Genomic DNA, 144179 nt, shown 5'->3' with positions numbered 1-144179 from the left:
AGAGCCCATGTATAGACTAGTATTTTGGTTCATTATGTTTAGTCATGATGTAATTACTAGTTTATGATGTATTTCATTTTGGACTTGAAATTAAACTTGAGATTGAAATGAAAACTTGTAATTTATTATCTATGAATTTCCATATGAATGCAATAGATGATACTTCATTTTGAGATCTCATAAATAGTTGTGAATGATATGATAAAAAAGAATATGATATGAAAATATGTGAGATGACTATGAATATGTTAACAGGTGATAGTGGAACCCACCAGATGCTAATAAAATAAAGGAAGATCTGTCCGAGTCTCCACAGAAATAAGATAAAAAAAAAATTCCACACATAAATTACCTGACTTAAATGACATTAAAATTTACAATAGATATGACAAGACAAGATAGGGTGCTCCGGCACCGAATGTGGCACTTCTTGCTCGGCTACACAATAGATGGGTGAGGGGCGTCACAAATTTTTAATTTTAGAAACTTGTAGGGGGCCATAGCCCACAGCTCTAAGTAATTCTATCATTGAATTGAAACCTGCGTTAACAATACGATACGAACTATTTTGTTGATGGATTATAAAGTGAAAAACTAATTTATTTAGTTTTTAAAATATATGGACTGAATTGTATACTTCACTAAATGTTAAGTACTAAAGTATTAATTATCTTACAAAATATTTATTTTTATAAAAATACTACTGTACCCATAAAAATTTTTGAAATTTTAGTGGGCCCAGTGCCCCCTTTATCCTAAACTCCCTCTCTGTTCCCAGTCCCGATACACCGGACCCAGAAAATGATGTACTGATTTTGATAGTAAAATAGAAAAATGTCTTCTTTATTAAATAATTGAAATCATTTCTAAAATTATGCGTTCCTAATTTTAAATTAACAACAAATGAAAATAAAGTAATGTTCATCATTTGGTGGTATTTAAATTTCAAATTTACTCTATAAAATATCTTCTCTTTTCATAATTTCTCTCTCAACATTTAGTGGTATTTAAATTTGAAATCTCGTTAAAATTATAAATAGTTTTATTGTTGCATTTTCTTTTTCTTTGGAAAGGAAAATGTAAAAATTCTGAGTAGGATAAGACAAAGAGATTTGGATGGTTTTTGGTAGAACAATCAACTGATTAACAGAGGTAAACATATCATATGATGAGTAGAGTATTATTTTTTTTAATACATGTAGGCACAAATTTATCATTAAAAAAATAGTAAATAGGTTATTTTGAGTCTATTTTCACCTCCAATTAGCCTCATACCAATTGGAGTCACACATTTTCAGTTATGGTTCAAAAAGTGGACTGGACTCATTGAGTCCCAACCTGCAGAAAATTAAAAACTCCCAATCTCAATTTCCTCCAACTCCCTTACTTCACTTTGACATTCATAGCACTTCTATATATCATCAATACATCTCAACAATCCCAATTGCAAGGTATAATACAAAAGTGCCAAAGTTAGGTCAAACCCTAACTCACAAATTTCAATCTCATGAAATTTAAATGCAAATCAATTCCAACATATAATACCTTGTTAGTTCACTTCCCTAACCTAATTTAAACCAACAAAAGCCATCAATTTCATGTCTCCCCTAGGGCTGTCGAAAAATCAAAGATTCTTCCCTCAAGGTTTACTTTTTAATTTCATGAAATTTATCCTTAGCTAAACATGCCTTTCATGTTTAATGAAGAAGGAAAGAAGGATTAGAGCACTAACCTTACTTGAGCTTCCCAAACCTCGACTTTCTTGCTTCTTATGGGTATCTATGGCTTCCTTATGGAGTGGGGAGTATTTTTTGTAAAGGGTGCTAAAGCTTTTGATGGGTAAATGGAGGAAGATTCAAGCTTCAAGCTTGGAAAAAAAATGGAGGAAGAGGGAATAATGGTGGGCGGCACACAAGGGAGAGAGAAGAAGAAGAAGAAGAAGAAGAAGTGAGTTGGTGGCTTTTGTCATCTTATAAGTATTTATATATTTTCTATAATTATGTGTACTTTATTATTTTTAAATTTCATAAGTCTATTTAATTTCTTTTCTTTTCTTTCATTTTCTTTTCTTCTTCTTTCTCTTCTCATTTCCTAAATTCAAATTCATAAATTTAATTTATGTTAATTATTTTATTTCCTAATTTTAATTTGACATTTAGGTCAAAATTCACCCCTAGGGTGAAATGACCAAAATGCCCTTCAAGGTGCTCATCGGGTTATTTTTATTATTTTATATCAATTAATAAATTCTTTAAATTTTATTTTATTTCTCAAAATTTTTTCTATATTTTTTTAATGTTTATTTCATTAATTTATGCCTCCTCACTATAGTTTAAGTGTAGTTCCAGACATTCTGACTGTCCGAACAGACATTAGTCATCAGAACAGTAAAATGTACGGACTACCTACGATGAGGGCGCTACAGTTTTTCTATAAAAGACAATTCTCCTCTTTTGACATTTCAAGCAAAAAGTGGATACGAAAACGGGGCCCACTAGTTATAGTTCATTTTTTAAAATTATATTTATTTATTTTAAATAATATTTATTATTTTTAATAATTTATTTTAATTTCATTTAAATTATAGAAGTAAATAAATGTTATATTATTAAAGACAAATAAATCCATTTATATTAATATTTAATGATATGAAGAAATTAATATATAATGACAAGATAATTTATTTTTAGAATATATTATTAGAGACAAATTTATTTAATTTTGAAAGTAAATTTATAAATTTTAGTAGAGACTAATGTCTTTAAAAATAGATTTGGGAGTAAATAATATAATTTATTAAAATGAAAAAGGATACAATTTTTTTTTTGTTTCTATTAGTTATTAATATAGACAAATATATTTATCTTCGAAGCTTAATCAGTGTTAAATATATATATTTATCTTCTTATTTGTCTCTAAATATATTTAGGAACAACAGTAAATGAGACAAATGATTATTTGTCCCTAAAAATATATAGAGATAAATAAATAGTTTTTTGAGTCAAAACTTTTCATTTTAATATAATAATTTTAGTGTAGTGATAGTTTTTTTTTTTGTTTTTTTATTATAGTATTTTTGTAGTTTAAATACAATGATATGAACTTTAAATTAATATTTTTTAAAATGATTGCCAAGTCTTTTTATATTAATAATACCATATATCCCTCTCCCTTCTTTTATTTTAATTTGAATTAAAATTTAAAATTTTATAATTTTAAAGACTTACTCTAATGTAATTAATTCAACTTTTTTAATTTAATATAAAAACTCATATATTATTAAATTAATTATTTTAATTATTAAAAAAATTATTAAATTTGTGTGCATGATAATTAGTTATCAATGTATTTTCTGTTATTTTACTCATTTGGTATCTTATCTTTTGTGTTTTGGCCTTGTGGTTATCACGTATTTATAATATTATTATAGATATAGATGGATGATACATCCTCTCAAATAGAAAATTTTTATGCTTAATTTCTTCCAAAATTCAAGTCTTTGAATAATCGCTATTTGGATATGATTGAGAAAGGAATGAAAATAAAATAGTAAAGGTGAAACAATGCCCAAACTCAATACACAAGCCTTTGATGCTAATACCCATGAAATAAAAATGGATATGCAGCTATATTATTTTTTTTATATATTTATTATCTATTTCCAACTAATAAAATACCATCTAAAATAATTAGAACCAAAACACATTTGATCAAATCGATTTTGCACCTCTAATACTATGATATCATATTATTTCCATTTTATATAATAATGAAACTAAGTTAATTAATTATTTCTGTGGAAACTCTGCCTTTTTGGTAATAATGGTGTGGTTGCGAATCCAATATTAGAGTCTAGATTAAGAACCAAAATTGCAAACCCATGATAGAAGAGCCTAAATAGATTAATCGAGATTCAATGAAGATTTTGCAACCGTGGATATATTATTGATGGTGTAATTGAATCTCTATTGTATAAGTTTAGGCATGTGAGCGATTCTTAAATATTATATTTCATTCTTCACAAATCATTTTTTTTTATATGATTGTTGATGGAGTTTGAGGAATTGAAAGTACGATGGATTAAAGGTGTTCGGTGAGATTGAATGTCTAAATAGTGCGATCTTGAGAGTTTAAAGGATTTTGAAGTGGGTGGGTGCAGTAAAAATGTCAAATGGGATTCTTAGGGTTAGATTTAGCTTCACACAATATATTAGTGCTCTATAAATGAAATAATGTGATTTTTGATACGTAAATAACATGAGTCATAATATATTTAAATTGGTCAAAATAAACATGTTAACCTATTAACTCAATTGAACAAATAAGTCATTTGGCGTGTTATCGAGTTAAGCCGACAAACCCAATTAAATTCGTATTTTTGACGTGTCCCAAACCTATTTATACTAAATTCAAATCTGTTTACTTACATGTCGAGTCATGCCATCTAAATAGATAAGAATAAAAATTATTGGCTCTAAACATTACGTTAGTCGCGACATATCTCAAACCTATTTATACTATATTCAAATCTGTTTGCTTACATGTCTGAATTGTGCCGTATATATGGATAAGGTTAAAAATTGTCTAACTCTAAATGTTACGTGTCAAGTTGTGGCATATCTCAAACCCATTTGTATTAAATTTAAATTTATATTCTTACGTGTTAAGACGCGTAAAAGGATCATGTTAAAAGTTATCAACTCTAAACATTATCATTTTTTCTAATTCTACCAAACCCCATATCTAACCTAGCCATTGAATACCATCTATGGATTTTTGCCCAAATCAAGCCATTAAATTTTACTCTTCCTTTATAGTACCATTCTAGCCACCATTACTCTTTCAATTTTATTATTCCATTTTCTTTTTTATTTATCATTTTATAAACTCAACAAAGTCTAGCATATTTTGATCATAAATATTGTTATTTATTTAATTTTAATTGAAATTTAAAATAAACAACAAAATTTCATTAATTTAACAAGTTGACAATAAAAAAAAAAAAAAGAAAGTTAAAGAAAGAACTAAGGGTACACATTCTAACTCTAAATGTTACGTGTCAAGTTGTGGCTTATCTCAAACCCATTTGTATTAAATTTAAATTTATATTCTTACGTGTTAAGACGCGTAAAAGGATCATGTTAAAAGTTATCAACTCTAAACATTATCATTTTTTCTAATTCTACCAAACCCCATATCTAACCTAGCCATTGAATACCATCTATGGATTTTTGCCCAAATCAAGCCATTAAATTTTACTCTTCCTTTATAGTACCATTCTAGCCACCATTACTCTTTCAATTTTATTATTCCATTTTCTTTTTTATTTATCATTTTATAAACTCAACAAAATCTAGCATATTTTGATCATAAATATTGTTATTTATTTAATTTTAATTGAAATTCAAAATAAACAACAAAATTTCATTAATTTAACAAGTTGACAATAAAAAAAAAAAAAGAAAGTTAAAGAAAGAACTAAGGGTACACATTCTAACTCTAAATGTTACGTGTCAAGTTGTGGCTTATCTCAAACCCATTTGTATTAAATTTAAATTTATATTCTTACGTGTTAAGACGCGTAAAAGGATCATGTTAAAAGTTATCAACTCTAAACATTATCATTTTTTCTAATTCTACCAAACCCCATATCTAACCTAGCCCTTGAATACCATCTATGGATTTTTGCCCAATTCAAGCCATTAAATTTTACTCTTCCTTTATAGTATCATTCTAGCCACCGTTACTCTTTCAATTTTATTATTCCATTTTCTTTTTTATTTATCATTTTATAAACTCAACAAAATCTAGCATATTTTGATCATAAATATTGTTATTTATTTAATTTTAATTGAAATTCAAAATAAACAACAAAATTTCATTAATTTAACAAGTTGACAATAAAAAAAAAGTTAAGAAAGAACTAAGGGTACACATTCTGAAAGTCATTGAATAAAAAAAGTAGAAGCAATTTGTATTACAATTGATGATTCATTACAAGTCTCAACCTTTCTTCTGCTCCTACACCAGCATTTCTCTCGATAACGTTATTTAACGACTACAACTTTCCTTCAAAAACCTTAAATAATATACCATGGCTGAAAACAAGAAACCCATCACCATCTCTAAGAAAATAAATATGTGAAGATAAATAATAACAATAAAATTTTATATCTTTTATAACTTTGGGTTTTATTGTTTATTATTATTTATTTTTTATTTGAGGATTATTATTATTTATTTATTACCTCATTTTTTGGGAAGCATGGGTGCGGCTGCGGCTCCCTGTGATCGCACCACCCGCTTCCATGGGGTAAGAACAATAGAGTCTCTGTATCTCGACGGCAGCACCTGGCTCCTCCCTCTCTTCGATCTCACCACAGGCGATGTGTCTTCTAAATCTCCATGCAAACAATCCTCACCAGAAGACTCGCTGCTTCTTTTGGAGGACGACGACTTTATGCTTCTTTGACCTTTAGCTGCTACTACTGCTTCTGATTCTTTTGCATTTGATGGAGGCTTCAACTCAGGCTTCAACTCTAGCATTTCTGCTGCTTCACTGAGATGTATTAAACCACTTAACTTGTGTTTTTCTTCTCCTCTTGAAATGGCAGCACTGTTTTGACCCTCCATCATCAGCGTCAAGACTTTCTTGTTTCTCTTTCTCTTTTCCTTTTTCTTTATTTTTGTCGTTGACGTCTTTGGCTTCCAGATATATGGCTTCTGAAACTTTTGAGCTTCGAGATTCTTTCCCAATTGATTCAATTGTGAGAGAATCAGTACCAGAATGATCCCCAGCCTCTTTTTTCTTTTTGAGCAAGACCCCAACCTCCTTAGCATCACAGTCTCCTGCTGATGAGCTCTTCTCAACCGCCAAAACCCCGCCAACTTCCAATTCTAAATCGTTACTCAAAACTTTATCCACAGCTCTAGTAGCACGTAAAACCACAGATGCTTCAACTTCCGGACAAAATTCCACGTTCAAATCGATACCCAGTCCCTTATTCTCTCTGAACTCCACAACTTCACGATTCAAAGACAAGTCTCCAACAGTTTCGCATGGTGGGCGTGAAGCAATGGTTTGTAAACCAAATTCCACGTTCAAATCGATACCCAGTCCCTTATTCTCTCTAAACTCCACATTGTCACGATCCAAAGAGGGTTCTCTCGAGGCCTGGTGGGTATGAAGCATTGTTTCGTAAAATCTTTTGAAGGCAAAATTGGGGCATGGAAAGCCCACAGCCAATTCCATATCTTATAGTATATTTGAGGACTTTTTCCATTTTTTCCTCTTGCCTTCCGTTGGAATTGTTGTTAAATTCTGATTGGTCATTTAGTGACGTGTCATGCTATTGCCATGTCATCCTTCTTGTGGTCCAAGGCAATTGGTCATGAATAATTAATAATGGAAAACTATTTATTTTATTATTATCATAAATTATTATTGCCTTTTATAATTATTATTGCCTTTTATAATTAATTTTACCCTTACATTCCAATGTTGTTTTTTTTTTCTTATTATTGTTTATTTAATATTTATGATTAGAGATATTATCAAATTATTTTATACATTTTGAAATTAAAATTTATTTTTAAATAATTTTAAAATTATATTTTATCATTTTAATTTAATTCATTTTAAATTATTACTACTGAAGTGTTTGAATAGTGACTTGTTTTGTACGACTCTATTGTCAACTCTAAAGCTATCAAAGAGTGCTAATGGTAAAAATGGATTGCGTAATAGTCTGATTAGATTTGGTTGGTTTGATTTGGGATTTAAAAAAATCAGATTTTTTATCTTTTAAAAATTAAAAATCTTTACTATCAAAATTGATCGAGGAAATAAATCAGCTTAAATTAAATTGAAATCAAATTATAATTCAAATTAGAAAATTCTTTATTCCCATTTTGAATCTTTAACCTTTAAAATTAAAATCACCAATCCACTTTGCTATGGACATCTCCAACATGTTATTTTCAGTACAAATTTATTCAGGCAATTTTTGGTCTAGTAATAGTGAAAGCCATACCAATGCTTTTAAGATGATTTTGGACAGCCATTGCTCTGATTAGTTTAATCCATTTAATTAAATGAATTACACTATAAAACATTTTCTCTTCTTATAATTTCTATTTGCACATTGACTGATAAACAGAAATATCATACCATATGATGAGTAGATTTTTTTTTATATAGAAGCAGAAAAAATTTATTAGCATGATGCTTCAAATTAAGCCTCAATCAACAGATTGTCCCAATACAATTAATAGGAAATTATGTACTTTATTTATACAAGAAGTTTTAAGGTTTTTTTTTTTTTTAATTTGTCACTAAAAAATTACCTTTTACCACATTAAAAGAATTTCATTAATTAATTCAATTATATATATAGTTATACATATGAATAAATTATATAACGTATGTTAAGTTGTATAAATTATATATAGTTAAATAAAAAAGTGATTTTTAAAAATTAAACATGTAAATGCACACATATATACTTCGCTTGTATTATATTTATATATATTAAAAAAATTATATTTTTATTTTAATTTATATAATTAAAGCTTTTAATCAACATATTGTTATTAACTTTTAGCAATTCAAATATCAAAATTAGCAATTCAACATATTGCTCCGGCACCGAATGTGGCACTTCTTGCTCGGCTATACAGTAGACGGGTAAGGGGCGTCATAATTCAAATATCAAAATTAATTAAAATTTCACAAACACAAAATAAAGTTTCGAGTTTGCGAATGTAAGTTTCACAAATCATTTTCTTCTATATGACTATTGATGGAGTTTGAGGAATAGAAAATATGATGGATTGAGGGTGTTCAATGAGATTAAATGTCTATATAGTACGATCTTGAGAATTTAAATGATTTTGAAGTGGGTGGTTGCAGCAAAAATGTCAAGTGAGATTCTTAGGGTTAGATTTAGCTTCACATATTATATTCTTGCTCCATAAATGAAACAACGTAGTTTTTAATATATAATTAACAAGGGTCATAACATATTTAAATTGACAAAATAAACATATTAACCTATTAACTCAATTGAATAAATAAGTCATTTGGTGTCTTATCGAATTAAGCGGATAAACCCAATTAAATTCGTTTTTTTTTACAAGTCCCAAACCTATTTTTACTAAATTCAAATCTGTTTACTAACGTATCGAGTCGAGCCATATAAATGAATAAGAATAAAAATTGTTGGCTCTAAACATTACGTTAGTCGTGACGTATTCCAAACCTATTTATACTAAATCCAAATCTATTTACTTACGTATCTAAGTTGTGCCACATAAATGGATAAGGTTAAAATTCTCAACTCGAATATTATGTGTCAAGTCGTAACATATCTCAAACCTATTTGTACTGAATCCAAATTTATATACTTACGTGTCAAAACGTGTAAATGAATAACGTCAAAATTTACCAACTGTAAACATTATCATTTTTTTTTTAATTCTATCAACCCATATCTAACCTAGCTTTTGAATACCATTTTTGGATTTTTGCCCAAATCAAGCCATTAAATTTTACTCTTCCTTCATAGTACCATTCTAGCTACCATTACTCTTTCAATTTTATTATTCCATTTTCTTCTTTATTTATCTTTTTATAAACTCAACAAAATCTAATATATTTTGATCATAAAAATCGTTATTTATTTAATTTCAATTTGAAATTCAAAATAAACAACAAAATTTCATTAATTTAACAAGTTGACAACTAAAGAAGGTTAAAGGAAAAACTAAGAATACACATTCTGAAAGTCATGGAATCAAAAAGTAGAAGCAATGTGCGTTACAATTGATTATTCATTACAAGCCTCAAACTTTCTTCTCCTTATACAACACCATTTCTCAGGATAATATTATTTAATAACTACACCTTTACCTCAAATACCTTAAATAATATACTGTGGCTAAAAACAAGAAACCATCACTATCTCTATGAAAACAAACATGTGAAAATAAATAATAACAATAAAATTTTAAATCTTTTTTAACTTTTTTATTGTTTATTATTATTTATTTTTTATTTGAGGATTATTATTATTTATTTATTGCCTCATATAAAGTTAATATGAAAAGTGAGGAACTACATTGTTTTATTTTTAAAATATAATGATTAAGTTATTGATTTTATCAAAATGACTTAAATTTAATTATTTGAATTGAAACAAGAGTGGAACTAGGAATCTATCATTGGAGGGGGGAATAAATATTAACAAGAAACAAAATGAATTTTTTATAAAAATATAGGGACTAAAATAAAAATATAAAATATTAAGAGATCAAAATTAAACTATGAATGGAATTTATACAAAAATAAAAATATTGGAGGGACAAACAATAAATTTGTAAAAAAATACACTAAATTTTGTAGGTAAAATTTTAATTTTAAAAATTGTAGGGAGGGTAAATAATAACTTCTTAAAAAAAAATACATTAAATTTATGGGTAAATTTTGTAACGCCCTCGCCATAGGTAGTCCGTATGTTTTACTGTTCTGACGACTAATGTCTGTTCGGGCAGTCAAAATATCTGGAACTACACCTAAACTATAGTGAGGAGGCATAAATTGAAGAAATAAATGTTAGAAAAATATAGGAAAAATTTAGAGAAAAATAAATTAAAGTTTAGAGGATTTATAAATTAGTACAAAAATAAAATTTAGAGAATCAAAATAATTAATACAAATTAATATTATGAGTTTAATTAGGAAAGAAGAAGAAAAGAAGAAGAAAAGAAGAAGAAAACCAAAAAAAAAAAAAAAGAAAAATAAGCTTATGAAAATTTAAAACAAAACTAAGTACAATAAAAATATAAATATATAAGCCACATAAGACAAACCCCCAACCACCTTCATCTTCTTCCTCCACTTCTTCTCTCTCTCCCTCTCCCTTGTGCCCCCACGTTGGCCCCTCAAGTCCTCCATTGATATTCAAGCTTCCAAGCTTGATTTCCCAAGCTTTCACTCACCAAAACCCATAACACTCTTCATTAAAAATACTCCCCACATCCTAAGGAAGCTATAGATACCAAAAAGAAGTAAGGAAAGTGAAGTTTAACAAGTTACAAAAAAGGTTAGTGCTCAAAACTCTTAATCTCTTCGTTAAGCATGAAAATCATGCTAAATCAAGTGAAGATTTACATGAAATTAAAAAGAAAAATTTGGGAAAGAAAGCCTTGAATTTGGCAGCCTAGAGGAACCATGAAAATGATGGATTTTGTTGGTTTTAGTTTAGTTAGGGAAGTTAATTAATAAGGTATTACATGTGGGATTTGATTTCATGGTTATATATGTGAATTTGATGTTTGAAATTAGGGTTGTGCACTTGAAAGTGGGGATTTTGTGACATTTTTGAATTTGACCTAATTGTGTTGAGATTGATGATAATAGAAGTGACATCTATGCTTATTTGGAGTTTGGAGAAGGAGGAGATTGAATTTTGGGAGTGTCAAATTTTTTGCAGGTTGGGACTCAATGAGTCCAGTGTGTTTGTTGAACCCTAACTGACAATGTGTGACTCCAATTGGTATGAGGCCAATTGGAGGTGTTTTGGGACATCTAAAACTTCATTTTTCAAGGAGAAACCCTGGCCAAATTCTGTCAAAATCATGACCAATTCTCTGCCCAAACCCGGATGACCAAACACTGCTAACCCAGAAAATGACCAAATGAACAGTACGTGTTCATTTGGTCATAACTCTCTCTATACTCATCTAAATGACCTAAAATTTCATCAATGGAAATCTTAGACATAGGGCTACACTTTTCATGAAGACCACTTGACCCAATTTTTCCTTTAACCAATTCAAATTGTTAGCACAATTTGGGTCACTAAAACTGCTAACCCAGAAAATGAGCAAATGAACAGTACGTGTTCATTTGGTCATAACTCTCTCTATATAGGTCCAAATGACCTAAAATTTCATCAATGGAAAGCTTAGACATAGGGCTACACTTTTCATGTGGACCACTTGACCCAGTTTTTCCTTTAACCAAATCAAATTGTTAGCACAAGTTGAGTCACTAAAACTGTCAACCCAGAAATTTGTCCAAAATACTGTTCCTTTGGTATTTTGACTATAACTTGAGTTCTATAACCCCAAATTCAGTGATTCAAAAACTGAAATTCAAGTTTAAATATAGAGGAGCAATTGTTATGAATGAAGTGTGACTAAATAGACATCCTAACCTAGTCAAATTCCTAGATAAAGATAACACATCAACATGAACCTAAAGAAATATTCATGGGAAAAATACTATATAGGATAATTAAAATACTCATAAGGAAAATTAAATATTAAAAATGATATGAAAATGTAAATTAGGACTAATGTCCTATTAATATGAAATTAATGGTACTAATGAATAGTACTAGAAAATAGTAATAGTGAATAGTGCTAAATTAATTAAAAATGTTTAATTGCCCATAGTATACCTCGACTTATTTATTTAGTTTGGATAAATTGGTATACCAATTAGGGACTACAGATAGCAGTACTGCCTACCGAGAAAATCATGAACTGATAATATATGTCTGGTATGATTATTCTACAGGCTATATGCCTACTTACTGGCCATTGTGCCTACTCTATTTCTGGCTTTACAAACTCGACAATGTGGTCTCGTGCGACGGTGGCCTTGTGCACGTGACGATATCTTGGATAGACATATGGCTTTCTAACGATACACCCGTGCATCCAGCTTTTATAATTTGTTATAGGTTTCTTGGGCACTGATAAAAAATTAATTAAGACTTAAAATACAATAAGTAATCATAAAAGATCCCGATAATGTTAATTGTTTCCAAAGAGCAATAAAAATATAAAAGACCCAGAAATTATGAGTTGCAGATATTATTTCATATGTTAAATTATTGTTATTATAAATTATGCACCACTAAGCGTTATGCTTAGCGTGTTGGTTTTCCATCGAGTAAGTATTAGAGATCAGTCCCAGCAGCAGCACCAGTAGTGCACTGACAGAGCTCTGACTAGATCTGCCATTGTCCAGAGTCACCTCACCGGTCTTTTGTATTTTGGTAGGGCCCATGTATAGACTAGTATTTTGGTTCATTATGTTTAGTCATGATGTAATTACTAGTTTATGATGTATTTCATTTTGGACTTGAAATTAAACTTGAGATTGAAATGAAAACTTGTAATTTATTATCTATGAATTTCCATATGAATGCAATAGATGATACTTCATTTTGAGATCTCATAAATAGTTGTGAATGATATGATAAAAAAGAATATGATATGAAAATATGTGAGATGACTATGAATATGTTAACAGGTGATAGTGGAACCCGCCACATGCTAATAAAATAAAGGAAGATCTGTCCGAGTCTCCACAGAAATAAGATAAAAAAAAAATTCCACACATAAATTACCTGACTTAAATGACATTAAAATTTACAATAGATATGACAAGACAAGATAGGGTGCTCCGGCACCGAATGTGGCACTTCTTGCTCGGCTACACAATAGATGGGTGAGGGGCGTCACAAATTTTTAATTTTAGAAACTTGTAGGGGGCTATAGCCCACAGCTCTAAGTAGTTCTATCATTGAATTGAAACCTGCGTTAACAATACGGTACGAACTATTTTGTTGATGGATTATAAAGTGAAAAACTAATTTATTTAGTTTTTAAAATATATGGACTGAATTGTATACTTCACTAAATGTTAAGTACTAAAGTATTAATTATCTTACAAAATATTTATTTTTAGAAAAATACTACTGTACCCATAAAAATTTTTGAAATTTTAGTGGGCCCAGTGCCCCCCTTATCCTAAACCCAGTCCCGATACACCGGACCCAGAAAATGATGTACTCATTTTGATAGTAAAATAGAAAAATGTCTTCTTTATTAAATAATTGAAATCATTTCTGAAATTATGCGATCCTAATTTTAAATTAACAACAAATGAAAATAAAGTAATGTTAATCATTTAGTGGTATTTAAATTTCAAATTTACTCTATAAAATATCTTCTCTTTTCATAATTTCTCTCTCAACATTTAGTGGTATTTAAATTTGAAATCTCGTTAAAATTATAAATAGTTTTATTGTTGCATTTTCTTTTTCTTTGGAAAGGAAAATGTAAAAATTCTGAGTAGGATAAGACAAAGAGATTTGGATGGTTTTTGGTAGAACAATCAACTGATTAACAGAGGTAAACATATCATATGATGAGTAGAGTATTATTTTTTTTAATACATGTAGGCACAAATTTATCATTAAAAAAATAGTAAAAATTTGTGGTTTAGATTTAGCTTCACACATTATATTAGTACCCCATAAATTAAAAATGTGGTTTTTGATATGTAAATAACATGGGTCATAACATATTTAAATCTTCAAAATAAACACGTTAACCTATAAACTCAATTGAGTAAATAAGTCCTTTGGTGTCTTATCAAATTAAGCAGATAAACCCAATTAAATCCGTTTTTTTTACATGTCCCAAACCTATTTATACTAAATTCAAATCCGTTTACTTACGTGTTGAGTTGTGCCATGTAAATGAATAAAAATGAAAATTATTAGCTCTAAATATTACGTTAGTTGTAACGCATTCCAAACCTATTTATACTAAATCTAAATTTAGTTACTTACATATTTGAATTTTGCCGTGTGAATGAATAAGGTTAAAAATTGTAAACTCTAAATATTATGTGTCAAGTTGTAACATATCTCAAACCTATTTGTATTAAATCTAAATTTATATACTTACGTGTCAAAACATGTAAATGGATGATGTCAACAGCTACCAACTCCAAGCATTATCATTTTTTTTTTTAATTCTACCAAACCCCATATCTAACCTAGCCCTTGAATACCTTATTTGGATTTTTACCCAAATCAAGCCATTAAATTTTACTCTTCCTTTATAGCACCGCTCTAGCTACCATTACTCTTTCAATTTTATTATTCCATTTTCTTCTTTATTTATCTTTTTATAAACTCAACAAAATCTAACATATTTTGGTCATAAAAATCGTTATTTATTTCGTTTTAATTGAAATTCAAAATAAACAACAAAATTTCACTAATTTAACAAGTTGACAACCAAAAAAAAAAGTTAAAAGAAAGAACTAAGGTTACACATTTTGAGAGTCATGGAATGAACAAAGTAGAGGCAATGTGTTACAATTGATGATTCATTACAAGTCTCAAGCTTTCTTCTGTTTCTACACACCATTTCTCTCCATAACATTTTTTAATAACCACAACTTTCCTTCACAAACCTTAAATATATATTGTTGCTAAAAATAAGAAACCCATCACTATCTTTACGAAAATAAACATGTGAAGATAAATAATAACAATAAAATTTTAAATCTTTTTTAACTTTTTTTTATTATTTATTATTATTTATTTTTTATTTGAGGATTATTATTATTTATTTGTTACCTGATTTTTTGGGAAGCATAGGTGCGGCTGCGATTCCCTGTGATGGCACCACCCGCTTCAATGGGGTAAGAACAACAGAGTATCGGTATCTCGATGGCAGCACCTAGCAGCTAGAATATTTGGAATCTGTAACATCCTCACTTTAGCTAGTCCGTATGTTCTACTGTTCTGGTGATCAATGTCGGTCCGGGCAACTAGAATATTTGGAATCATAATTAGACTAGAGTGAGGAGTAGAAAAATTTTTAGAAATGAAATGCACTAAGGTTAAATGAGCCGTAAACCCAGTGATGAGTGGTGTGACTAATCCGCAAGTATACGGGTCGTCTCAAGTAATAAAGTGATGAATCAAGTATCGTTCCCACGAGGATTTGCTGTTTGATTACTAAACTATGAATGAAGCGATTATTTGGGCTAATGATTAATGAATAAATGGTAAATGTAAATGAGCAAGGTAAATTGATTAATCCAATTGAAATGGGTAAAGAGCAAACAAAATAAATTCTAATTCTAGCTCGCAATTAAACTAAAATTAACAATGGGTAATTTAAGCAAAAGTCTAATTATGGTAAAAGTGATTCCAGAATTGGGGGTTTATGCATAAATTAATTGGGATTTGTCTTGGGCATTCCAATTTTTAAAAGAAAATAGAGTTTGAAGGAAATTGATTCTAAATCCCTTTGATATCTTTTTCAAGCAAATCAAAGCGTATTCTAAAATAACCAAACCTACTTTCGTATGTATTTGATTATTTTAAAACCCATTAAGTTTTGTAACCAATAATTAATTCCTCTTAAAGTCCTAGTTTATTTCTAAATCTAGGTGATTTTAAGTTCCAATCCTTGATTAACTATCAATGACTTTCACCTTTCGGTCCTTCAATCAAAGATTAACACAATACCCAATGGGTACCAACATTAGGCAAGTAAATCAAGCACACAAGGAAGGAATCAAAACTCATATTTATGTAAAATAAGGAAATACCCAATCCAAATCCACAAATTAATCTAAAACATATTTCCCAACTCTGAAATCTAAAGAAATTACTCACTCATAATGGTATTTACAAGAAATATAGATGGAAGAATAAAGAAAAACATGATAAAAGGACTGAAATGGGAAAACCCAGGTGGAAGAACCAAGGTCTCTGGTTTCTGGAGCTCCAAACTCGTGCAGCAGCTCCTCTTCCTCGAGAAAATGGCGCCTCCTCTCTCTTTCTATTAAATTTTCTTTCCTTTTTGTTTTTCCTCCCCTTCCTCTTGTGGCAAAAATAATGAAATGATGAATTTATATGGTCCCTAAAAGTTACCCTAAAAGTAAATAAAAGACAAGGAGTAGATAGGAAATGAGGTGTAAAATTATCCAAGTCAGCAGCACTATTCACGTTCTGGGCATTCTGCTTAGGGTTCGGCTTAACCCTAAGCAGCTTCTTAGCAAATTTAGCCTCTGGTAGCACTGTCTGCTTAAGGTTAAGCAGACCTTCAGCAAATATCGGCAGACTTATAGTAAAATGGACTTTTCTGCTCATGCTTGACTTGTGTTGCACCTTAAGCATTGCCGCTTTACCCTAAGCATGACCTTAAGCAAAGCCTCAAGCAAATTTCGGCTGGTTTGCTTTTTCAAGGTTTGATTTCTTCAACTTTCCTCCATGCTTAAAGAATCCCAAATTTCTTCAATTCACTTCCTATTGCACTCATTGATCTTCGATTTGCCACAAAATCCTATCAAAAACAACAAAATTACAAAAATCACATATAAAGTATTTAAATTTAACAAATAAGCTAAAATAAAGCTAAAAACATAAAATATACTAAAATATAAGGGCAAAATGGATGCAAAACTACCCTAAAATGCCTATATGAAATGAGTGTAACAATGAGTAACCCGAAGGGGAAGTGACGGTGAAAGCCGTTAGCAACCCTAAACCCGGGGAAAACTTCATGAAATAATTTTTGGGACCTCAGGGAAGGATTATTAGGGTTTCAATGACAATAAAATGTTAAGAAAACACAAGGAAAATTTAATCAATTGGTACACATAATTTTAGCTCGTTAAGCCTAACGGAGGGCATTTTGGTCATTTTGTCTTCAGAGATGATTTTTGATCAACTCGTCCATTTAAGTAAGTGAATTATATGACATAAAATATGAACAAATAGTAATGAAAATTTTATTAAAAATGAATAGAAAGGAAAAGAAAAGAAAATGAAAGTAAAATAGATTTATTACATAGTGCTTATGTAAGCATGAGGTAATTAAAATTCTTTGGCCAATCAAAATAAAGAAACACCATTATAATACATTAAAAATGAAGAAAAGAAGTCAAAATCTAGAAAAAAACCAGCAGCCATTCTTCTTCTTCACTAAACCGCACCATGCTCCTCCCTCTTACCTCCATTTTTATGTTTACCAAGCTTGATTTTCTTAATCTTCTTTCAACAAAACCCTAAGTTGTCAGTACAAAACCTTACTCTTTCATCTCAGTGAAGCTTTTGGGAGCAAAAAGAAGTAAAAAAGAAGAGTTCTTACAAGCTTGGAAGTGACTACCTTAGAGGTTAGTGACCAAACTTACTCTTTTTCTTGCAATTCATGTTGAAGGAGTGGAATTAAATGCAAATTTACAAGAAAATGGAATAAACATCATGTGTATGCCCTTCTTAAAATTTCAGAAACCTTGGATTTGATAGGGTTTTGAAGATTTCTTAGAACTAAAATGGTAGTATGGCTGCCCTTAGCATTAGTCTCTTGAGTAGGATAATGAAATATAAACAAATGCTGAATTTGAAATGGAGAAGTTAGGGTTTGGACACAAACTTGAGACTTTATTCATGTAATGGTGGTAGTAAGTTTTAATGGTCAATTGACCATTTGGTTATGTGTGATTAAGAAATGAAGTTGTTTGTGTCATGAGAATTGAAGCTAGGTATGCTGCCCTTGGTGACCTGTAGGATTGGGTGTGAGTCCAGCAAGTTTGGGCAACTATAACTGGAGTTTTGTGGGTTCAATTGGCGCAAGGCCAATTGGACATGAAACTAGATACATAATGGCACAACTTTGGTGAAGAAACCCTGCCCAGAAAACCAAACCAAGTTGACCTAAAAATTGCCATAATCCGAGTGACTTGCATTCTGCCTGGGCAAAATGACCAAATGAACAGTGTTTATTCATTTAGTCATAACTTAGTGTAGAAAGGTCCAATTGACCTAAAATTTAACCAGCAGATATCTGAGACATAGACCTACAACTTTCATGAAGAAACCAAACCCAAATTTTGATCATAACATGTTCAAAAATTGACCTGCAGTCAATGTACAAAACACTGTAGATTTAGTTCTGTCCAGAAAATCTGGAAAATTTGCAATCCGACCAGTTATGGTATTTAGGCCATAACTTGAGCTACAAAACTCCAAATAGAGTTATTCAAAAAAAAAGAAATATAACTAGAGACAATAAGGAACAACTTTCATGAAGACAATTTTGCCAAACTCCTTCTGTACAAATGACCAATGGAACAGTAAACTTAGTGCTTGAAATCTGAAATTTGTGAATAACTAACACTAAGCTTTGAAATGGTATTGGCAACCCATACCAACAACTTTAGAATGTAAAATGTGGTATGTTGGGAATATTAGAACCAATGTACCTATGATCTATGCAAAAGTCAACATTTTAGTTGACTAATGAAATGAATAGTAACACTTAAACTTCAATTTCAAGAATTGTAAATTTAAAAGTGTAACATGCCCTAGTACACCTAGTAAGATTGGTTTGGATAGGTTGGCATGCCAATAGGGTTCAGTTAGCAGTACTGCACATGGCATTATGCCATTCTGTGATTTTATGGCTTTTAGCCATTTTGATATCAGTACGATAGTTGGCCTTGTGCCCAATGTTTATTACAGCTTATTAACTGTTCTGTTGCACACCGGGAGATACAATGTGACCAATGGTGTGATGGCCCGAGGTACTTGGTACCCAATGCCAGTTTATCCGTTTATCCAGTCCAGTCAACTAGTATAGGTTACTCGGGCAATTAAAATAAATCTTACCAAATTTTAATGAAATAATACTGCAATAAATGCTAAAAATTAAGTCTACATAAAATGTTAACATACATTCTGCATATTTATTGTATTTTAGTTATTTTATTATATATTGGCACCACTAAGCAGAATTACTTAGCACGTCGCTTTTGCCACGCGCAAGAACTAGAGACATAGCTGGGGAGTCCAGCAGACCTCAGACCAGGTGATTGTCAGATCTGCACAGAGTCCAGAGTCACCTCATATTTGCAGTGCACTTGGTAGGACATTAGGATTCTGGGTTGCATTTTTTATTTTGCATTTTATATTAGTTTTTTATTGTAATTACAAACTCATGAAATTATATGATAATGTAAATATATGAAATTTCATGTTACTGAAATTATTTGTATATTATGTTGAAAAATGAAATGTTGGGAAATATTTATGAATGTGATTCGAATTGTGATGTGAACAAAGATTTGGAAAATTGTGTTGAGATGTGTATATTGGAGTTCTGAATTTGAAAACCATATTGGAAGTGTCTTTTAAACAGGTTCAGAAGAACTGTTTTCTAATTTATAGTCGGCATTCTGTCGAATTTTCGATAAAAATTTATGAAAAATTCAGATTAATCAAATTTGAAAATAAATGATATAATTGGTAAATTTTGCTCTTGGTGAATAATAAATAAACAAATTATGGAGGGTAAATTGTTACGAAATAAGTTATGGTGCTCCGCACACTGTGTGATATATCTTGCTTGGCTACACTGTAGATGGGTAAGGGGTATCACAAAATCATATATATAAATTTAGTTCTCAATTCGGTTTCGGTTCGGTTTCGGTACAGTTCTAGTTCAGTTCTTAGTGAAGAACCAGAACCAAACTAAAGTATCAAAATAAATTTGGTTCAGTACGGTTTCTATCTATTCAGTACGATTATTCGGTTCGGTTTGATTCCCCCAAGAACCGTGCACAGCCCTAATCAACATATTATTATTAATTATTGAGATAACAAATGTTATTAATTTAATAAAAAAATAAAAAAATAGATAAAAACACTTTTACTATTAAACTACAAATATTTTGATGATTTCAATTTATTAATTATACATATATTAATATATTTATTTTTTAACTATTATTTTTAATTAAATTTATACTTAAAAATATATAAGTACTATAATAAATATAATAAAATTTGATTATACAGTATAATATATTATTAATTATTTTTTATAGTAAAATATTTATATGATTAATTGAAAATTTAAATTCTGAATTATAAATTAAGAAAATAATAATTTATTAAAAAAAAAAAGAGAAAGGGATGTCTCACATCATTTTTTTAAGGATTTGAAAGGTGATGGTTTTTCTATAAAAGACAATTCTCCTCTTTTGACATTTCAAGCAAAAAGTGGATACAAATATGGGGCCCACTAGTTATAGTTTATTTTTTAAAATTATATTTATTTATTTTAAATAATATTTATTATTTTTAATAATTTATTTTAATTTCATTTAAATTATAGTAGCAAATAAATATTATATTATTAAAGACAAATAAATCCATTTATATTAATAATTATTGATATGAAGAAATTAATATATAATGACAAGATAATTTATTTTTAGAATATATTATTAGAGACAAATTTAATTAATTCTGAAAGTAAATTTATAAATTTTAGTAGAGATAATTAAATTTAATGTCTTTAAAAATAGATTTGGGCGCAAATAATATAATTTCTTAAAATGAAAAAGGAGATTTTTTTTTTGTTTCTATTAGTTATTAATATAGATAAATATATTTATCTTCGAAAGTTAAATCAGAGTTAAATATATATTTATCTCCTTATTTGTCTCTAAATATATTTAGGAACACAGACAAATGATTATTTGTCCCTAAAAATATATAGAGATAAATAAATAGTTTTTTGAGTCAAAACTTTTAATTTTAATATAATAATTTTAGTGTAGTGATAGTTTTTTTTTTGTAGTTTTTTTGTTATAGTATTTTTGTAGTTTAAATACAATGATATGAACTTTAAATTAATATTTTTTTAAATGATTGCCAAGTCTTTTTATCTTAATAATACCATATATCCCTCTCCCTTCTTTTATTTTAATTTGGATTAAAATTTGAAATTTTATAATTTTAAAGACTGACTCTAATGTAATTAATTCAACTTTTTTAATTTAATATAAAAACTCATATATTATTAAATTAATTATTTTAATTATTAAACAAATTATTAAATTTGTGTGCATGACAATTAGTTATCAATGTATTTTCTATTATTTTACTCATTTGGTATCTTATCTTTTGTGTTTTGGCCTTGTAGGTATCACGTATTTATAATATTATTATAGATATAGATAGATGATACATCCTCTCAAATAGAAAATTTTTATGCTTAATTTCTTCTAAAATTCAAGTTTTTGAATAATCTCTATTTGGACATGATTGAGAAAGGAATGAAAATAAAGTAGTAAAGGTGAAACAATGCCCAAACCCAATACACAAGGCTTTGATGCTAATACCCATGAAATAAAAATGGATATGCAGCTATATTATTTTTTATATATTTATTATCTATTTCCAATTAATAAAATACCATCTAAAATAACTAGAACCTAAACACATTTGATGAAATCGATTTGGCACCTCTAATACTATGATATCATATTATTTCCATTTTATATAATAATGAAACTAAGTTAATTAATTATTTTTGTGGAAACTCTGCCTTTTTTGGTAACAATGGTGTGGTTGCGAATCCAATATTGGAGTCTAGATTAAGAACCCAAAATTGCAAACCCATGATAGAAGAGCCTAAATAGATTCATCACAGATTCAATAAAGATTTTGTAACTAGTGGATATATTATTGATGGTGTAATTGAATCTTTATTGTACATGTTTAGGCATGTGAGTGATTCTTAAATATTATATTTCATTCTTCACAAATCATTTTTTTCTATATGATTGTTGATGGAGTTTGAGGAATTGAAAGTACGATGGATTAAAGGTGTTCGATGAGATTGAATGTCTAAATAGTACGATCTTGAGAGTTTAAAGGATTTTGAAGTGGGTGGCTGCAGTAAAAATGTCAAATGGGATTCTTATGGTTAGATTTAGCTTCACACAATGTATTAGTGCTCTATAAATGAAACAATGTGATTTTTTATATGTAAATAACATTAGTCATAACATATTTAATTTGGTCAAAATAAACATGTTAACCTGTTAACTCAATTGAACAAATAAGTCATTTGGCGTGTTATCGAGTTAAGCAGGCAAACCCAATTAAATTCGTATTTTTGACGTGTCCCAAACCTATTTATACTAAATTCAAATCTGTTTACTTACATGTCGAGTCATGCCATGTAAATGGATAAGAATAAAAATTATTGGCTCTAAACATTACGTTAGTCGCGACATATCTCAAACCTATTTATATTATATTCAAATCTGTTTGCTTACATGTCTGAATTGTGCCGTATATATGGATAAGGTTAAAAATTGTCTAACTCTAAATGTTACGTGTCAAGTTGGGGCATATCTCAAACCCATTTGCATTAAATTTTAATTTATATTCTTACCTGTTAAGACGCGTAAAAGGATCATGTTAAAAGTTATCAACTCTAAACATTATCATTTTTTTCTAATTCTACCAAACCCCATATCTAACCTAGCCACCATATATGGATTTTTGCCCAAATCAAGCCTTTAAATTTTACTCTTCCTTTATAGTACCATTCTAGCCACCATTACTCTTTCAATTTTATTATTCCATTTTCTTTTTTATTTATCATTTTATAAACTCAACAAAATCTAGCATATTTTGATCATAAAAATTGTTATTTATTTAATTTTAATTGAAATTCAAAATAAACAACAAAATTTCATTAATTTAACAAGTTGACAATAAAAAAAAAAGGGTTAAAGAAAGAACTAAGGGTACACATTTTGAAAGTCATGGAATCAAAAAAGTAGAAGCAATGTGTGTTACAATTGATGATTCATTACAAGTCTCAATCCTTTTTCTGCTCCTACACTAGCATTTCTCTCGATAACATTATTTAATGACTGCAACTTTCCTTCAAAAACCTTAAATAATATACTATGGCTGAAAATAAAAAAACTCATTACCCTTACATTCCAATGTTGTTTTTTTTTTTCTTATTATAGTTTATTTAATATTTATGATTAGAGATATTATCAAATTGTTTTGTATATGTTGAAATTAAAATTTATTTTTAGATATTTTTAAAATTATGTTTTATTATTTTAATTTAATTCATTTTAAATTATTGCTACTCAAGTGTTTGAATGGTGACTTGTTTTGTATGACTATTATCAACTCTATAGCTATCAAAGAGTGCTTATGGTAAAAATGGACTGTGTGATGGATTTTTCTTGGCTAGATCAAGTTTATATGGACCTAAAACATATGATGTATGGTGGGATCTACTTATTAAATAAGTGGATACTACATATTTATATTTTAAGTCTATGATAGACCCAGTATAAGCAAGAATTTCTCTGTGTGATAATCTGAGGCTATAGCTTACTCTTTTTTATTTGGTTGGCTTGATTTGGGATTAAAAAAATCAGATTTTTTTTATTTTTTAAAAAATTAAAAAATTTTATTATCAAATTTAATCAAAATGATCGAGCGAAATAAATCACCTTAAATCAAATTGAAATCAAATTATAATTAAAATTGAACAATTCTTTAGTCCGATTTTAAATCTTTAACCTTTAAAATTAAAATTGCCAATCTATTTTCAATTTTGGTTTAAAATATGCCTATCTAATTATATAAAGACAAAATCCACTTTGCTGTGGACATCTCCAGCTTGCTATTTTTAGTAAAGACTTATTCAGGCAATTTTTGGTCTAGTAATGCCAAAAGGCACACCAATGCTGTTAAGATGACATTCGCCGGGTTACTGCTCTGATTAATTTAATCCAATTAATTAAATGAATTACACAATAAAATATCTTCTCTTCTCATCATTTCTGTTCGCATATTGACTGATGAAAAGAATCATCAAACCATATGTTGAGTAGATTTTTTTTATATATAAGTAAAAAATTTATTATGATAAATACTAAGAAAATCTTAGCATGATAGTTTGAATTAAATTTCGGTTAATAGACTGTTCTAATACAATAAACCCAGAAAATGATGTATTGATTTTGGCAGCAAAATAGAAAGATGTCTCACTACTACAATATTGTCTTTTAAAAACACAAACCTTTAAGATAAAAAGGATATTTGTTATTAATAACTATTATTGAAGGGAAAATTTTACTAGTTTCTAAATATTATATTATTTATTTCCAATGACTCATTTTTTGAGATAAAATTTATTAGTCTCTAAATGTTATATTATTTTTTTTCTAATAATTAATTTTTTGAAGTAAAAACTTATTAATCTCTAAATGTATAATTATTTGTTTCTAATAATTAATTTTTTGAGGCAAAACCCATTAGTGTTTAAATGTTATATTATTTGTTTCTAATAATTAATTTTTTAAGGCAAAACTTTTTAGTCTCTAGATGTTATATTATTTGTTTCAAATTCATTAAGATTAACTTTATTTATATAAGAATTTTAAGATTTTTTTTTTTTCTAATTTGTCACGTAAAAATTACCTTTTTCCACATTAAAAGAATTTTAATAACTAATTAAATTATATATATATATATATATATATATATATATATATATATATATATATATATATATATATATAAAATGTGACGCCCCTTACCCGTCTACTATATAGCCGAGCAAGAAGTGACACATTCGGTGCCAGAGCACTCTATCTTGTTTTATCATATCTATTGTAAACTTCTAATATCATTTAAAACAGGTATTCCATAGGTGAATTTTTTTTTTTTATAACTTATTTCTGTGGAGATTCGGATAGAACCTCCTCTGTTTTATTAACATCTGACGGGTTCCACTAATCACCTATTAACATGTTCATACTCATTTCACACATTTCCATATCATATTCTCTTTTATCATTTCATTCACAATTATTTATGAGATCTCAAAAATATCATCTATTGCATTCATATAGAAATTCATAGATAATAAATTATAAGTTTACATTACAATCTCAAAATGAAATACACCATGTGTTTATGTACAATGAACAAAAAGTACAAAATCTAGACATACATGAGCCCTACCAAAAAGAAATACAACTGTAGAGGTGACTAGTAAACACTGGCAGATCTGATCGGTCTCTGTGTGAGCACTACTACTGCTGCTGCTATGGCTGTTGCAGCTACTGGGATTGATCTCTAGTACCTACGCGATGAAAAATCAACGCACTAAGTATAACGCTTAGTAGTGCATAATTTATAATAACAATAATTAAACAATTGAATTAATATTTGCAAATCATAATTTCTAGGTCTTTTACATTTTTATTGCACTTTGAAAATAATCAACATTATCGGGATCTTTTATGATTACTTATTGTATTTTAAGTCTTAATTAATTTTTATGTAACACCCTAGGCAAATCCCACTTCGGCAAAACATGGGAGAGATGCTGGGTTTATAAGTTGGTGGTTTGTAACCCCTAGCGATGCATTTTAAAACCGTGAGGGCTTCAGTCCAGAGCAGACAATATCACTAGTGGGCCAGGCCATTACAATTTTGGTATCAGAGCCGCTCCACGTGCAACCTTGGGCGATGGTGGGGCAAACCTCAGCGAGGATGCTGAGTCACATAAGGGGGGTGGATTGTAACACCCTAGGCAAATCCCACAATGGCAAAACACGGGAGTCTGCTCTGAACTGAAGCCTTCACGGTTTTAAAACGCGTCGCTAGGGGTTACAAACCACTAACTTATAAACCCAGCATCTCTCTCGTGTTTTGCCGATATGGGATTTGCCTAGGGTGTTACAATCCACCCCCCTTATGGGACTCAGCGTCCTCGCTGAGGTTTTCTTCACCATCGCCCAAGGTTGCACGCGGAGCGGCTCTGATACCACAAATGTAACAGCCCGGCCCACTAGTGATATTGTTCGCTCTGATACCACAAATGTAATGGCCCGGCCCACTAGTGATATTTTCCGCTCTAGACTGAAGCCCTCATGGTTTTAAAACGCGTCGCTAGGGGTTCCGAAGCACCAACTTTTAAACCCAGCATCTCCCCCGTGTTTTGCCGATGTGGGATTTGCCTCGGGTGTTACATTTTATCAGTGCCCAAGAAACCTATAACAGACTATAAGAGCTGGATACACTGGAGTATATGGCTTAGACAGCCATATGTCTATCCTGTATATATCTGTCAGGCACAAGGCCAGTTATCGGGCATGAGACCCACTGTCAGGCTTGTAAAGCCAGAAATAAGGTAGGCACAATGGCTAGTAAATAGGCATATAGCCTGTAGAATAATCATACCAGACATATATTGTCAGTTCATGATTTTTCTCGGTAGGTAGTACTGCTATCTGTAGTCCCTAATTGGTATACCAATCGATCCAAATTAAATAAATAAGTCTAGGTATACTATGGGTAATTACAAATTATTACATATTTATTTGAATGTTCATATCACTTTATAGTGGGAAAATAGGTCCCACATACCTCTTTCATATGGTTTAGTGTTCAATAACTTGTTAGGGTTAAATTCCCTACCATAAGATAATTTATCTCATGGACCTTTCTTTAGTTTCAGTTTTTGTATCTCACTTTTACCTATCCATTTGATTAGTTTGTAGCTACTATTTGGCCACACTTCCTTCCTGGAAGTTGTTCCACTATGTTTAAACTTGAATTTTAATCTTTGAATCACTCAATTTGGGGTTATGGAACTCAAGTTATGGTCAAAATACCATAACTGGTCCATTTGCCTCTAAGCTATCCAAAATTGGCAATTCCTGGTCAATAAACTTTGACCAGTCATTTGATCATTTTATGGTCATTTTTAGACTTAGGTTCCTTCATAAGATTTGTTCCTCTATGTCTTAGGGACTCCCAGATACAATTTCATAATTTTTGTAGCTTGGTATAGTGAGTTATGGTCAATGTATTGACCTAGACTTTTAATCATATAAAGGCAATAGTCAAACTTCAGGGCAGTATGTTTGACCCTCTTTTTAGGGTCTTTACACTTAGAATTTGGCAAGGTGTCTAAATCAATGTTGTAGCCCTAAGTATCTTGTTTCCAGATCATATTGGCACATCTCAAATGGAATTTCCTAGTGGAAGTTATGGCCAAATGAACACACGGGTATCAAATGGCATTCTGGGTTCAACTTAACATTTTCCAGATTTCAATTCCTAACTTTGGCTAATATTTTTCCTAGGATGCAATGGGTTTTGGAGCTTGGTCAAAACATAAAAATTGTTGAGCTATGTCTTATAAAACTTTTGGCACTTGTTTCACTCAATTTGCAACTTTGGAGACCAAGTTATGGCATTTTTGCCAAAACTGGTCAAGCATACCAAAGGAGCAGTGGTTTGGTCAATTTCTGGGTTGACAGTTTTTGTGACCCAAATTGTGCTAACAATTTGACTTAGTTAAAGGCAAAATTGAGTCAAGTGAATGAAAAGTGTAGCCCTATGTCTAAGCTTTCCATTGAGGTAAATTTTAGGTCATTTGGACCAGTATAGAGAGAGTTATGACTAAATGAACACATACTATTCATTTGGTCATTTTCTGGGTTTCAGTGTTTGGTCATCCGGGTTTGAGCAGAGAATTGGTTATGATTTTGACAAAATTTGGATATGGTGTCTACATGAAAAATGGGCTATTTTGAGTCTAATTTCACCTCCAATTGGCCTCACGCCAATTGGAGTCACACATTTTCAGTTATGGTTTCATAAAGGGACTGGACTCACTAAGTCCCAACCTACAGAAAATCAAACACTCCCAATATCTCAATTCCTCCAATTTCCTTACTTCAATTTGCATGCAATACACTTCTATAAGCAAAAATCTGAACTCAATAGGTCAATTTCAACATTTTACACAAAGTCTTCAAGCATTTACACAAATCCTAGTTTTCAAAGTTTCAAATTTACACAAACACTACACAATCAAACTCCCAACCATTTCAACTCATCACACATTCTCATGGAACCATTTTTCATTACTTAAAAGCAACAAACCTCAAGTTCCATGGCTGCTGAAAATCAAGGGTTCTTTCCTTCAAATTTTCTTTTGAATTTCATGCAAATTTTCACTTGATTTAGCATGATATTCATGCTTAAAGAAGAGATTAAAAGTTTAAAGTGCTAACCTTTGTGGTGACCCAACTTCAAGCTTCCTAAACTTCAACTTTTCTCCTCTTTATCGATATCTATAGCTTCCTTAGGGTATGGGGAGTATTTTTAATAAAGGGGACTATGGGTTTTGGTGTGTTAAAGCTTAGGAAATCAAGCTTGAAAGCTTGACATCAATGGAGGGATGGGGAGGAGGTGTGCCGTCCATGAGAGAGAAGAGGGAGTGGGGAAGAAGATGGTTGGTGAAATTTGTCTTCTTATGGGTATTTATATTTATATTTTTGTGTACTTAATTTTTAAATTTGTCATAAGCTTATTTTTCTTTTTCTTTTTCCTTTTCTTTTCTTTTCTTCTTCTTTTCTTCTTCTTTTCTTTTTCTTCTTAATTCAATTCATAATATTAATTTGTGTTAATAATTTTTATTCTCTAAATTTTATTTTGACATTTAGGTCAAAATTCACCTCTGAGAGTGTAATGACTAAAATGCCCTTCATAATGCATATCGAGTCATTTTTATTATTTTTATACCAATTTATAAATTCTCTAAATTTTTCCTATATTTTCTTTACATTTATTTCTTCAATTCATGCCTCATCACTATAGTTTAAGTTTAGTTCTAGACATTTTGATTATCCGAACAGACATTAGTCATTGGAACAGTAAAATGTACGGACTACCTATGGTGAGGGCGTTACAATTTTTCTCCTCTAATAAAAATTTTGTCCTCAAAATTTACCTGATGTGAAGAGCTGAGGGAACTGCTGCCTCATCATCTCCTTGCTCTCCCATGTCGCTTCTTCTGTGTTGTGGTGTCTCCACAAGACTTTCACTAATGGGATCCTCTTGTTTTTGAGTTCTTTCACTTCTCGTGCTAAGATTCTGACTGGTTCTTGTTCATATGTCAAATCAGGTTGCACAATTATCTCTTCTGCTGAAATGACATGTGAAGAATCTGATCTGTATCTCCTAAGCATCGGCACATGGAACACGTTGTGAATCTTGTCCAGCTCAGGTGGTAAAGCTAGCATGTAGGCTACTAGACCCACATGCTCAATGACATCGTATCGACCAATAAACCTAGGGCTCAACTTACCCTTCTTACCAAATCTCAGCACTTTCTTCCAAGGTGATACCTTGAGAAACACCTTATCGCCAACCTCATACTCTATATCCTTTCTCCTCAGGTCGACTTATGACTTCTGTCTATTTGAGGCGATTTTCAAATTGTCTCTAATGAGTTTCACTTTTTCATCAGTCTATCTCACCAAATCTGAGCCCACTACCTTTTTTTCAGCCATTTATGTCCAGCATAAGGGAGTCCTGCATCTCCTCCCATACAATGCTTCATATGGAGCCATTTTTATGCTGGCTTGGTAGCTGTTATTGTATGCAAATTCTACCAAAGGAAGATACTTCTCCCAACTTCCTTCAAAATCAATGATGCAGCTCTTTAACATATCCTCCAATACCTATCATGTAATTCATGTCATTATTAGTAGTCTTTTAACATCTATAATAATTTACTAGGTTCTAAGGGTTACCTAAATCACTTGTTCTGACTGTCCATCTGTCTGTGGATGAAAATTCGTACTGAAGTGTAGTCGAGTGCCTAAGGACTCCTGTAGCCTCTTTCAAAACCTCAAAGTAAATATAGAGTCTCGATCAGATATGATCGATATTAGCACTCCATGTAGCCGGACTATCTCATCTATGTAAATTTATGCTAATCTCTCCAATGAGTAGTCAGTTCTAACTGGTAGGAAGTGAGCTGACTTGGTCAATCTATCCACAATCACTCATATAGTATCATGCTTCCTCTGTGTCAATGGTAGCCCAGTGACAAAATCCATGGTGATGCGGTCCCATTTCCACTCTGGTATGGATATAGGTTGCAACAACCCTGATGGAACCTGATGCTCAGCCTTAACCTACTGGCATGTCAAACATCTAGTCACAAAATCACCAATCTCTTTCTTCATTCTAGGCCACTAATAATGTGTTTTCAGGTCTTGGTACATCTTGGTACTTCCTAGGTGCATAGCATAAAAGCTACTATGTGCCTTTTTCAAGATATTTTTCTTCAATTCCTCATCTCCTGGTACACAGATTCGGCCTTTATAATACAGGCACCCATCTCCTTTCAACTCATAGTCAGTCTCCTTCCCCTCTTAAGTTCTGCCCATAATAGTTTGCAACATTTCATCCCTTTACTGTGCTTCTTGTATTTGCTGTAATAAGCATGGCTTTACAAGCAACTCAGCCAAAATTATCCCATCCTGTGCTAAAGACAACCAAGCATTCAATGCTCTTAAAGCCATCATGGACTTCCTGCTCAATGCGCCAGCCGCTACATTTGCCTTCCCCGAGTGGTAGTCGATCACACAGTCATAATCTTTAAGAAATTCAATCCATCTCCTCTGTCTCATATTGAGTTCCTTCTAGGTTGGCAAATACTTCAAACTCTTGTGATCCATATAGATGTAGCATTTCTCACCATATAAGTAATGCCTCCATATCTTCAATGCAAATATTATTGCTGCCAATTCCAGATCATGAGTTGGGTAGTTTTTTTCATGTGGCCTTAGCTATTTGGAAGCATAGGCAACTACTTTCCCTTCTTGCTTCAGAACACACCCAAGACCATTGTGAGAGACATCACTGTAGATCACATAGTCTTTCTCTGATTCTAGTTGTGTCAATACTGGAGCTTCTATAAGCATAGCCTTTAGCTTCTCAAAACTGGTTTAACATTTATTATTCCAGTCAAACTTAACATTCTTATATAGTAACTTAGTCAGTGGGGCTGCTATAAGGGAAAATTCCTTCACAAATCTCCTGTAGTATCCAGCTAACCCCAAAAAGCTTCTAACCTCTGTTACATTTCTGGGAGGTTTCCATTCAACTATTACCTCAATCTTCTTTAGGTCTACCTTGATCCCATCTGCTGACACAATGTGTCCAAGGAAAGATAGCTCATCCAACCAAAAGTCACACTTGGACAACTTGGCATATAATTGCTTTTCCCACAGTGTCTATAGTATTACTCTTAGGTGTTCATCATGCTCCTCCCGGTTCTTAGAATACACCAAGATATCATCTATAAAGACCACAATAAACCGATCCAAGTAGGGATGAAAGATGCAGTTTATTAGGTCCATAAAAGTTGCTGGTGCATTTGTCAGCCCAAATGGCATCACTAGAAACTCATAGTGTCCATACCGGCTCCTGAAAGCAGTATTAGGAATATCTGTCTCCTTCACTCTCAACTGGCAATAGTCGGATCTGAGATCTATCTTGGAGAATACTCCAGCTGCCCTCAATTGATCAAATAGGTCATCTACCCTAGGTAAAGGGTATTTATTTTTCACAGTCACCTTATTCAGCTGTCGGTAGTCTATATATAGCCGAAGGGTACCATCCTTCTTTTTCATAAATAGCACTGGTGCTCCTCAGGGTGACACACTAAGGCGTATGAAGCCCTTGTCTAGTAGCTCCCGTAACTAAACTTTCAACTCTCTCAGTTCAGTAGGTGCCATCCTATATGGAGCAATGGACATCGGTGCAGTATCCGGCATAACCTCTATAGCAAACTCCACTTCTCTATCAGGCGGCAAACCCTGCAACTCTTCTGAAAACACATGCGAAAAATAACATACAGTGGGAATCTCCTGCATGCTTGGGTTAGTCTTCCTAGTGTCAACCACATGTGCTAAGAAAGCATCACATCCCTTTCTTATCAATCTCCTGGCTGTTATGGCTGATATGATGGTAGAAAGACAACCCGTTCCTTCACCCACAACTGTAATCTCATCCCCATCTATTGTTTGTAGTGACATCCTCTTTTGCCGACAATCTACCATTGCCTGATGACGTGATAACCAATCCATTTCCAATATCACATCAAACTCATGGAATGGTAGCTCAATCAAGTCAGCTGGAAACTCATAACCCTGTATCCTTAGAGGATAACCCTTATAGACCTTTTTCACCATGACACTATGGCCTAAAGGGTTTGTGACTTGTATGTCCTCCTTTAACTCCTCTATCTGTACCCCTCTATCAACTGGCGATATGATACACACATATGAATGTGTGGAACCCGGATCAATCAATGCACATACTAGCAGATCATAAAGGGAAAATGTACCTCTAATGACATCAGCTGGCTCTGGCTCATCTCAAGCTCTTATAGCATAAGCATGAGGTGCTACCCTAGTCTCCTGCCTCTGCACTGTCTTTGCAGTAGGCCTCTACAATGTACAGCTGTATCAGGCCTTGCAGGTCTTCTACCCCTCTATGCTGCTAGGGCAGACCTCTCCATCTGAGGTGGAGCAGTGGGAGCACTAGTGTTCCTCTGTAGAAAATCCTTCAGGAAGTGATTTGTAGACCCACATCTAAAACATCCACCCATCAACAATCTGCACTCTCCTCTGTGGGGTCTACCACAATGTACACAAGCAGGTGGTGGGGTTGATCCCCGTGTAACTACACTAGGTGAACTACCCACTGATGCACCAGACTATCCTCCTCCTCTCCTTAGAGCAAACTGAGACTTTTGCTTCTTGCCCCGACCCTGAGTCTGACCCTGAGACTCCTTGGGCCTCTTACTATCCGTGTCTGCTGAACCGGACTGACCAGATATAGAACCCCTCTTGTGTTGCCTATCCTTTCTAGACTGCTCTTTATTTCTAACTCTCTCCACATCAAGGGACGATGCTACCAACAGAGAGAAATTAGTGAAGTGGTGAGATGTCGCTATCAACTTGATGTTGTCATTCAATCCGTCTTCAAACCTTCTGCACTTATCAGTTTCTGTGGGCATTAACTCCAATGCATATCCGCTAAGTCTCATGAATTTTTTGTCATATTCGAAGACTGTAAGCTGCCTCTGTCTCAATGCCAGGAATTCTCTCCTTCTGGCCTCCAAGTACACATGATTGATGTATTTCTTTCTGAATTTAGACAGAAAGAACTCGCATGTGATCTGTGCAGGCTGTACCACTCTAGATACTGTTACCCACCATCTATAAGCATTCTCCTGTAGCAGTGATAGAGCACACTCCAACTGCTGCTTTGGGGTGTAGTGCAACAACTGCAATACCCTCTCTGTCCTCTCCAAACAATACTCTGCTGCGGCTGGATCATCATCCCTCTTACCCCTAAAGTCAACTGCCCCATACTTCCGTAGTCTCTCTAGTGGGGATCTGTGTACAGGTTGTGGCTGTGGGGGTAGAGGTGGCTGTACAGGTGGTGGTGGTGGTGGCTGTGGCTGTGGAGGTGGAGATGCCTATGGCTGTGGGATGGCTCCGATGACCTGATGGAGCAGCTGTGTCATCTGTTCATAGAAGGCCTGCTGTGCCCTACTCACAATACCTCAAGATGATTCTGTTCTACTACTACTTCGACCCCAACTAGGAGCAGGTGCGGGTGCGTGACTCTCTACCTCCTCCTCTATCAGTCTTGGAGGTCCGTGCTCTAAAGGATCAGATGCTATCAATCCTATAAAATAGATAAAGAATATATCTGCATTAGTGTCACCTCGACTCTATTTAAAAGCCCATGCATGTGATGCACTCTATCTATTTCTAACTATCTAGGTCTAGGACCGCCTAAACCTCTGTTTTGATACTACTAAATGTGATGCCCCTTACTCGTCTACTGTATAGCCGACCAAGAAGTGCCACATTCGATGTCGGAGAACCCTATCTTGTTTTATTATATCTATTGTAAACTTCTAATATCATTTAAAACAGGTATGTAGAAATTTTTTTTTTTTTGTTTTATAACTTATTTCTGTGGAGACCCGGACAGAGCCTCCTCTGTTTTATTAGCATCTGGCGGGTTCCACTAATCACCTGTTAACATGTTCATACTCATTTTACACATTTTCATATCATATTCTCTTTTATCATTTCATTCACAATTATTTATGAGATCTTAGAAATATCATCTATTGCATTTATATAGAAATTCATAGATAATAAATTACAAGTTTACATTACAATCTCAAAATGGAATACATCATGTGTTTATGTACAATGAACAAAAAGTACACAATCTAGACATACATAGGCCCTACCAAAAAGAAATACAACTATAGAGGTGACTAGTAAACACTGGCAGATCTTATCGGTCTCTATGTGAGCACTACGACTGTTGCTGCTACGACTACTGGGACTGATCTCCAGTACCTACACGATGAAAAATCAATGCGCTAAGCATAATGCTTAGTGGTGCATAATTTATAAAAACAATAATTAAACAATTGAATTAATATTTGCAAATCATAATTTCTGGGTCTTTTACATTTTTATTGCACTTAGGAAACAATTAATATTATCGGGATCTTTTATGATTACTTATTGTATTTTAAGTCTTAATTAATTTTTATCAGTGCCCAAGAAATCTATAAAAGATTATAAGAGCTGCATACACGGAAGTATACGGGTTAGACAGCCATATGTCTACCCTGTATATATCTGTCAAGCATGAGGCCAGCTGTCAGGCATGAGACTTGCTGTTAGGCTTTTAAAGCCAGAAATAAGGTAGGCACAATGGCCAGTAAGTAGGCATATAGCCTGTAGAACAATCACACTAGACATATATTATTAGTTCATGATTTTTCTCGGTAGGCAGTACTGCTATCCGTAGTCCCTAATTGGTATACCAATCGATCCAAACTAAATAAATAAGTCTAGGTATACTATGGGTAATTAAACATTATTACATATTTATTTGAATGTTCATATCACTTTATAGTAGGAAAATAGGTCCCACATACCTCTTTCATATGGTTTAGTGTTCAATAGCTTGTTAGGGTTAAATTCCCAACCATAAGATAATTTATCTCATGGACCTTTCTTTAGTTTCAGTTTATGTGTCTCACATTTACATATCCATTTGATCAGTTTGCAGCCACTGTTTGGCCACACTTCCTTCCTGGAAGTTGTTCCTCTATATTTAAACTTGTATTTTAGTTTTTGAATCACTCAATTTGGGGTTATAGAACTCAAGTTATGTGACACCTGTAACAGCCCGATCCTTCTCCAGTTAGTATTGTCCGCTTTGGCCCATGGGCCTCACGGATTTGTCCCTTGGGAGGTTTCATTCCCAAAAGCGCGCTTTTGGGAATGAAACCTCCCAAGGGACACATCCGTGAGGCCCATGGGCACTAATAAAGCGACACTAATCGAGAAGGATCAGCTATTTGATATCGCACTGGACTCCTCTAGTATGGTGTGTGGTGCGAGGGCGCGCAGTGCGGAGCTAGTGGGCTTGTCACGACCTAGGGATGGGGTTGGGACGTGCTTGTTCAACCAGCTACACACTGGGGTGGAAACTTCGTGTCCCACATCGGAAACGGGAAGAAAAGATTTGGGCCATATATGTGGGAGCCTTCCTCACCTGGTCAGCGCGCTTTTGGGAATGAAACCTCCCAAGGGACAAATCCGTGAGGCACATGGGCCAAAGCGGACAATACTAACTGGAGAAGGATCGGGCTGTTACAACTCAATTGGTAAGAGGCGAGTAAAACCGTGAGGTGATATGGGTTCGAATCCTAGCTCTGCAGGGCCAAGGGATTAACTCCACCAAAGCGGACAGTACTGATTTGAGTTGCAGGCCCGGCCTCTAGAAGGGTACGCTGGCAAGAAGGCTCACTAGAGGGGCTTGAGCTGGGGCCCACTAAGCCGGGGTGTGACAATAAAAAAAAAAAATTTGGACCATTTCTCGATTTGTGCGTGTCATCCTTGCGCAGGGGCCATGCTAATCTTCTCTGTATCGTTCCAATTTTAGTGGGCCCCAGCTCAAGCCCCTCTAGTGAGCCTTCTTGCCAGCGTACCCTTCTAGGCGGGCACGCAACTCAAATCGATCTTGTCGCTTTGGTGGAGTTAATCCCTTGGCCCTGCAGAGCTAGGATTCGAACCCATATCACCTCACGGTTTTACTCGCCTCTTACCAATTGAGCTGCAGCTCAATTGGTAAGAGGCGAGTAAAACCGTGAGGTGATATGGGTTCGAATCCTAGCTCTGCAGGGCCAAGGGATTAACTCCACCAAAGCGACAAGATCGATTTGAGTTGCGCGGCCTCTGAAAGTCTGGCAAGAAGGCTCACTAGAGGGGCTTGAGCTGGGGCCCACTAAGCCGGGGTGTGACAACACCCCTTACCCGTCTACAGTGTAGCCGAACAAGTTATGCCACTCCGTGTGCCGGAGCACCAATTCATGTTTCCATTACAATTTATCCCTTTTTAATTCATTTATTTTCAAATTTTGATAAATCTGAATTTTTTCTCAAATTTTATAGAAAATCCGGCAGAGTGCCGGCTATAAATTGGAAAAATAGTTCTTCTGAACCTGTTTAAAAACACTTCCAATATAATTTCCAAATCCAAACTCCATTATACACACATATCTCAACCCAATCTCAACATCTCAATACTATTTTCAAAACATTTCTATTCACTTCATCACTAGAATCTCATTCATAAATATTTCTCAACATTTCATTTATCAACATACATTATACAGAAAATTTCAAAAACATGAAACTTCATATATTTACATTATTACATAATTATAAGAGTTTATAGTTACAATCCAAAACTAATGCAAAATAAAAAATGCTACCCAAAATCCTAATGTCCTACCATATGCAGTGCAGATGTGAGGTGAGTCTGGACTCCGGATGCAGCTCTGAAGGCTCACCCTGTCTGATGTCTGCTGGGCTCCCCAGCTAGGTCTCGATACTGCAGCGTGGCAAAGCGGCCGCTAAGCAATTCTGCTTAGTGGTGACAATATAAAATGAAATAAAATATAATAAAAATAAGTATGTAGAATGTATGTTAACATTTTTGGGTAAACTTAATTCCTGATATTTTTTTTGTAGTATTATTTGATTCAAATTTGTTAAAAGTTATTATCATTGCCCGAGTAACCCATACTAGTCGACTGGACTAGATAAACGAGGAAACTGGCACTGGGTACTAAGTACCTCGAACCATCACACCATCGGTCACATTGTGTCTCCCGGTGTGTAACAGAATAGCTAATAAGCTGTAATAATCATCAGGGATAAAACCCGAGTGTAACAACTTAAATAACATAGCCAAAGGCTATTATGTCATAGGATGGCATGGAAAGCCATGAAACACAGAATGGCATGAAGCCATATGCAATACTGCTAACAGAACCCTATTGGCATGCCAACCTATCCAAACCAATCTAGCTAGGTATACTAGGGCATATTACATTCTTAAATTATACAATTTTTGAAATTCAAGTTTAGATGTTACTATTCATTTCATTAGTCAAATAAAATGTTGAATTTTGCATAGACAATAGGTACATTGGTTCTGATACTCCCAATATACCATATTTTGCATTCTAAATTTGTTGGTATTGGTTGCCAATACCATTTCTAAGCTTAATGTTAATTGGACAGAATTTTCAGTTTTTATGCTTTGATTTACTGTTCCATTAGTCATTTTTGCAGTGGAAATTTGGTAAAATGATCAACATGAAAGTTGTTCCTTATTTTGTCTAGTTGCATTTCCTTTTTTGAATCACTCCATTTGGAGTTTTGTAGCTCAAGTTATGGCCCAAAAACCACAACTGGCCAGATTGAAAGTTTTTCCAGAATTTCTGGACTGACCAAATCTACAGTGTTAGGAACAGTGACTGCAACTCACTTTTTAAATATGTTCTGGTCATAATTTTGGTTAGGTTTCTTCATGAAAGTTGTAGATCTATATCTCAGCTTATTTCTGGTAAAATTTTAGGTCAATTGGACCTTTCTACACCGAGTTATGGCCAAATGACCAAACACTGTTCATTTGGTCATTTTGCCCAGGCAGACTGCAGGTCACCCGGATTAGGGCAAACTTTTGGTCAACTTGGTTTGGTTTTATGGGCATGGTTTTCTTCACCAAAGTTGTGCCATTATGTGTCTAGTTTCATGTACAATAGGCCTTGCACCAATTGGACCTCTATAATTCAAGTTATTGCTGCCCAAACCTGCTGGACTCATGACCAGTCCTGCAGGTCACCAAGGGCAACGACACCAAACTCTAATCCCACTACACCATTCACTTCATTTTTTATTTAAACAGAACCAAATGGTCACTAATTGACCATTAGAACCTACTTCCATCATCACATGGTCAAAGTCTTCATTTTTCCACCCCAAACCCTAACTCAAACATTACAAACCATGCATTATCATTGCATTTCATCAATCCACTCAATTCATGCATATTGAGGGCAACCAAACTATCACTTTAACTCCATAAAACTCATCACATTCATACCCTAACCAAGGCTGCTGAAATTTAGGGTTGACATGCAAATGATATTCAATAAATTTTCTTTGTAATTTACACTCATTTAAGGTCCTTAAACATGAATTCAAAGTAAAAACCAAGGTTAGGTCACTAAACTCTTATGGAGTGAGATTTCCCTCTTGCTAGAGTTCCTCTTTTTTCTTTCTTTTTGCTCCCAAAAGAATCACCAAGATGCAAGAGCACTTTTGTCACGACCCAGGGATGGGGTTGGGACGTGCTTGTTCAACCAGTTACGCACTGGGGTGGAAACTTCGTGTCCCACATCGGAAACGGGAAGAAAAGATTTGGGCCATATATGTGGGAGCCTTCCTCACCTGGTCAGCGTGCTTTTGGGAATGAAACCTCCCAAGGGACAAATCCGTGAGGCCCATGGGCCAAAGCGGACAATACTAACTGGAGAAGGATCGGGCTGTTACAATTTGGTATCAGAGCTGGACTCCCTCTAGTACGGTGTGTGGTGCGAGGACGCACAGAGCGGTGAGTGGGCTTGTCACGACCCGGGGATGGGGTTGGGGCGTGCTTGTTCAACCGATTCGCCTTGGGGTGGAAACTTCGTGTCCCACATCGGAAACGGGAAGAAAAGATTTGGGCCATATATGTGGGAGCCTTCCTCACCTGGTCAGCGCGCTTTTGGGAATGAAACCTCCCAAGGGACAAATCCGTGAGGCCCATGGGCCAAAGCGGACAATACTAACTGGAGAAGGATCGGGCTGTTACAACTTTTTTGTATTTGGAGTATAGGGTTTAGTGGGGTAGAAGTTGGTGAGATCAAGCTTTGAAAGCTTGAAAATGGTTTGGCTATGGAGGAGGTTCACGGCAAGGAAGATGAAGAGAAGAGAAATCTGATTTTTTTTTCATTTTTCCAGCCCATTTGTCTCTTTTAAATAAGTTTATGCCATGTGTCCACATTGGGTTGGTTGGGAAAACTTTAATGACATAACTATGATGTCATAATGCCATTTTCTTTTATTTTCTCTCTATTTCTTGTCTAATTAATTTCAATTAAATTTTTAACAATATTTAATTATATTTTATGTTATATAAATTATTTATTTAACTGGACAAGTTGGCAAAAAATCATCTCTGAAGACGAAATGACCAAAATGCCGTCCGTTTGGCTTAACGGGCTAAAATTGTCTGTACCGATTGAAAAATTTTTCTAAGCATTTCCTTGGCATTCTAATGCCATAAGAACCTCAATAACCCTTCTTTGGAGTCCTAATAATTATTTTATAATTTTTCCCCCGGGTCTAGGACTCCTAGTTGTGAGAACCACAACTTCTCACTAGGTTACCCATCGCTAGGGCACCGGCTCATTTAACTTGGTTGTATTTTATTTCTAAAATTTTTTCTAAATTTTTCTTATTAATATTTGAGTTAATTATGGTTCCTCACTTTAGTTTAAATATTTTTCCGGATGTTCTAGCTATCCGGACCGACACTGGTCACCGGAACAGTAGACTGTACAGACTAGCTAAAGTGAGGATGTTACAACTCTTCCCCTCTAATAAAAATTTCGTCCTCGAAATTTACCTGACTTAAATAATCGGGGAGTTACTACCTCCTTGTTTCTTCACTTCCTTGTATCGCTTCATCAGTGTCTGGGTTTGGCTCTTCCTGAGCTTCCATAGCATATACTTGTGGTGCCACCCTGACTTCGGGCTTTTCAACTGTCTCAGAAATAATCTTCTGTGAAATGTCAGCCGTTTCTGCTCTACCCAATCTTTTACCCCTTTGAACTGTAGGGGAAGGTTTATCAACTTGTACCGGAGCTATTGAACCACTCCTCTGAGGGCAATCTCTTATGAAATGATCCGTAGCCCCACACTTGAAACACTCTCCAGTTAACAGTCGACACTCCCCTCTGTGTCTCCTACCACAATGCATACATTCAGGCGCTGGGGCTAATCCCCTTGTTATTATGCTCGGGGAGCTAGCTATAGATATTCCAATCTAGCCTCTGTGGCCCTATGTCTGATCTTGTGAACTAGAACCCTTAAACTTCTTATTATCAGTCGGTATACTTAACTGTTTTGGTCCAAATTCCCTCTTACGCTGCCTATCTTTCCTATTTTGTTCATTTATTCGGACCCTTTCCACTTTTGATGCAGCATCAACTAGTTTAGCAAAATCTGTGATCTCCAATGTTGTTATCATAACTTTGATATTATCATTGAGCCCTTCTTTAAACCTTCTGCACCTCTCTGCCTCTGTAGGGACTATCTCCCTCCCATATCTACTCAGTCTGACAAACTCACGCTCATATTCTACCACTGACAATTGCCTCTGTCTCAGACTAATAAATTCTCTCCTTCGCTCTTCTAAATACACTTTACTAACATATTTCCTTCTGAACTCTGTGAGGAAGAATTCCCAGGTGATCCGTTCAGGTTGCACCTCACTGGTTACTGTGTCCCACCACTGATATGCATCATCCTGAAGTAGGGACACAACACCCTCCAGGTTCTGCTCGGGGGTGCAGTTAAGCTGTTTCAGCACTCTGATGGTTCTATCCAACCAGTTTTCTGCAATCATGGGATCATCCTCCCTCTTCCCAAAGAAGTCCACAGCTCCATGTTTTCGAAGTTTCTCTAGATGGGACTTCTGTGGTACTGGTGGAGGTTGTGGCTGTGGTAGTGGTGGTGGTATTGCCCCCATCATTTGTCGATAGAATTTGGTCATTTGCTGAAATAGAGCAAACTAAAGTTGGGCAGGTGCCTTAGCTGCTGGTGGAGCAGATTCTCCCCTGCCCCCAGATTCAGCCCTTGGTAGAGCACGACTCTCCACCTCTTCATCAACTGCTCTTTACGAAGCAGGATCCATATCCTATTCAAAATAAGAAAACAAACAAATCTGCATCAGTGTCACCTCAACACTTATAAATGCAATTGTAATGGCCCGGCCCACTAGTGATATTGTCCGCTCTGGGCCGAAGCCCTCACGGTTTTAAAACGCGTCAATAGGGGTTACAAACCATCAACTTATATACCCAGCATCTCTCCCATGTTTTGTCGATGTGGGATTTGCCTAGGGTGTTACAATCCACCCCCCTTATGGGACTCAGCGTCCTCGCTGAGGTTTGCCCGACCATCGTTCAAGGTTGCCGCGCGAGCGCTCGATACCACAAATGTAATGGCCCGGCCCACTAGTGATATTGTCCGCTCTGGGCCGAAGCCCTCACGGTTTTAAAACGCGTCAATAGGGGTTACAAACCATCAACTTATATACCCAGCATCTCTCCCGTGTTTTGTCGATGTGGGATTTGCCTAGGGTGTTACAGCAATGCAATGGTATGCACTCTATCTAGGCCCAAAAACGCCTAAACCGATGCTCTAATACCACTAAATGTGACACCCCTTACCCGTCTACAGTGTAGCCGAGCAAGTTATGCCACTCCGTGTGCCGAACCACCAATTCATGTTTCCATTACAATTTATCCCTTTTTAATTCATTTATTTTCAAATTTTGATAAATCTGAATTTTTTTGCAAATTTTATAGAAAATCCGGCAGAGTGCCAGCTATAAATTGGAAAAACAGTTCTTCTGAACCTGTTTAAAAACACTTCCAATATAATTTCCAAATCCAAACTCCATTATACACACATATCTCAACCCAATCTCAACATCTCAATACTATTTTCAAAACATTTCTATTCACTTCATCACTAGAATCTCATTCATAAATATTTCTCAATATTTCATTTATCAACATACATTATACAGAAAATTTCAAAAACATGAAACTTCATATATTTATATTATTACATAATTACAAGAGTTTATAGTTACAATCCAAAACTAATGCAAAATAAAAAATGCTACCCAAAATCCTAATGTCCTACCATATGCAGTGCAGATGTGAGGTGACTCTGGACTCCGGATGCAGCTCTGAAGGCTTACCCTATCTGATGTCTGCTGGGCTCCCCAGCTAGGTCTCCAATACCTGCACATGGCAAAAGTGACGCGCTAAGCAATTCTGCTTAGTGGTGACAATATAAAATGAAATAAAATATAATAAAAATAAGTATGCAGAATGTATGTTAACATTTTTGGGTAAACTTAAATCTTGATATTTTTTTGTAGTTTATTTGATTCAAATTTGGTAAAAGTTATTATCATTGCCCGAGTAACCCATACTGGTCGACTGGACTGGATAAACGGGTAAACTGGTACTAGGTACTACGTACCTTGGACCATCACACCATCGGTCACATTGTGTCTCCCGGTGTGCAACAGAACAGCTAATAAGCTGTAATAATCATCAGGGATAAAACCCGAGTGTAACAACTTAAATAACATAGCCAAAGGCTATTATGTCACAGAATGGCATGGGAAGCCATGAAACACAGAATGGCCTGAAGCCATATGCAGTACTGCTAACAGAACCCTATTGGCATGCCAACCTATCCAAACCAATCTAGCTAGGTATACTAGGGCATATTACATTCTTAAATTATACAATTTTTGAAATTCAAGTTCAGATGTTACTATTCATTTCATTAGTCAATTAAAATGTTGACTTTTGCATAGACAATAGGTACATTGGTTCTAATACTCCCAATATACCACATTTTGCATTCTAAATTTGTTGGTATTGGTTGCCAATACCATTTCTAAGCTTAATGGTAATTGGACAGAATTTTCAGTTTTCATGCTTTGTTTTTACTGTTCTATTAGTCATTTTTGCAGTAGAAATTTGGCAAAATGATCAACATGAAAGTTGTTTCTTATTTTGTCTAGTTGTGTTTCCTTTTTTGAATCACTCCATTTGGAGTTTTGTAGCTTAAGTTATGGCCCAAAAATCACAACTGGCCGGATTGAAAGTTTTTCCAGAATTTCTGGACTGACCAAATCTATAGTGTTAGGAACAGTGAATGCAACTCACTTTTTAAATATGTTCTGGTCATAATTTGGGTTAGGTTTCTTCATAAAAGTTATAGATCTCTATCTCAGCTTGTTTCTGGTAAAATTTTAGGTCAATTGGACCTTTCTACACTAAGTTATGGCCAAATGACCAAACACTGTTCATTTGGTCATTTTGCCTAGGCAGACTGCAGGTCACCCGGATTAGGGCAAACTTTTGGTCAACTTGGTTTGGTTTTCTAGGCATGGTTTTCTTCACCAAAGTTGTGTCATTATGTGTCTAGTTTCATGTACAATAGGCCTTGCACCAATTAGACCTCTATAATTCAAGTTATTACTGCCCAAACCTGCTGAACTCATGACCAGTCCTGCAGGTCACCAAGGGCAGCCACACCAAACTCCAATCCCACTATACCATTCACTTCATTTTTTATTTAAACAGAACCAAATAGTCACTAATTGACCATTAGAACCTACTTCCATCATCACATGGTCAAAGTCTTCATTTTTCCACCCTAAACCCTAACTCAAACATTACAAACCATGCATTATCATTGCATTTCATCAATCCACTCAATTCATGCATATTGAGGGCAACCAAACTATCACTTTAACTCCATAAAACTCATCACATTCATACCCTAACCAAGGCTGCCGAAATTTAGGGTTGACATACAAATGATAGTCAACAAATTTTCTTTGTAATTTACACTCATTTAAGGTCCTTAAACATGAATTCAAAGTAAAAACCAAGGTTAGGTCACTAAACTCTTATGGAGTGAGATTTCCCTCTTGCTAGAGTTCCTCTTTTTTCTTTCTTTTTGCTCCCAAAAGAATCACCAAGATGCAAGAGCACTTTTGTCACGACCCAGGGATGGGGTTGGGACGTGCTTGTTCAACCAGTTACGCACTGGGGTGGAAACTTCGTGTCCCACATCGGAAACGGGAAGAAAAGATTTGGGCCATATATGTGGGAGCCTTCCTCACCTGGTCAGCGTGCTTTTGGGAATGAAACCTCCCAAGGGACAAATTCGTGAGGCCCATGGGCCAAAGCGGACAATACTAACTGGAGAAGGATCGGCATTTACAATTTGGTATCAGTGGACTCCTCTAGTACGGTGTGTGGTGCGAGGCGCGCACCAGTGGGCTTGTCACGACCCGGGGATGGGGTTGGGGCGTGCTTGTTCAACCGATTCACGCTTGGGGTGGAAACCGTGTCCCACATCGGAAGAAAAGATTTGGGCCATATATGTGGGAGCCTTCCTCACCTGGTCAGCGCGCTTTTGGGAATGAAACCTCCCAAGGGACAAATCCGTGAGGCCCATGGGCCAAAGCGGACAATACTAACTGGAGAAGGATCGGACTGTTACAACTTTTTTGTATTTGGAGTATAGGGTTTAGTGGGGTAGAAGTTGGTGAGATCAAGCTTTGAAAGCTTGAAAATGGTTTGGCTATGGAGGAGGTTCACGGCAAGGAAGATGAAGAGAAGAGAAATCTGATTTTTTTTTCATTTTTCCAGCCCATTTGTCTCTTTTAAATAAGTTTATGCCATGTGTCCAAATTGGGTTGGTTGGGAAAACTTTAATGACATAACTATGATGTCATAATGCCATTTTCTTTCATTTTCTCTCTATTTCTTGTCTAATTAATTTCAATTAAATTTTTAATAATATTTAATCATATTTTATGTTATATAAATTATTTATTTAACTGGACAAGTTGGCCAAAAATCATCTCTGAAGACGAAATGACCAAAATACCCTCCGTTTGGCTTAATGGGCTAAAATTATCTGTACCGATTGAAAATTTTTTCTAAGCATTTCCTTGGCATTCTAATGCCATAAGAACCTCAATAACCCTTCTCTGGAGTCCCAATAATTATTTTATAATTTTTCCCCCGGGTATAGGGTTCCTAGTTGTGAGAACCGCAACTTCTCACTAAGTTACCCATCACTAGGGTACTGGCTCATTTCACTTGGTTGTATTTTATTTCTAAAATTTTTTCTAAATTTTTCTTATTAATATTTTATTAATTATGGTTCCTCACTTTAGTTTAAATATTTTTCTGAACGTTCTAGCTGTCCGGACCAACACTGGTCACCGGAACAGTAGACTGTACGGACTAGCTAAAGTGAGGATGTTACAAGTTATGGTCAAAATACCATAACTGGTCCATTTGCCTCGAAGCTATCCAGAATTGGCAATTCCTGGTCAATAAACTTTGACAAGTTATTTGATTATTTTATGGTCATTTTTAGACTTAGGTTCCTTCATAAGATTTGTTCCTCTATGTCTTAGAGACTCCCAGGTACAATTTAATAATTTTTCAAGCATGGTATAGTAAGTTATAATCAATGTATTGACCTGGACTCTTAATCCTATAAAGGCAATAGTCAAACTTCAGCGCAGTATGTTTGACCCTCTTTTTAGGGCCTTTACACTTAGAATTTGGCAAAGTGTCTAAATCAATGTTGTAGCCCTAAGTATCATGTTTCCAGATCATATTGGCACATATCAAATGGAATTTCCTAGTGGGAGTTATGGCCAAATGAACACACGGGTATCAAATGGCACTTTGGGTTCAACTTAACATTTTCCAGATTTCAATTCCTAACTTTGGCTAATATTTTTCCTAGGATGCAATGGGTTTTGGAGCTTGGTCAAAACATAAAAATTGTTGAGCTATGTCTTGTAAAATTTTTGGCACTTGTTTCACTCAATTTGCAACTTTGGAGACCAAGTTATGGCATTTTTTTCAAAACTGGTCAAGCATACCAAAGGAACAGTGGTTTGGTCAATTTCTGGGTTGGCAGTTTTAGTGACCCAAATTGTGCTAACAATTTGACTTGGTTAAAGGCAAAACTAAGTTAAGTGGTCTTCATGAAAAGTGTAGCCCTATGTCTAAGCTTTCTATTGAGGTAAATTTTAGGTCATTTGGACTAGTAGAGAGAGAGTTATGTGTTCATTTGGTCATTTTCTGGGTTTCAATGTTTGGTCATCCGGGTTTGGGCAAAGAATTGGTCATGATTTTGACAAAATTTGGGCATGGTGTCTACATGAAAAATGGGCTATTTTAAGTCTAATTTCACCTCCAATTGGACTCATACCAATTGGAATTACACATTTTCAGTTATGGTTCAATAAAGGGACTGGACTTATTAAGTCCCAACCTGCAGAAAATCAAACACTCTTAATATCTCAATTCCTCCAACTTCCTTACTTCAATTTGCATGCAATACACTTCTATAAGCAACAATCCCAACTCAATAGGTCAATTTCAACATTTTACACAAATTCCTCAAGCATTTCCACAGACCCTAGTTTTCAAAGTTTCAAATTTACACAAACACTACACAATCAAACTCCCAACCATTTTAGCTCATCACACATTCTCATGGAACTATTTTTCATCACTTAAAAGCAACAAACCTCAAGTTCCATGGCTGCCGAAAATCAAGGGTTCTTTCCTTCAAATTTTCTTTTCAATTTCATGCAAATTTTCACTTGATTTAGCATGATATTCATGCTTAAAGAAGATATTAAAAGTTTAAAGCACTAACCTTTGTGGTGACCCAACTTCAAGCTTCCTAAACTTCAACTTTTCTCCTCTTTATGGGTATCTATAGCTTCCCTAGGGCGTGGAGAGTATTTTTAATGAAGGGGACTATAGGTTTTGGTGTGTGGAAGCTTGGGAAATCACATCAATGGAGGGATGAGGAGGAGGTGTGCCGGCCATGAGAGAGAAGAGGGAGTAGAGAAGAAGGTGGTTGGTGAAATTTGTCTTCTTATGGGTATTTATATTTATATTTTTGTGTACTTAATTTTTAAATTTGTCATAAGCTTATTTTTCTTTTTCCTTTTCTTTTCTTTTCTTCTTCTTTTCTTTTTCTTCTTAATTCAATTCATAATATTAATTTGTGTTAATAATTTTTAGTCTCTAAATTTTACTTTGACATTTAGGTCAAAATTCATCTCTGGGAGTGAAATAACCAAAATGCCCTTCATAATGCATATCGGGTCATTTTTATTATTTTTGTACCAATTTATAAATTCTCTAAATTTTTCCTATATTTTTTTTACATTTATTTCTTCAATTTATGCCTCCTCACTATATTTTAGGTGTAGTTCCAGACATTTTGACTATCCAAACAGATATTAGTCATTGGAACAATAAAATGTACGGACTACCTATGGCGAGAGCATTACATAAAAGGTGTTTTAAGCATATATAAATTATATATAGTTATATAAAAAAATGATTTTTAAAAATTTTAAACATGTAAATACATGCACATATATACTTATATTGCATTATGTTTATATATATATATATATATATATATATATATATATATATATATATATATATATATATATATATATATATATAGATAATTAAAATAAATAAATTATATTTTCATTTTAATCTATATAATTAAAGCTTTTAATCAACATATTATTATTAATTATTGAGATAACAAATGTTATTAATTTTATAAGAAAAAATAAAAAAAAATAAAAACATTTTTACTATTAAACTACAAATATTTTGATGATTTGAATTTATTAATTATACATATATTAATATATTTATTTTTTAACTATTATTTTTAATTAAATTTATACTTAAAAATATATAAGTACTATAATAAATATAATAAAATTTGATCATACAGTATAATATATTATTAATTATTTATTATAGTAAAATATTTATATGATTAATTGAAAATTTAAATTCTGAATTATAAATTAAGAAAATAATAATTACTGAAAAAAAGAAAGAGATGTCTCACATCATTTTTTTAAGGATTTGAGAGGTGATGGTTTTTTTATAAAAGACAATTCTCCTCTTTTGACATTTCAGGCAAAAAGTGGATTTAAATAAGGGGCCCACTAGTTATAGTTTATTTTTTAAAATTATATTTATCTATTTTAAATAATAGTTTTTATTTTCAATAATTTATTTTAATTTCATTTAAATTATAGTAGTAAATAAATGTTATATTATTAAAGACAAATAAATTCATTTATATTAATAATTAATTATATGAAGAAATTAATATATAATGACTAGATAATTTATTTTTAGAATAGTTTATTAGAGACAAATCTATTTAATTCCAAAAGTCAATTTATAAATTTTAGCATAGACAATTAAATTTAATGTCTTTAAAAATATATTTAGGAGCAAATAATATAATTTGTTAAAATGAAAAAGGAGACAATTTTTTTTTTGTTTCTATAAGTTATTAATAAAGATAATATATTTGTCTTTGAAAGTTAAATCAGTGTCAAATATGTATTTATCTACATATTTATCTCTAAAAATATATAGAGACAAATAAATAATTTTTTAAAGTCAAAACTTTTAATTTTAATATAATAATTTTAGTGTAGTGATTTTTTTTTTTTTGTAGTTTTTTAATTATAATATTTTTGTAGTTTAAATACATTAATATGAACTCTAAATTAGTATTTTTTAAAATGATTGACAAGTCTTTTTATCTTAATAATACCATATATCCCTCTCCCTTCTTTTCTTTTAATTTGAATTAAAATTTGAAATTTTATAATTTTAAAGATAGACTCTAATGCAATTAATTCAACTTTTTTATTTAATATAAAAACTCATATTATTAAATTAATTATATTAATTATTAATAAAATTATTAAATTTGTAATAAATTATATGTTCATGACAATTAGTTATCAATGTATGTTCTATAATTTTTTACTCATTTGGTATCTTATCTTTTGGGTTTTGGCCTTGTGGGTATCACATATTGACAATATTATTATAGATATAGATGGATGATACATCCTCTCAGATAGAAAATTATTATGCTTAATTTCTTCTAAAATTCAAGTTTTTGAATAATCGCTATCTGGATATGATTGAGGAAGGAATGAAAATAAAGTAGTAAAGCTGAAACAATACCCAAACCCTATACACAAGGCTTTGATGCTAATACCCATGAAATAAATATGGATAAGCAGCTATATTATTTTATTTATTTATTTATAATCTATTTCCAATTAATAAAAATACCATCTAAAATAACTAGAACCTAAACACATATAATCAAATCCATTTGGCACCTCTAATACTATGATATCACATTGTTTCCATTTTATATAATAATTAATGAAACTAAGTTAATTAATTATTTCTGTGGAAACTCTGGCTTGTTTGGAAACAATGATGTGGTTGCGAATCCGAATTGGAGTCTGGATTAAGAACCCAAAATTGCAAACCCATGATAGAAGAGCCTAAATAGATTCATCACATATTTAATGAAGATTTTGTAACTGGTGGATATATTATTGATGATGCAATTGACTCTCTATTGTACAAGTTTAGGCATGCGAGTGATTCTTAAATATTATATTTCATTCTTCACAAATCATTTTTTCCTATATGATTGTTGATGGAGTTTGAGAAATTGAAATTATGATGGATTATAGGTGTTCGGTGGGATTGAATGTCTAAATAGTACGATCTTGAGAGTTTAAAGGATTTTGAAGTGGGTGGTTGCTATAAAAATGTGAAATGGGATTCTTAGGGTTAGATTTAGCTTCACACAATATATTAGTACTCTATAAATGAAACAATGTAGTTTTTAATACATAAATAACATGAGTTATAACATATTTAAATTGGTCAAAATAAACACGTTAACCTGTTAACTCAATTGAATAAATAAGCCATTTGGCGCCTTATCGAGTTAAGCGGGTAAACCCAATTAAATCCGTATTTTTAAAGTGTCCCAAACCTATTTATACTAAATTCAAAATTGTTTACTTATGTGTCAAGTCATGCCATGTAAACAGATAAGAATGAAAATTATTGGCTCTAAACATTACATTAGTCGTGACGTATCCCAAACCTATTTATACTAAATTCAAATATGTTCACTTACATGTTTGAATTGTGCCGTGTTTATGGATAAGGTTAAAAATTGTCTAACTCTAAATGTTACATGTCAAGTCGTGGTATATCTCAAACCTATTTGTATTAAATTTAAATTTATATACTTACGTGTTAAAACGCATAAAAGTATAATGTTAAAAGTTATCAACTCTAAACATTATCATTTTTTCTAATTCTACCAAACCCCATATCTAACCTAGCCCTTGAATACCATCTTTGGATTTTTGCCCAAATCAAGCCATTAAATTTTACTCTTCCTTTATAGTACCATTCTAGCCACCATTACTCTTTCAATTTTATTATTCCAATTTTTTTATTTATCATTTTATAAACTCAACACAATCTAACATATTTTGATCATAAAAATTGTTATTTATTTAATTTTAATTGAAATTCAAAATAAACAACAAAATTTCATTAATTTAACAAGTCAACAATAAAAAAAAAATTAAAGAAAGAACTAAGGGTACACATTCTGAAAGTCATGGAATCAAAAAAGTAGAAGCAATGTGTGTTATAATTGATGATTTATTACAAGTCTCGACCTTTCTTCTGCTCCTACACCACCATTTTCTCTCGATAACATTATTTAACAATTATAACTTTCCTTCAAAAACCTTAAATAATATAAACCCATCACTATATCTACGAAAATAAATATGTGAAGATAAAAAATAACAATAAAATTTTAAATCTTTTTTAACTTTGGGTTTCAATGTTTATTATTATTTATTTATTATTTAATTAAGGATTATTATTATTTATTTATTACCTCATTTTTTGGGAACCATGGGTGCGGTTGCGGTACCCTGTGATCTCACCACCCGCTTCCATGGGGTAAGAACAACAGAGTCTCTGTATCTCGGCAGCAGCACCTGGCTCCTCCCTCTCTTCGATCTCACCACCGGCGAGGTGTCTTCTAAATCTCCATGCAAACAATCCTCACCAGAAGAATCGCTGCTTCTTTTCGAGGACGACGAATCTATGCTTCTTTGACCTTTAGCTGCTACTGCTGCTTCTGATTCTTTTGCATTTGTTGGAGGCTTCAACTCTTGCATTTCTGCTGCTTCACTGAGAAGAATTAAACCACTAAAGTTGTGTTTTGCTTCTCCCTCTTGAAATGGCGGCGCTGTTTTGACCCCTCCATCATCGGTGTCAAGACTTTCTTGTTTCTCTTTTCCTTTTCCTTTTTCTTTATTTTCGTCGTTGACGTCTTTGGCTTCCAGATATATGGCTTCTGAAACTTTTGAGCTTCGAGATTCTTTCCCAATTGCTGCAATTGTGAGAGAATCAGTACCGGAATGATCCCCAAACTCTTTTTTCTTTTTGAGCAAGTCCCCAACCTCCTTAGCATCAGAGTCTCCTACTGATGAGCTCTTCTCAACCTCCAAAAACCTGCCAACTTCCAATTCTAAACTGTTAATCGAAACTTTATCCACAGCTCTAGTAGCACGTAAAACCTCGGATGCTTCAGCTTCCGGAGAAAATTCCACGTTCAAATCGATACCCAGTCCCTTATTCTCTCTGAACTCCACAGCTTCGCGATTCAAAGACCAGTCTCCAGCAGTTTCGCGTGGTGGGCATGAACCAATGGTTTGTAAACCAAATTCCACGTTCAAATCGATACCCAGTCCCTTATTCTCTCTAAACTCCACATTGTCACGATCCAAAGAGGATTCTCTCGAGGCCTGGTGGGTATGAAGCATTGTTTCGTAATATCTTTTGAAGGCAAAATTGGGGCATGGAAAGCCCACAGCCAATTCCATATCTTATAGTATTTTTGATGACTTCTTCCATTTTTTCCTCTTGCCTTCCATTGGAATTGTTGTTAAATTCTGATTGGTCATTTAGTGACATGTCATGCTATTGCCATGTCATCCTTCTTGTGGCCCAAGGCCATTGGTCATGAATAATTAATAATGGAAAACTATTTATTTTATTATTATCATTATTATTGTCTTTTATAATTAATTTTTCCCTTACATTCCAATGTTGTTTTTTTTTTCTTATTATAGTTTATTTTATATTTATGATTAGAGATATTATCAAATTATTTTATACATTTTGAAATTAAAATTTATTTTTAAATAATTTTAAAATTATATTCTATCATTTTAATTTAATTCATTTTAAATTATTACTACTGAAATATTTGAATAGTGATTTGTTTTGTATGACTCTATTGTCAACTCTAAAGCTATCAAAGAGTGCTTATGGTAAAAATAGACTGGGTGATAGTTTGATTTGATTTGGGATTTAAAAAAAATCAGATTTTTTTCCTTTTACAAATTAAAAATTCTTACTATCAAAATTGACCAACGAAATAAATCACCTTAAATCAAATTGAAATCAAATTAAAATTCAAATTATAAAATTCTTGATTCCCATTTGAATCTTTAACCTTTAAAACTAAAATCACTAATCCACTTTGCTATGGACATCTCCAACATGCTATTTTCAGTAAAGACTCATTCAGGCAATTTTTGGTCTAGTAATAGTGAAAGCCATACCAATACTTTTAAGATAATTAGTTTAATCCATTTAATTAAATGAATTACACTATAAAATATCTTCTCTTCTTATAATTTCTATTTGCATATTGACTGATAAACAGAAATATCATACTATATGATGAGTAGATTTTTTTTTCATATAAGCAGAAAAAATTTATTAGCATGATGCTTCTAATTAAGCTCAATCAACAGATTGTCCCAATACAATTAACAGGAAAAGTTTTAAGTTTTAAGGTTTTTTTTTAATTTGTTACTAAAAAATTACCTTTTTTCCACATTAAAAGAAATTTAATAACTAATTCAATTATATATATATATAAAAGGTGTGTTAAGTCATATAAATTATATATAGTTAAATAAAAAAGTGATTTTTAAAATTAAACATATAAGTACACACATATATACTTCTATTGTATCATATTTATATATATTAAAATAAAAAATTATATTTTTATTTTAATTTATATAATTAAAGCTTTTAATCAACATATTGTTATTAATTATTAAGGTGACAAGTGTTATTAATTTCTTAGGAAAAAACAAAAAATTTGATAAAATCACTTTTGCCATCAAATTACAAATATTTTGACGATTTGAATTTATTAATTATACATATATTAATATATTTATTTCTTTAATTATTACTTTTAATTAAATTTGTACTTATAAATACACAAGTACTATAATAAATATAATAAAATTTGATTATATAGTATAAAATATTATTAATTCTTTATTATAGTAAAATATTTATATGATAAATTGAAAATTTAAATTTGAATTATAAATTAAGAAAATAATAATTTGTAAAAAAAAAAAAAAGAAAGAGATGTCCCACATAATTTTTTCAATAACTTGAGATATGATGGTTTTCATATAAAAAATAATTCTCCTTCCTTAACATTTCAAACAAAAAGTGGATCCAAATATGGGGTCCACTAGTTATAGTTTATTTTTTAAAATTATATTTATTTATTTATTTTAAATAATATTTATTATTTTTAGTAATTTATTTAAATTTCATTTAAATTGTAATAGTAAATAAATATTATATTATTAAAGACAAGTAAATGTAGGGGTGAGCATTCGGTCGGTTCTGTTCCGAACCGAACCGAATCGAAATAACTGATAACCGAAAATCTCATAAATTATAAACCGAACCGAACCGTTTATTGGAGAAAAATCGAACCGAACCGAACCAAACCGAACCATTTATTATCAGTTCGGTTCGGTTCGGTTAATGAAAAACCGAAATTTCAATTTTTTTTCAAATGCCAAACAGACCTGCTTGACCTATAAATTGCACATTTGCATTTGTTCACACTTCATGGTATACAATTCATATAAAATCAATTGTGTAGTATCAAATAAACAATCAATTTAATAAAATGTCACTATGCCAAATAAACCATAAAATAAATAAAAGTATAAAACCACTAAACCAAATAATAATCCAAGCATCAAATGCCAAACCATAAAACAAAACATAATTGAAATAAAAGCTAAAATAACCACAACCATACTCTAAATACAATCCAGTTCAGTTATTATTAAAATCCATAAAACAACATAATAATAAAATACCAAATCTCCAACAAGATAAAAGCTAAATACAGTCCATATTAAAATCCATCAAATAACAACAGAATTAAACATAATATTAAAATCCATCAAATCTCCAATAATTTGATTTTGAGCAGTCCAACCAAATCCAAAAACATCCTCAAATGAAGAGGCAACAGGCAATAGCTTTGGGAACCTACACAAACAAAATAATAAAAAAAAAAAGACAATTGATATATAATAATTAATGAAAGCATAAAATAATGTAAAACTTTAAACAATCAAACTTACATCTAAGAGTTAAGGGTAGGGGGTTGAACAACTTGATCCCCCTAATTGAGTTAGGCCAACACTTGGCAGTACTGAAAATTGAATTATATAAGGGGAAAAAAAATCAATCCATATTGAAATAAAAATATTAAAAGATAAAAATTATCTAAATACATGTATTTATTACATACCCTCTTCAAACTTTTCAAGTTCCTCTAAATCTTCCTCAACATTTATTGGACAATTTGAGGAACGTGTCCAATCTTGTGCACATATCAAAGCTTCCACAATTCTGGGAGTTAAAGAACTCCTAAAGGGATCTAGTACTCTCCCACCAGTACTAAAAGCATTCTCTGATGCAACAGTTGAAACTGGGACTGCCAATATATCTCTTGCCATTTTTCCAAGGATGGGAAATCTCTCAGAATTGATTTTCCACCATTTTAAGAGATCAAAATCTTCCTTATCCTCTTGAATTGCCTCATTGAGATACACTTCCAACTCTGTTTTTGAATCTAAACCTCCATTTTTTTCTAAATTTTGCTTCTTGTAGTGATGCTTCAAGTACAATTTGGGCTTTAGATTTATTATACTACCACTACCACTTGAGAGCTGTGAGCTAGTGTTATCACTTATTTGCTCACAATCAGTTTGATACATTTTCTTATACTCATTAAATAAGTCAATCAAAGATGACTTCACCTTCTGGAACAACTGCTCACTCTTTTCTTCACCATGCATTTGGCAAAATTGAAACTCCATATATTCAAACTTATCATGAGGGTCAAGAACAGTAGCAAAATAAATCAATTTATTCATTTTATCTATATCCCCCCAGTACTTGTCAAATTTTTTCTTCATTCTGTCCCCCATATTTTTCACCTCAACATTAGTACTATCCACCCATTGATTTAAAATAAAAGCCAAGTCACTTATCTCCCCAAAAAACATGTTAGATGTGATATACCGAGAACCAGAAATACGCAAAGTAAACTCATAAAAATGAGATAACATTTCAGCCATTTTCCTACATTCAGACCAATCATGAAAATCAGGCACTCCATTCTCTCCCAATTCAAGCCTAAACATAGGTTCTTGTGACTCATACCTCTCGAATGCCCTTTCATATTTTTGAGCTATATTCAACATCAAGTAAGTTGAATTCCACCTAGTTGGCACATCTAAACACAAAGAAGACTTGCCATCAATTTTTTCATATTCAACACACTCCTTAAACTTTTTCAACCTAGCTGGAGAACTCCTAATGTATCTCACTGCATTCCTTACTTTCAGCACTGACTCACCAACATCTTTTAAGCCATCCATGACAACCAAATTAACTATGTGTGCCATACACCTCATATGAAGGTAATCAGAATTAGAAACAGTGACACCCCAATTTGCAAGCTTTTTTTTCAAATAAGAAATGGCTATATCATTTGAACTAGCATTGTCAACTGTAATGGTGAATATCTTATCTAGCCCCCACTCTAGCAAACAAGTTTCAATAGCTCTACCAATTGCATCACCTTTATGACTTGTAATAGGACAAAAATTAATGATTTTCTTATGTAACTTCCAATCATTATCAATGAAATGAGCAGTGATACACATATAATTAATTCGTTGTAATGATGTCCATGTATCCGTAGTAAGACTCACCCTTTGACAATTTCTCTTCAAATAAGACTTCAATTTTGACCTCTCCTCAACATACACTAAATAACAATCTCGTGAAATAGTCCAACGAGAGGGAATCTTAAACTTGGGACATATAGCTCTCATAAATTTTCGAAATCCCTCACCTTCTACAAATTTAAATGTCAACTCATCAATGATAATCATGGAAACAAGAGCCTCCCTAATTGCATTTTCATCATATTTCCAAGTAGTAAGTGTGCCTACTTCACCCCCTACATTGTTTGAATTTGGTTGCAAATCCAATAGTGCTTCCCTAGTCTCAATGGCATGTGGATGCTTTTTGCAAGTATTCATATGATTCCTAAGTGCAGTGGTTCCATTTCTCTTAGGATCACAACAAAATTCTTTATTACAATAATTACACTTGCCTTTGGTGTCACCATTATCAGTTTTAAATTTTGTGAAGTGATCCCAAACTGTAGACCTTGGCATGACTGGCTTTCTTTTCACTTTTGATTTTGAACTTGTTGCAGTTTCTTGTTCACTTTGAGTGGAATCAGTTGTATTTGTTGGATCATTTTGCCCGCTAGAACTAGAATCCATGTTCAGCTGCTACAAGAGTACACAAATAATTAACATTAAAACTCTAATCAATATTATTGTGGAGCACAAGCTACCATAGAAAGAGCAATTTCAATTCACATTAATAATATAAATTATTAGTATATTGAAACCTCAATGCGATTTTTAAGTTTTCTAAACGCATATCCCCACCCCTGAGAGCCCACTATAATCACACCCAAATTTAGGAGGCTTTTACTAGCACTAAAAAGGTACAATTCAGGATTAGTAACCTTTTAAGCTTTCAATTGATAATATTTAACAATTGAATCTACATGGAGAATTCTTTGGAAGTTGGGTATGTTGCATTCAGGGACTACTGTTGTGACTTGTTTCATTTGAACTTGATTGCTGATGATATATATACCCATCAACTAGGCCATCCCAAGACCAACAGTTTAATTTCATCAACAGAAAATAGCCCATTCCAAATCCAAATTAAGCCCACCAAAGAAAGAAGCCCAAAAACAAAATATAAAAAGATATTCTTAGCTCAACCTACCAAATACAAACATAAATATAGTCAAACATGTGCATCCGTCCTCAATGAGTTTTAACTCAGTAATATTAGAGCTATCTCTAAGACTGTGAGATTTCTAGTTCGAGTTTTAATCAGAGTCAATTATATTAGAAAACATGCAGATCAGTGGGCTATAAATCTACAGTGTCTTGATCAATCATGCACATCGAATTAAAATACATACACACCACACCCACCCCCAGCTATATTCTCCCCCAGAAAGAGATGTAGAGACATAATGGTGAAGGGTGAAATGGACCTACACTAAACCATGTGTGAATTCCCTAATCCCACATCTATTCTATGATTAATTAATAATAATTTCCTACTTTGTCAATATTTTATGTACATGTTAACTGATTAACTATTTTTTTAAGAGTCAGTATACATTTTTCTCAACTATAATGTTCGTACTGGAACCAGCAATTATTTTTAAGGTTGGTCAAAACAACATTTAATACATATTTATGTATATTTGCAATTGTATTTTATAAAACTATATGAATGAAGACATTTTCACCAGGCCAGAGGAGTCGTATCACCCCTCAATCCTCTTGCTCCATCAATGGTCGTACTGATCTAGTCCTAATTGGATATGAGTTTTAGGTCTTCGCACATTCTCAACATGATTATGGGTTTTTATTTGTAGATTAAATTTAATCTAATTATATAACAAAATCAATTAGATGAAGATAATTTACATAGAGGTTACTCAAGTTGACCGAGAGACTGAATATAGATTGAATGAAGATTGAATGAAGATTAAACAAAAAACCACCAAATTAAATAGATAACGAATGCTCACCTCGAATGAAGATTGAAGAAGATGCACACCACACACAAGCAAGGAAGAAGAGAGACGAAGAGGAAGCTTGGGATTTTAGTTTTAGGAGGTTGAGCGGCGGCAGACTGCAGTAGGCAAATGGAAAGAAAGGTTAGGGTTAGGGATTTTAGTTTTAGTTTTAGGTTACAGAAGCAATTATGGGCTGGGCTGGGCTGTGTGAAAGGGTTGGGCTTAAATCAATAAAGGCCTGTGTTGATTTCGGTTTTATTGGGTTCTTCGGTTATAACCGATAACCGAACCGAAATAACCGATAACCGAAAAATTTTAAAAGTATTAACCGAACCGGACCGGTTAAACCGATTAACTGAACCGAACCACTAATTTCGGTTCGGTTCGGTTCAGTTAATCGGTTTAACCCGTAAACTGCTCACCCCTAAGTAAATGCACTTATATTAATAATCAATGATATGAAGAAATTAATATATAATGACAAAATAATTTATTTTTAGAAAATATTATTGGAGATAAATTTATTTAATTTTAAAAATAAATTCAGAAATTTTTGTAAAAACTATTAAAGTCAATTTAGTGTCTTTAAAAATAGATTTATAAGCAAATAATATAATTTGTTAAAATAAAAAAGGAGAATTTTTTTTTTGTTTCTATAGGTTATTAATATAGATAAATATATTTGTTTCTGAAGATTAAATCAGTGTCAAATATATATTTATCTTCATATCTATCTCTAATTATAGTTAGGGATAACACTAAATGAAACAAATGATTATCTATCTCTAAAAATATAGGGAGATAAATAATAACTTTTGAGTTAAAATTTTTAGTCTCAATATAATAATTTTAATGTAATGATAGTGTTTTTTGTAGTTTTTTTTACTATAATATTTTTGTAGTTTACTCTCTCTAAACTCCACAGTTTCACGATTCAAAGACGATTCTCCAGCGGTTTCGTGTGGTGGGCATGAAGCAATGGTTTGCAAACTAAATTCCACATTCGAATCGATACCCAGTCCCTTATTCTCTCCAAACTCCACAGTTTCACGATTCCAAGACGATTCTCTAGAGGTTTCGCGTGGTGGGCATTACACTTTCAAATCGATATCTAGTCCCTTATTCTCTCTAAACTCCACATTGTCACGATCCAAAGACGATTCCCTCAAGGTTTGGCATGGTGGGCATGAAGTAATGATTCTCTCGAGGTTTCGCATGGTGGGTACGAAGCATGGGAGGAAGAGGGGAATAACAAGACGTGAAAGAAAATTCTACAGCGAGAAAACTGAGTAGAGAATGAAAGAAACAAGCCAAGGAAACTTCATATCTTATAGTCTCTTTGAGGAGCAATAACATGGTAAGGCTGTGATTTCACATATAGGCAGCTTACATAAAATGGAAAACCAATAAGATATTGACAAATATTTGAAATAATTACGTAGCCACTTTTTCATTTTTCCTATAGCCTTTCATTGGAATTGTTGTTAAATTCTTATTGGTCATTTAGTGACGTATCATGTTACTGCCATGTCATCCTTCTTGTGGTCCAAGGCAATTGGTTGTGAATAATTAATAATGGAAAACTATTTATTTTATTATTATCATTATTATTGCCTTTTATAATTAATTTTACCCTTACATTACAATTTTTTTTTTCTTATAATAGTTTATTTAATATTTATGGTTAGAGATATTATCAAATTATTTTATATATGTTGAAATTAAATTTTATTTTTAAAAAATTTTAAAATTATATTTTATCATTTTAATTTAATTTATTTTAAATTATTACTACTAAAGTATTTGGATAGTGACTTGTTTTGTATGAATACCGTCAACTCTATAGCTATCAAAGAATACTTATGGTAAAAATGGACTATGTGATACTCTGAGGGTGTGGCTTACTCTTTTTTGTCTGGTTGGTTTGATTTAGGATTAAAAAAAATCGTATTTTTTAATTTTTTTAAAAATTAAAAATTTTGACTATTAAATTTAATTAAAATTGATCCAACAAAAATAATCACCTTAAATCAATCTGAAATCAAATTATAATTGAAATTAAAAAATCTTTTAATTCAATTTTAAATCTTTAACCTTTGAAATTAAAATCACCGATGCTATTTTCAGCGAAGACTTATTTTGGTCTAGTAATAGTGAAAGACATATCAATGCTTTTAAGATGATATTGGACAGATCATTGCTCTGATTATTTTAAACAAATATACTTTTATATTTGTTTAAAGAAAATTTTAATTTTAATTGATATATGAATTGATTTGAAAATATTTATAATTAAAAATTAAAAAATTAGTTTAGAAATGTTTTTCCTAAACAACCTGATCTAGAAAATGCTGGAAAGAAAGAAAGAAAGTAGAGAAAGTGTATGTGAGGCCCTTAACAGGACCCTAACCTAGGGATTCCTGATAATGTAATATGGGTTTTACAACATCAAGCGTCTCATTATATATACTGAATATGTGAATCATGAGGCTATTTTGTTTATAAAGTTTAAATTAAAGGATTATTTTGTTTATAATATAAAAATTTAAGGATTAAATTGTTCAATAAGATAATATATAAATTTAAGAGTATTTTATTTATTTTTACTACAATAAATGATCAAGTAGATGAAAAATTAGATGGAGGGCGTAAATTATAAGTTTTTCCAAATCTTAAGAACTAGATTACTTAGTTTTGAAAATATAAAGATTAAATTATAGGTTTTACTAAACCTTAGAGATTAAATTATAATTTACCCTTAAATCAAAATTAAATTCTAATTTGAAAGTGAAAAAGCCATTTAATATGATCTAAATCTAATTAAAAATTTAAAAAAAAATCTATTTTTTTACTTTTTTTTTTAAATTAAAAATTTTAACTATCAAATTTTATCAAATCTAATTGAAGTTGACTGAAATTAAATCAATCATAAATTAAAATTAATTTCTGAGGTTGGCTAAATCTAAAATTTAACTGTGTTTTCAAAACCAAATAACTTAATCAGTGAGATTTGGTAAAACCTACAATATTTAGTCCCTCTATCTAATTTACTGTAAATTATAGCAAAATGACCTAAATGCTCTTAACTCTATATATTTTCTAATTTAATCAATTTAATCTTAGAAGTTTTGTATTGTGAAAAAAATAATTCAAATTAAGGGATTATTTTGTTTCTAAAGTTTAAATTAAGCCAATTTTTCGTTTATAATACAAAAACTTAAGTACTAAACCGTTCAGTTAGAAAATTTATAGAGTTAAGGGTATTTTAATTATTTTTACTATGATTAACGGTCAATTAAATGAAAAATTAGAAGAAGATACTAAACTGTGGGTTGTCCAAATCTCATGGATTAAATTACTTGTTTTTGAAAAAACAGTAACTAAATTATAAGTTTTGCCCTCAAAAACTAAATTGTAATTTACCCTTATATCAAAAATAAATTATAATTTAAAAGTTTAAAAAATCCTTTAATATGATCCAAAACTCTAACCTTTAAAACTAAAATCGCCAATGATATACCACCATGCTACTTTTTAGTGGTTAGTTATTTATATAGCTACTAAAGTAGAAGTATTTGTTAAAAATATTTGTTAAATTAGTTATTAAATAGAAAAATAGTAATAAAATCTTTTTGATTTTAGTTAAAACGCTCTCTCAACCTCTAAAAATCAGGAGGGATAGTTTTCATGAATCACTCCCTTAATCCCTAAAAACTAGTATAAACACTATGTCAACGGCAGTATAAATAAGAAAAGTAATATTTTGACTCTGGTCAAAACGCTAAATACTACCTTAAAAACTATTATCGAATAGGGTCTTAGTAATGACTTAGTGAAGCATTTTTTTCCTAGCAATGGTGAAAGCCACAACAATGGTTTTAAAATTGTATTGGGCATACCGTATGATGGGTAGAGTATTATTTATTAATAAAAATACTTCCAATTAAATCCCAATAAATAAATCGTCCTGATCAGTGATGGAGCAAAAAATTTAGTTTAGGAGGCCATTTAAAATATATTATTTGTTAAATAAATAAAAATTAATGAGAGATTTTTTTTTATTTTACAAAAGTTAATATGTTGTTATAATTAATTTATAATAATAAAATTAAACACCTTAATTTTTTTTAACAAAAAGTACTTGCTAAAAATTAAATAGAACGGTTGTTAATTAAAAAAAATATAATTAATTATAAATTACTATAATGGCCTAAAATTGAAAAGTTTGTCCAATTTATTTAAATTTATTTTTTTCCAAAATAATTAGGAAAAGTAAATTTAATTAAAAAATATAAAAATTATTTTAACCATCCTAACTTTAGATGTGTTTTATCACACTCACATACATCTAATGGATATCTGTGTGTGTGTATATATATATATATATATATATATATATATATATATATATATATAAGAAATCTATGATTGGAGGGGAAATAAATATTAATAAGAAATAAAATAAAATTTTTATAAGAACATAGGGACTAAAATGAAAATATAAAATATTAAAAGATCAAAATTAAACTATGAATGAATTTTACATAAAGATAAAAAATATTGAAGGGACAAACAATAATTTTGTAAAAAACATGCTAAAATTTTTAGGTAAAATTTTAATTTTAAAAATTGTAGGGAGGGTAAATAGTAATTTTTCTTTTGCAAAAAAAATCAAATTTATGAGTAATTTTTTTAATTTTAGAAACTTGTGGGAGTCATGGCCTTATAGCTCAACGAACCTTAGTAATACAGTATGAACTATTTTATTGACCAATTATAAAGTGAAAAATTTAATTTATTTGATTTTGAATATATATAAACTAAATTGTATATTTCACTAAATATTAAGTACTAAAATGGAAATTATCATATGCAAAATATTTATTTTTAAAAAATCACCATTATAGCCCTAAAAATTTTTGAAATTTTAGGGCTCATTGTCCCCTTAACCCTAAGCTCCTTTCGTCGTTGGTCCCGATACACCCAACACAAACGATTTATTGGTTTTGGCAGTAAAATAAAAAAATATCTTATTTACTAAATTATTAAAATCATTTATAAAATTTAAATTAATAACAAATAAAAAAAAAGAAAAAAAAAAGTTATGTTCATCATTGGTCGAATTTAAATTAAGATTGTATTGGCCACGTCATTGCTCTGATCAATTTAATTCATTTAATTTGACTTAGATGAATTACATTATAAAATATCTTCTCTTTTCATAATTTCTCGCTCAAGAATTTAAATTTGAAATCTCATTAAAATTATAAATATTTTTACTGTTACATTTGCTTTCTCTTTGAGAATGAAATTGTAAAAAATCTTAGTAGGATAAGACAAAGAGATTTGATAGTCTTTGGCAGAATAATCGACTGATTAACAGAGATAAGCATATCATATGATGAATAGAGTATTAATTTTTTTTTAATACATATAAGCAAAAATTTATTATTAAAAATAATAGGAAAAATTTAGTATGAAACTTCCAACTATGTCCTATCCATAGATTGTTTGAATATGCCCAACCTAAAAATGATGTATTGATTTTGACAGCAAAATAAAAATATATATGTATCTTTCTTATTAAATAATGGTGAAAATATATGTTAAAATTCTTTTAAAGAAAAATTTAATTTTACTTGATTTATGAATTGACTTGAAAGTATTTAAAATTAAATTAAAATAATTAAGAAAATGTTTTTTTTTTTCTTCTAAACAACCTGGTCTAGAAATGTTGGAAAGAAAGAAAAGAGTAGATAAAGTGTATGTGAGGCCCTTAATGGGACAAACCTAGGGATTCCTGACGATGTAATATGTTTTTGGCAATTTCACCCATCTCTTTAAATATATTGAATATGTGAACCAATATAGGTTAGTCGTGTGAATTTTATAATCCTATAAGATTATTATTCCTTCATATAATATAAGAAAATATATGATAATATAATATATTCTCAAAAAATAATAATAATATAAAATTTATTATTGAATTAAAGCCTCAAAATATCAATTTTTGTTGATTTAATGACTAAATGAAGTCCTCATTTGAGTGCAAATACATCAAAATTGAGTTATTAATTCGATCTTTTACTAGTGGATATAGAAAGTTGGAAAAAGGGAGGTTGGGCTACAAAGTTCAACATTTACCCACTTAATAAGGCCCATCAATCAAAGCTTCAAGGGCTTAACAGTTAAAATGATCCATGACAATGCGCATCAATTAAACGCAACAGAGGAGTCAAATACGACTTGATAGGAAAACACATAACAGTTCTTGCCCTGTGGTTCTTTCCCATACCTGTGTACTGTGGTTTACATCTATTATTGGCAGCATTAAATTAAAAAAAGAAAAAAAAATCAAAGAATGTTATGATTATTTTATCCAGCATTGATTCCTCATCCAATAGCCATTACTCGATTTCTTTTTGGCCTTTAAATTAGGTAAACAATTTCTTCATGTTTTTATTCTAGATTGGCCCACTGATATGGCTCTGCAATTTTTTTTTTTCTGATACTTAAAATTTTTTTCAAAGGGAATGAATAGTCAGAATTGAAATTGTGATCTTCTATCGTTTGAGTTAGACATTGGACCACTAAACAAACTCCAAGTATCATTATTATTTTAGCATCTGATACCGAATAGAAAGAATCTCCTCCTTCATTCTTTTGGATTGCATCAATAATAGGTCCTAAAAGCAGATATATCTATTCATTTCTAACAGTATCCAAAGTTTTGATAATGTTAAACAATCCCACATTAGTAATTTTAGCACTTACATATTAGAGGTGTGTGATTTTGATTTCGGTTCAAGGTCTGTCTAAGCAGAAATTGGATTAAAATTTCAATATGGTTTTGATTTAATTTCTTGATATTTTGATTATAATTTGGTTCAGTTCTCGATTCTAACAGGTAGGGCAAATGATGTTTCCTTACTAATTTAGGGTTGTGATGTGAGAGCAATCTAATCTTTATAGATTTTGTTTCTGAAACGTATGCAAGGAAATCTATCTTTGAAGCATGGACACATATGGGTAGGTCCCAGATAATGAAACCAGCAGAAGATGATGAATAATTAGTGGGTCTAATGGAACTGTAATTGCTGGAACTAGGCACATAATTATTGGCCATTTAGGTTTGGAAATGTGAAATTATCTTCCTTCTTTCTGATGATGATTGACAGTAGGATAATTGGTGAACACACAGGCTTCAATGCTCCCATCACTAAAATTTTTATGATTGAGTAGAAGATTTTTTATTTGGGGAAAGAAGATTGATCTGTAGTTTTTGAATCTAGCAGATTCTGTCGATGGCATATAACAAATTCCTTTACATTGCATTGAAGTTTATTCAAATCCTTTACTGCTTTACATTTTCTATAATTACCATGATCTACTGCCATATTTCACAAAGAAAATTTCTTGGGCTTCATTGGTTAGCATCTTCTGAAGTAATTAAAATTGATTTGGCTTTACCCAATTGGGAAGTGGAAAATGACATGTGCCATTCTTGAGTGTCTGAGTGGATTCATATCAAGGAAAGCAGCGGTATGATTAATTTTTATAATAATGGATAAACTTGATAATGCATGACAAAAGGAAAGTTGAGTTGCTTTGCTTAAATCCGAGAAGGAATAGAATGTAGAATGTGGATTTAAAATGCTATTTGGGTTTGAAATATCTATCTCAAAATCATAATGTCATCTTTTATTTTATTAAAGATTTTTTCTTACCTAAATCCATCTCAAGATACAGTTTTTATTATTATTACATGAAGACAGAACCTACAGAAACCAGTAACTTTTAAGTCAACTATGAAGTTAAGGTCTTAAAGATGATGCCATGGAACTACAATACAGTTGAAATCTATCACTAAATTACTGAGCGCAACTTTCCAACTGCTTATTGAATTGCTCTTTTAATGTCTAATCCCCAATTCACCTGCCAAGATTTTAAAGTTTCTGCAATATCCTTCTGACATAATTTTGGAACTTCTGTAGTTGGCTTTAAAACTTTCCCTGCTGAAATAGTAATTCCGTCTCTTTCTCTGGTGAAATATAGGGTTCCATACGTACTCAATGAGCAACAGAAATCATAGTTATCAGAGACAGACATACATATATGGAAATAGATTAGCTGCACTTAGGTACAATTACATTATCAAGAGAAGAAAGGAACCTTTGAAAACCAGTTCTGATAGCTTTCAAATATGATATTGCTATTTAGAGATGAATTTTATAAACATGATCAGGAATATATGGAATTTAGGCGTAAGTCATCAAGGCTTGTGATGCTGGGTGTAGATGTAGTCCAAGTGAGCGTCTAAGACTATTCTTCTCTTGAAGCATTCTTCATCCCCACTTTCACAGACCTCTGAACCCATTAGCTGCAGGAAAAGGTATTCCAAAACCAGAAAAAACTTATTAGATATTGCTCATTCTTTTAAATTTAATTGGACAAAAATGGGAAGCATAAACTAATCAATTCACTGCTAACCTCCATTTGCACAAGAGAGTCCTCGCTACTAGTCATTGCATTGAGGTTCACCTCCTCTTTTCCTGCAAAAGATGCGAAATCCATCAGTTTCTGCTTTCTGAAAACAATCTATTCATCAAAGAAGAAGGAAAACTACAAGGGGAAGCAATTATCATGCCTTCTTTGCTTGTCATTGTACTTGCATATAATTTTGAGGAATGAAAAAGGAAAAGAAGGAAGAGGAGAAGAACACTGTGATGAAAGCTTTGCTTCATGGTTTTAGCTTCAGTTACAGAGAGAGAGAGAGAGAGAGAGAGAGAGAGAGAGTATTAAGAGTTGGAGTTGGGGGTTGGAGTGAGGGAATAAAAGGCTGATGTCTGCTGCATAAAAATACATGCAAAGAAAGCAACTACAGCTACTATAACAGTCATATTAACATTTTTTATCATTATTATTATTAGGTTTTGACTGTGTTTAAATTTAAAATTTAACGGTTAAATATTATTAAGTAAAAACTCATCAATTAAGTCAAACCATTTAAGAAGGATGTTACATTACCTCATCACATGGGCCAATTGGCAATCACTTGGCATTCTGCACTATATGCTTGTGTAATAGCAGTAGCAGGGGCAGCACCCACCACTATTAGCATTTTATGAGGAAGAGGAGGCTTTGTCACTGTCTACCATAGAGTGGTCCTGGCAAAGTCTAAAGACTCTAAACAAGCCCAAAAATCAATGCAATTAGTGGTTGACAGTGTCAAATATAAGTCAACCTCTTTTGGACATTGTTTGCTAACAGCTGTTGCCCATCATCACTTGTTTTACTTTTAACATTCACATTTTGCTGAAACGTGGCAAGATTTGCAATGACTAGTTAAAAAAAACTACGATAAGACATCATTTAAAGGCAAAAGCACATATACCCATCACACTTTAAAGTTTGAAGTTGTAGACCCATCCATGGCTGAAATTGCATCCTGCACGTAGAAACAACTAGGATATATAAGTGGCAGCACCACCTTGCTTCAGTGCTCTGTGTCCACATTCTTTAACTTCCGTGGCTTTTATTTCATATACATTGTAATTTTACAGTCTTCTGTTTCATTCTTTGTCTGGTGCTAGCCAGCAAAGATCATGAACATTTTCTAAATTTTCTTGGTCTCTTTAAAGTTATGCTTAGTCCCATTAGTGATGCATTAACATTCTTAAGCTCCTGGTTGGATGGTACATTGATAATTATATTCTTTAAGCACTTAAAGGTGATTGTTTTGTTGAAAATAGTGGATGCCACTATCTATTAGAGAATGCAATTGTTCATTTGTCGTTTTCCAATAGGCGATCTTGTATTTTAAAATGAAAGGGAGATTATGCTTCTCTTTTGGAAGATTTGAATCCTTCATTTCATACTGTAAGATTAAAATAACACCCACAAAAGAAAGCCATTTGGATTCTGTGAAGGCTTATCTTTATTGTACGATCTCATTCCCTAGAGAATGGAGTTGGAACAAGTATTGAACGTCTATGTCTGCTAGTCTCAGACAAATCTAAATAGAAAATATGAGACTTTTATTATAGTGGCCTTGGATAAGGATAATCATTTTATTCTTTATCTGCACCGTCTCATTGGAAGAAGGAAAGGAAAGGGAAGGGAAGATGATGTATAACAATGGAGGAATTCATATTTCAAAGAAAATATTGGTTTCCTCCTTTGTTTAGTTCCTATCAACTATACAAAACCCCTTCACGGGAAAGTATCTGACAATTCATTGGGACTTGCAAGATAACATTTCTTGTTTCTTGCATTAGTTTTTGGCTGTTTGCACTGCAACTCCACATTTTTCTTCTGATTTTTAAGAAGTTTTCTTGACCTTCCAGGTCATTCTGTCCTTTACTCTTCTTTTCTCCCTTTCTATATTTTATTTATGTTTCTGTAAACAGATCCCTATTGGTAAAATCAAGTGAGCCTTGGGCTTCTATGGGTTCATTTCTTTCTAAGCTTCTAGTCATTAACAACCTAATACTGTATTGTCTTTATGGACTGAGGGCCATTTAGGTTTGATTAAGGAAGTGATTTTGTGGCCTGGTCTGTGGTTAATCCTCTTTATGCTAAAATCAACTTAACTCAAGCTAAGCATGAACGCTATACAAAGCAGGCACTCATCAAGTTTCAAATGGTGAAAATCGAAGATAAATAGTGCAAGTACATGAATTTATATGAGTGTTGAATATAGTGAAATCTGCTTTAGTGCTTTGCCATTAAAGAGAAGACGCAAAAGCTTTTTCTCTGATTCCCTTTTCTTTTGCTTTATAGCTTTGTCAGAAATCACCTAATGCTATAAGGAATATGTCCTAACTTCAATGCTCTGATCTGATCCCATTTTTACCAAGACGTAACCAAAAATTTGTGTCTGTAGTTTTAGCTACTCTTATATCTGATGCTCTTCTTTCCCTAACACTATATTCCTTTTCTGCTTTCAAGTTTTATGATGCGACTCATACTCCTATATGATTTTATCACGTTACGATTCAAAGAGTTAAAAAGAAATTATAATATATTTTTCACGCCTACAATCGGACACTTATAGAGGCCTAAACATTTTTATATCATATTAAAAAAATGGGCTGAATTTAACTCATTTTCATAAATTAACTCTAAAAAGAAGAGTGTTTAAAATTTTATAAGAAGAACATTACTTTTACCCCAAACCGATTAAATGGTGTTTAAATTGCTCATACGCGGATCACTACTATTTATTAGTTAAATATTAAATATATTTTATAACAATATTTATAAATATTTTATATATTATACTTTATATAACTAGAATTTAAATATTTTATATAATTATTAAATATTTAAATATAAATTATTAATAAAAATACATTTTATATGCATTATTTTTTATACATCATTAATTAAAAGTATATAAAACTACAGATATTATTTGATCATAATAATAATAAGTTTAGTAACATCTTAATAACCAGAGGAAAAGAAAACAAAAGCAATTCCCATTATAGCGACAAGTGAAATGACCCTAATTGATAGAAAAAAAATCCTCAACCCCTTATCTTGCACTTGGAAAAAATAGAAAATGGAATAGATTTAGATAGTTTATGATAAATTAATCCTATTAATATCCTCAAAATTTGAATCTGTTTCAAATCCGATTAAACTTTATCTCAACCACTCGAATTCGTCTCAAATCCGATTATTATTTATCACGACTCAAACTATGGGCCAAATCAACACTTGGACTTGGGTCAGTATAAGGCTTTCAAAGCTAGCCCAACTATTTTTCTAACCCAACCATAAAGCCCATGTTTTTAGCCCATTTTCAAGAAAATAACTGGATAGAGTACTGTTATAACATGGACTATCCAATGGGGAGTTCTTAACTCACCCGACCTGTAATCACAAAATGTATCTATTTTGAGAGCTCAGCTTACCCTCACAATCCTCAATCAATCAATTTAATCAAATGGGAACACAGCTCCCTCATCTGAAATAAACATCCATCCTACACATTCACACATGCATAATTAATAAATTTACAATTTCAAAATAAATAATCTTTTACAGTCCCAAGCCAAATAAAATACTCCTAACACATTTCAAATTAACAACATAAAATGTGTATACTGCACCAAAGGCCTACAAGAAAGATAACAGGTTAATCACAAGGAAAAAAGTCATCCTGTAACTTGGAAAAATGGGGTGAATAGGAGTGAGCGTTCGACTCATAGAGTAAAATATTGATTTTAAATACAATTTCTATAATTATCTAGGGCTAATGCATCCCTAAGGATGAAATGTAGCATATATCAATACATTCAGCCAAGTTCAAACAATATTCACAAAAAAGAATAATTTGGAGCATTTACACACCAGTGTATAACATCATTTATATATATATATATATGGGAGCTGATCCCCTACATAGTTCTCTTAATTCTAACATCTGTCAGCAAGATCAATTCGAGCTGGACTTTCTCTTAATAATCAAATGCGTGGGTTAACGAGATCAACTCAAAGCTGTATATACCCCGACTTATCACAAAAATGACCAGGCCCCAAGTGAAACTAGCTCAAGCCGATCTACCCGTCTTACCCATATCCAATACCACACCTCACGCACGTCGACACATGCACACAGCTTTAAATTATCCTAAGGCGACACCCACATCAATTTTATCAAATAATAATGCAACACAAAACATGTCTATAGTAGTTATATAAATATAATTATAAGTAAATGCATGAGCATGCCTTATATGTATAATAATATTGAAATTATAAATAAAATCAATATCTATTCACCGATTAACCGGAGAACACTAAGGTGGCTGGGCAGAGGAGAAGAGTTAACTCGGATCACCTAAATTATTATATTCATGAATTTATTAATATTAAAACAAAACAAGAAAGTTAATGAGTCAAAGACATCCTAAATTTATGCCAGAAAACCGATAGAATTTTTCCCATACCTAGGACCTACCCAATCTACAAGGCGAATCAAACAATACTTCTACATCCAATAGCTTCAAGCTCACACCACAATAACATCATATTGCCTCTCCTAGGCTCACCAAACCAGTCAAAAATCATATAATTACACATAAAATAATTATTTAAAAATTTAAGGTATTACATTATTACTCAAAAAATATCTGAAACCATTTAATTTTATATTTTTTAATTAATAATCTACATAAAAATTATTTTTTATTAATAATTTATATTTTAAAATTTAATAATTTAATAAAATATTTAAATTCTATTTTTTAAAATAAGATATATAAAAATTTATAAATATTATTATGAAAAACATATGTTTTATATTTAATTAAGTGTTTATATAAACGGTTCAAGTAATAAATACTCAACGTCTAAAATCCGAATCCATCACGAATAAGTATGTTCAAATTCTAAGACCAACGATTGAACATTTTTATTTCAAATATCAAAAGTTAAGAGAATTTTATTTCTTATAAAAATTTAGCAATTCATTAATACAAATCATAAGATAAATCTTATAAGAGAAAAATATATATATAGATATAAACAATTAAAATCTTTTGTACAAAGAAAAATTGAATAAAGCAGAATAATTTTTCAAGTAGTAAATTAGTTTTTTTTTCTTATTTTAGACAACTAAATAAATCTTATGAAATACTATATTTTAGAAATTTGTTAACTGACCTATCAAAAATGTTAAACTATCAAATATCAATGGAAGAACTTAAACTACCAAACACCAATGGAACAACTATCTCTATTAACATCTTTTAATTTGAAATTGTTTAATATACTTTTAATTTTCCCCTTTTGATCAAGTAGACTTTAAAGTTTGCCCTATTTTTCTTTTTTTCGTACGTTATTGAACTGCGCTCTTATTTTAGCTTGAAAAGAACATTAATTTTTAGTAATTGAATTTTTTTTAATTCAATTTTAAAATTTTAATAGCTAAAGCTGTTATTTTTATTAATTCAATTTATTATTAAAATAATCAATTTATCACATTCTTTTCACAATTTTAAATATTTGTACCATTAGGCTTTGTTTATTTTATGAAAAATATTTTTCTTAAAGAGTAATTTTCACATTTTTTTAGTGTTTGGAGGCTTTCAAAAATTAATCAATGGAAAATATTTTGCTAGTCAAAGAAAAAAAACTAAGTCATTTTTAAGGAAAATGACTTCTTCTTTTCAAAAGGAGAAATTATTTTCTAAACTTTGACAATTTTACTAAAATGTGAAAACAATTGCATATGCATAATATAAATACTTACCATTAATTTAATATTACAACTAAATAAAGAAAATTATTTTCATGAAAAACATTTTTTAGAAATAATTTTTATGAAAAATATTTTTATATACAAGTTATTTTATACAAAATAAATGAAGTCTTAATCTTAAATAGTAGTCTATGAATATTTTACTCAAATTGATATTTATTTTAAATAATTTAAATTTATTATATATTATCAAAAATTTTAGAAGCATAAAAATAACATTTTTTTTCATAGATAAAAAGCCATTTCATAATGAAATTAATTTTCTCTATAATTTTTTATAAATATATAGTAAAAATTTTCGTCTATATTTATTTATAAATGACCATTTTATTTGAAAAGACAATAATATATTATTTTCGTCCAATTTTGTATGTCATTTAAGATTTTTCATGGTGACAGAAAAAGTAATTAAATTATTTAAATTATAATAAAATTTTTTATAATTTGATTAAGTTAATTACTTTTAAATTATAATAAAATTTGCTATAATTTGATTAAATTACTATTTATCTCACTTAATTAAGAGATAATAAAATGAGTTATAAAAAATTATAAAAATAATTATTTTATTTAAAAAAATAAGATAAAATTTAAAAAAAAAATTAATACACTTTAATTACCTTAAAGTGATAAATAATTTTAAATAAAATAATTTTTGAAAATTCACAAATAAAATTAAATGGAGAGCGTGTATTATAATAAATTATAATTGATATAATATATTTTAAAATTATTTTTCTATAAAACCTTGTATCCACTTTTATTGTGAGTTTCCATAATGGAGGCCTAGTCCCATCATCAAATGTGCCCTAGCAACAATAGCCATTACTAGAAAGTTTAGAATCATGGACTTTCTTTATTGAACATACCATCCCACTTGGAGGCATTTGAGTTGTCAAATCCAGCAATTAGACTGCAAGTTTCCTCCTTTACAAGTTTAATTAATGCAATTGGATCAGTGCCTGAGGGCCCTAATTTCTTATGTTTTTGTCATTAAACTCATTAATTACTTATAGTTAGCATGTGTTAATGCTTGATTATTCACTTTTTCAGTGTCTTTATTAACCCCACAGAGTACCTTAGATATTTGAGCTCCAACATTTTTTTCCTTATGACCTCAAAAATAAAATATGATTGGATAGAATTGATTGATTGGAGAGTTAATTAGTTGAAAGAGATAACATTGAATGAAATATCTAAAACAACTTACAATAGATCATAAGATAATGTCATGAAAACATAATTAATATCTCCATAAGATTCATAATTAATAAGATGAATTGACATGTTGTTAACCAAAAACACAATTGGTTTAATCTAATGAGAGATTCAAAATAACTTATACGTGATAAATATTTTTTTGAAAATTAATTTTTATAAAAATGTTTTTTATTATTTATTTGTAATATTAAATCAATGAAATACATTTATATTATACATATATAAATATATATAAATAGATTTACATTTTGATAAGATTATTAATTAAGGTTCAGATATTGATTTAATTTTCCCTTTAATTAGGAAAAAAATTTTCCATTGACTTTTTTTTAATGTCTCAAGTATTAGAAAATGTGAAAAAAAAAATTCAAAAATATATTTTTGGCAAAGCAAACAAGGCCTAAGATTCAATTTTCACTAATGACAAAATCCTTCTCTTTCAAATGTTAATCTCTGTTTGAAAACTAGGATTTTAAAATAAGTCAATTTTTTTTTTACTAAATTCTCATGTTTGAAATAAAAATTTTTAATTTTTTTAATTTACAAAAATCATTTTAAAAAAAATAAAAACCAAAATATGATTGAGTAAGGATTTACTTGATTTATTTTTTTAAAAAATAATTTATTAAAAAAAAGTCTTAAAAAAGTGCAAGAAATGAATGTGAGGAGGAGAGGGAGAAAAGAGGGAATCCATAATCAATATAATAGGTCATTAATAAAGGTGATAAATAAATTGATGGAGTAAGTTCAAGTTATTGATTATTTTGATTAGCATATTAATTCAGGTAAATATTTTGAATTATTTTGCAGGTAATTTTAAATAAAAATATTAATTTTTAGAAAAATTATTTTCATTAAATTAAATTTTAGGTTAAAATATAAATTACTTAGCTTAATTTAAATCCAACAGATTCAAATCACAAAATAAAATACAAATAATTTAAGTCGAGTAAATTCAAATCGAGTCAAAATTTACCACTAAAAAATTTAAATATGACACCAATCATATGAATTTTATGCAAAATTATTAAACTAATAAGATATAAAACTCATGTCTTAACATGAAACTAAGGTGATATAATTAATTAATAATTTTGGATGAATTTAAGATGCGTCCAGCATTGATTGCTTTATAGAAAAACATCTCGAAGATTAAGGCATTCAAGTTGAGATGGCCGAGTTGGTCTAAGGCGCCAGATTAAGGTTCTGGTCCGAAAGGGCGTGGGTTCAAATCCCACTCTCAACAATTATTAATTTTTATTTCCCTTAATGGGAAGAAAATATAACTAAAAAAATTCATTTGACAAAACCCTTCAAAGTTGAAATTGCAATTCTTATGGTGGAGTGAGATATTTTACAATGAGAAAGACTTAAATATGGGTATATAGTTATTTAAAATTATAATAAATCTTATTAATCCATATATTAGATCTTATCTAAAATTATAACATTTTATTTTATTTTTTTAATACTGAAATAGACTCAAACAACAATTAAATTTTTTTTCTCAAATTAATTGGATTAGGTATATCAAGTTTTTTTCCCGTTAATCTCAATTAGACACTAATTTCATTTTAATATCTAAAATTTGTAAATTTCATTCTCTTTCTCACTTTTTTTCTTATTAATTTATCACCTTTTCAACTAAAGTATTTGATCATTTACATTGTAATAATCAAACTATCTTAAATGACTGTCTCTCAATTTATCTTCAATATATGTTATTCACATTAAATGCATTCTTTGCTCGTTTAAAACTAAATAAAGGAGGGGATTATAGTATAATGACGGCAGACGTAAAATTCAATTTATTTTAAATAAAGTTGAATGGTAAAAAAAAAAAATTATATACTTAACTCCAACTAATTTATAGTTAAAGGTATTGTTACATATTTAATGTAGAAAAAGAATTTCCCTTTTAAAAAAGTTAAATGGAGAAAAGAATTTTTAAGAGTTATCAAAATTAATTATTTATTGAGAAATTCATATCTAGATCTGATTCATTATAAATTTAAAATATAATATATGAAACTCATATATTAAATAGATGAATCTCACAATATATTTTATATCTTAAATTTATGATAGAACGAATCTTTAACGTCAAAAATTTCTAATTTATCTTATTACTATTAGCCACTAATAAAATAATATCAGTTAAAAAGAAATCAACAGAAATTTCCTATCCATGTCACTAACTTGACTTTTCTAGTCTTTGCACCAACATTTTCCAGTCAAAAAGACTCTTTTTGTGATGGCTTTTTGAACCAAATATCATATCAATGGCTAATAATCAATGGCAAGAAAAATATTTTTTTCAATATATTAATTAAATAATATTAAAAAATAATTTAAAATTAAATTTAATAAATTTTAATAATCAAAATATGAAAATAATAAAATTATTTTTTTAACAATATTTAAAATAATTTTATTTTATTAAAAATAAATTTTGACCCTCTAACCACAATATCAAATGAATTATTTGCCAATTGTATATGCTTCAATAGTGAAATCACATAGAATAGAGAAGAAAAACAAATTCTTTTCTCAATTTCAATTATATGGTTAAAAAAAATCTTCAACCAAACTTGATTTAGACCCTACAATTTGAGAATTAAGTTTAGGTGAGCCATTCTTAACCACAAATATTTCTTAATAGAGATAGCCATGATAATTATATATCACTTATAATATTAAAGTTTAGCAAACCCATCTTATACAAACAATTATTCCATACACTATTTTTTGTAAATTATTATCTTGATTTTGTCCATACTTCTAATTTGATGCCTAATAAAATAAAAAAGCACAGAATAATCCCAATAATTAAGAATGAAAACTCAAAACATGTATTACAATAATATATATAAAGAAAAAGACAATGGACATAAAATTAACATGATCCCTAGAGTAGAGAAGTTGCCTTGAAATTTTAAAGAAGATTCAGAGGAAGGTGTGTGCATGGGTGGTTAATTATCACTTAATGACTTTTCTCAAGGTTATTAAGGTTTAGCTCAGATACAATCCTTCAAAAAGTTGGTGAAAGGCTTTGTGTGGTCAAGACGCCATGAGAGACTTTTTAATGGCATTTACAAAGGTAATCATGACACGCGGAGTGTTTGGTCGTAAAATTTTAATTTCTTTCATAAAATTATTAAATTTTAATTTAATTTTATAAATAAAAATTAAAAATTTTTAAATTAATATATTAATTTATTAATTATTTTATAAATAAAATTATTTAATTAGTGTTTACTGATTAAAAAAATTAAAAAAATAAATTTAACGAAAAAAAATAGCTAAATGCATTATATATATTTTTTTTTAAAAATAAATAATTTTATTTATAAAATAATTAATAATTTAATATATTAACTTAAAAATCTTTAATTTTTTTTGTTAAAGTGATTTTTATAAAATTAAATTAAAATTTAAAAAATTTTATAAAAAAATTAAAATTTAATAATTTTTATAAAAATACACATAAAATTGAATGATCATACGTAGTATTTACCCATTTACAAATGTAAGATTCTTATAATAATAATAATAATAAGTGTATATTTAAAGTAAATCTCAATAACTTCTTATAATTAATTTTATGAAATTAATGAATTTAAAATTAAATTTATGCAAAGATCTAACTAACATAAAATTGCTTCGTTATAAGTATTATTTATACGCCTGAGCTCGCCACAGAATTTATTATTTATGGTTTACCAACTATTAACAAATAAATAAATAAATATTAAATTTAATCTTTTGACCAAAACAAAAAAATATTTGTAAAAAAATTTAAAAATCAAATTGATAAAAATAAAAAAAATAACTAAAATTTAAAAAGGTTACAAAAAATTAAATTTTTTAGTCATTTGACCTAAATTGTATTATGTGAAGCTTTCAACCACTACAACATCTTCACCTACCACAACACTCTTCATCATCGGATCACTCTTCTCTTCCCCTTACCAAACCCTTTATTTTTTCCTCCTCCTAACTTTAATATCATCATTAACACTTTTATTTTTTTTTTATTAATTTTTCTTAATCACCATTGGTGTCACCGACGCAAAACACCTCCTTCCTTTCTTTATAATATAATAATCAGACTCTGTTTATTTTGCAAAAAATAATTTATATGTAAAAAATATTTTTTATGAAAAATTTTTAAAAAAATATTTTTCAAGAAGATATTTTCTATTATTTGGTTATAATATTTAAACTAATAATATGTTATATATATGTATAAGTGCTTTCACAATTTAATAAGATTGTTAAGGCCTGAAAATGACTTCCTCTTTTTAAAGGAGGAAGTCATTCTCCTTAAAATGATTTAATTTTTTTTAATTAAAAAAATATTTTCTGTTGATCCATTTTTCTAAATACCTTAAATGTTAAAAAATATAAAAAATATATTTTTTTAAAAAATATTTTCTATAAAATAAACGGAGCCTAGACTTTACATTTTTAATTAAGCCTAGGATTTTGTTTATATGTTATAGACTGTAATTAGTATATTATTGTTTGAACTAAAGTTAAGAAAAATATTATTTTAAATACTTTAATTAAAATTTAGTTTTAATTAAAATTTGATATATTTTAAAAGCTATTAATTGGAAATCTATTATTTATATATAACAAAATGCTGAATTGTGAGTTTTAATTTTCAACCTTATTGAGTAGGTTGGTGTAAAAGCAAGAAAAAAATAAATAAATAAGGAAATTGAAATGCTACATTGGAAGCTTGACTTGCTAACAATGGAGGCTTCAAGTTAGAACTTTTCTCCAACAGTTGGTGAGCAAGGGTAATGACTAAGCTTTCAAACAAGTTGCACTGCGCGCGTGCAAATCCATTTTTCTTTCACTGTGAATCCTACAATTTCAACTGACTTAATATGATATATGAAAGAAAAAGAGAGAGAGTTTTGAAAAATTCATATAAAAATCAAGATTAGCTATACATAAGACTTGGACATGACTAATATGAGGTAGTTTTTCAAACATGAAAATTTTTTCCTATAAATGTAATCAATAATTATAAAAACAGTAAATATAGAAAGGAAAAAAAAATGAAATATAGACCATTAGATTACCAGTGAAAGGGCGTGACAACTACCAATGTGAGAATTCCACCAACCAAAAATTTGGCAGCCATGTTCTTGTCGCTCACAAGCTTTAACAGTTAAAATTGCCCATCTAATGTTCATGTAACCTGTAGGAATAATGATGTGAATAGAATCTTCAAATAGTTAGTCAAAACAAATGCTTGCAAATTAAGAGTCCCTTCAAATTACATAATTGTACATATAATGTATTAAAAAGAGTGCACGAATTGATATGATCATAAGAGCACCAAATTTCAAAGAATTTTTTTTTAAGTTTATTAAGTACATATTGATAAGAAACATAAGATTGACGAGCTGGACATGTTTAAAAAGTTCAAATGGATCATCACGAATACTTACATAAAAACAGTTGCATCGTCAAATTTAAAAACCTGAAACTTTTATTAGTAAAATATGCATACACATAAATGCCCCTAATAATTTGGCATAGCATACTAAGGAAAGGATTGAGTATACCAAATGGTATTCACATTCTTAGACATTGCATCCACAACTATTTTTAATATTTACTTTGAATTAATATAAAAAAGATTGCAAAAGAAATAAAATAATAGCCCTTTCTTGTGCAAATAATAACACTTTTAAGGGCTTTTTTTGTAATATTTTATTGGTGGGTTTTGTCAATCACTCCTTGAAGGGCACCAAGGAGTCATGTCCATAGGATAGCTCCCCAACACCCTTAAGAAAGAAGTGAACTCCTGCACCTCTGCCAATGCATTCTGTGCCCTAACTTCTGCCATCGACGCTTCAAAATCCAAGTAAAACATGTACTCAAAGTGCTTTGCCGTCCCGGCACTTGCATCGTCCACTAGCCTGATCGGGCAATCTCGGTGTGGCCGTGACTCGATCTTCGTCAAGTTGATGTTGCGGAATGCGAACGCTGATAGCACCTTGAAAAGCACGCTCGTCCCCTTATCGTGTGCGAACACGATGCTTGTCTTGAATGGACGGTCCGTGCGAGGGATTATTGGCTCACGAGCCAACATCAAGAATCGCGTAACGTTGCTTTTATCGTCCTGGATACCATCGGCTAGTATTTGCAGTCCGTACAGCTCTGCCGCGCGTGCACTGGCTATGGCTGCCGTGTTGCGGAGATTGTTAGAGGCTATGTACTCTGCAGCGCCAGCCGTGTCATCTACTGCCTCCCGGACAGCATGCAGCCCGAGTTCAGTGAGCGTTAGCTCACATTGTGCAAGTGCTTGAGGGTGAGAGATCACTCGAGTAATATACTCCTTACGGACACCGGGTAGGGCTAAGAGACAATGGTGGACTGGAAATTGTACTTCACCGACGATGTGGAGGTTGTGGCGAAGGAGCAAATCATAATTTCTATGAATTGATCCACCTAGAGAATTCTCAGCTGGTAAAACTGCACGATCTGCTATCCAAAGCTCCACCGCCTGGAAAACCACGTCAAATTGATCACATGGGATGGCTTCACAGTTTGGATAAGCTTTTCCTGCTGCAGCCTCCGAATATGCGCCGGGAACCCCTTGATAAGCAACACGGAGCTGAGAGCCGTGCATAGGAGCCGGTGAGAGGTCGGTGATACTTAACGACTTCGTTGGCTTTTTGTTATTGGAGTGGCCATCACTAGAACCTTTGTTAAGAGGGACTAAACCAAGATCAATAGAGGCCTTGTGCCCGTTCACAGCAGCAACATGATCAGCACCACGTGAATCTTCACTAGATTTATCAGTAGGTTGCTCTTGGGAAACGACTTTGCTCGCTAATATGGCGCAAGAGCTTTGCCAATCAGCTCGACTGGAGCCAACTCCATTAGGCAATTGGACAGAATCCGATCGATAGATGCAATGAAGAATGAGTTTATTGGGGGTGACTGGAGCGAGTCGAGGCCGAGTTGGGACTAATAACTTGAGGGGAGATGGAGGGGAGATAGCCTGCATCATAGTTGTTTATGTTCTTGTTGTGCTTAAATCTAATAAGAGAAAGAAGAAACGAAAACTAAAAAAAGAAAAAAAAAATAGAGATGATAGGAGATGTTTTTGTTTTCAGCTTGGTGTTCTCTACAGAAGGGAACGTCAAGCTGAGAAGAAAGAGAGATGCAATGGGGGTTTTATATGTGCAGTGCTTGAGCGGATGATCTATGTGCTTGGATGGAGGTGGTTTGGTCAATCTCACACCTACCCCGTAAGCTTTCTCTCCTCTCCTGAATTTTCTTGCCCAAAACTCGCTCTATGGTAAACTCAAATCATAAAATATATAATAAAATTTATAATTTTTTTATCTAAATTTAATTTATCATAAACTTAACATATAAAATATATGCTAAAATCTATTTATTAAATACATAAATATCATATATTTATATTTTAAATTTATAATAGACCGAATCTAAAAAACATTTCCTCTCTGTCCTTCAACCTTATGTATATCTTAAGCTTTCTCTCATTTCGGAAATTTTCTTGCTCAAACTCCTCTGTTGTAAACTCAAATCATAAAATATATAATGAAATTTATAATTTTTTTATTTAAACCTGATTCATCGTAAATTTAACATACAAAATATACGGTGAAATCTATTTACTAAATACATAAATATCATATATTTATATTTTGAATTTATAATAAACTGAATCCAAAAAAAATTTCTTCTCTCTCCGCCTCAACCTTATGTATATCGTTTATATTTACACGTATATACATATAAAAAGTTGAGGGAGAGATGATGATGAAGAGGGAGGCTGTGATATAATTATTAGTTTAGATCCCACAAAAAATTAAAATAAACTATGTGTAAAGTGTTAGCATCCATTTAATTTGGTCCATTATATGATATCATAAAGACAAAGTTCCACTTCTAGATAGTATTAATTTGACCCAAACAGAACGTTCTCAACCCCAACAACTATAAAAGATTTTTATATTTATATTATTGGGAGAAAAAAAAAATAAAAAAGGGTTTGATATATATCTCTTCTTTATTTATTTATTTATTTTTCAATCTCCCAATTCAACTATAACGTACAAGTTGTTTTAAGCTTTGATTGCTTTACACGATTGCAAGGGGAAGTAGGTGAGGAAATTTTTTGGAACTGGACAAATTTTGCTTCGCAACAACCACTTTCTTTTGCTTCAAATAATTTTATTTGAAAATTAAAATGATCATGCTTAGAAGTCTATTTAATATTATTATTATTTAAATATTTATTAAAATTTTAAAAATTATTTTAAAAATCAAAATTTTATAATATTTAAAATAATATTATATAAACAATAATAATATCAACATCAAGTGGCAACATGTTCACACATATATATTTTCTATAAAAAGGCTCAAATACTACACGTGTACAGTGTTATATATATGATATTTTTATTTATAAATTTTAAATTAAATGACTACAAGTAGAGTTTATTAAAAAAATAAATATATTTCAATCCATTTTTTATCGAAAAAAAAAAGAGATATTCCTAATCAATTTATTTAAGAACATCAATTGAATTAAGTTTTCTTTTTAAATTTTATGAATTCTAAGTTTAAATTTCAATTAAAAGTAAATAAGTTAAAAAAATAGACATATATTTAAGTAATAATAATAACAATCAACAAATGATTAAATTAGTAGCCTGAAATTGATTTCCAGATGAACTTTACTTATAAGGTAGAGGGAGCATGAGAAATCATATATTTAAAATAATAATAATGAAATTTATTTAAAAATTAAGTTTTAAATTTTTGAAAAATATTTTTAAAAAATTCCTATAAAAAGTCTCTATATTTACAAATTATGATAGAGCAACACATGTTCAAAGAGACGTCTAACTTAAATAAAAATCAAGAATTTAAATAGAATTAGTTTTGTTTTGTGGTTAACCTCAAGAAATGTTAAAAGATTAGCTGATGGATAATCCAACAAGTTCATGAATTAAGGTAAGTTCCTAGAAAAGGGTTACGTATTGTGGTCTCTGCCAAGTATGGTTTCTTAAAATAGATAGTATTTTGCTTGTGATTATTATTTCTTTTATTTTCTTCTTTTCTTCAAAATCTTAAGCAAATGGAGGTGTGAGGTGTCAAACATTGAATTTACTATACCAAGTAGCTAGATGTTTGAGTTTGAATTGATTAATTAAATATTCATGTCTAATTGTAGCATGGAATAATTCTTTTATTAATTAATTAGTTAAACAACTGAATATTATTAATACTTCCACATAGCAATTGATTAGGAGAAATTCTTTTACATGCATATTATAGTCTTAAAATTAAAAATTTAACGCTTAGTCTGACTTGATTTAGTTGTTAAAAATATATTACTCATTTAACAGAGTTAAATTTGAGTTTTCACGCTTTTAGTCTCTCTGCTCAAAAGTTAAAATTTAATAAATTATTAATTGCATTTTATGCAGTTTTTTTAAGTACATTTTACGAGATTTAATTTTCATATCTGTATGTGATTTTCCCATTAAGAATAATTACGAATCTGTTTATTTTGTAGAAAATATTTTTTACATTTTCTAGCATTAAGGGCACTCAACAAATGGATTAACGAAAAATATTTTCTTAATTTAAGAGAAAATTAAGTCATTTTAAAGAAGAAAAAGTCATTTTTTAGATTTTAACAATCTTATTAAAATGTGAAAATACTTATATGTATGACATAAACACATATTACTAATTTAAAATTGTAACCAAATAATGAAAAAAATTTTTATAAAAAATATTTTATTAAAAAATAATTTTCATATAAAGTTATTTTTCAAATGAACTTAAAACTATTCTCTTGTGCCTTTAATTATGGCTACAAAAGGCTATTCTGCAGTATATAAAACTAATTAAAATAATAAATTCATAATGAAACAAAAAATATAATGAATTCTAGCAATCATATTATATCTGCAGAAAAATATTTTAAGACAAAGTATAGCTCAAAATCTTGGGTTTCTTCCCTCCTTTAAAGACTAAATCTGTTGGCTGTTAGATATATGTAATTAGATTATTAAGTAAGATAATTGCAATTTGCGGCCATAATTAACAGAGAGAATTCTAGTACAGTAGTAGAGAAATTAATATAATTGAAAGCTAATTAGTTGAGATATTATATGATCAATTAAGACCAAGTCATGTAATAGCTAGCTAGATCGAGACATTAGGCGTGAATAGAATAATTAACCTAACGGCAAAATGCAGGCACATTCCACATGCCCCTGCTGATAATTAATGGAGTCTGCTAAGGCAATTGGAGCCCTATTCATGCCATGCATAAGATTAGGTTTCTGCCCTTCAAAAAATGGAGGTGAGGTTGGAACAGTAGTTAAATGGTGGTCCTATTCATGCCATGCATAAAATTAGGGGTGGTCAGGAACAATCGGTTAAAGTTTCTGAACTGCCGGTTCAGGTTCAATAAAATCATGAACCTGAACCAAATCGTCATGGGTTGGTTTGGAAGATGGTTTCTGAACCGCCGGTTTCGGTTCGAGCTTCGGTTTAAAACGGTTTAAAAGACGGTTCAAAAAATGATAGTTCAATACGGTTTGAATGACGGTTTGGAAGCGGTTTTGAAGCGGTTTAAGAGCGATTTAAAGGAAAGAAATTAGAGAAAAATTTTATTGATTTATAATTTAAGTTATATTTGTAAAAATATTTTAATTTTTCTTAGAAATTTTTTAATCAAAATAAAATAAGAATAAAAAGAATAAAATTAACTTATTTTTAAGAAAAATTTAATAAGTAAAGACTTGAACTTATTAAAAACTACAGATGAAATTAATTTTAAAACAAATTAGAAAAATGTGCATGAACTTAATTTTACCTATGTATCCCTTTAGGATTTAGAGGAATCAAAATTTTCAGTTATAAGTTGAGAGAAGGGAGATTAAGGTGGTTTGGTCATGTGAAGCGTAGACATAGGAAAGCTCCAATTAGACAAGTAGAGCACATTGGATTAGAAAATAGAAAGAAAAGAATAGATAGACCTAAACTGAGTTGAAGGAGAATAATACAACATGACCTAAAAGTATTACACATTTCCGAGGATTTAACCCAAAATCGTTTAAAGTGGAAAAGGAGAATTCATATAGCCAACCCAGTAAATTTTTGGGATAAAAGCTTAGTTGAATTGAGTTAAGTTAAGTATTACTTGCCCTTTTTTAAAAATTATATGATAATTGATAATTAAAAATATATAAAAGAAAAAAAATCAAAATAGAGGGTATTGAAAATTTTATTGAATATATAAAATAATAACAGAGTAATTGATATAGCATTAAAAATTTTAGTGAGCATATAAAATAATAAAGTAGGAGAATTATGAAAGTACTGAGAATTAAAAGGAGTGTAGAAAATAATTATTTAGAAAATTTGAGAGAAATTGAAAGAGTATTGAGAATTAAAGAGAGTGTAGAAAATAATTGTGTAGAGAATTAATGATATATATATATATATATAAATGAATTAGGAGTGGAGTGAGGTATTTATTGAATTTTTTTGTATTTAAATCGCTAGTTTGGTCCGGTTTAGAACCATCGATTCAATCTGGTTCGGAATCGCCAATTCAAGGTTTCTAAAAAATATGAACATGAACCAAACCGTAGAATGATGATTTCGGTCCGGTTCGAAACCGGTTTCGATTTTGACCAGTTTCGGTCCGATTTTGATCTAACCGGTTCTGGTTCGAAATTGGACCGTGGCCACCCCTACATAAAATCATCTATTTGATTCATGAATCGTGTGGTTCTAATTTATTAAGGTTTCTCCTTATCAATTAAGGTTTGAGGAGGTGTTTAGTTCACCTTTTATGTACAGCTGATAGTTGATAAACACTTTAAGTAAATCAGAGTGTTTGATAAATTTTAAAAAATAAAGCTGATAGCTAATGGATAACTAATATGATATCCATCAATTGCAGTTTATATCAACTCTATTTTTAAAACTGTTTCTCATTAATTATTACCTGATTTGATTTTATATTTTATTTAGATCATATTATTCTTTTTCATGTAATTCGAAAGTTAATATTATTAATACTTTTATTTTTTTTTTCATTTATAATCATAACATCTTAATTAGTATATTACAACTTTAATAAAATATTTTTTATTAATAACATAAAATATAAAATACTTGTTTATTATGAAATAATACATTTTTTACTTCTAATAACTGACAATTAGCTATAAGTTTTTTCTTTATTAACAATAATAATTACATTATTATTTTATAATTACATTTTTAAAGTTATTTAATTATTTTTTAAAGAATTATTTTTTTATTTTAACAATAAAACAAGTAATATAATATAGTAAATAAACAATTATATATTTATTTAAATAATAAAATAAATGATATAATATATTAAATATATTTATTTTAATAATATAATAAGCGATATAATATATTAAATTAATAATTATATATTTATAATATAATATAATAAATTTATAATTTTATATTTATTTAAATAATAAAATAAATTATATGATATATATACTTATTAGTCAATTTACATATTAACAGTAACAGTTAAATATAATTTTATTAAACACTTATTAGCTATTATCAACTACTAGTTATTAACTATCAGCTGACAATAACAGCTAACAGTTATTTGTTATATCTAACAGTTAAACCAAATATGCCTGACTCACCTCGTTCAACGCATTTTTAGATTATTTATCATGAATTGTTTCTATTTAATTTTAGTAGGTGAGAGTTGACTATGAATATCTCTTACTCTGTGTGCCTGTGTATAGATATAGACAAAAGGATATTGGATTTGGAGATGTATAAAGAAACATCAAATATCAAAGAAAGAGTTGAAATATAATAAGCCTGCAATTTGATAGATTATTTAATAGAATAAAGTGGTAGGTATAGTTTCAGAGCTACTTCTGATTGATTTCTGCTGTTTTTAATCGCTTATTCTAAAGCTAAAATTCATTGACTCACCAATGTAAATCCAGCTAGTACCGGCAAACCAACCAAAACATGGGATGCATTTAACATACAAATATAATATGAAATGAGGGAAAAAAAAATAAAAACAAAATTTACAATTGGTCTTTAGACTTTATCTTCTATTACATTTTAGTTCCTAATTTTTTAAAAATTAATTTAATTTGTGAGTTTTCCTACATTACACTTAGCCATTGACCAAGCAAACATCTCAAGCCAAAGTCTTGAGGGTGAAGAAGTTTTGAGATCAAATCTCTACAAATTTGCAAGAACATTAAAAAAAAATAAAAAAAATAAAGGTAATAGTAGAATCAAGCAATTTGAAAAAGAAGCTCATTAAGAATATAATTGAGGAAAAAGATATACATGATGAAGATGGATATTCTGTGTGTTCAAAGCTCAGAATGTCCCTCTAGACAATTTCAATAACTCAAAACTAGATACACTGTTGATAATTTAAAATTACAACACAATGAGATCCCTATGGATCCTTTAATGTACACAAATACCTCATTTCTATAGTCCCAAGAAGGCCCAGGCGTGTGAGAAAATCATTTTGCTCTCCCCTCCTATTTACCGAATGAGCTCAAGAGACTTGCATCTACAATCAAAAGGCAGCACAATCATCCTCCACTTCTGAGTAGGAGCAGCTCTACAACGCAATGATGGTCTTGCTTGGTCTCTCAAAGCCCAACCCATTTCACCCATCTGAAAATTCTGCCAACTCTGAAGGGCAACTCATAGTCTTTGGTAACAGCAGGTTCCCTCCTTGCTGCCTCTGTTTCAGACCATATATACACTCCACGCTCTTGTCGACTGCCAGGTACAGTGTTGTCCAGGATAACCGCCACCAGGAATGCAATCACCATATTTAAAGATAATAATGTGTTTAAAAAGTAGTTCAACTGCAAAGACAACACATTTACCAAAAATCTATCAGAAAGATCTGAGCAACATCAATCCCAAAAGAGTAGGTTTCGATCCAAAAATTAGACCATTGTGCATTTAGAAGATTATGTTGCACCATAGGTCTCTTTCAAGAATGAATACAAGTGGAGTTAGAACATGGGAGTGTTAAAACCCTACACAGAAGAAATGTCGGATGAAAAATCATATGCCAAAAGAAAAAAAAATCTAGTGTCTATATTCCAAAATGTAAACTCTAAAGAAAGCAAGTAAATAATCTGTAAGAAAGCAACTAAACATATTGCAGAATCTATCAGCACAACCTTTGATTCGAAAGTTACGTCTCACTATCCTCGATCTTGGTTAAGATATTTGAGGAGGATGGACAATGCAATTATGATAAAGCAGGTTTCCACAGGCCACAAGGAAAAAAGGGGGAGCCAGTCTCAACAGGTATATTTAATTTCTTAGTTTTACATATCTAAATCTGCCACTATATTGACATTCATTCAAAAAGAAAAGCACATTTTTTATAAATGTAGAAGAGAAAACAAGACACATACCCCTCCATATTTGCTGCGGAATGGTCCATGAGAGGCAACGATATAAGGCTGAAAATAACTTGGAACAGACACATTACTATTTGGGGAGATGCCATATTGCTGAAAATATGCAGGTACTGAAAGTGAAAAAAATAAAGATAACCCAACTATGATTATATTCCGAGAGCTTCCAGCCTCGCTATACCGTAGATTTGACAATCCTAGTGCAGCAAGCATTGCCCACATGAAGCAAAGGAGAGCAGCAACCATTACTTCAGGAATTGAAGCAATAAAGCCTCCAACTTTACCTGCTATGTAACACATCATTAGGAAGAAGTTAAAGGAACAACAATAATAGGATAAGAAAAGAAACATGAAGATTCTGCGCTAAGTTGTTATGTTTTATTTCCATTAATAAAATTCCTTATTCAACAAACTGTCATACCGAGATTTAAAAACAGGCACTCTAATGAGAATTTACAAGATTAACGAGAACAAGTACTGCTCCAACCCCAACTACCATCCCATCCCCCTCTCCCCTTGCTCTCCAAAAATAACTACATAAATATATCCAGAATTATTAACAAGGCAGAGAATATTAGAGATGTTATTGAGAGTAGTGTTGGACAAAACATTTTGTCAAATGCAAGTACCCAATTTCAAATGCTGCGAAGGAATTTAACAGGATATCCCTGGTACAATGCAGATGCGATGTCTGGTCTGCCGTTTTGCAAATTACATACTTTCTAGCATTCAAACCATGATGCAAGAGGAAATAGATATCAAGTTGTTGTGTTTAGATAAGTGCATTTATAGAATAAAACATGATTAACACTTACCTACAAGGGATAAGAGAATCAGAACACATGCACCTATTTCAACTGCTCTACGGCTTCCCATTTTTGTCACAGCAATAGTATGCACATTCTCAGTTAGAGTTGTGGAGCCAGTTCCAGTACCCCAAAGACCAGCCAAGACACTAGAAAGCCCTTCAAGGCCAATCCCTCTACTAAGAACACCTCTGGTTGGAGGTCTAGATGCCACCAACAATGATGACGCATGATATGATCCAACCTAATTTCAAACACAGAAAAATCAATAAGTGTGTCATCTAATTTTAAACACTACATCATAGATCAGCTTTAGCTTTGGGGGGGGGGGGAGGTTGTGTGTGGAGGGGAGGGAGGCTGGCAAGAGGAGAAAAAAAAAAAAACCTAACCATTGCTAACCTTTTAGTTAATACTTAACAAATGCAACAATAAATGTTAGAAATTAAATGTTTATGTATTAGTGTATACTTTCTCAATAGATTGTCACCAAATCCAATGGTGAAACAATAATTGCTTTCATAAATATGACACCATACAATTTTTTTTCATGTTTCTAGGTCTGAACATTATTTACTTATCCAGACATCAATCATTACTATTGAAATTCAAGAAGTGGAAAACACTAATGAACAAGTTAAATCAGAAATTCACAAGTTTTCAAGAAAATTGTGAAAGTGAATACTTGTAATATTGTAAAATTCGTAACAAGTGTAAATTTTAACAGAAAAGCATTCATAAAGATGAATAAATTTTAACAGAAAAGCATTCATAGAGATGAATCAAGCAAAAAGCAATCTTAAAGAGTAACACACCCCAGTTCATGATAAAATGAAGTTTACAAGTTCATAAATATCAAGCATATATGAATTTTAAAAAGAATAGCTCTTAGGCCAATGTATTGCACACGTCTCCACCAGAAGATTCAATATAGACATTAACAAGGAACTAACCGAATCCACAGATGCGATAATGGACACCACACACATAACAAGGGCCATTTTCCACTCAAAGACAGGAGTACCCCATTGTAAGGGATAAGGAAACCTAAACCAAGGGGAAGATTTCAATGCATGAGAAGTATCAACTCGACAGTGCTTCATCCTGGAAACATGCTTTCTGCAGTGGTCAGATATAATATTTGATGCTGGAATATTCGGATCACAACCTTTGTAACTATAGGCTCCTGCTTCAGTCAGAAGGAAAGCAGCTGCCCATGTGATTGCTAGCCCCAGTGGAACCTGGTAATGAAAAAGATAGCAATATTACATTCTAGAGTATGGTACAACACTATTAATGCAACCGAACAATTATAAAATCTTGAGCTGTTAGAGATGCAACATTCCAGTGGTGTCATTTTGACTTGGAACTTTTCACTTTTGCTACTCTATTAAGAATGTTAAAGTCCGTAGGTTTGCACTTATGCTCCACCTGCAAATCCATGTAGTTTGTTCCACTTGGGTTGCCTCATAGGCTACTTACATTTTTTGCTTGTTTGTTTTTGTTGGGCCCACAAGAGATAATGGGTTTTAAATGGAAAGTCCCAGGTTGGTTGCGAAAAAGAATCTGACACAAGTTTCAAAGTTGCATGGGAGAAGTCTCTCCAGTCAATGGCTTAGGCTTATAAATGTGAAGCAAAAATAGCAATCAGAATATATAATGGAAAATCAACAAGAAAGAAGATTAGATCTGTGCACTAAGGGCAGAGGGAAGAGCAAAAACAGCAACAATGGAAAACAGGATGATTGAAAGATCAATTTGTCAAAGTAAACTTACCGCATAAATGAGAAAAACGCGATGACCAAAAACAGATATCTTCCGAAGATACTGCATAAAGTATAAAAAAAAAATAAAAAATAAAAAAAAAATTATTTGGTCAATAACTGAATTTGTTTTATTTAGAATAAATGTATAGAGAGAGAGGACAGGTTATGATATTTTCAGCAATACCCAAATTAAAAATAAACCCAGGCTTAGTTCACCAAACTTACAAGAGAAAAAATAATAACCAGCAATATCTGGACTACACCAATCTCAAGACAGGTTCCAACCATTGGAAAACCATAACTATAAAATGAAAGTCCAACAGCAGCAATAGTTGGGGCAACAACCACTGGATTTATCAACCTGTGAAGGTAAGAGATGAACCAAGTTGAGTTATTGGGCATGTTCTGCACAAAGTCTGACATCCACTACATCAAATTATTTGCAACAGTGTTTCATTACTGGAACAAAAAGAATCAATATTGAGTCTGCAAGACAAGAGGATGAGGTTACTAGTGGATGCAATATAATTCTCATTTACATTTTATTGGAAATTATCATCTTTCCTTCAATATTGAGAGGATTTTGAAACCAAAAGAGGAAAGGGAGAGGGGGGGGAGGGGGGGTGGTGTTAGTGTTGTTGTTGGGGAGTGGGGAGGTGGGGATGGAAATCTCAAGGACAATAAGTTGCTCCAAAAGAGGGTATTTCATCTCAAAATTACAGAAATATATAGAGATTTAAGCTATCATTTGGCAGTAGCATTGTTACAATCCCACATTGCTAAGGAACCGTTGGTCATGGCAAGCACTCTATATATCGGACCACCTCCAAGTGTTAGGTCTCGCAAGATTGCGATGGCTCTGATACCAATTAATATGAACTGTTGAGCACCACGAATCGCTAAGGTTGCACCACGTGAGGATAGCCCACCTCAGTAGAACTCAACCTTGAAACCCCGCCTTGCAAGGGGAGAGTGCCTAAAGACTTATTAACCTCTCATCAAGGTTGTTCCTTAGCAATGTGGAATCGCAAAAAACAGTCACTAAATTCTGGAAACTGAGCCTGCAGGAAGTCCTTAAACAAGATAGGAAAACCATGTTACCTCCTTGGCTCATCCAACAAGAGCTATTACCTCCTTGGCTCATCCAACAAGAGCCAAAATAAAACTAATTTTACAAATTATGGATTGTGAATGAAGATAATTATGTAACTCAGAACCCCAGTTCAAGCAAGCTAACAAATTTAAACCACATGATCACGAGATCCAGCAATGCAGATTTATAAACTTTAAAATAATAACAATAAATTAAAAAAGAATTTTCTAACATACCATAATATTTTTTCCATTTCCTGTTCATCCAAACTCTTTTTTTGTTTTGTTACAATGTTTGTAAACCCCGAAACTACACCACACTAAAACGAGAATAAGTAATGCAGCACAAATCATGAAGAAGCCAACTAAAAATTCCTTGTGGAAGATATTGAAGAAGATGGCAGCATGAGGGAAAGCTTGTCAAATTAGCTAGCCAATCTGCTCTAAAATTGGCCTCTTAAAAGACATGTTCACTTTAACTTCCCAATTTCTTTTGACACAACAGTGTTAATTCTTTTGTACATGCAAGAACCTGTGTTAATTTATTCTGCAGTTATCATACAGATTATGTTTTACTCACATTAAGGGTTTACTGTATGGTCTTGTATTGGATGATAAGGTTGACTAATAGGGTTTCCCTCTATACCCAAAAAGCAACCATGATGTAGGATGAAAATTACGCTCTAGGTTGACTACAAAATAACTTAATATGGTTCTTGTATCTAAAAGGAATAAGACTGCATGTTAAAAGAGTATGGATGAGCGAGCAATCTCAAGGGAGCCAACCTAACCTGCTGGGCTATCCATGCAAGTAAGCAACTACAACAGCTAATTATATATTAGTGCGCATTCAATACAGGATTAAAGGAATGAGGGTGAAAAGTTATAGGAGTAACAACTAAGGGTGTAATGGTTAAAGTGGAGGTAGAGAAAATTGGTTTTTAAAAAATTACAGAAGTAAAAGGCAAGTATGCTTGGCTTGAGATAAAAGAACGATAAAGTAATACATTATAACAGCATGCCTGCTGAGCTATGCATGGGAAGTAGGCAACTATAACAGCTAATTATATATTAGTGAGCATTCGATACAGGATTAAGGGAATGAGGGTGAGAAGTTATAGGAGTAACAACTAAGGGTGTAATGTTAAAGGAGAGATACAGAAAATTGATTTTAAAAGAAAAAAAAAATTACAAAGGCAAAAGGTAAGTGTGTTTGGCTTGAGATAAAAGAACAAAAAAGTAATATATCATAACAGCATGGATAGGAAGATATTCGTCCCAACCAACGAAAACCACATGCATTGGATCACAACCCCTTGCTCGGAAAAGGCTTAATGATCAAAAAATGGGTGTCTAGAGTCTAGACAACCTAGAGGAGGGTCTCATACGCTGTCCTGTCCCCTCTTTTAATTCTATATATAAAAATAAAAAATTTTTTAAAAAAATCCTTCAATATCCTTTGCATGTCAACAGAGGGCAATTATAGCTCTGAGCAAGAGAATAGGAAGTGATCACAGGAGATAAATTATCATTAAGTTAATGTAACACATTATTGTTGAGTCTCATGTACAATGTAATAATAAAAAAATAATGATAATCTCAAGTAAAGCATGTTAAAGATGGGATAAACCTAATTAAAAACAAATTATGTTTGGCGCTACCCGATAAATAATTTGTCCTACAATTATAAACAACAAACTCACTTTCACTCTTTTTAAGCTATTACCTTTGCAAAAACATTGAATAACTTTATGCAATCCACTGTTACCGATTTGCAATTTATAAATGGAATACAAAAATGTAAGAGTAAGGTAACCTTCTTTTTAATATAGGAATGAGGTAAACAAGTAAGTTCAAATAGATGCTGAAAGCATACCTCGAAACTACTGACATCAAACCACTATATCCAAGCAATGCTTGGAAAGTTGAAGCAATAATTATAGCCCCCTGTAGCTTCTTCATAATATGTTTGAAACTCTGACACAATAAATTATTGTTAGAAATCTTGTTAAAACTAGACATGAAAATGAATTTTCATTTACGATCAAAACTACATAGGAAAAATAGTTCAATTATGATTAGTTTATAGATTGATCTTGAAAGGTCTATCTGTAATCAAGGATAGAGGTCAACACTCCAATGTTTATCATTTCTATACCTACCGTCTTTCTTTCTCCTTTTCTCATCATTCTATCTCAGAAACTTAATCTCTGTCAAGAAATACCAGCAAGAATTGCTTTCAATACCGACTCTTTATCTTCTAGATAGTTTAAAAATTCAAACAGCCAATTAGGATAAATTTAGCAACCAGTCTTATTAAAATTTAAATAACAAACAAGACAAACTATCAACTAGGCGCATCTTATCATCCTTTTTTTTTTTTGAGAAGATACTATCTTTCAGTATCAAAATTCATTCAATGAGCTTACTCCAGGAGCACAAGGAGGATAGTTTGTAGATGGTAAATACAAGCAGGCTGTTTGTTACATTGGTGTATCTAGTATTTGAGAAGTTTTAAATTAAACACCAGCAAATTTTGTATTTTTGTATTACAAATGCATCAGCCTAATTTGGATGTTCGTGTGTGTGCACTCGCTGGCATAGAACTAGGAATGGCACAACACTACAAGCTTACATTTTCATCCACTAGCATGGTGAGTGGCGACAAACCCAAAAAGAAAACCAGTTAACCTGTATATTTAACTAAACAAGAACCTAAGGAAAAGGAACATACATTTCCATTTAATCCTTGGAACTCAGAGGAATTGATTATTGCTAATGCTGGAGCAAGGAAAACAAATGATGGGCCTTGTATCAAAGGCAACCTGGATCCAAAAGATGCATGCAAAAGTGTGGTCACTCCAGAAATGAAAAGCACAGTTGACACCACCTTCGAAGTATCCTCCTACACAAACTAAGTCCAATCAGATCAAGCTATTCACACTACATTCTCAAAGAGATAATATCACAATTCACAAAAGATTTAAATAATTCACAACTACTCACATAAGAGCCCCCCATTGCAGGAACTATGACGAGTGGAATGAGAATCAATGAACCTAACATCGAAAGGTAATGCTGGAACCCATATAGACCAATGGGAACTGAAACATTACGCAACAAACATAAGCCAATTTAAATATATCCGCAAAACCAACGAAGAAAGCACTCTTTTAGCTTTGAAATTTCTACTCATGCAATAAGCAACAATTCCAACAACAAACACAAACCTTCCAGATTGCCAACATATCCAATAAGAAAAATTAATTGTTTTCATATGTCAGCCTCTACAATTACAAAAAGGGCAAAAAAAGAAGAAAAAAAAAAGGATAGCTCATTCAAATAACAATTAAACCAACAAAAAGAATAATTAGTATCTCACAATATCTTACTATCATCAACAAACAGAAAAAAAAAAAAAAAATCCACACACATCATATAATCACCCAAACAAGCATCGCCATTTCTTTCAAATAAAAAGTTGTTAACTCCTGCAATTCCTTAAGAACGAGTCAAACTCCAAACTTCACACAAAACAAACATGGACCGGTTTAGAATATTAATAAAAATCAATAATGAACTCCTAGTTTTACTCTAGCACAACCTGATGATCACTTTGCCAAACAACACCAATTCAGATTACCAATTAAAACAGTGAAAACAAAAATCTTTTTTTTTTTTTGGCCCGCTTCTCTCAAGCACCAAAATTAAACACAGTAATCATAGCCAGTCAAAAAGTCAGAACTTACCCAGTCCTGGTGTATCTCGTAGCTCATACTTCATATGGGAATGCCTTCCCACAAACCCATCATCCTCCACAGCTTGTGGTAACACATCAACCACTTCCTCATTCCTCGTGGCTCTTCTCGTACCCTCCGTGGGCCCTGCCGGACCCTGCCCATTAGCACCATGACCCGACTCTTTCTTGGGAGCCCCACCACCATCAGAATCCCTCCTCCTCTTTACCGTATGATCTTTATTCTCAGTTGGCACCGCCGTTTCAGTGCCATTCACAGCAGCTGGTGATGGTGTAATAGCCGTCTTCGTCGGAGCTGCTCTCCCACGACCATCTTCAAGATCCGGTTGATTATCAGGCTGCTCTCTGGGCTTCGTGGGGAGGGAAATCTGACCGGAATCACTAGCATTGGTCTCTCCTGAGAACTTAGGCCGGAACCCAGTTCTCTTAGCCCAAGAAGAAGGCGGTAATGGGGAAGATTCAGGCGCAGGCAGCCATGGACCATGCTTGGGACGGTTTTTGGGGTCGGAGTTAGACATTTTTACAGTGTTCAATTCCAGAGCCTCTGCTGAAAGTGCATAACAGGGGTAATGCAGAGCAGATCTGAGGTGAGTAGCTAGGGTTTTGAGAGCTCCTTAGGGTTTTAGAAGAGATAAAAGAGCAGTCTTTAGAGTGCGGAGCCCGTTTACCATAGAAGTGTAATAAAAGACTTGAGTGTTATGAGAGAGAGAAGAAAGATGACAACAGAGAGACAGCTATCGAGAGGTATAAAAGGAGCGTAGTGGAGGAGCTAATATCGCGTTTGCTATTTATTTATTTTATTATTATTAAATTTGTTTTTTCATTAATTTTTCTAAAAAAAATTAAATAAAATTTTACATTTAATAAAAAGAAAATATTTTTTTTAACTTCTTAAATTAGTCTTTAAAAATTATTTTTAATTAAAATTATATTTAATTTTATTTAAAATTATAATATATTACTATTTTTTATTAATTAAATATATAAATTAAATTAAATTACAATAAATTATAAAAATTTAATTATTAGATACATTAAAAAATTAAAAAATAATATATTATTTTTTATAAAAAAAATAAATTTTTTTATAATATAAAAAATAAATTTCAATTAATTATAAAAAATAATATATATATATATATATATTATTAAATTTGTTTTTATAAAAAGAAAATATTTTTTTAACTTCTCAAATTAGTCTTTAAAAATTATTTTTAATTAAAATTATATTTAATTTTATTTAAAATTATAATATATTAATATTTTTTATTAATTAAATATATAAAATAAATTAAATTACAATAAATTATAAAAAATTAATTATTAAATATATTAAAAATATTAAAAAATAATATATTATTTTTTATAAAAAATAAATCGTTTTATAATATAAAAATAAATTTTAATTAATTATAAAAAATAATATATATATATACTAAACACACCTAATAATTTCGGACATGTGAAGAATTTTCCGATCCTTTTTTATGTAGCGAGAAAATCGGGATTGTGCAATAAAAACGTTAAAAACGGTGGGATTTATTGACGTGTAGTTAGTTAGCTGTTAGAGATATGATTTGGAGACATTTACACGTAATCATGGTTAAGGGATACAATAATGGATGTTTCTATAACACATGTCCGTTATTACACCATTCCAAACGCTTTTATTTTATTGATTACGAGTGCTAACACCCATATTAATGAGTATTTAATATAAATTTGTCCTTACATTAATTTTATAATTTTATATTAAATATTTATATCATAATTTATATATAATTAATTAAAATTATATATAATAAAATTTTTATAAATTTAGATATAAATATTTAATATAATAATTAATAAACTCATTTCCGTACAAAATTTTACTATTATAAAGTACAGTAAAAGAATCCTTTTCCCCCTCTATTTTATTTCTTTCACTTTTTTTTTCTGTATGCTCCCCTTCATTTTAGTAAAATAATTTTATTTATTATAAAATATAATTTATTATTCTAATAATAATATTATGATCATTTTGTCAATTAAGATTCTTATTTTTAATGCCTTTATTTTAAAAAAAAACTTTTATTTTATTTTTAAAAATAATTTTTTAATTTTTGTTTTATTATTTTATTTTTTAAAATTTTTACATGATATATTTTAAAATTTTTGACATATTATTCTTTTTTTTTAATTAATTGAATTTTCTGATTTAGAACGTGAAAGTTTAAGAACAATATTATGCTTCATTTTAGATAGATTAATTAATTTGCTTTTTTAATTAATATTACTATTATTTACTTTATAATTAGAATTCACATTTAAATATATAGATCTTAAACTAAAACTATATACGCATAAATAATGTAATGAAAAATTAAAATTTTATTTTATTTAAATTAATTAAATAATTTTAATAATTATCGATAGATAAAAAATTTATTTATGAGACATAAGTATAATATTTTATATTATTAAAAAATATAATTAAATAATTTTGAATATAATTTTTATTAATTATATTAATATAAAATATATAAAATAAAATAAAATCGCAACGTCAGTGCGGGCTCCACTCTTGTTTATACTAATTTAATGAATTAGCATGATTGTTATCAATATTTTAGTTTTAGATTAAGTACGTGACAATTAAACTTGTAATTTTAAAATTAAAAAGGTTTAATTTAGTATTATTAAAATTATTTTTAAACTATAAAATTTTGAGTTTAAATTTTAAAATCAGTTATATAAAAAAGTATAACTCTAAAAATAAAATATTTTGAGAATCTTATTTATATTGGAAAATGGGTCCATTTTGGCAATTAGAATAATAGGCAAATGAGTGAACTTCTGTGAGTACCAACCGAGTTGCTGCTGAAAGTAGGGGTGTGTAAATGATCGGTTCGGTTTTAAATCGATCTGAATCGATAAAATTGAAAATTAAAAATTAAAAATTTTAAAAATTGACTCAAATTGATTAACAAGAGAAAATTAAATTAAATCGAACCGATAAATATCGGTTCGGTTTGATTTTAAACGGATCAAATCGAAATTTATAAAATTTCATATTTTTAATATTAAATCTAAACAATTAAACATAAAAACAAAAAAAAATTAGAAATCAAAACTAAAAAATCTTAAGGTTCGGTTCGGTTTTCTTTGATTTTGATTCGGTTCGATTCGGTTTGGTTCTATTTTCTTTGATTTCCTATATATATTAATAATTTCAGTTTGGTTCGATTTTTTTATTTTTTATGAAAATAACTGAACCGAACCGATTAATCGAAATTATCAAAATTATAAACTGAACCGAACCGATTAAATTTTAAAGCCGAATTGAATCGGTTAGGTTCGGTTTTTTGGTTTAAACCGAAAACTGCTCTCCCCTAGCTAAAAGGTTACTACGCCAAACCTAAATAGGCAGAAGTAAATGAGTGAACTGAGGCAAGAAATCGTCATATGTAAGATGATTTTACTCGACTTATGACTGATTATTATCAAAATATTATAATTAATTAATTAAGTAATTAGTCTTTTACCCTATTTGATTTAATTTTATGATAAAATTTATTTGATTTGTAAATAAATTTTATAATAAAATTCATTTATAAATTTTATGTTTGGAATAAATAAAATCAAATCAAATGATATATAATAAGAAATAATTTGGTTACTTAAAATATATATGATTTTAAGTTTAAAATTCATTTGCGAATTCTACTAATTTCGATGCAATTTGATTTGATTATAATAAATTTCATGGAAATGATTATTAAGAATTTCAAATAAATTTTCATTTAAACCAAATACTAAAATTTTAAATTTATAAATGAATCTCAAAAAATTTTGTAAAATTTATTTATACCAAACACTACTTTATAAATCATTAGAGTTCCTTATCAACTTTCAATATGATATACTTGACATAAAATTATAGTGTCAAGCAACACATGAAAATAATCATATGAAATCGAATTGATAGTATATGCACCTTATATTTTAATTATTAATTGTGATAAAATCTACTGAGACCTATTATAATTAATAATTATAATAAAATAATTATATATACTAAGGATCTATTTTAAAATTTTTTCTTATACTATATTTGAGAGGAAGATTTTGAACGTAATATATGGCTTTTTATAATAATACGATTGTTTGAGAGAAATGTGTGCTAAAAAACGTAAGATCTTTAGATGTTTCAAAACTTTCAAACCTCCATTTTTTTAATCTAACAAATTAATGAACTATGGAGGTTTTGATAAGTTGAGTTCATATAATATTGTTGTTTTAAAAACTCACCGATAGCTACCCAGGAAAAAATATATATAGAGAAGAAAAAGAAAAAGAAGAGATAAGAAGATGATAGCAGCAATCATGTGTTTGTTAGATAGATAAATCCTTTAAATTAATTATTGGAGGTCAATCTCAAAAATTAATTATTATTTATTCATTTAAATACACACTCATCATTTTAAATTAATTTTTTTAATCTAAGTATAATAATAGAGACAAATCCAAAGTAATGCTTATGTTGCATGTATTGCATTTATAGTTTATTTATCTCTCAATCAATTTTGCAAATTTGTTTTTAATAATAAATGATAATATTGTCTTTGTTAAACAATTATTGCATGAAAAATAAATGGTTTCATAACTATACATTTTTTTAAATATATAATAATATCAAAAAAATGTGATTTAATCTTATAAAATAAAATAAAAATTCTAAAAAGATTTTTTATACACGATTATTAATTTTTTTTGATATTTTAACTTTTTTTAGTATTATTATAATTATTACAATCTTTTATGATACTGCTTCTATTTACCCAAATTGATCAATAATAATTTAAAATTAATAAACACATTTCCATAATATATATATATATATATATATATATATATATATATATATATATATATATATATATATATATATATATAAACAATACTCTCAAAAATAAAGAAAATAATCATAAAGAGAAACTTCAAATAGATAGAGAAAAAAATAATAAAAAAGTAAATCACCTACCCTCCTTGAAGGAGATTTTGACCAAATTATAAACAAAATAGAAAAATTTTCAATTTTTTTACAATTAAATAATATTCACAATTGCATTTTAGATTTATGGCAACAATTATTCTATAATAATTTATAATTATTGTATATATATATATATATATATATATATATATAAACAATACTCTTAAAAATAAAGAAAATAATCGTAAAGAGAAACTTCAAATAGATAGAGAAAAAAATAATAAAAAGGTAAATCACCTACCCTCCTTGAAAGAGATTTTGACCAAATTATAAACAAAATAGAAAAAATTTCAATTTTTTTACAATTAAATAATATTCACAATTGCATTTTAGATTTATGGCAACAATTATTCTATAATAATTTATAATTATTGTCTTTATATATATAAAGTAATAATTTTGCAATTGTTTAAAACCATTACAAATTGATTGATAAATAAAATTAAAATTTTAATAAAATGCTACTAAAACTGTTAAAACAATAATAATAATTTATATCTGTTCAAGTTAATAATTTTTATTTGTTGTGAAAACATAATTAAACCGCTGTTTTATGATACAGTAACGAAGATAAAAATAATGATTTTCAAATCATTACCATTAACTTATGACTGTGGTTAGAGTATATAAAGTAGTAATTTTTTATTATTGCCTTAGATCCATTATATTGTAGTGATTGTATAATAATTTTTTTTATAAATTATATAATTTACTTTGGAGAAGTACTCTAGAGTCAAAGGGTTTTAAGTTAAATAGAACGAAAACATAATATATGCATTGCAAGTTCAGTGAAAGTCAAACTAGTGAAAAGGAAGGAGTTAACTTTGATGGAGTGGTACTGTCTCAAAGTAATCACTTTAAATATCTAAACTCAGTCTTTCAAGTAGAAGAGGGATTTGAGGAGAATGTTAGTCATAGGATTAAAGTCAGATGGTTGAAGTGGAGACGTGTCATAGGAGTTTTATATGATCGCAAGATTTCTAATAAGTTAAAAGGAAAATTTTACTGTACAGTCATACGACTGGTCATATTATATGGTAGTGAGTGTTGGGCACTGAATGAGTCGTATGTGTTTAAGATAAGAGTTGCAGAGATGAGAATGTTAAGATGGATGAATGGCCATACTAGACTAGATAAAGTCCGTAATGAGAGTATTAGAGAAAATGTAAGAGTGGTGCCAATTGAGGATAAGTTGGGAGAAGAGAGATTGAGGTGATTTGGTAATGTGAAACGGAGACTCTAGTTAGACAAGTAGAGCACATTAGGTTAGAGGATAGAAAGAAAAGAAGGGGTAGACCTAAACTGACTGGGAGGAGAGTAGTACAATATGACCTAAAAGTATTACACATTTTCGAAGATTTAACAAAAAATCATTTAGGGTGGAGAAACAGAATACATATAGTCAACTCTAAATTTTTAGAATAAAAGTTTAGTTAAGTATACATTTTATTTTTAAAAATTTAATTAAAAATAAATCATTCACATAAAATTTAAAACGTTTATATATCTTACATATATGGGACCTAATTTGTAAGTAAAAGTAGGAGGGAAAGTGTAATTAACTTTAATACAAAAGCAAAGAGAAAAATCAAAACCTTTGCATGCAGGAGGTAGAGAAGCTGCTGCTGCCACTGGAGATTGACGTAGATCAAGATCTTGTGGGGTTTTAAAGGGCGGTGGAGTTGATCAACATAGTTTTCTGGTGACAAAAGTGAAAAAGCAATCACACAAAGTGCTAACCCTAACCCAATCAAGCTTTTCTTTCTTTTGGCTTTAAATATTAGTCTGCTTTTGGCATGAAATTAACAAGAAAGTAAGTTAATAATTACTGTTAAAATTTATAATGGTAATATTTAACTTTTAATTTTTTAATATTTTATTGAACAAATTAAATATTTTTTTATCTTATGAAAAATATTTTATTTAAATTTATCATAAAAAATTTAAATTATAAAATTTCAACCACAAGGAAAAAATGAATTAGGGATTTCTTTTTTTTTTTTAATTAATTAACAGAAGCCAATAAAATGATGATAATATAAGTTTCATGGGCATGGCAAAGCAAGTGGGAAGGTTGTGAACCAAGGACAAAAACATACCCTGCAAAAGGGTTTAGGATGATTAGATATTGAAGCTAACTTATCATAAAAATTCACATGTGTATTGTCATCTTTTTCTCAGATAAATCCATGCAATTCCAGCTTATGCTTTAGTGGTGGAAAATTTTCATTTCCCTTTCCCATTTGATGCTGCTCAAATAACTTGCTTATATACATACATACATTACAGAAAGTTTCTTTCAGCAGAAGCAAAAGCCCACTACAGGTACAGGGGATTTTCATCAATCATTTGGATTATTTCACATGTTAAATGTTGCTAAGGCATTTTATTCATTATTGGATCTCTAACTCAATGCTATAGCAACACTAATTAAGGTAAGTTTATCTCTCTCGTCACTTGATTTAAAGGGTATTCGGCTTACCTTATAAAAGTTAAAAGTACAAAGTTCTTATAAATTAATACAAGCTTATAAGCATTTAGAATTATTAGTAATTATATATTTAATTAAAGTATTTATAAGTATTTGATAAGTAATTAATATGTTTGATAAAAAATATGTTATAAATATATTTATTGTTAAAATTATTAAAAATTATATTAAATACGATACGTGATGAAATTTTAAAAACTCAAAAAAGATATATTATAATTTTTAAAATAAAACATAATTATTTTGTATTTCTTATACATAAAATGTTATCTTATTTACTTTCACTGTTATTAAAAATATCACAAAAAATTCAATTCATGGTTCGCTTTTCTTAAATTATTGTAAATAAAAATCATTGATTTTGATAAAATAACGTATTTACATCAAAATTGAATGAATTTTAATGAAGAAAAATCAATTAAGGGTTTTTCTAATGAGTATCTTAATTAAGCAATAGTTATTTGAGTTTATCTAATTTCATTAGTAAAGAATTTTACTTATGTGATAAATTTTTTTTTATCACAAACCATGCTTAATTTATTATTATTATTATCATAATTATAGGAGTTGAAAAAATGAGGATTTGTAGAAATGGCAACGAGGCAGAATCACTCTTTCATCTCCACCTCACATGAGTTCAGGGTTAGGGTAGGGATTTCTTCGTCGGAGAAACCGAATAGGATGAATATATAATATGTAAAAATTAATTATTTTTTAATAAAAAAGTTAATAATATATTACTATGCAGAGCAAGTTATGAGAATTCGAAATGAGAGAATGTTTTATTGTCTTTGCCTCACACAAAATCAGGGTCGGAAAAAATTAATCGAATTTGAAAACTTTTGTCATCATAGAGATTTGAACTAATTTTATTACGTGAATAATATACTTTTAATCATTAGACTATATAGAATAAGCATTGTTTAATTTATCATTAATCTTTTATTACAACCAACAAAATTTTAAAATAATAAAAAAAAGAAAGTTTAATCACTTTTTAATAAGTGATTTAAAGACACTCATTAGACAAAAAAAAAAAAAAAAAAAAAAACAAAAAATGTATTATACTTCAAATTTTTTTAATGATTTTCTTTATTTTAGTTTTTTAGAAATGTCGAAAATCCAAGTTGGAAGGATAAACAAATTACATTGGTGGAACAAAGTGGCCATGTGGAGAAATAAGATAAAATAAAATCCAAGCCACAAAACAATTGATCAAATTAAAAATTAAAGAAAAGGACTTTTGCAAACTGGGTTTGATGGAGTAAGAAGACCACCACCACCACCACCACCTCAAGCTCAAGGGATTGATAGCAACGGCTAGTTTTGGCTTGAATGGCAAAGCAGAATCATGTGGCCGTTTGGTTTTGAAAATGATGGGTATCAATATTCAATATCAACTAGTTAAGTTGACCCTACCTTACATTACCAGCCAAACCACTTTGAACTTGTGGTTTTAATTTATTTTTTCATAAAAATTATTAGATATGATTATAAAAAATTTAAACTCATATGAAAATAAATTTAATAATTATTAAATTAAATTATTGACTGCAACTACAGTATTTTTTATGTGAATTATGGAAAATATATTATTTAAAATTTTTTATTTCATTAAATCAGTTAAATAAATATTTTTATATTTAAATCTTATTTTAAATTACTTCATAAATTAATAGAAGAAATTAAAAAATATTTTATTCAAAATAATAAAATTAATAAAACTTATTATGAGATTAATTTGAAAAATTAATTAATAAAAAAATTATTATTCGACCTTTTGAGTACAAATGTCATATCATTTCATTAGTATTAGGCATTTGGGATATACATACTGTTTTGGGCCTGTGTGCAGGATATTTGGTCGGAGTACAACACCCAAGACTATCTCTGTCTACAATCGACTTTGTAAGCCCATTTCTTCCTTAAACCCTAAAATCACAGTTCACAGCCCTGGATGCCGTAAACAGGCAAACCCTAACTTGTAAGGCTACTCTATCTCCCTCCCTTTTTGTTCCTCTTGTAATTACCGCTATTGAAATTCTTTGTTTGGTACTGTGAATATCATGATTTTTTTTTTTCGATGAGAACAGATTTTATTAATTCAGTTTTGGTTTTGCTTGAATGCTGTAGTCTTTATAATTTGCTTGAACAGATTTTTTTTTTAAATTTTTTATGGGATTTGGTATGTGTGACTAGATGAATATAGTGTTCTAAATGAATGACTTTTGCGAGATATTGATTTGGGAAATAGCAAAATTTACATCTTTCTGAGTTATAGACGATGATTGTGGTTGAATTTTAGATTTTTATCTATGTTTCCTTGACTCTGGCACTAGACATCTAAAATAATTTGCTGAAAATAAAAATTTATAGGGTTAAGCAGATGTTTTTAGGTTTAACTAAAAGAAGGGAGGAAGTGATGATTTTTGTGGGATCTAATACATCTAAAAACCCATAATTGTGCTTCTAGCTGGGGCATACCCTTTTTGTTTTGCTAGTTGTTTTGAACTTTTGAGTCCCTGGCATGTTTATGTGGTTAAGTTAAACCCCACATTGATATTCTCATTTGAGCTTGTTTTGGCAATGTGTTGTTTCTTGGATGAGCTTCATAGTAACTAACAGAGCAAAATGCTCAAGTCATCAGTTAAATAATTGGCACAGTGAAGGAATACTTAAATGATCAATTTGGTTAGGCTAAGGATATTTTCATGTTTCTTTCTTCGTTTAGCTGATCCCTGCCCTTTGTTTACATTTGCTATTTTATTTGGTTAACCTGTCATCTTCTTCGTAATGATGACACTATATTGCAACCAATCTTGCATCAATGAGTTGGCCTGTACAACTTGAATTGAATCACTGGAAATGCATTCTCTTTTATAATCTTGAGATTGGAAATAGCAGTTTTTATACATGTTTATTTTATTTTGCACTTATGCTGGATGTTGTTCTTTCTCTCCTTAGAAATCAGGGTTCTCTAAGCCCGGGGCGCAATGAGATTAGAGAAGTGTTGGTTCTGCTCCTCTACTGTATACCCGGGACATGGTATACAGTTTGTCCGTAATGATGCCAAGGTAAATATTTCACATCCATTATTGTGCTGTGTACTGCAGGCATTTGGTTGCCATGTACTTCTTTGTTGTTGCCTAAATGTTGCAAAAAATGAAATTTTCTTAACTCAAGGTACATGATTCTGGTTGGATCAATTTGAGATTGAATTACTGTTGTACTGGTGGTCCATTAAGGTAACTGATCACCATTCCTGCATAAGCATGAAATTGTTTCTTGTGAGTTTGGTTGGTCTAGCCAGATGGATTAACTGTATGGTTTGTTGCTGAAGTCACATTATAAGCCAGTCTTAGTATTTGTAATTAAATTGGTAGTTTGAAAAGGATGAGTCTCATTGTACCTGAAATTATTCATTTATAAGTTTAGGATTTGTTTGAACTTTTATTTTCTTGAACCCTTAACTGTATGTGAGGTCAAGCTGATTGTTGTTACCTTCACTTAGAATGCATTCTATATAATGATTAACTCAACTCAACTAAGCTTTTATCCTAAAAATTTGGGGTCGGCTATATAGATTCGCTTTCTCCACTCTAAATGATTTTGGGTTAAATCCTTGGAAATGTGTATTCTATACAATGATTATGAAATTAAATTTATGAACCTGATTTAAGGTTGTCCGAATCAGGTATTTGATCACTAACTGTCTCTAGTATGTTTAAGTTTGACCGTTAAATTGCTTATCAGTTTTGTTTTCTATCTATAATTTTCGCTACTAATGGATTAGATTATGGCTTGAGAAGAGTTATGTTTCATAATCCTCATCTTCTAATTGAATCTAGCCAATTGTTCATCTATGTTGCCAACTCAACTCAACTCAACTCAACTCAACTCAATTCAACTAAGTTTTTATCCCAAAAATTTATTGGGGTCGGCTATATGGTTCTCTTTCTCCACTCTAAAAGATTTTGAATTAAATCCTCGAAAATTTGTAATGCTTCTAGGTCATGTTATACTACTCTCTTCCAAGTCAGTTTAGGTCTACCCCTTCTTTTCTTTCTATCCTCTAACCTAATATGCTCTACTTGTCTGACTAGAGTTTCCGTATGTCTACGTTTCACATGATCAAACAACCTCAATCTCCTTTCTCTCAACTTATCCTCAATTGGCATCACTCTTACATTTTCTCTAATACTCTCATTACGGACTTTATCTAGTCTAGTATGGTTACTTATCTGCCTTAACATTCTCATATCCGAAACTTTCATCTTAGACACATACGGCTCATTTATTGCCCAACACTCACTACTATATAACATGGCTGGTCGTATGACTGTACGGTAAAATTTTCCTTTCAACTTATTAGTAATCTTGCGATCACATTCATTCCAAGAAAACCTGAGTCTGTCATCTTTGAAGGTGATTTTTGTTGTCCAAGTTTCTGATTACCAATCTTTCTACAGATTTTTCGATTTTGTAGATCCAAATGCCACAAAAACTTTAAAATGAAGAGAAACCCCCGCAAGGTAAAATGGACCAAGGCCTACCGGCGTTTGCATGGAAAGGACATGACACAGGTTAAGAGACTTTCTTTGCTTTCACTTACTTTTTTAGTGATGATCTTGCATATTAATTAATAATCATCCTTTTGTTATCTAGGTTGAGGAGAAAAAAAAAAAACTCTTTTCTGCCTTCTCTCTCATTGCTCATTTCTTTCTTCCTTGCCCAGGATTCAACCTTTGAGTTTGAGAGAAAGAGGAATAGGCCTGAGAGATATGATAGGAATCTTGCTGAGAATACTCTGAAGGCTATTAAGAAGATTGATAAAGTCAGATCTAACAGGGAAGCCAAACACATTGAAAAGAGGTTTTACATTCTCTCCACTGTTATTATTATTATTACTATAAAGGAAGGGCTAAAGACATTTTACTTAATCTCGTAATAAATTGAAAATCTGTGCAGGATGAAGGTCAAGAAAAGCAAGGAGCGGAGAGAGGCGGCAAAGGAATTGGAGCAGAGTATCCACTTGGTCAAACCTCCTTCAGTTCTTGCTCAAGATCCATCTCTCACATTGCCCAAGATCAAGGTCAAGGTCTCCCAACAGCAAACAGAGGAAAACCATGCAATGGAGGAGTGATTTTGTTACTGGTTTATATGTTCTGTTCTTTTCTCTTTTGTTCTCTTTCTTTTCATTCTTGTGTGGGAAGGCGGAGTATTTGTAGAGGGGTTTCAGCACTTGTACTTGCAGTTGCCCACGTCTTTCAATATCAATCATGTAATGGCTGGGGCTAGGTCATTTTTGCCCTTTCAGTTGTCCTCTTTAGTATAGCTGCCCTTCAAGTGCAGAAGGCGAAGAACTTATACATAGAGGAAGAGAGGAACATGAATAAGTAGATACTGTTTGATATTACAGTTGTTGGATAAAATATATATATATATATTTGAAATATATTGAAATACATTATTAAAAAATATTTTTTAATATGTTAAAAATTTTAACATTAATTTAAAATTAAATTTAATATGTTTATCATGATATAGTATAACATGACTTAAAAGCATTATAAATTTTTGAGAGTTTAATTTAAAAATCGTTTAGAGTAGAGAAAGTGAATTCATATAGTCGATTTTAAATTTTTGGGGTAAAAATTTAGTTGAGTTAAGTTGTATGTTTATCATGATAATATCTGATAGTTAAAAAGAAAAGAATATTCACAATTAAGTTTTCATGTATAGTAGAATTTATAAATTAATCTGTAGAATTTCTTTTTTAGTAACAATTTGATTTTTAGAATTTAATTTTGTTAATAAATTAATCATTGCAGTCTAAATTAATCGTTAAATCATTATTTTTTTTAATTTAATATAATTTTGATTCTAAAATTTTATTTTATTAATAAAATAGACCTTGAATCTAAATTTTATAATTATATAAATATTTATTTATATTTAAATAATTATATAAATTTATTTTAAATAATTTTATATAATTAATATAAATTAAATAATTATTAAATATAAAATTTAGATGTAAAGAATATTTTATTAATAAGATAAAACTTTAAAAATTAAATTATTTTAAATTAAAAAATAATTAATGATAAATATTAATTTATTAAAATTAAACTTAAGATTAAATTATAATAAAAATGTATCAGGAATTAATGTGTTGGTTTTTCTGTATATTAGGGATTCAGATGTAAATTAACAAAAAAAATATATGTTAACTCTTCTGTACACGTGTCATTCGCATCATGTCTGTATTGCCTCCTTCCAGCTCATCAGAAACAACGGTCACCTCTAACCACAAAACTGAAACAATTAGCGCCAAAAAAAACAGAAGGAAAAATGTTTTCACTCTCACCCTCTCTTCCCTTCCACAACCGTCTGGTCTTCCGCCATAGAAGCTTCACAGTCCGCTCTTCTTCTACCGTCCAAGAGGTCGAGAAAGCTCCGCAAGATAGAGAATTGAGCTCCGAGCTTTACTCTTCGGCGCCGTTTCCTTCGATTAAAGCGGCTAAACGAGTAGTCTTGGTGCGCCATGGGCAGAGCACGTGGAACGCTGAAGGAAGGATCCAAGGAAGCTCTAACTTATCGGTTTTGACTCAGAAAGGCGAGGCTCAGGCTGAGACCTCGCGTCAGATGCTTATTGATGATTCCTTCGATGTCTGCTTCAGTAGGTTCGTTGTCGTTTTATTAGGATTGGACCTGCCGTTTTGCTTTATTTTTGTTTCTCATAATCGCTTCTACTGATTTGTGATTTCAGCCCATTGATTCGATCGAAACGAACAGCTGAAATCATTTGGGGATCTCGCAAGGAGGAAATCGTTACAGATTCTGATTTGAGAGAGATCGACCTCTATTCCTTTCAAGTATCTTCCTTTTATTTGTTTATTTTTTGTTTTAGAAAAAAAAAATTGTTATTTTAGTTGCTGAGATTGTGGGTGGACTTCAGGGCCTTCTAAAGCATGAGGGGAAGGCGAAGTTTGGTGCAGCTTATCGTCAATGGCAGGTAGACGCTGCAAATTTCAACATTGATGGACATTACCCAGTGAGGGAATTGTGGGCGAGAGCTAGAAACTGCTGGAATCAAATCCTATCCCATGATAGCAGGTCTGTTCTTGTGGTTGCTCACAATGCTGTTAATCAGGCTTTGGTTGCAACAGCTATTGGTACTATTCCCTTTCTCTCTTGTACTTTCATGCTGAACCTAAAGTTTTAGGATTGTCATTTTGGATTTACTCTCTCTCTCTCTCTCTCTCTCGTTTGTCTACTATCAGGATTGGGAACTAAGTATTTCAGGATTTTACTTCAGAGCAATTGTGGTGTGAGTGTGCTGGATTTCACCCCGCGAGCTGAGGGTGGGTCGCCCTATATATGTCTTAATCGTTTGAATCAGGTACGTATGTGTTTCATGATAAAAACTGATATGAAACGCTATTATTAACATGTGGAAGTAAGGCTGGAATTGGTAATATCCAATGTCTATTTGGGCCAGAACTTGATGTAGTTGTTTTAATATCAGAACTAACCAATTTTTGTTTTCTCAAGTGGTTGTATGCTTGTCATGTTAAATTGGTTTTACTTTGTTTTTATTTAATGTTTAAACACGAGTATTGGGCGTCTGTTGTTAGACAATGAAAGACAATTCCATAAATAATTTCTGAATCTAATTGGGATGTTAAGTTTTTGCTTATTTAAGACTTTGTTAGAGGAAAATACTTCTAGCTAATTCAACAGATGATTGATGAACTGCATACAACCAAACTATTATGTACTTACATTAGGATTGAGGTTTTGATATGTTAGCAGCAACTGCATGAACATAGTAAGAATTGATTTCTGTTCACTATTAAATTTCCTTGCAATGTTAATACAGACACCGAGTTCACCTGTTGCTGCTGGAAGTTCTGGGGGCAGAAAAACCAGTAGGCAGATCATACTTGTTTGTCATGGAACCTTGCAGGGTGATACAGAGGTTTGAAACCATCCCAAAGCAATGTTTAATTTGTTTTTGCTTATGTCAAGTTCACCTTTTTTCTTAGTTATGTTTATTAGATTTGGGTTTGATTGTCAAAGGAAGCTAATCAGTCTTTAAATTCGTTTTGGATTTGGAACAGTCACTGGCTTAAAATTGTGTTTACTCTGAAAATGCATAAGCAGGCATGCACCGGAAGCACATAAAGAAGAGTAGTGGCTTATCTATGATGTAGGAGTGAATTGGTTTTCTCTTTTCATGAAAATCAGTAATTAAACTTGTACTGCATTGAGTATGAGAACATCATGTTGCGTTCAGTTAAATATGATTCATGGAGAGTCAATGCAACCTTATCTAATATTGTACTGCCATTTTGGTTTGTCTTTATAAATATATGGGTTATGATCAATCCCTTTCAATGTTTCACAGGCTCGTTTTCCTAATCAGTCAATGAATATGCTAGGAATTATACAGGTACATCATCCTTATAAAAGTGTGTAAAATAATTTGGTTACAATTCTGTATCCTGAATCTCTTTTGCGGATTCTCAACAGTCCCAGAAAGCTGCAGAGCTTCTTCTTGATCTTAAAGTAAACACTATAGTCAGCAGCCCTAAGAATGCTTGTTTTGAGACAGCCATGGCCATCTCCAGAGTAAGCTCTTGCTCCACATTCTTGAGTCATTATATTCCACTCAATCTATTATATGCTCATGATGGGAAAACTGGGAAGGTGTATCTAGTGGGTTGCTTTTTGTGTGCTGGAAAATTAAATTTCTTTCTTCAAGATAATATATTGATTCCACTTTTGTCCTTTTTCTAACTGCAACTGGCTATCTTCATTAGGTGCAAGAAGCAGCAGATTGTTTGGGTGCTGATTGTGTGCCACGATATGTAGAAATGAAAAAAATGGAGGACCTTGATGTCGGAGACATCCTACATCAATCGAATAAGGCAAGAATAACAAGACAAATTTATGGATACTTTAATTTGAGTAATTTTTTGTGGGAGCCATTTTTGTCTTCTGTCTACTATTTCATGGTGAAGATATAGAATATTCACAAAATTTTTTTTTTCCTTTTTGTGAATATCTATGATGTGGGTTTCTGTGCTTATGATAACCTAATATTTGCCTATTTGAATTGCAAGTGTAAATTGAAACTTGCTGGCATGCCAAGTACTAGGGCGCCATAGTCTCAGATGAATGCATGCATGATGTCAATGCTTTCCAATGTGTTGATGCAAATTAAAGATGAGGAACCAAGATTCCCCTATTTTGGCTTTATTTATTTATTTATTTATTTATAGGGGCATTGGGAGAATGGAGTATTTTAGCTTACTTTCAGTGTACGTCTTTGTAATTTCCATAGGATGCAAATGAGGCGGTGGCATATCAGTCTGGTTTTTTGAATAGATTTGAGGATGAGGCACTTTTAGCTCTCTGGGATCGGTCTGGGAAAGCCTGGAAATCTTTGTTGAATGAGTTATCTGATGAATCTGAGCCAGAAAAGATTGTTGTCATAGTTGGTCATCCTGCAATGCACATAGCACTGGTGTCACACTGCCTGAATCTGACCAAGGACTGGATGGGATCATTTCATCTCGACGCTGGGAGTATTAGTGTCTTGGACTTCCCTGATGGAGCCACTGGAAGAGGGGTCATCCGGTGCATAAATTACACTGCTCACTTGGGAAGATGGTCTATACCCATTACAAGATCAACAGTAGATGATGAAGAATTTTAATGGTGAACATCTAGTGTCAATATTAACTTGAAATTGATAATTTAGCATTAAATTACAGGCATCCTCAAACTGGCAGTGATCATAATGTACAATATTTAAGTGCTCAATGATATATTATAATTTTAAAAAAGACTTATTATTTAGAATTTATTGTGATTTTAAATAATAGGCTGAGATGTAGGTAAGTATATGTCAATTTTATAATTTTTTTTTATTAAAATTCAGATATTGTTACTGATGGATTATATTGACGGTGAAGTCTAAATTCAGGCTTAAATTAGAAAAGTTGTAAAACAAAAAAAAATAAAATAAAGCTGGTTGATTGGGTTGGACTCAGATAATGGCTCCTAAGACGGGGAATTGGAAATGGGGTTTTATAGAGGTTTTAGTTAACATGGATACAGAAAGAGCAAAAAAAATGGCGGCTTGGGCAATTGCAGGGAGATACACCTCTAAATTGATGCGTGCAACATGGAGAGCCACTAATGCAATGGAATCAGCAACCACAAGAATCCCTGTATCAACTTTGATACGTTCATGGACTTGTACCAGTTTGACTCTCCGCCAGTCCCGAATTTCCACTCCTTCTCCAATGTAACTGTCTTCTAGATTCTTCTTCTTCTTTGCATTTTCAACATTTGCAACTTCTGTTATGCTTATGCGTGTATTCCTTCTGTATGATCTAATATTGTGGTATTTGATTGGAAAGTGGAAGGTTTGTTCAGCGAGAATTGAGCTCACTTTTGCCCGTCCATAGTGCAATCGCTTCCTCTTGCCTTGTCTCCAAGCTCCCCAGTGAACTCAGCACCTCCGCCAAAGGTCTCTCTCTTTCTTTCTCTTGCATGAGCAACTCTGATGGTTTTTATTCTTAATCAATATGCAATTGCATGTTGATATTATTTATGAATTCTTGACATAGCGTTCAATCTTTGATGATTGAGAAAAATTAGTAGCGAACAGCCAATTTAAATTATTAGACTATCTTAACTATGTGAAATTATGTTGAATGCTATTAAAATTTGAAGGAAGATTTCTTATTTTTGAATATGAATTCCTCCATACCTATCACTGTTAAGGAATGCTCAATAGGATGTGAGGTTGTAAGTGGTCAACATGAAAAAAAAAATATATGGTAATAGTAGTACTCAGGAATTAGGATTCTAAATGTGGATTATGGATGCTTGCTTAATGAAGGCATAGGAATTTCCTGAGGTACTAGGAAAGGTACTTTAATTCACAGGTGGAAATGAATTTTAAAAAAGTGAGTATCAATGCTTATGATCCATAATTTGCCCAGGTTTATGTTCACACTGCAATAATTTAGTAAAACTGCTGAATAGAAGATGATGAAATATATGGCCTTTTATAATAGCTCCAAAATTTAAATCATTGTTGGATAAGGGAATAATGGAGTACATGAACTGATTGTATAACTTGCATGAATGGATTGCTTAGGATGATAAATATAATTTTGAAAGAAATAGTTGTGGAATGGGTAAATTTTGGGTGAAGCGGAAAAAGAACAATGAAAATGGGAAAACATGAGATCTATTTCCTTTCTTTTTTGGGTATCAAATAATGCATCCATAATGCAAAATGCTTAGGAAAGAAGCCATTAAGAAGTCCTCTCTTTTTATTAAGAAGTTCTCACATTTGCTTCCACTCATAATGGTTGCCTTGGAAAGAATAGAATAAAGAAAGCATAGTTGAGTTGACAAAAGTTAAATAGTTAAAGAGCAGAATTGTGAAAACAATGCATTGTTATGAATCAGGGATCTGGAACAAGAAGATTATAGTCTATAACATAGAAAGAAAAAACTCCTAGTTGCTAACAAATTATTTAAAATGCTGATTAACTTCAATAGGAAAAAGAATACGATCATGATTTGTCAGTTTTTTCTCCTATATAAATTGCTACTTATATCCCTAGAAAGAGCCAGTCTATGGATTTTCCTATCTTTGAAATTTGGGCACCAACCATTTGCATTAAGGAAATTACTATTTTAAGAACAACTTTCTTAGTCCATGAATTAATGGAGGCTTTAACGCTTCCTCTGGTTTCGGTGCAAGTACCAAAGTGCCATATACTTAGAAAGATTAGTGACTTTCTGTTATTAAGAGATCAAGCAATTTACCAATTGTATTTTAGAAATTCAAAACATTTTGAAACTGGTGAGATTCTGTTTGCATAAGTAGGGGATTTATTAGCTTTGATTTGGCATTACCCATTATACCATATAGTAAAAGATCTAACAAGTGGATTTAGCTCCGTTGAAAGAATTGAAATGAATTAAAACTGGCTATGGTTCAGATATGAAGTTGTCAGCTTACTGAGCTGGATAGGATGCAGTTTACTCTCAATTTAAGTAGCAGAAACAAATATTTGTATTTTCATGTAAAACAATGATTGCAAATAGCAGAAAATATAAAAAGCATCAAGATTATCTTCTTTACATGCCGAGTTCAATTGCATTTCCGTATTCACTGAAGTATATATCTAGAGACTTATGCCTTGTTTCTGTTGATGACAGGTAGATTTGCTAATTATCTCAGTCCCATCTAATACTGAGTGTTTGCAATGGTGAGGAGTTTTCTTTGTCATAGTTGAATGATTAAACAGTGAACATTTTTGTTTACCTGTCTTTAATTAGTAGCCAGTCTGGAGTAATCTCTCCTACTCTACTTTTTAGTGAATTTGTTTTAGATGGTGGTAGCATATCTTTTGTTTTTTGTCCTTTGAATCTCTAAAGAGTTAAATTGGTTTGAGAAGCTGGTAACAGTGCAGGGTGTGATGCTAGTCATTGTATCTGATTAATGCATTGATGGAATGAAATATATCTTTCGGTAATGTACTTTCGGGCGTAGAATCTTCCCTAGTCTGCATTTGTATGAAGAGAGTCCAAATTTGAAGAATGTGAGATTTGACTATAATAGTTTTGAGAAATAGTAAGTGCTACTGTTCATGTAATATTTTTATTTTTCTAAATAGTAATTGGAATTTTCCCTCCTTTTCATTTTAGATTGATAGCAGAAGCTTTTGTGATAGAAAAGCAAAAGGAGATTGTCCACTTTCTGGATCCACTTGATACCAAGACAACGTGTGTTCCTTGTCAATGTTCTTGAATGATATGCATACTTTTGTCCTTATTCTTTCTTTTTTTTCTACTGGGACCAGGGAATTTTTATATTAATGGAAAGTGAATCAATCATGCTGGTACGTTTTAGAACGTGTGTCCCATTTGATTTCTTGTGATTCCTCATTTACACAGATTTCCTCTCCCTTTTTTAACATATATATATATTGGTTGGATTTTGTGCATCGATTACCTGACTTCTTGTTCTTGATTCTTGTTGTCCTGAGCACAATTTTCTGTGGAAGCTGGGCTATGGTACTTGGATCAATAATAAGAGGTTTCTTGTGGGGGAGAATATATTAGGAAGACGGTGAAAAGATATGGAAGTCCAGGTTACAAAATTTAATTATATTATAATTTGAAGACTTCAGGTTGCGTCAAAAATCTTTTTTTTTTTTTTTGTTTTTTTCCTTAAACGTTTTTATTGCTTGTCTGCATTTTATCTGCTACACAAATAAATAAATAAATAAATAATGCCAGCTTTGGCATAATAATTTTCTATTCTGAAGCAAAGACCTTGAAAATTTCTTAGTTAACTAGGTCTGAGCTTTGCAACTTCAGTTTTGATGACAGCAGAAAGAGTATGCGTGTAGGTTTAAGAGAAGGTTAATTACTATAATATAAGCAATCATCATCTTCTTCTTTTATGGCTAATACAAGAAATGTGAATATAATCGTTCAACAAGCTGAGTTGGTTTTGTTCATTAAATTTTTATTGAAATTGTCTCTAGCTTTAATTTTAAATTTATATTCAGCTAGTTTAGATTTTATTAGACTTGAGTTTATTATGCTTGATTCGTGTTTAGCTTGTTTATTAAATTTATAAATTTGACTCATATTTATCTTACGAGTTTGGATCACATTTAGCTTGTTTATTATTTCCTTTCTTCCATTTAAAGTGTTATTTTAGAAAAGAAATTTTTTTGTCTCATTTTCTTTGACATTTTAAAAAAAAATTAAAGAAGTATTAATTATTTTTTAAAATTTTATTCTTATTTATTATTATTATTATTATTATTTTTAATACATTTATCTTTTATTATTATTTTTTTACATTTTAGGATACTTTAATAAATTATTAATATTTTTTTTAATAAAATAAAGCTATACAACCATTTATATAAAAATCTTAAAAAATATTTGAAATAAGATGGAGAAAGTAAATTTGAGTTTAAACTTCATTAATAGATTTAATTATCTAAATTATTAAAAAATTATCTTTTATTAATGGATGGAGTTATTATATATTTAAAGTTTGTATAAAAATTTAATAATTATTAAATTAAATATTAATTTTATAATATTTAATTTAATAATTATTAAATTCGTTAAATTTTTATTTTATATATATATATATATGTTATATTAATTATTATTTTTTTTGAAATTATTAATTATAAATTGTTAATTATTCTTTGAAGAGTGTATATGTGAGTTAATGTGGGCAGCGGTGAATATTAGATTAGGAAGTAATGCTGGAAATTAATGTGGAATTTAACGCGTCACATTCAATCATCTATTCTTTATGCCTTCTGTTAGCAAGGAATGGGACCGTTAACAACTTCCCAGAAAGCAACAAATTTTAAGACTCTCTCTCTCTCTCTCACTCTCTCTCTCTCTCATGTCCATCTTCAATTATTATTATAATAAAATAAAATTTTAAAAATTAAAGTTTAGATATACGTAAACTCTAATTAGATAAGTAGAGCACATTAAATTATATGATAAAAAAAAAAGAAAGGAATAAACTTAAATTGATTTGGAAGAGAGTAGTACAATATGATCTAGAAGAATTACACATTTTTTATGATTTAATCTAAAATCGTTTAGAGTGAAGAAAGAAAATTCATATAGTCGATCCTAATTTTTTGAGATAAAGACTTAGTTGAGTTGAGTTGAAATTTTATCCAATTTAAAAGAATTTTAATCAATATTATTATTATTATTATTATTATTATTATTATCATTGATTAACTTGGAAAACTGAAAAAATTTCAGTTTATTATTTATTATTTTTAATCACATTTAGCTTGTTTATTATTTCATTTCTTCCATTTAAAGTGATATCTTAGAAAAGAAATTGTCTTATTTTATTTGATATTAAAAAAAAAAATAAAGAAGTATTAATTATTTTTTTTAATTTTACTTTTATTTATTATTATTTTTAATATATTTATCTTTTATTATCACCTTTCTACATTTTAGGCATACTTAATAAATTACTATTACTTTAATAAATGCACTTGCAATTGTAGTTGAAACATCATTTTACAATCTATTTATAGTTTCACCAAAATGTAAATTAATGAGAGGATATTGTGATGTGATATGAAATGGAATAAGTTGCAATAAATAGTTGCACTTCTTGTTCACTTTTTGAAGAAAGAGAGGGGGTGGTAAGATGTGTTTTAAACAATTATAAAAAAAAAATTATTATATTTAATATAAATAAGAATAAAATTAAAAAATTTTTAAATATTTTTAAAATAATAAATAATTATAAATAAAATAATTTTTAAAAAATAATAAAAAAAATAACAGAGATAATATATTCTATTATTGTTTCTCCTTTACAAAAGACAAAAAATTTCTTTTTAATATAATCAAGAAGCTGTATGTAATTCTTCATATAATGATATATAAAAAGCCAATGAGTAGAAGTCAGCTCTTATTAAGTGTGCTTAATTAGGATTAAACATATAATTAATCTCATCCTGAGTTGAAGGGAATGGTTTGCAGTTGTGTAGAACAGAGAGATATAAAAGCAATTAATGGTCATGTTTTATTTCTGACTATAATTTCGTTACTTCTCTGCCTGCCTTTTTTCAATTGTTCAACATATATATATTTTTAAGTTTCTTAATTAATTATTAATTAGGTGGTGGGATTCACCAATTTAATTTCTTGTCAATATAAAAAAAAAATAAAAATCTATGGTCAAAATCTGTGGCCCTTGGCTATCTTCTAAGTACACCATTTTTATTTTAATTTATTATTATATAATATGCATTTATTAAAAAATTATAAATTAAAATATAACTTTTATTAGGTGATATTTCTCTATTTTTACTTTGGGATTGAAATCAAGATTAAAATTGAGAGATCCTATAATTTGATCTAAAATTTTTTATTTCAAAATCAAATTGGCCTAAATCAATGGTAAGGTCTAGAGCTGATTGCTTTATAGTTATAGGTGTTATCGTGAGTAGAAATGGCAATAGGACGGATCAGAGACGGGATCACTTCTCTCATTCTTGTCCTGTAGAAGATTAGAATTGAGGATGGACTTTTCTATTGAGGAGCTCATTCTTATTCTATAGAAGATCAGGGTTGAGGTATGAACTTTTCTATCGAGGAGTTGGGTGGGAAGAATTTTTCATAATTTTTTTAATTTATTATTATATAATATAATTTTTTATTAAAAAATTAATTATAAATTAAAAATATAAATTTTAAACATAATCTAAATAATATATATATTATTAAAATTATAATATTTAAATATATAAATACATAAAAATAAATAAATTTTCAATAAAAATAATAATATATTTATTACCAGAATGATTTATAGGGATTTGAGGTAAGGAGATTTCTTCCCATTTTCATCCCATACAATATCAATAACAATTATTATCTGAGATTCCCTCGATTGCATTTCTCTGAAGTATCAAGAAAATGGTAGTTTTTTTTTTTCACAAATTATCTGAAGAAGTGGGGGTGCACAGAGCTAGAGCTAGCTTGGTGAAGGAAAGATGCCATAAAAGACTTTAGGGGAGGAGGGAATTTCTTGGAATCATGTAAAGCCAAAAGAGAAGAATTTCATTTCAGTGGGATTCTGCCTTCTTAATGATTTTGTTTCTTTCTAATCACATTTCCTAGTGTTTCACAGTTTCAGGAACCTCCACCACAACCTACCACTTGAAATATAAATCACTTTTATTTATTTATATAGATATAACTAATATGTTTTTATATATAAGAGACAGATAAAAAGAAAAGAAAAGAGTTTGGAATCCATCTTTCTCAGCAACCAAACAGAGAATAAAGTTGTAGCTTGAACTGTTACCAAATTTGAAAAAGAAGAGCTACGCATGGATTATTAGTTAATCATGACAGATCAAATCAAACTTTACATCCATTAATCACTAAACCAAACCCTTTTTTTAAAGGTTGTTAGGAACATAAAATAGAATATTAGGTTTTGGATATATATTTTTCAAAAGATTTAGGTTTCTCTTAAAAGATAATTAGACTTTTTTTATCTTTTAATTCTGCCTTTTTTGTATTATCATGATTCTCATTTGCATGTGGGATTTGTATTAGTTCATTGAATTTCTGGAAATGGTTTGAGCATTTTTAATAAAAAAATTGCTCAAAACAAAATTAATTTAGTTGGTGAGTTTTCTTCTTGAAAATAAATGATTTGTTATAAGTAACCTCAGAATTTTTAATGTTAAAAATTTGAAATCTAATAGATAAATTAAGGGTTTTATGTTTAATTTTTATTAAACTTGTAAAAAAAAAGATCTAATTATTTTCTCTAATCGATATCTGAGTTGAGATTATGAATTTCTTACATACAAATCTTAAATTATTTCGATGTTTTGATATTTTTTTAGTAGAGAGCTCAATCACAATTATCGTAATTTTAAGAGTTGATATTTATTAGGCATAATTGATCAATAATATCCCAAATAAATAGGAACATTCCTATAGAAAATAAGAAAATAAATCCAAGGAAGAAAAATAAAAATAAAACCCCACAAAATGGGAGAAATAAAAAATAATAAATACAATTGAAAAAATAAATATGAGTTTATTGAAAGTATTTAAAGGAAAAATTGGTAGAAGAAAATAAAATATAATAAATTATTTTGATTTAATTTGAAAACAACAGTAATATTTTGAGAAAATTATATATTTTTTACTTTATAATTAAGGTTCTTTTTAAATGTACGTGTTATTGTTATTTTTTTATGTGGTTTGAATTTTAGATATGTCTTCATGAATCCGAATTATGACCCGACCCAAAAGTATCGCGTTGTGACTCGATTGGGATAAAAAGTGAGATATGTGGTGATAGCGAAGGGCACGGGCTGATTGTCATATTCTGTCCTTTATAGCAGAGTCGTGAGATATTCGGGAAACACACTAGGATTAAAGTTTGAAAGTTCTGAATGATTGTATCTTACTCTTTTCATTATAGTGAAACTTTTTCCTCTTGTCTTGCCGGTGGACGTAAACCTTACAGTTGAACCACGTTAAATCTTGTGTTATTCTTCTTCTATTTTTTATACTGTGTAATTGTGTAATTTATATGTGTATCTTAAATTTGCGTACTTATTGTAACAGTACGCTATGCATTCAAAATAATTATTTTGAAATGTCATCTAATTAGATTTAACTCCATTGGATAAGAAAATTAATGGCTTTGAAGTAATCATTGGACACAGGGTGTTTAGTAGTATTAATTGTTTTAATAATCGGTAGCTATTTTAATAATTGTCAGCTGTTTCATTAGCGGTTAATCGTCAAATATTAGTTATTTGTAGTTAACTGTTTTTATGATTGATTTAAGCATTAGTGTTCAGTAAAAATAACTATTATAATAGCTCTTAAATGTAAAAATAATGGTATTATCTTTTTAATTTTAGTTAAAACATTCTCTAAACCTCTAAAAGTAACATTTTATGAACTACTCACTTAATCTTTAAATATTAATATAAATATTATGTTACTAAAATGTATAAATAAGAGAAATAGTTTTTTAATTAGATCAAAACACTAATTTTTACTTTAAAAGCTATTGCCGAACAAGATCGTAATGATATGTTGAACTACAATAGGAGCCATTTTGTAAACAAGTCTATTGGTGGCAAGATCTGGAATGGTTGCCGCAATTATAAACTCAACTTTATATAATAATAAGATTAATAATTATTAGATTAAATATTTACATTTAAATATACACACTTTAATTAATTTTATATAAATTTTCATATAATATTTAATTTTATGACTATAAGATGAAATATATTAGATGTAACCATCTGGTATAGTAAAATATGACTTTCTAACATTTTCATATCACTTCCAAGTCATTTTCAGCAATTTAAACATTGATGATGATAGGGGAACATGCCCTAGGAGAGTAGAAGTAGGACCAGACTTAATCTGGGGTCCTAATACAAAAGTATGCCTGCTCTCTTGTACCCAAAGAGGGGTTATATAATGCCCTACTTGCATTGTTTTTTACGTTTTTAGGACAGATTCCCTCGTGCCCAAGTCTCTATCCATTCCTCATTCAAAGCTTTATTCATCTCTCTCATTCTATCAATAAAACATTAACACCCTCATGATGAGCTTAATATCACAAGTCTTGTCTTTATCTTTTTCTTCTAATCTCTCTTCTTTAAAGCTTGAATCATGCCTCCTTTTCTTTTTCTCCTGTTGATAACTTTAATCAACTTTACTATTATTCATACACTTATTAGTAATGAGCTATCGAGTTAATAGTTTAATAATCATTTAGCTTGACTTAATCCAATAATTAAAACATATAATTTACCTGATAGAGTTAGGTTTGAATTTTCATTCTTTTAATTTTTAATTAAAAAAAAATTAAATGTATTAAAGGGTGAGACATGAGGAGGGTATTGACCCAACTTAAAAAGATTAATGAGACACTTGCATTGATTTCAATGGACCTTCTTCCTAACTGTAGCCACATGATGATAATACGTATTAAAGGATGTAACATGCATACCATCACTAATTAAAATTAATGTTCACACTTGTAGCTTCCTTATTGTACGATCTTTTAATTTTTAATTTCATAATAAGAGTCAATGATAAAAGTGATATATGTTACAGAAGCAAAGGGCAAGGCAACCCTATAGCTTACATTGTGTGGTTTTAATCATGGGGTGTGTTGGAGGAGGAGTTGGTAGGTCTACAGACTAAATTTATTTTGTGGGGCCAACATTCACTATCATATTACACATCCCATGGCCCCCATATAACATCCCTCCCTAGCAGTGAGAAATCATACTATATAAGTATTGTCCCATCACATATTACACAAGACTCAAGATATCTCCTCATAGGTCCTATATTTTTACTTGTATGCAGAGTTGTTAATCCGATTTGATGTAGTAATTAAAAACATATTATTTGTTTGATAAATTTAAATTTAATCGTCAGTTGCCCAAATTCCTACTTAAAAAAATCCCAATGCACTTGCCCAATTCTTTATTCTGCCCATTAATCCCACTTTATATAGTTATTAATTGAAAAAAAAAATAATAAGTCTTCAATGGTTCTTGTTCTGTTATTATTCCTTGGCCTTTATATTAATCACTGAAGCCAAGGCATGGAAACAAAGCCAAAACATGATCATGTCACAAAGTTTTGCTGGTTTTTAGACCAGGTCCAACATCTTTTTCCATGACTTTTCTTTTCTTTCTCTATTTCTTTTTTGGATTTTTTATACTATTTGATGAACTGTCAAAAGTGATTAAATAAAGAATCCTTGAAGGTTTCTGCCTCAATCTTCTATTCTTTTTTTCCCCCTTTCTTAAAGACTATAAATATAATAATATTGTATGAGAGTGAGATGCAGATTTTAAGGTGAGAGTAGTTCTTATTAAATACAGTTATCTATTCTCTACATAATAAATTGTGAATTTCCTCTCTGAAAATTTGAGAGGCAGCTCATAAAGCACCTAACTTGGCCTAGCCTTTAACTTACAAATTTTCTTTTTGAGTATTGGCACAAAAGAGGGGAAAAAAAACCCATCTCCCAAAATCCTCCTCAGATCTCTAATTTTCTTTCTGTCTTTCTTTATTTGTCCACAGTTTCAAGAACCCAATTGCAGTTTTCCATATATCATCATCAAGAATTGTTTTTGTTCCCCTACAATGAGAGATATAGTTTCTTGTTTAAGTGAAAATGCCATAAATGTATCTCATTCTTCTTCATGTTCTAGCTATTCAAACAATGCTTGTATCTCTCCAAGTCTAATCCCATCAATCCAAAATGCAGTCTCTTGCTTCTATAAAATCATTCTCTCCACTCAAAAGCAACTCTTGGTCACAGTCACCTGGTGCAAGAACCACACAGGCCAAGACCTCAGCATAAACTTTGCCAATGACTCTTCAACATCTTTCAAACTCAACACCAGCGGCGGGCTATTCAGGAAAAAGAAAGGCAGCAAAGTAATTGATTCCGATAGTTCAAAGATTGAAGTCTTCTGGGATCTCTCTTCTGCTAAATATGATTCGGGACCTGCACCAGTTGATGGGTTCTATGTGTTGGTCATGGTTGATTCAGAAATAGGCCTTGTTCTGGGTGACATAGGAGAAGAAATTATCTCCAAGAAGCTCAAAGCTAGCACCCCAGTAGCTAAAACCAGTCTCATTTCAAGGCAAGAGCATTGTTCAGGCAATACTTTATATGCTACTAAAGCACAGTTCTGTGAAACAGGCATTCAGCATGACATTTTGATTAAATGTAGTGGAGAAAATGAAGGCCAAAAGTATCCAGTTTTGTCAGTATGTATAGATAAGAAGATGGTGATTCGAGTAAAGAGGCTGCAATGGAATTTTAGAGGCAACCAGACACTTTTTATTGATGGGTTGCTCGTTGATCTGATGTGGGATGTGCATGATTGGTTCTATAACCCTGCTTCTGGTTCTGCTGTGTTCATGTTCAGGACAAGAAGTGGAATGGAAAGCAGGCTGTGGTTGGAAGAGAAATTGCTGCAGAAAGATCAAGAAAGAGTTGAATTCTCTTTGTTAATCTATGCCTGTAAGAGCCCCTGAAGAAGAATAAGAAGGGAAAAAAAAAAAAAAACTGACTTTGTTCATCTTCTGGTTTGTGTTTATCTTCTCCAGCCTTTGTGTTTGATTTTAGTTTTCTTTTTTTTTTTTTAATTTTCTTTCTTTTTTATTTCCTTTCTTCCTGAAAGGCATAGATGCTTAGCATTCTTTTGATTAACTGAGAAATAATTTCACTTGTTTAGATGCAGATATGTGAATTGATATAACGAATTAGTTGGTTCTTAAATTTGATCTTTCTATCAAAGATAGCATTGAAATTTATCAAATTATATTAGCAATGATATGAATGTGATTGACTGAGGAGGTTTAAAATTATATAAAAAGATCACCCAAATGAGCTTTTGGAGATTTTGAAGGATATTAATGAAAGATTTTGCTAAAAGGGCACTAGAGCTGGAGATGTTGAAACACGTCAGTGGAGTTTGCTGTTGGCCTCAAAACGACAAAATAAAGTTGAATCACATGATGATGTTCAGTTCATTTTAAACATTTTAATAGTCTGTTTTGCAAGGTGATAAAAATTTTTTTGATTTTCTTTAATTATGAGGGTAATTAGTTATATCTTGTATGGTTTTTAGTTGCATCAGGCTTGAATCAATTGTTACTATGAAAAATTAACAGCTGGTGCCCTCCCAATTAAACCAAGTTTGAGAAAGCTTGTGAACTTGGACATGATCTGATGAGTCAAATTCAATTAAAAGAGCCTCTTCACTTCTTCTGAGTTTGTGTTGTCTTCATTTAGAGGTAAATTGGTGCAACACTTAGGTCTCCTAGTATCTCTATGGTCCCCCTCACTCTTCAAGTTAGTATTTGGACCGCAACCCATCAAACCAATACCTTCCTCAAGGACAGTCAGTTTTTCAGTCACTCAACTGTAGATTTGCACTTAAAACTTGTAGACTCTCTGTACTCTCAATCTCAGTTCCTTCATTGCACAATCAGAAAATGCTTACAGTGTATTACCCCTAAGCCCACTAAAAATTCTATACACTGTATTTGTGTGCCCTCCCACCACTTAGCTGACACAAATGTCATTTTCTTGCCACTAGTGAACCTAAGAATTGTAAAAAACATTTTAATAAACTAGCACAACTGTTTAGCCTATCTTGATCCAGTGGTTGAAGGCATAACACTCTCCTGATAAGTGTCTCATTTTCGACTTTCCACTCTCCCAATCTCCCTATAAAAAAAACTAGCACAACTCGTAAGAATTTGGAAGAGGTTCCCCTGGGAAAACTGGCAATCTTGCAGGCGAGGGGAAGTTTGTCAGGAGTTGTTCTTGCCTACATTATTCTTATTCAAAATCGTGATAAGTCCTACATTAATTAAAATTCTTAGCTAAATAGGTTGTGTTTAAGTTGACATTGATATTGTTTTTGGCAACCCAATTTCCTAACAATTAAGGTTGTGGTCCTGTAATGACATAAAAGCACATGTCAATGGACAATATGTCAATGGAGGTTTAACAATGATGTTTCATTTAGTTGGAAAGCCAAAGATCTCTACCAAGAAGAAAAGTAATGGGTTTCAATTTTTGGAGGGACATTGAGACTAGCTAATCCTAACTGTCAGGAGATTCATTGTTGCTAAGAAGATGAAATCTAGTTGTACTATTAGAAACAAGTAATCAGCTTAAAGATTAGGTGAAATTTAGTTTTCGTCTATATGTTGTGAGTCTTTGAATTAGAATTTTAATTAAAATTGAATGAAAAAAAAAATGAAAATCACATCATAACATTTGAGAAGCAAAATGATTTTATTTTAATTATTCATGATGATTAATTAAGGAATTGAAGCTCTTTTTTACTGGATAAATGGTCTTTGTTCAAACTCAAAAAATTTTCTTCCACGTTATTGTCATAGTCATGAGGTCAATGAAATGTACCAAAATCATGGTTTTCAAGAATGTCAAAAAATTCATTGTTAGGTGTTGTAGCACAAACACTAAAATTGTGAAGAATTCAAAGGACTTGAACAATTTTTCTTTCATCATTTTTTTCAACTTCTTGACAGGAAAAAATAAAAATGAATCATGGGTTACTGAAAAAGGGGTAAAAAATGGAACCCACTTGGTGGAATCAACTTGGAAACCATTGAAGACTTTCTGCGTTTTTGGGTTTGGCATTCTGGTGTGGAAAACCTGAAGGGGGTGCCACTGCCGGCCAATCCATGGCATTAAGCCTTACAGGCTGAGAGTGGAAGACCACCATACCTCTCTGCCACAATTGACAGGCTTTTCTTGTTTGGACCACCATCTTCCCTAGTTTCAAAGGCTGCCATGACTTTCACTTGCTTTTTTAAAAAATTTTTTCCATTGCACTCAATAAAATTTATTATTTTCAGAGAAATATGCTATTTAAAAATCTAAAATTATATAAATGGAGTTACCATTCCATTAAGTAATTTGTTAAGACTTTCTTTTTTCTCTTTTAATAATTTATTTATAAAGTAATCAAACTTATTACAATATCTGAAAGTATATTATTCACTTGATAGAGTCAAGTTTGAGTTTATATATATATATATATATTCTAATCTAATGTTGTGTAATATATGCCATGTTATAATAATCAAGTTTAAAAATAAAATAATGGGTCTTATAGACTAAGCTCAATTTCAATTCTTGAAGGGCTTTTCTCATTAATATTATTTTGGGCCACCCTTGTTGATCCTATTAAACTAGTTGCCTCTGCCTACTTTCTTTCTTCACTTATCTTTCTTGCAGCTCTAACTCCATCACAAGCTTGGTCTATTCATGATGAATTCCCTCTGCTGGACGAAGTTGACCAACTTAAATTATTTAGGTTTTAAAGTTGGCAAAGAGCACAAATGCATTTATTTTTATTTTTTTAATTTGAACTTGTGATTTCACAAGTTAAACTATGACTCAAATATTACTATATTTAAGGCAAAGAGTAGGCTTTTAGAGCCATGGTTGATGGATGAAGAAAAGGGACCAAAGGCCAGCCATATAATCTTCAATGAGGCCCAATTTTCCCAACTTGGAGGAAGCTCGGAATTGGCCCATAAGATAATGGAGGGGCTGCCACAAACCCAAAACTATAAGGACCTAATAATTGCCTGTTCTTCAGGGAACCAACTACGGTCCGAGGAGAGAGTCCTGTAGCACAAATGGCACGTACGTGACCAAGAAGTTGCAAATCCGCCATGATCGTTGGAGAGCTTTTCTTGTGACCGCATCCTCTTTCTCCTGTACTTAGCTTTCTTCCCTTTTATATTCAGTAATATTTTCATTTCTTTCTTCTCTATTTCTCAAAACAAAGAATTATCATTTATCATGTCTTGCTTTAAGGGAAAGTACCATGGTAATAATTGTTATCTTTTTCTTTCCCAGTCATTCCTTTCATGGGTTTCTTTTTAGTCTTAAATGATTTAAAAAAAATATATATGGGTCATCTTGAATTTATTTGGAACAGCTGCTATTGCAGATTTGCATATGTTTTTGGCAAATGCACACGTACTACTTAGAACATCATTTAGCAAAACACTGACACAAGTGCTTTCACAAGAAGCAAATTTCATGCCTTTTTTTTTTCAATTTTTTTCTTATTTGGAATAAGGATCTAGAGTTCAGTGCTGATCCCAGTTGGATATTTTCTAGAATTTTGATCTGTAGCTTTTAGCAAAGGCATTGGAAAAAAGAAGAACGCCTAATATTCCTTTTGTTTTTGAAGAATTTTATTTTAAAAGTTATCGATCCATTTTATTTGTACATTTGTATATGATATGTATGGTCCTGTTTTGGGTTATTTTGAGTTTCTTTAATATTATTTTGTGGAATAGTCTACAGGGCTTTGACCTTACTGTTTTCGATGTGGATGTTTGGTTGCTTCACGGGGATTTTTGGATATGCACTATCAATGTCCTATTTATTTCCCACTCTTATCAATTGTTGTGTATTTCCAATATTGATACAAACAGCAATTATACAGTTATTTTCGGTTTTTATTTCAATTTCAGCTAAACAAGAAAAAATCTAATAGGTGCTTTAACCAATTTCAATATGGGCAATCTGTTGGAAGTATTAACCTGAAAATTGAAGTTTTAGATTATACCGGGTTTCTTTTTCTATTTCTTTGGAATATGGATGTATTTGCCAATCTATAGGGTCTTGTAAGCTACTTTGTCTATTGTAAATCGTTACCTACAATATTTTACTTCTTCTTTTGTGACAATACTACATACATATTAACCTCTAATAGAAAAGCTGCATACAATTGATGTTGTTGGAAATGTTTACAAGTAATGATTGCTTCCCATGGGGTTAGTGCAGCTCATTATGTGTGTTACAAAGGTTTATATACAGCTGTTTTATGCTAGATTGGTTCATAACAAATGATAGTATTGTTACTAAGATAATTATTTGATACACCTTTTTCATCTCTCCTTTCCTTGATGATTTTGTTCATCTCTAAATCTATAATTTTTAATAGAAAAAAAAAATTAAAGAAAGATTGATGGTGGCAGGCTGATATCTATGAACAAGCATGTTGGGAAATTAATTATCCTATTTCTTGGTTTCTGGATTCTAATTTTTGATGTAATGTTAGGGAAACTTTGTTAACTGAGAGTATAGCTTTTGATTTTAACTATTCAACTGTGATTAGTATTTGCAGTTGATGTTATCTGCGTTGTAATCATAACTTTAGAAAGCAAGTTCCCCACAAGTCATTTTTTCATCATCATCTTTTTACTGTATATCCTTTTCTTTACGTTGAACTTGATGCTATTTTAGGACGTAACTTGTAGGTTTTTACGATCATTTATCTGCAAGATTTAACTCTAACAGGTATGAAAATTGTGTTAAACATTCTGTCTGTGGAACTTTTAGGAACAAATTTGATACTTTCTTCTCGGTGGAAATTAGCACTAGAATTTTTGGTTTTACATGGATCTTTCTTGTTCTAATTGCTTCTTTTGCTTGATTTTGTGAATTACTCTTATTCTCTTGCTGCTTTGTGTTCTCTCTATATGTAATGTGATTATGTGAATCGTGGTGATTAACAAAAGATAATATTTTTAACTGGTGTGTCTTATGAATTATATCTTAGCTAGTTGATTATTTTTTAAGTGTTATTTAATTTTTTCCTTTCATGCAAAAACCTCAATTCATTATGTTTTTGGGTTTCTTATCATCAAGAAGAGGAGTTTTTATTTTTATTATTTAGTTTTTCATTTTTGCTTCAATTTTAGTGTATTAATTACTTGCTTTTTTCATTACCTTCATCTTTATATACTGAATTTCATATTCTAAATCATTGATTCATCCCTTTTTTGCCCTTCAAAATGTTGTGCAGATGAACTGATTGCCAATGCTGCTTACATTGGCACCCCTGGAAAGGGAATCCTTGCAGCAGATGAATCGACTGGCACAATAGGCAAGCGTCTAGCTAGCATCAATGTTGAGAATGTTGAGCCCAATAGGCGAGCTTTTCGCGAGCTCCTCTTCTGTGCTCCAGATGTCCTTCAATTCCTCAGTGGAGTAATCCTTTTTGAGGAAACACTTTACCAGAAAAGGGCTGATGGTAAGCCATTTGTTGACATTCTCAAGGAAGGGGGAGTTCTTCCAGGAATCAAAGTTGACAAGGGCATTGTTGAGCTTGCCGGAACTAATGGTGAAACCTCAACTCTTGGTCTTGATGGCCTAGCTGAGCGCTGCCAGAAGTATTATGAAGCTGGGGCTCGATTTGCTAAATGGCGAGCTGTGCTTAAAATTGGTCCAACTGAACCATCTCAACTTGCTATTAATGAGAATGCCAATGGCTTGGCACGTTATGCTATTATCTGCCAGGAGAATGGCTTAGTACCTATTGTTGAGCCTGAGATTTTGGTGGATGGATCCCATGATATCAATCGCTGTGCAGATGTGACTGAGCGTGTTCTCGCAGCTTGCTATAAAGCATTAAATGATCACCATGTTCTTTTGGAGGGAACTCTTTTGAAGCCAAACATGGTGACCCCTGGCTCAGATAGCCCAAAAGTTAAACCTGAGGTGGTGGCTGAGTATACTGTTAGGGCTTTGCAGCGAACAGTTCCTCCTGCTGTTCCTGCTATTGTATTCCTTTCTGGTGGACAAAGTGAGGAGGAAGCCACTATCAATTTGAATGCAATGAACAAACTCAAGGGCAAAAAACCCTGGTCCCTTACATTCTCTTTTGGCCGTGCACTTCAGCAGAGCACCCTCAAAGCATGGGCAGGGAAGGAGGAAAATGTAAAGAAGGCACAGGCTGCTTTCCATGTCAGATGCAAAGCTAATTCTGAAGCTACTTTAGGTTCTTATAAGGGTGATGCTACTCTGGGAGAGGGTGCTGCGGAGAGTCTTCATGTGAAGGATTACAAGTACTAATCCTTGAGGGAGGGCGTTTTGGAGGTTCTTCTGTGAAGGACAAGGCATAAGCACTAAATCCTTAGTTTCTTTTATTTTCTTTTGCCATTAGGATGGTCCCCTTGCAATCATGTGGAGATATTCCATCATTGTTTTTCAGCCTCTAGTTGTGGCTGATGTTGGCTATATATATATATTTTAATCATCTCTCAATTTATGGTCTTGGATCTTTTTCTAGGTATAGATTTGCTTATACTATTGAAGAATTGTGGTCCTCTATTTCTTTTAATTTTGAATTTGTTCTTATGGTATATTCACTTGTTAGGCTCTTATTATTCCAGTTGTCTAGTGGTGTAAACTAAAGTGATTCAGGCTGAGGATATATGGTTTCTCTGAAGTAAAAATTAGCGGCCATGTTCTGTTGTAAAGTGCCTTATGATGCACAAGGTGATGATTTATGTTCCTAGTGAAAATATGTAGATTCAGTATTAACTTGAAGTCCTTTCTCTTGTTGTTTGCTTGCGATGTTTGTTGTATTTTACTTCTATGGTTTCTTGGGTTTTGGTTCTTTAGAATAAGGTTATTGATTGCATGTTTAACCTTAAAGAGCCTTCAAATAACAGTCAAGAACAGTGTAATTGCTTCACAGAAAGGCAAGAAATGCAGTTGCTGGAGAATAATATATAATTCACAAAGAATCTGCTCAGTATGCATTAGATATTCACATGTGCCTCTAATACTTTATGTATGCAATTATTAGCCCCACAGTATATTTCCCTGTTATTTCCATTCTACCCTTGAACAATTTTGTGCTGTAGGCAGGCATTCTAAATAAAGTATCAATTATGCAGCAGAGTTGTCCTGCATTATTTAGTGGTACCCAGATGGATGCACTATGCCATTAGCTTTATAAGTTTGAATGCACGAGTTTCAATATCCATGCCTTGCATACCTCAGAAGTAGTTTTCTCTGCACAGATTAAATTTGGATTTTTTTTGTTGGATGTTAATGTTACTCCCATAATGGATTCTGCTCTAGCTCTCTTGATAATTCTGCAAACTTGTGTGTGCCTGTCCCATTGTAGCTATCAGCTTTGTCATGACTATTGTTGTTTGTATGCCTTTTTGGCAGCTTATATTTTCTAGAGTTTTCCTTTTGGTGGTAATTGAACTGGATGCACCCATTTACATTAATCATCTAGAGTTTATCTGAATCTATGGTGGTGATCGTTAACTAGGAACTATTCTTTTAATGGCAAGAATTTAGAGGATGCAAGCATTTCAGGTCTCTTATTTCAGAATATTTAACTTCTTTTTGCGGGGAGCATTGCTCTTTGAATTGGGCAGTCATCAGGAAATGCCTGAATAGGCACAGTTTAGATGACTGAGAAAAATGATAAGGCTACAGCCATCTAGAAGTTGCATTATTGGATTTCTGATACAACAGCAATTAGAAAGGGAAACTTGGAAGATCTAGTATATGCAAAGCATTTAAGTTTCTTATATCAAAAGTTCATGAAGGAAACCAAGACTACAAGGGAAGAAAGTATAGATAAGAGCGCATTATTACCAAAGGGCTTGACTGATCCAGCCATAGAAATGACCTTATCTCCTGCAAAAAGGACCATCAATCAAAACCAGAAAACCTTATAAACTACAGAAAGAAGAAATAAGACTAGGTATTGAATTTTCAAGAGATTAAAGCACTTACTACACTCTTTAGGGTGGCATATACATCTCAATCCCACTCCACAATTTCCATTAGGCTTTCCGCATTCATTGCAGATATCTGGCACATGATCAGGAATGTCGAAGGATATCCTTGTCCCCAATTCATATTCCTTGTTGTAATCATCATTTGAAGAACTTCTATACACCCTGCTGTAATGTGAACAATTCAAATCTTTTGGATGAAAACCCTTGTCGAGCTTTTCAACATCATTAACAAGTAGACATGAATAAGGGCCTTCAAGTTGTTGAGTTTCAGATGAAGCTGCACAACCCTTCAAGCTAGTGTTGTTACCTTTAAATGATGTCATTGGATAAATTTTGGTTGAGCAGTTGAAGAGAAGAAGTGAGTTAGGCTTTGGAGGAGTAGGAAAACCAGCAGACAGAAGAGCAGGAGAGACAAAGTGCCGAGAAGAAGAGCAAGAAGGGTGAGAAATGATTAATGTTTTAGTTGTGTAGTCTACTGAAGAAACTGGGAAAAGACCAAGAGAGGTTCTGAAGAACAGCTTCTGAGATCTGCATAGTATCATGTGATTTAATGGGGATGGAACAGTTGAATTTGAACTCAGAAAGGGACTCTGAATTGGGATTTTGCCACAGAAGGTTGTAGAACTGTGTTGGGATTGACAAGTGAGAAAGAAGAGATTGAGGATGAGAAGAGGATATAAAAACTTGAGTTTCTTGAATGTATGCATTTTTCTTTCCCTATTCTTTGCTGGTTTGATCTTTCAAAAGGTAAACTGTGCAGCTGGGGATCTTGGCCTTTGTGATCAGATGTAGATAACAGAGAATCTACTTTAATCTTGCAAGAATATCACTTTCTGCTTGGTTTTTTAATTTCATCCCCTGGTGGCAATGGCATCTTTGAGAATCAAAATCACCATGAAATTCCATCTCATCTTCTTCTTCTTTATTTTTTTTTTCACCCTCTTTTTTTTTTTTTCTTCTTCCTTTTTCAGCCTTTTCTGTGGAATTTGGAATGTCACACAGTGACCTTTATTTGCTGCTACTATTCTCCTTATTTGCCAGTACTTTCTTGCCATCCTTTATTTAGATTCTGCATGTTTCATCCTTTTCTCTCACTATTCTTGGTAACACATGATATTTCAATGACTGATGGGTCACTTGACCACATGTTTTGTCTGCTCATGAATCTTCCCATACTGCTGTATCATGAGCCCATATCCATGAATTTTTCTATTTTTGCAAATTATCTTGATTAATTTCTTTATTTTCTAGAAACTCTTGGTGTCCATTGAGAAATTAATTAAGAATGATTAAAGGAGATAAGCGTACTATAGCAACGGATCTTAATGATTAAAGAGAAACCAAAGGTTTAAGCATCAGTGACTACACTAGATAACATTTAGCAACAAATTCTAAAAGTAATTTCATCACTTTTTGACTGGTAATAGTATATTAGGTTATTATTAGAATATCAAATTATTAATATTTTCAAAATCTGATCACTCATTCACATACGAGATTCTCATTTACAAGATTGAACTTATTTTCTCATAAAGAACAGGAAATTAATAATCATAGACATATCAAATCTCACAGGGTGGCCTGTCTATTCATAAAAAAAGCAAAATGATAAACATACAACAATAAAAACATTTCCTTGATACAAGGGTTGATGTTGAAATTACATGGAGATGTAGTTGCAGGAAATAATAGCCGCCAACACTTATTTATACATACAAAAGCTAACACACATAAGTTGATACACACACATATATCATAAGACCACAAATACCATTTTCTTATTGTTAATTTCTAGATCTCATAGATCATGCAATAGCTGGTTTAACCTGAACAGATGAGAAACAAAGAACAACAATTTTCTCAATAGCAGCTGAAAATGAAGCAGAAAACTCGACATGATTAGGATGAGTTTGAAATGCAGTGTAGTCTTGCTTCTTGTCGAAAGTCATTGAGATGGCATGAGTAAAGCCTTGTGTAAGCATCTCTGGGCTTTCCAAATCCTCTCCCCTATTTAAAAATGCAAACAATATATTAATTGAGTATTTGGATTATATATATTGGGTATTGTTAAAGAAAATCATGCTGGTTATTGCAGGGTTAATTACTCATTTGCCTCCTTAAAATGATATGGAAACTTGAGTTCCACTAAACAAAGAAACCAGCAAAGTAATTAATTAAGGACTCACCAAGCAAAGGTCTTGACAAGATCAACCTCAGAAACCAGCTTCTCCAACCCTTTCATAATCTGCTCCACCACAGTATCTTCTTTAAACCTAACAATCACCAAGTGCTTGAACCCCATGGCAGCTGACTATTACACAAATGAACCCCAAAATGTGCCACCAAACCCTTGGTATATATACACAAAGAGAGACACTTATTGTTCATGTGTCAACTTCCACAGTCCTATCTGTCCACTGTCACACCTCATGACATATTTCACTCCCTTTATGTTAGCAAAAAATCAGCCTTTCTTGGACAGCATCTGCAGCTAAATATATGGGAATGGTACAATGCTAAATATTGCATGGTCTATAGACCCACTAGTCAGCAACTTCATTGCTCCACCTTACAGTAAAATTTGTCCTCATCACCATTGTCTTGTAGTCTTTGCTTTTGCACATGAAATGGGGTCCTTAATGGGTTAGTGCATGCTATGTATTTTCTTGAAATTTGAATTTTTATTTTCCATAGGTGTTATCATAACATGACAGGGCCTTTAATTGTATTTTATCTGTTTCTTAATTTCTATCCATGTGTAGTGAATGAAATGGCCAACAGTACCTTTTCCTCTCTCTGAATTCTAGACTCGAATGCTTATTACTGGCCTTTTCTCCATGTCCTTCCCATGTGCTTCAAGGCCATATTATTGCATGTCATATCTCTGCTTTTATCTTTGTGGAATCTTTAATTTAAATCCTTTAAATTTTTTTCAGAAAAAAAGGGAGGGGAGGTTGTGAGGTTATTATCATCAATTATCTTTAGACATTTTCATTTTCTTTCACATTATAATGTCTATATATGCTTATCAAATCTCCCTCTAATTGCACTCAAAATTTTTGTCCATTAGCTTTTGGCTAATATCTGATTCAATCAATTCAAAAGATTTGTTCAGATTCTCAGCCAAAGCAATAATCATGGCTTATTCAAACTTTTGAACCAAGAAGTTAGAACTTAGTCCAATATCCAATTCCCATATCAGAAATTTAATTACCTAATTATGGGTAGTTGCTATTTTTTACCTTCCTGACCAATACTGAATTTTATCTTACACTATTCCACATTTAGGGTAAACCTAAAAGGAGCAGATTAAAAAAATTTGAAGCTTCCATGAAACTACTCAAGCATTGGGGGACCAGTATATGTGCTTAGGGCCATTGATAGCCTTATGAACAGAAATGATATGCCATTGCTTTTGATGGATAATTTTCCTACAGTTTTGTTTCAGTTAGATTTGCTGGCTCATCTTCAGACAATTGACATTCCATGCTTGTAATCTTCTTTAATAATTTAGCAGCATGTCCAAAATAGTAGCTTACCTGTTTGCCAATGTAGAAATTGAAAGCAACAGATGTAATTAGCATATCAACCAAGATTCCTATCTTAGCTAAAGACACTCTTTACTAAGCTGGCAAGTTGATTCTGATAACTGTTACTTTTTAACCTTAAGACTCCTTTTGTATGAATTTTAAAATAATAAAAGTTGAGTGGATGCAGCAGCCTTTTGATTTCAAGTTAAAGAAGGCACGTTGCTCTATAGCTTTAATGAGTAGTAAATGCCTGAATATTGCACATGGAAGGATTCTGTTCAGAACCATAAGTAGCAAAGCTAGGGATGTGCAGTTTTCGGTGTGAACCGAAAAATAGAACCAAACCGAGCCATTTCGGTTTAATTGATTTGGTTTTTTAATTTTATCGGTTCAATTCGATTTGAAAATTTGAACATATTTAGTTTTCAGTTTGGTTTGATTTTTTATCGGTTAAAAACCGATAAAACAGATTAAACCGAATAGTAAAATGGCCCAAATAATTTTTCAGCCCAAGATGCATAAGCCTCAAAACACAGGATGCATAACTCGGCTCAAGATGCATAACCCAGCCCAAAAAATAAAAATTCTAATATTTTTGGTTTAATGTAACGAAACCAAACCGAACCGATATTTTTCAGTTTGGTTCGATTTGATTCTCCTTAAGTGATCGATTCGGTTTATATTTTTAAACCATTCAATTTTTCAATTTTTGGTATTCGATTCGGTTCAGAACCGAACCGACCGAATGCTCTCCCTTAAGCAAAGCCACACCCTATAGCTTTCCCCAGAGGCACATGGCAAATTAACTAGATTATTATGCTGAGTTAGGAGGCCTTTACCTTTTGTGGGTTGGGTGGCTAAGCCTAAGACTTCTGTTGAGGTTAGAAACAATTAAAAAGTAAAAAAAAAAAGATTTATTTTTTGTATATATTTTGAAAATTATTAAAGAGAGGTAGTGTTAATTATCAAGATTGTCTACTCCTATTTTTGCATCTTTTTTCTACTTATGGTTAATTATGGTTTTTTTTTAAATTAAAAAATTAGATTTGATGTAAAACCGAATCGAATTATCTCAATTCAATTTTAATTTAATTCGTTCATGATTTGAATTAAGTACGGATTTAACTGATTTCAATTCTAAAATCATCCATGATGAGAAAAATTATATAATAAAATTGATGTATATAAATAATTTTATCATAATTAATAGTTATAATAAAATAGTTGTATTTACATGTATTTTACCAGTAAAAATTCGGTGAAGGATTCTACTGATGTTTCTTATTTACGTATATCAGTAGTGAAAGGCTGGAAAGCTTTTACGAGTTGGGTTTAAGAAGACAATTTTAAACCAAAGGGTTTTACCATGGCGACAAGGAAACCCTCGTGCAAGGAATAATTGGAAGAGCAGACGTCATTTCTGGCAGTGGCAGTGTGCCCTAAACACTAAACAAATAGTCTGTGCCCTTAAATTCAAAAGGCTCAATAATCACCACACCGTCAGGATTGAATTTCAATGGGATTGTAATTGTATGTTTTAGGACACTTGCTTCAGGACAATTTGCATCCAGACACAGACACTGCCTTTCCCTGCAACCCCACGTTTGCCTTCTATGCCTTTTCTTTTTCTTGGGAACTTGAAAATTAGTTTTTTTTTTCTTTACAAATTTTGGTTATTTTTCTTCACATATCGTAATTTTTGTATGCACTATATAATAATTTATGCACCATATAATAAAAATTAATATTCTGTTTAAATTTAATATTTTTTATTTTTATGTACTTTTTAAATGTGAGAAAAAGATTAATCAAGTTATTATTAATTAGATGGTATTAGTTTTGTCATATATTTCCATTTTATTTCAATTAGGAGTTAGGATGAAAAAAAAAGTGGAGAAATTTAGCTAATATTTGAATTAATATTAACACTATGTTTATTTCACAGTAAATATTTTTTAAAAAAATATTTTTTAATATTTGAGATATTTAAAAAAAGCTAACAAAAAATATTTTATTGATCAAGGGAAAATTAAATATTTTTTTAAAATGACTTTAAATATTTTTTTTAAATGACATTCTCTTTTTAAAAGAGAAAATTATTTTTTTAAAAAAATTTTAATAATTTTATTAAAATTTGAAAATAATACATGACATAAATATATACCCTTAGTTAGCATTACACTCAAATAATAATGAAAAATATTTTTATATAGAATATTCTTTTAAAAAATATTTTCAATATGTAAATTATTTTTTCACCAAATAAATAGAGTCTAAGTAAAAAATTAATAAAATGTTATTAATATTTTTATATAATGAAGGCAAAAGTAGGATGAGGCAGGATGACTAATTTAATCCCTCCCCGCTCGCCAAATTTAAGGCATTAGGATAAATAAAATTGCCTTAACTGTATTCAGCCAAAATTTTATATGAGCCAATGGGCTAGCCCATTGGTATAAAAGCTTATTGGGCAAGTCTTTGGTTCAAGATGCTTAAAGGAGATGGCAGGACAGGACAAGAGGGGTTCACTTCTCCAGTTGGGCTTTCAAATCTTTGGTTCCAATTTTATTAGCTTAAATTTTGTTATTGGTAGCTTTTATAGATATTTAGTTTCATATAAAATATAATTATTTTGTAATAAAAAAAAAGATAATTTTATATAAATTTATATTTTATTTTATGAAATTTTTATAAAATAATTATTTTTTACATAAAGTAGTTAATTACGGAAATTTTATTAACTTAAAAAAAAGGTTTCTTCATGCAATAAAATGCATATAATATTTTTTAAAATCTAATAAATAATATTTAATAAATCTAAACTTGTTCCTATAATTTTTTAACAAAATTTATTATACATAATTTATTTTTTAAAAAAATTATATGTATTTTTTATTTAAGAAAACTTTATTTTTTTTAAGTTAATAAAATTTTCATAATTAACTAATTTATAAAAAAAAAATCATTTTATGAAGATGAGTGATAAATTTATATGAAATTTAATAAAATAATTATACTTACTATAGAATTTTTCTTTGTTATTATATCAAATCTTTGTATTCTTAGCTTTCTAAGCCCTTAATAAATTTTTTTTTTTAATAATTTTTTACATTCTCACACATACATAAAAAATTAGAATTTCATTTTTCTTAAGTGTCCAAACAAATCATTCCATTGTTGAATAATTAATGAATTTTGATATGCAGAATGTGGGGATGAGCACTATTTGGTTTAAATCAAAAAATTGAATCGAGCTATCTTAATTGGATAATTCGGTTCGATTTTTGATATAATTCGATTTGGTTTGATTTTGTATTTTAAAAATTTTGATTATTTTGGTTCTGTTCGGTTTTAGAGAAAAAAATCGATTTGAACTGAACCGAACCTAATAATATTTTTTATTTCTGAATTAATTTATTTTTATGAGAAATTTATGAATTATATATAATTATATATATATAAATTGCTTAATTTTATTGATTAATGGTTATTAGGTTCAAACTAAGATTAAAATCAAACTAAATAACTTGAAAATCAAGTCTAAATTAAAAAATAAGCGAAATTCGGAGTCGATTGGTTTAAACCAAACCAAACTGAAATAAAGAGGTTTGGTTCGATTCGATTTTTCATTTATTTTAGTTCGATTCGGTTCTGTTCTAAAATATAGTAATTCGGTTTTAATAATTTAATTCGGTTCGATTCAATTTGATTCGGTTCGAACCTAATGCTCACCCCTAGCAGAATGACTAAATTAAATTAACTAATAAATTAGTCAATCTCATCATCGGTGTAAGTTTTTTGGTTGAATTCAATTCAATTTTCTTTTTCTTACTGTTATGATTCTTTAATTCAATAATATAAGAATAATTTCATAATTGTAAGGTCCTTCAGACTCAATTAGACGAAAATATTAGTTATTGATTTAGCTATATATAAACGTGTTTTGAACACCACTGAGTGTGGTAATCTAATGATTAATTTAGTAAGATGGCTTTTTCTTATCCCGATTCGATTCCCCATCTAAAAATAATGATTAAATATTATTTCTACTTAAAAGTGTACTGGTAATTTATCTCATTGGACGTCACTTTAAATTTAGTGATAAATCCCTGTGGGGGAGATAGCGTGAGGCGAAATATCATCCACTAGAATTATATAAAATGCACCAGGTAATATTCAAAAAAGATGGTAGAGTCACAATGGTCTCACTTAAGTACCACCTCCTTAAACATCATTTCCTAAACATGCACTTTATACAATCCTAATAAAATAAAACCACTGGTAAGTATCGTCTTCCCATAATACTACCACGGTACTAAGGATTTATGCCACGAAGGCATAGATAGACGGGAGTCGCCACCCGGATAAAAACCGAGACATATTCAGTGTTTCTTCCAAGGGTCATGGATGGCAACTTACTCCTTGGAGAGTTTCCACAACCATTATTACCATGGCCCAATGTCTAGATTCGGGATAGTGGGTATGTAAGGGGAAGGTGTTAGGCACCCCTTACACCTGGTCTAACCTCGTTAATTTGAGTGTCAGACATTTACTAATGTTTCTAAAAGTCTTGTTTATTATTCTTTTATTAAACTTTATTCTAAAAATGTAATTCTAATCCTACATATGCAAGTAAATCACAAAAGGGTTCTTGTTTACAAATAATTTTCATGCGCAAGTAATTCCTATATATGTGATTGCTAATTATTTAAATGATATTTACCATATGACTAAAATTAATTTATTATTAAGAATTTAATTTACAAACAAATTCAATTTCAAATAACCCTAAGTTTCTATTTAATCTAATTAATTAATTTTTCACCAACTTACCCTAAGGATAATCAAATTAAATTAAATTAAATTAATTATGTGCATGCATAATTTATTCTAATATCACATAAGGCCCAAACAATCATAACTTAATAAAGATTTCTAACATGTAAATTTATTTTACAATTACCAAGTATTAAATTAAATTTAATTTACATGAAAATGTTAGTTTAATTTATAAATAAGATTAATTTTAATTTACAAAGTATTTATTTAAATTAATTACATGCAAAAGTCAATTAAATTAAAAACAAAGTTAATTTTAATTTACCAAATAAAAATCCTATTATTATTACAATTTCGTACCAATGGTTATTCTAGAAATTTATGATTACTTACTTGTTAGTAATTATAGTTGCCATTGGGGCAAGCTACCCTTAAAAAATGGTCTTTTCTTCCAGTATGGCAATGATATCTCTGACTTACTCCCATTTAGCTTCATATAAGCTCCATGCAAATGCCCTCTTTGGTACTTACCTTAGGGCTACTTATCAATTTTATTTGTAATAAAAATAAAGAAACTAAAAAGTAAAGAAACTAAAGAAAATAAAGAAATACTAATAACAATTCATATTGGATCAAACTCTAGTCTCCTAAGGGGTTAAAATTCCTAATTAGTTACAACTACCTAAGGGTCCAGGTCTTCTAACATGATCCAAATACTTCATAACACTTCTTGCATTAAGAGAACTCAGAAAAATAAATCAAATATCAATTAGAACTCAAGAACACACAAGAACATATATAAATATACAATTCTTAGATTCTGGCAGATTGACAGTAGCAAGAAATTTGATTTTTGAAAAATAGTTAAACATGCCTAAAAATCATAAAAAATTACAGAAGATAGCCAAAACATTATACAACATCATAAAATTCATAGATTAAACAAAATTCTAGCCAAATAATCTACACAAATTGTAAATTTTCTTATTGATAGAATCACACTACGTTTTTGTAAAATTTATAACTCACCAACCATAATAGATATGAATGCGAAACTAATTGGAAAAGATTTACAAAATTCTAAACTTCATTTTAGACACCAGATTTACACAAAAATATTAAGAAACAAGGGAGATATGGGCTCCATAAATCGGGTATCCTATAAATCGGATTTTACAGGAACCCTAACTTCAAACAGCCATAACTTATAAAATATTAAAGCTATTTTAGTGATTATTGAGCCTAAAATTAATAGAATTTCGTTTAGAATATGAATATAATTTTTCAAATTTTTACAGATTCAGAAAATAACGAAAAATAATAAAAATATGAGAGACAAAAAACTGAATATATGCAGAGTTGTGTATCTCCTAAAATTAAATATGATTACATGATCTATATGAACATATAAAATAAATTAAAAATAAGAAATATAGAATTAAACATTATATGGCATAGATCTTGAAAAGAAATAAAATAACTAACCTTCAAGAAATATCACAAGAAAGAAAGAAGAACTAAAAGAAATTTTGACTATTTCTCTCTTTAAATTTTTTTCCTTTTTTTCTTTTTCGTTCTCCTCCTCCTCCTTTCTTCCCTTCTCCAGTAGGGTATTTACAGGGTTTTGGGAGAGAGGTGTGATAGGGTTTGGAGTCCTAGGGTGATAAAGTTCAGATAACTTAAACAACTACGATTGTAGAATTTGGGTGAGACTGAGATATGGATGAAGTGTTTCAACTAATAGGAAGAGAGGGGAAGGGGAAGGGGAAGGCACCAATAGGGAGTGAGGGAGAGGTGTTTCAACTAGGGTTTGAAGTCATAGTGTGATAAGATTCAGATAATTTAAATAACTAGAATTGAGGAATTTGGGTGAGACTGGGATATGGGTGAGGTGTTCTAATCAATAGGAAGAGAGGGAAGGGGGTGGCACCAATAGGGAGTGAGGAAGAGAGTGGGGCCAAAGAGGGAGAGAGAGTTTGAATAGGAAAGAGATAGAGAAAAAGATATTTTCTTATTTTAATTTTCAAAAAATAAATTAAATGGGTCCTATTTAAAATTCCTAACTAGACTTTCTTAGGCCCATGGGGCCCAATGAAGTTTAATTAGGTACATTTAAAAACTACCCATATTAAATTTAATTAAATTCATTTTCCAAAAAAACACATTATTATTTTATTTATTTTTTTTCAAGATCATGCCATAGAATTAATAATTCAGCTCTATACCTCCAATTACATCTTATAGTCATATAATTTTTTATCATTGAGTTTCCCATAGCCTCAATGTACATACTCATTATAAAATAAGGGTCTACAGTTTACCCCCCACTTTGGGGAAAGTTGAAATCAATGTG

At 30.9% G+C, this 144179-nt stretch overlaps 9 protein-coding genes and 2 non-coding genes across 18 annotated transcripts; 5 read left to right on the top strand and 6 right to left on the bottom strand.

Moving 5' to 3' along the window:
* Positions 1 to 36446: 36446 nt before the first annotated feature.
* On the bottom strand, positions 36447 to 36549 carry LOC131181024 (U6 spliceosomal RNA). Its single transcript, XR_009149653.1, has one exon. It is a non-coding gene; the product is annotated as a U6 spliceosomal RNA (small nuclear RNA).
* Positions 36550 to 66903: 30354 nt separating this feature from the next.
* On the bottom strand, positions 66904 to 67600 carry LOC110632850 (putative phytosulfokines 6). The gene is made up of 3 exons (XM_021781204.2): positions 67443 to 67600; positions 67286 to 67347; positions 66904 to 67175 (listed from the first exon to the last, which is right to left on the bottom strand). Exons 1-3 carry the CDS (start codon positions 67537 to 67539, stop codon positions 67068 to 67070), a joined length of 267 nt encoding a protein of 88 aa, XP_021636896.2. The 5' UTR covers positions 67540 to 67600; the 3' UTR covers positions 66904 to 67067.
* Positions 67601 to 75453: 7853 nt separating this feature from the next.
* On the top strand, positions 75454 to 75534 carry TRNAL-AAG (transfer RNA leucine (anticodon AAG)). Its single transcript has one exon. It is a non-coding gene; the product is annotated as a tRNA-Leu (tRNA).
* Positions 75535 to 79779: 4245 nt separating this feature from the next.
* Positions 79780 to 81516, bottom strand: LOC110632857 (arogenate dehydratase 3). Its single transcript, XM_021781216.2, has one exon. It carries the CDS (start codon positions 81325 to 81327, stop codon positions 80038 to 80040), a length of 1290 nt encoding a protein of 429 aa, XP_021636908.1. The 5' UTR covers positions 81328 to 81516; the 3' UTR covers positions 79780 to 80037.
* A 6135-nt stretch (positions 81517 to 87651) lies between these two features.
* LOC110632848 (nucleobase-ascorbate transporter 12) lies at positions 87652 to 96969 on the bottom strand. 2 transcript variants are annotated; one of them, XM_021781196.2, is made up of 10 exons: positions 96215 to 96969; positions 95472 to 95569; positions 95200 to 95370; positions 94342 to 94442; positions 91599 to 91734; positions 91384 to 91434; positions 90561 to 90848; positions 89620 to 89854; positions 88802 to 89091; positions 87652 to 88237 (listed from the first exon to the last, which is right to left on the bottom strand). In XM_021781196.2, exons 1-10 carry the CDS (start codon positions 96738 to 96740, stop codon positions 88016 to 88018), a joined length of 2118 nt encoding a protein of 705 aa, XP_021636888.1. In that variant the 5' UTR covers positions 96741 to 96969; the 3' UTR covers positions 87652 to 88015. The 2 variants fall into 2 exon arrangements, with proteins under 2 accessions (XP_021636888.1, XP_021636889.1); XM_021781197.2 differs by having other exon boundaries at positions 88802 to 89088.
* An 8609-nt stretch (positions 96970 to 105578) lies between these two features.
* Positions 105579 to 109164, top strand: LOC110642044 (probable ribosome biogenesis protein RLP24). 2 transcript variants are annotated; one of them, XM_058148158.1, is made up of 5 exons: positions 105579 to 105735; positions 106716 to 106825; positions 108221 to 108334; positions 108487 to 108623; positions 108720 to 109164. In XM_058148158.1, the coding sequence occupies exons 2-5, from the start codon at positions 106745 to 106747 to the stop codon at positions 108892 to 108894; spliced, it is 507 nt and encodes a 168-aa protein (XP_058004141.1). In that variant the 5' UTR covers positions 105579 to 105735; positions 106716 to 106744; the 3' UTR covers positions 108895 to 109164. The 2 variants fall into 2 exon arrangements, with proteins under 2 accessions (XP_058004141.1, XP_058004143.1); XM_058148160.1 differs by having other exon boundaries at positions 105728 to 105803.
* An 890-nt stretch (positions 109165 to 110054) lies between these two features.
* Positions 110055 to 116705, top strand: LOC110642045 (probable 2-carboxy-D-arabinitol-1-phosphatase). 6 transcript variants are annotated; one of them, XM_058148156.1, is made up of 12 exons: positions 110055 to 110437; positions 110524 to 110629; positions 110713 to 110929; positions 111038 to 111156; positions 111637 to 111735; positions 112165 to 112209; positions 112290 to 112388; positions 112580 to 112687; positions 113104 to 114072; positions 114188 to 114297; positions 116010 to 116059; positions 116499 to 116705. In XM_058148156.1, exons 1-9 carry the CDS (start codon positions 110106 to 110108, stop codon positions 113476 to 113478), a joined length of 1500 nt encoding a protein of 499 aa, XP_058004139.1. In that variant the 5' UTR covers positions 110055 to 110105; the 3' UTR covers positions 113479 to 114072; positions 114188 to 114297; positions 116010 to 116059; positions 116499 to 116705. The 6 variants fall into 6 exon arrangements, with proteins under 6 accessions (XP_058004139.1, XP_058004140.1, XP_058004136.1 ...); XM_058148157.1 differs by lacking the exon at positions 116010 to 116059; XM_058148153.1 differs by having other exon boundaries at positions 116010 to 116705.
* A 7307-nt stretch (positions 116706 to 124012) lies between these two features.
* Positions 124013 to 125637, top strand: LOC110642041 (uncharacterized). Its single transcript, XM_021793966.2, has one exon. The coding sequence runs from the start codon at positions 124536 to 124538 to the stop codon at positions 125436 to 125438; it is 903 nt and encodes a 300-aa protein (XP_021649658.2). The 5' UTR covers positions 124013 to 124535; the 3' UTR covers positions 125439 to 125637.
* Positions 125638 to 128643: 3006 nt separating this feature from the next.
* Positions 128644 to 132126, top strand: LOC110642052 (fructose-bisphosphate aldolase 6, cytosolic). Its single transcript, XM_021793982.2, has 2 exons — positions 128644 to 128782; positions 130775 to 132126. The coding sequence occupies exons 1-2, from the start codon at positions 128755 to 128757 to the stop codon at positions 131821 to 131823; spliced, it is 1077 nt and encodes a 358-aa protein (XP_021649674.1). The 5' UTR covers positions 128644 to 128754; the 3' UTR covers positions 131824 to 132126.
* Positions 132127 to 133186: 1060 nt separating this feature from the next.
* Positions 133187 to 134224, bottom strand: LOC110642053 (uncharacterized). Its single transcript, XM_021793983.2, has 2 exons — positions 133513 to 134224; positions 133187 to 133413 (listed from the first exon to the last, which is right to left on the bottom strand). The coding sequence occupies exons 1-2, from the start codon at positions 134222 to 134224 to the stop codon at positions 133307 to 133309; spliced, it is 819 nt and encodes a 272-aa protein (XP_021649675.1). The 3' UTR covers positions 133187 to 133306.
* Positions 134225 to 135126: 902 nt separating this feature from the next.
* Positions 135127 to 135870, bottom strand: LOC110642054 (stress-response A/B barrel domain-containing protein At5g22580). The gene is made up of 2 exons (XM_021793984.2): positions 135704 to 135870; positions 135127 to 135524 (listed from the first exon to the last, which is right to left on the bottom strand). Exons 1-2 carry the CDS (start codon positions 135817 to 135819, stop codon positions 135323 to 135325), a joined length of 318 nt encoding a protein of 105 aa, XP_021649676.1. The 5' UTR covers positions 135820 to 135870; the 3' UTR covers positions 135127 to 135322.
* Between the last annotated feature and the right edge of the window lie 8309 nt (positions 135871 to 144179).

Source organism: Hevea brasiliensis, chromosome 6, assembly GCF_030052815.1.
Source record: "Hevea brasiliensis isolate MT/VB/25A 57/8 chromosome 6, ASM3005281v1, whole genome shotgun sequence".
Classification (NCBI taxonomy): Eukaryota; Viridiplantae; Streptophyta; class Magnoliopsida; order Malpighiales; family Euphorbiaceae; genus Hevea; species Hevea brasiliensis.
This window is presented reverse-complemented; position numbering and strand designations above follow the sequence as displayed.

Coding starts and splice junctions, on each gene's coding strand:
- LOC110642044 (XM_058148158.1), top strand. CDS start 106,745: ATGAGATTAGAGAAGTGTTGGTTCTGCTCCTCTACTGTATACCCGGGA. Junction 108,335..108,486: donor ATGGAAAGGACATGACACAG/GTTAAGAGACTT, acceptor TTCCTTGCCCAG/GATTCAACCTTTGAGTTTGA. Junction 108,624..108,719: donor GCCAAACACATTGAAAAGAG/GTTTTACATTCT, acceptor AAATCTGTGCAG/GATGAAGGTCAAGAAAAGCA.
- LOC110642052 (XM_021793982.2), top strand. CDS start 128,755: ATGTCTTGCTTTAAGGGAAAGTACCATG. Junction 128,783..130,774: donor CTTTAAGGGAAAGTACCATG/GTAATAATTGTT, acceptor AATGTTGTGCAG/ATGAACTGATTGCCAATGCT.
- LOC110632857 (XM_021781216.2), bottom strand. CDS start 81,327: ATGATGCAGGCTATCTCCCCTCCATCTCCCCTCAAGTTATTAGTCCCA.
- LOC110642054 (XM_021793984.2), bottom strand. CDS start 135,819: ATGGGGTTCAAGCACTTGGTGATTGTTAGGTTTAAAGAAGATACTGTG. Junction 135,525..135,703: donor CTTGTCAAGACCTTTGCTTG/GTGAGTCCTTAA, acceptor ATTTTTAAATAG/GGGAGAGGATTTGGAAAGCC.
- LOC110642041 (XM_021793966.2), top strand. CDS start 124,536: ATGAGAGATATAGTTTCTTGTTTAAGTGAAAATGCCATAAATGTATCT.
- LOC110642045 (XM_058148157.1), top strand. CDS start 110,106: ATGTTTTCACTCTCACCCTCTCTTCCCTTCCACAACCGTCTGGTCTTC. Junction 110,930..111,037: donor TTTGGTTGCAACAGCTATTG/GTACTATTCCCT, acceptor GTCTACTATCAG/GATTGGGAACTAAGTATTTC. Junction 111,736..112,164: donor CCTTGCAGGGTGATACAGAG/GTTTGAAACCAT, acceptor AATGTTTCACAG/GCTCGTTTTCCTAATCAGTC.
- LOC110632850 (XM_021781204.2), bottom strand. CDS start 67,539: ATGAAGCAAAGCTTTCATCACAGTGTTCTTCTCCTCTTCCTTCTTTTC. Junction 67,348..67,442: donor TACAATGACAAGCAAAGAAG/GCATGATAATTG, acceptor CATCTTTTGCAG/GAAAAGAGGAGGTGAACCTC. Junction 67,176..67,285: donor ACTCTCTTGTGCAAATGGAG/GTTAGCAGTGAA, acceptor CTTTTCCTGCAG/CTAATGGGTTCAGAGGTCTG.
- LOC110642053 (XM_021793983.2), bottom strand. CDS start 134,224: ATGCATACATTCAAGAAACTCAAGTTTTTATATCCTCTTCTCATCCTC. Junction 133,414..133,512: donor ATGCCACCCTAAAGAGTGTA/GTAAGTGCTTTA, acceptor TCCTTTTTGCAG/GAGATAAGGTCATTTCTATG.
- LOC110632848 (XM_021781196.2), bottom strand. CDS start 96,740: ATGTCTAACTCCGACCCCAAAAACCGTCCCAAGCATGGTCCATGGCTG. Junction 94,443..95,199: donor TCCAAGGATTAAATGGAAAT/GTATGTTCCTTT, acceptor TTATTGTGTCAG/AGTTTCAAACATATTATGAA. Junction 91,435..91,598: donor TGGTTATTATTTTTTCTCTT/GTAAGTTTGGTG, acceptor TACTTTATGCAG/TATCTTCGGAAGATATCTGT.